The sequence below is a fragment of the Lytechinus variegatus genome, chromosome 11 (assembly GCF_018143015.1).
Source record: "Lytechinus variegatus isolate NC3 chromosome 11, Lvar_3.0, whole genome shotgun sequence".
Lineage (NCBI taxonomy): Eukaryota > Metazoa > Echinodermata > Echinoidea > Temnopleuroida > Toxopneustidae > Lytechinus > Lytechinus variegatus.
In genome coordinates, this window is record NC_054750.1 from 23115119 (window position 1) to 23244123 (window position 129005).

Here is a 129005-nt window from a genome sequence, read left to right on the forward strand (position 1 = left end):
TATAAGTAGAATTGTAAGAGCAATTCCATTTTTGTTTTGCTTAGTTATTTTCTCTTCAAGGATATTCCTAGCATAGAATGATGAAGAATATTTCAGAATGTCTCAGTAAGGCTCTATGGTAAGGCTTTGTTAGGCATGTCTATTTAATAGGCTGAGGAATTAAGATTGCTTTACAATAGGCTGTAGTGGCAGTGAAAAGAACAATAGAATTAGCTATTTTGTTTACATTGCTAACTTACTGAGGTCATTCAAGAATGGTATAAAATTACACTGTTCTAGAAATTGCTAGAATATTCTTTTTGAAGACAATACTAGGACCTTCCAGAATAGTGAATAATTTGTGAATCAGCTGGCAGCTTCTTCAAGGACATTACATCACATCAGATCAGAACTCAGAGATTCACACAAGATTTTATGTCAGAGCTTAGTTTATTTTCAACTGGAATACAGCGTTTATCTTCTGTGGAGTTATTTGCACACCATCAATGAACTGTTCGCAGCTACTTTGAGAGAGGAAATCTCAGTTCTCATCGAGATCATCAACCTGTTTTAATGAACGCTTTTCAATCCATGGATTGCTGAAATTGACTGTTAATCATCATCAACCTCGTCTTCACGGACATTTGAACTCGTTACGGTGACTCTTGTTATCCACCGTGCTTCAACATCAATTCATCATCGCCATCATCGTAAACTTTGATTTAAGGAATTTTCGCCAGCCAACTTGGATTATATCTTAATTTAACCTTGGATTATAATCAGAACTGATATTTTAAAAAATACATAAGATTTATATAGCGCACTTTCCATCTTGATTAGATGCTCAAGGCGCTTCAGAGCAAAACAAAAAAAAATATTTACATATACATGTAATACATGACTGAACAATAAGTCAATGTCTATAAAAAAACACTTTTATACAGGTATGTTTTCAGGTTGCCCTTGAAAGTGTTCACTGAAGTCTGGGTTTTCAAACTGGTCGGGAGAGAATTCCACAGGCTAGGCGCTGCATGAGCAAAGGCCCGCTCCCCGCATGATTTCTTAGCAACTGGAATTTGTAAGAGATTAGATGATGAGGATTGTAAATTTCTTGAGGGTTGGTAATGATGCATCAAAGACCTATTGTAACTGGGGGAAGTTCCATTGACTGTATGAAAAATCAAAAGAAGGATTTTAAAGACTATTTCAAGAGATGTAAGATAAAAGTATTTATTTGTTTTGTTTAGTGATCCATATATTTCCTGTAATAAAAGAAAAGGAAATCAAATTTAAATCTAAATTTTTATTGTTATTTGCTGCAGTATCGTAAAATGTCCAATATCAATTAACAAAGGTAATCCAATTACTTTAAGTAAAGCAAATAGAAAATTGTTAAGACATGCAATTACTGAAGTAAGAATTTCAGAATTAATAACGTTAGACAAGACTTACTTAACACGGATTGGTCTATCTTCAATGATTTGTTTGACGCTAATGTGTCGTTTAATTAGTTTAGTGACTTTTTTTTCTAAGTTATAAAATGAACATGTCCCTTTAATTGAATGTAGTGGTAAGGATTAATGCAGGAGACCATGGATCACTCCAGTTCTTCTAAAATCCATTGATGAAATTCATAAGCTTTATTTTGCATTTACAAAGAATAAAAATGAGATAAATCGGAAAAAGTAAATTGATAACAAACATTTATTGACAAATCTTGTTCGTCGAAAACGCAATTCCCAAATGACATGTATCACAACGAGTTATTGATAAATTCGGATTTACATAAAGCAGGGTATTTAAATAAATATTTCATTGATCTACCTTCTAAAATAAGCAAGGAAATTCCTCCTGTCCAAATATCATACAAAGATTTTATTTCGGTCCAAAATTACTCCTCATCCATGTATTTTTCGACCAACATCTGTTCGTGAAATTTCTAATTTGGTTTTGAATTTAAAACCAACGATGGCATGCGGGTCAGATGATATTTCTCCCAAGGTCATAAAAATAGTATTCAATGCATTTTTTATTCCTCATGCGATACTTTAAATAAGTCCTTGTTAGGGTATTGTCCCTGACAAACTGGAAAAGTAGTCCCAGTATTAAAAAAAAAGAATGATCGCAAATGTATTGATAATTACAGACCGATTGCGTTGTTACGTATATTCTCACAAAAATTTGAGAAAATAGCGTGCAAAGATTTGATTATTTCATTCAACATTATAATATCATGATACCAAAGTCGGCATTCGAAACAAATTACTCCACAAGTACATGTATGGGCGTTTTAATTTTAGTACAATTGATAGTGAAAAAGCTTTGCATTGGTGGGTTTCTAGATTTAGCAAAGGCATTTGATACTGTCGATCATGATTTATTATTTTACAAGCTTGTGATGTACCACAAGCATTTCTTGTTCCCTTATTGTTCTTGATTTATGTTAATGACATTAATTCATCACAATTGTTTACTGATTCACTATGTGCAAATGGGATTTGCTTACTTTCCCATCACAATGATATACATACTCTAATATATTCTCAACTAACAATGAAGTCAACAATATATTTAGATGGTTTTTCTGTAACAAGGTTTTATTAAATGCTAGTGAAACCCAATAGTGTAGAACAAGGGGTAAAGAGTCCCTTGAGATACGAATCCAGTATCAATAGGAAGCCATCAGATCAATTGAAGTCAAGATGTAAGGTTTCTTGGACTTGTAGTCGATGATCACTCATTATGGAAATCACCTCAGTTATATTTTTAATAAGGTATTTATTTATTTATTTATTCATTGATTAGGGCTTCTTTATACAGGGTAGCCCTTTCAATATCGAGTATTGTTCTGCCTAGGGGCCCTGTCTATACAAATAAACACATTTAAAATATACACCATAAGTTACAAAGTAAAACCTAACATAATACATGATAATAATAAGCAAAACAAAATAGCATTATACTTCGGATATTAATTACATTCACGCATAAACATCCACACACACGAGCACACAACCTCACACACACATACGCCTACACAAAAATAAATATATATTGTATTAAAAACAACAACAACAGTAGAAAACAACAATAAAAAATATCAATCTGGTTTGAGAATAAAAAGCCTACAATGCCTCTTAAATGCATGAGCTGAGGTTATTGCACGGATATCGGACGGTAAGTTGTTCCAAGTTAACGAACCATTATAATGCTGCGAGCGTTTAAAATAATCAGTTCTTGGTTTGGTTAAAAAGAGTGGGGAGTGAGCAGCATATTGTGTATAAAAAGAAAGTTTTTTCGGAATTATAATATTTTCCAAATATGATGGCATTGAATTACTTTGAATTTTGTACATAAATAAGGCGGTTTGATATTTCATTCTTTGTTTAAGTGTTTGCCAGGAGAGTTCAGATAACATGGATAAGTGAGGGGTGTAAAAATCTGCATTAAGTATTAACCTTGCATACCGGTTTTGTAATCGTTGGACTTTTGAAACAAAACATATTGCACTCTGCCCCCATATTACATTACAATAATCAATGTGTATTAATATAAGGTTATTATACATCATTAATAAAACTCGCTTGGGCAAGAGGTACCGAATCCGTCGTATAAAACCAATAGTTCTTGACAACTTATTGCACACATTATTGATATGACAACTCCAACGCAGGTAAGGGTCTATTATCAAACCAAGATATTTAAATTCATTAACCTGTTCATTTGCATCATTTTTCACATAAATATTCATCATTTTATTTTTTACTTTTGATCTAGTCCCAATTAACATACATTTGGTTTTATTTACATTTATGGTTAATATATTATTGTCAATCCATTGAAGAAATTTGTTTATTGCACATTGAAGGTCGCTTTGAAGTACTGGAACATCTCTATTTTGACAAAATAAAGCAGTGTCGTCAGCATATACACACAATTTAAAATTATTACCAAAATTGATATTGCAAGCATCATTTATAAATATTGAAAATTATAAAGGAGAAATCATACTACCCTGGGGCACACCTTTAGATAAGGCCTAAAATCTGACAAAATATTATCAAATTTAACACACTGTTCACGTCCATGCAAGTAATTAAAGAACCAAGTTGCCTCTGTTCCTTTAACGCCGTAGTTCGACAACTTAGATAATAAAAGTTTGTGTGAAACTGAGTCAAAGGCACTCTTTAAATCAATAAAATAACCCCAGTCACCATACCATCTTCAATTTTGCGTAACAAATACTCATTAACATCAACCAAAACTGTACTTGCCGGAGTACTTGTTGAATGAAGTGGACGTAATCCTGACTGTAAGGGGCTAAGTATAGAATTGTCTGTGAAATAATTATAACGTTGAGAGTGTATTGCCTTTACAAGGATTTTCATTATGTGAGGGAGAACGGAAATGGGTCTGTAGTTTAAAAACATTTGTTCACTGCCGCTTTTAAAAATAGGAGTTACACGTGCCCTTTTCCAATCTTTCGGAATACAACCTGTTCATAAAGACGTATTGAAATTGTGAGCGATTAAGTCACAAATAAAGTGAGCACTCTCTTTCAAAAGAAATGGGTGTAAAGAATCTAAACCTGGTGCTTTCTTTGTTAGTCAGGTCCAGATTTGAGAAAAGTAGACTGCCTTAGGCAAATCGTGTTAATGCTGAATTGAGAAGTGCTTTAACATAATTTGAGGGTGCTGAGTCCAAATTTGCTGTTTGCCAACCTTGATTTTGATGTTAAATCCTCAAATTGGCAAAAACAAGATGGCCGCCACCCATTTTTACTCTATTCTGACCCCCAAAACTTGTAACAAAAATGTTTGTCAACGGTTTTTGGTACTATTTGATCTAAAAAATAACATACTAAAAATCCACCAAAATCCGTATCCGGGAAAGTGGTCATTTTCAAGATGGCGTCTAAGATGGCCGCCATTAACTGAAAATTAAAATAACTGGCATTTTATCTACCCTAGACACATTTTTCGGTACATACATGCATTCAATTGTAGAGGGCGAAAAAGGAAAGAGTGAACATAAGCACTCCAGAGTACCTGAAAATCCATGATTGCGTAATAATGGCTGCCATGGCGTAAAAATTCATAATTCATCCTTTACGTAATTTAGTGTCTTTTATTTGGGTTTTATTCATTGGTGATTTCAAGGGTCAAGAAGTAAACCGGGACAAGTTACATGGACAGTCAACAGTCCACTATGTCCAAAAATCCAAGATGGCTTTCAAAAAAATTGGAGTCTAAAATAGCTGGTGTTATCTAAAACCCCCCAAACCCGACAAAGTTTGTTTAATACCTGCAATGGGCATATGATCTTGGTGTCTAACCCATGGTTTAATGGGTCAAGAAATACGTTGGGACATGTAAAAAAAGTCCTCCATGTCCAAAAATCCAGGATGGTTTGCAAAAATGGAGTATAAAATGTCTGTCGTTAATTACAAACCTACACAGTTTGTTTAATAACCGCCTGGAGAATATGAGTTTTTAGTATAACGCAGTTGGTTTAAAGGATCAAGTATTAGATTGGGACAAGTTACAAGGACAGTAAGTGGTTCCATTATGTCCAAAAATCCCTAATGGCTTCCAAAAATGGAGTCTATATAGGCCGTTCTCACCAAAAAACTGACATAGTTTGTTTAGTGTCAGCCCGGGGTATATGATTTTGATGTTTAACCCATGGTTTAAAGGGTCAAGTAATAAATAAGAACAAGTTACAAGGACAGTCAGAGGTCCAGCATGTCCAAGAATAAAAAAAGAAATAATTATAACGTTGAGAGTGTATTGCCTTTACAAGGATTTTCATTATGTGAGGGAGAACGGAAATGGGTCTGTAGTTTAAAAACATTTGTTCACTGCCGCTTTTAAAAATAGAAGTTACACGTGCCCTTTTCCAATCTTTCGGAATACAACCTGTTCATAAAGACGTATTGAAATTGTGAGCGATTAAGTCACAAATAAAGTGAGCACTCTCTTTCAAAAGAAATGGGTGTAAAGAATCTAAACCTGGTGCTTTCTTTGTTGCTAACTTATTTAGCTCCTTAAATACGTAGTCAACCGTGATGGGCTCAAACTTGAAAGACTCGAAGGTGAACTGATCAGAATCTACATGTATATCTATATTCTGGTTATTACAGCAATTTGGTGAGAAGACATTGTGTCAGTCTATTAGTGCACCTTCCTCCCTAAAAACATCACGACTGAAATTTCGGAAAGATCGAAATAGTTTAATCTTTGGAGTAATGGTTACCTTTGTCGCTTTGGTATCAACATAGATAAGAGAATGATGACTTAGTCCTATTGATACTACTTCTCATTGAAAATTGTTCTTCTCAATTGGAACTAAAATCAAATCAATGCAAGTACTGCTATTATTTGTTACTCTAGTGGGTTTATTCACAATTTGTTTTAATTGTAAATATGTACAAATGTTGTTTTTTGTTGTTGTTGACAATGAGTTCTTAGTGAGCATGATACAATTAAAGTTTCCAAGGATAACAACATTCGATTTGTGTTACAGAGCTTTTTCAAATTGAATTTCTGATTTATCAAATGAATCCATTTCAGACATTTGATACACAGTAAGGCATTTTGATTGTTATAACTTCTGAAGGTTTCCATGGCGAAGAACAATAGTGTAGTAGATTTTACGGTACACCATGTATCTTTCTTGGGCAAATGTTGGTCCTGTAAAGGACCACCCAATCTCGACGTTACGACAAGTGTGTTCTTGTCGTTCATTCTCCTGAGGACGACAAGAACACACTTGTCGAAACGTCGAGATTGGGTGGTCCTTTTCAGGACCAACATTTGCCCAAGAAAGATACATGGTGTACCGTGAAATCTAATACACTATTTTGATTGTTATTAACTGTCTTTAGGCATGTTATACATGGAAATCTCTTACCCATTATAACAATCAGCTAGGTCCTTTTTCTGACTAATGAAGTTTAGAGGGTTTCAATGTTACGTCTACTTTGATAACCACTTTCCGGTTATCCTTGGTAAGAGCTGTGTTCTTTCCATCCGAGGTCCATGTTTTTACACGTTTTCGTGTTTCCTTGCTTGGAAGAGGAGATTTGATCTCTTGGTGGTCAGATCTTCGTGGATGTATATCCTTGTGTTTCGAAGTTTTGATCGTGATTGATACACTTGGTCTCTGGCATTGTATCTGGGAAATCTTTGACCTTCTGTTGGATTCCGCGATGCTAGTCGATGAGAGCGGTCGATGTCACTGGGATTGAGCACAACATCCAGCTTCTCCTTAACGATGTTTAAGATGACAGCATCAGTATTCTCATTTGCTGATTCCTTGACTCCATGAAAACGAAGACAACTTCTTCGGCTGTATTGCTCCTGGTTATCAAGGGCTTCGTTGATGTCATCAATACTTCTCTCGTAACTTCTGGATCTGTCGGTCTAATTTTTGAAGTTTAGATGTTTTGGATTCGAGGTCTAGCTGGAAAGCGGAATGTAGATCATCTGCTAGCTTCTCATATACACTTTTATAGACAGCGTCCATTATCTCCTGGACAACGACCGGTGAACGCAAGCTGATTTTAATTCAGCGGAAGAATTTGATGAAGGCTTGTAATTGGCACATGCCGATCCGATTGGTTGAGCAGCAGCAAGATCTCTGTCCTCGTCGGAGCTTGATAGCCGGGAACTCCTGGGTAGTCTACTGGCATGAGTCTCGATCGGAAAGATTCTTACCTCCATGGTTTCTTTTGGATATTCTAGTTTTCTTCTTCTTCTGAGATGAGTTAGGCATGGTTTTCGAATTCTGGAACTGCGTAGATCAAGTCTAGATAACCAATCCAAATCCTCAGTATGGAAGTCAATATGATTCGTTGATGATGAATGAAAATCTGGTAGAAAATCTACTAGAGAAATATACTTTCATTGACCGATACACCGTTGGACATGTATACCAACAAGGAATGTTGGTGTAATTTACGAGTTATTTTTCTCTCTGCCTCAGCAGACCTTAGTAAATCTTTACAATGCTATTATTATGTCACACTTAAATGATTGTAATGTTGCATGCAGAAATACATATAGGAACCATTTAAACAAACTGTTAACTCTTTAGAAAAAAGTTATGAGGCTCATAACATATTCGAATTACAGATTTCCTCGTATTCCTTTATTTCTGCAATTGAAGATTTTGCCTCTAGATAATTTTTAGTCTCCTTGAGTTGTTTGATATTTATGTACAAGTCAAAATCCGCTCAGATCTGTCCATTTAAAAGAAAAGATGCATTTATTGTTTAATTCAAATGTCCATTTATACAATACACGGCAGAAAAATCTTATCCACTAACCACTTGCAACATATGAATTTGTGACCCCCTGATTTCTTTCACCTAATTTGAAGCTTTTTATCAGCCCGGGTCAGCTGCGCGCACACACAGAACCGACTAAGCGTACAATTGTTGCTCAGCTGTGCGGTTGAATCTGATTGGATCGGATTGGATCACGCTAGGTTCCCGACCGTTCTATTTAGAGCAAGGGTGACACGGAGGTGGGGATGGTGGGAGGGACACCTACGGCGATTTATTGAGACTGTTTGTTTTCAGCAGTCAATGTTTCTTGTCATTTTCTTTTCAAGGAACTTGAGATGCAATTCATTAGCTGTATCATCGTTCTCTGCGTACGTGATTATTTACTGAAGATTAGTACAAAAATGTCGCCTCTCTTCATCTTTTTCTCATTCAATCTCATCGATACCCGGTGTCGGGTTTCTCTTCCCCTCCCTCGTGGAGAAATGAAATGCGCAAATGTAGCGAAGTTCCCCAAATCAGACGGAGGCTCCGATTTGTTTAATCTTTTGACGTTTTTATTTTCGTCCAATGAGAATCATTTATATATCAAAGTGTTCAGAGTGAACTGAATGACTTGAATCTTTTTCCGGTGGTAAAAAATAGCCCACTCCCGGCAAGAAACCGCCAGATCTAGCCGGAAGCGTTCAGTCAAAAAGTTCAATAACAGAAATTTTGACCAAATTGATGGAAAATGGACAATAAATGACGGTGCGATGGCACAACAAAAAAATCGTGATTTTACATCACCATAACGAAGAAGAGTTAAATTTTCTAATGCTTTTTCCGGTAGTGAACTAGGCCAATCGGGTCAAAATATATGGGTTAAAAAAAGGGGGGAAATGACACATTTTTGCGGCATTTCACCGCGGCGCGCGGTGTGTTTGAAGAGGTTGACGCTTAAGTGTTTGGGTAAAATCGATATGGAACAAATACTGCTTTGAGTTCTTTTGTGATAGTTTGTATCAAATAATGGAATAAGTTACCACAAAGCATTTGATTTAGTCCAACTATGCCTATATTGAAAACATGTCGAAAATGTTTATTTGAAAGATTACAAAATATGTTAAATTTGATCTTGATAAACCATATGGTGTTTGTGTATTTTGGATTTATTTTCTCATTTTCTCTCTAGATTTTCATTGTATATATTTCTTCATCATATTCTTTTTGTAATGTTCTATATAAGGGGCCCCTTTCACAAGCTCTGCTTCTACAGGTATGGTGGTCCCAAACCTATCATGTATTCTCATTTTTTGGTTAAACTGTGCAATTTTTCTCTTGTTTGATTGCTAAACTTGAACTTGAACACCGTGCTTAAATAAACCTGTTTGGCGATTGCTCATACCACTATCATGACCATGTAAACCTTCAAACACCATCAATGTCATGTACGTGCCGTAGACATAAAAATCTATCATGGTTTTTTTCTTATCTTTATTTCATTTTTAGATTCTTATATTTGGCAGTAGGAGCTAGACTCCAGCGCACATTTCTCAATGGATCTGGAACGTGGGAGCATGTATTCCGACACCGTGATCTCAATGATTTAACTGGAATAAGCATTGATATTCGGCGTGAGTGTAACAAGACATAAGCGATGTTGTGTTTCGCCCACTTGTTGATAAAAAAGAAATATCCCGATTTGCGACGGAATGCATCAGAATTGTATCAAAAGTTTTGAAATAACTCTTTGCATTACATAAATGAATATTGTGTGGAAATGTATCTGGTGGCTGTAATTTTGAGTATGTTTTTTTTTTTTAGAGCACTTGAAACACAAAGTAGACATTAAACATCAGTCAAGCTTAGAAAAAATACACTGAGATTTTGAGTGTTTTGAATGTCATATCTTACAGAAGCGGACCTAGAGGGGGAAAAATAATCGCGGACCATTTTAAAAATCTCATCTTTTTATTCAAACTTGTAATTTTATTTTATTCTATTTTTATGTATTTATTTCATTTATTAGATGTAAGAAAACGCCATTTTTACACACAGATTTTCAAAAATTGTCCCTACTGTGGGAGGCATACCACCCCAACCGCCGCCCCCCCCCCCTTTATAAAAAGCTGGATCCGCCCCTGTCTTATATTTCTTTGTAACACAGTACATGCACAAACTATAATCAATTTCCATCAAAAAAAGATACAGCACAAAGTATGTTAAACATCAGTCAAGCTTAGAAAAAAATACACTGAGATTTTGAGTGTTTTGAATGTCATATCTTACAGAAGCGGACCTAGAGGGGGAAAAATAATCGCGGACCATTTTTAAAAAATCTCATCTTTTTATTCAAACTTGTAATTTTATTTTATTCTATTTTTATGTATTTATTTCATTTATTAGATGTAAGAAAACGCCATTTTTACACACAGATTTTCAAAAATTGTCCCTACTGTGGGAGGCATACCACCCCAACCGCCCCCCCCCTTTATAAAAAGCTGGATCCGCCCCTGTCTTATATTTCTCTGTAACACAGTACATGCACAAACTATAATCAATTTCCATTAAAAAAAAAAGATACAGCACAAAGTATGTTGTCTGATACAATATACTATCAGTGTAAATGTAGTGAAATATAAGTAAGAAAAGTAAATGAACTGTAGAAAATATGCACCAGTCAAGAAAAAGAAACATATTTAGAGTGGTTTGAAACTTTGAAAATATTTTGTCATGCATGAAAATTGATTCGTAATGTGTGACAAATATTTTATCATGCTTGAAAATCAATTTGTCATGTAGCACTGCACGGAAACCCACTGCAAGATGAATCGTTCATGTCGTTGACAACAAAGTTGTCATGGTATGCACAACTTTAAAATTGTCACACACATATTGACACTTACATCAGAGCTGTATTTACCTTACTGCTGCACATGTAAGTTAGAGCTCTATAGTGCGTATATAAAAAACGGGACTGTTTTGAAAAGTCTTTAAAAAATGTTTCAAATTATTATATCTATAATTTGATGTATATAGATGCTCTGATATCTTTGAAATGCAATTTAAAATAATGGGACATTTTTGTCGGGGGGGGGGTCAAACACAGGCTTGCACCAAAATGGCGGAAATGAGAAATTTGATGATTAGACTTTTGGCCAGTCAGCAGACTACCTAATAATCTTATCATTATCTTTGCCATAATTTGCAAATTATGCTGTCGAATTTTATTTACATTTCGTTTTTCATTTAAACTTTTTTAACCTTTGAATTTTCTTTCATTAGTAAGAAGACTTTTCGTCAACCCAAGTAAAAAGATTTGCATTATTAATTTGGAGAATTTGTAATTATTCAAATCCTTTTATTATGTGAAACAAATTATGTTATGGTACCTATAAAAGACATGAATCCTATTTTCAAGGGGTTATTGAATCCTTCACCAAGTTTAATTATGCACTTGGCAGGACAAACAGGAACGGATTCATGTATTTCAATGACAATAATGTAGCCTATTGGGTCGGTTTTGAAGGAACAAGATCTGGCAGATCGGGTAAAATGTATTAAAAAGTTGTGAAGCGAGCAAGTAAAACATTTCCACCTTTCTATTAAAATATTCAACTTTGTGATTTTGACCTAATATTCAGAAAATGATAACATATTTCACTTTCTATGTTTTCTGTTGTTTTCCTTTACAATTTTTTCTTGGTCACGATTTTTTATTTATTTTTTTTGTGGGGGAGGGGGGCCGATCCCCCACCCATCCGTATGCCATTGTTCAAAGGCACTATAACCTTTGTAGCACACAATGAAAGGATTTGAAAAAAAAAACTCTCCCATACTACGGTTAAAAAAAATGTTCTTGCCTAAAGAAGGAATATTCAAAGCTGAAAGAGAACATACTAAAAAGGAACAAAAACAGAATTATTCAATCAAATAATAGATTTGGAAACGAATTTTGACCGCATTATTAGAAAATTGTGGCAAAGATAATGAAAAAGGTTAAGAGGAAGTCTGATGATTAGCAAGAAGTCCGACCATCATATTTATCACTTTATGCCATTTTGGCGCAAGCCTCGTATTTAAACTAGACAAAAACATTTCGTGTTCTCTCAAGCATGAACAAAACTAAATTATTTTAATGGTATTCAAAGGATAAGATCTTAGAGCACCTATTGACACTTAAATATATAGATCATAGTTAGAAACAGATATTTTATAGACGTTTCAAAACTGTTCTTTTTATACGCATGGTAGATCTAGATTCTAGATGACTGAATGTGTGTGACCTGAAATGCAAGACTAGATTCTAACTTATTGAGATCTAGCTTAGAATTCTAGACTCAATCTAGACCCTAGATTCAGAGGTCTAGGCTTACACTCTACGCAAACTAAGACCTAGCCTAAGTGTTAGGTCTAGTTACGAATACGAGTGAGTAATGAAGTGGAACTTTAAGTACGTTAGATTCTAAGTTAGATCTACATCACTAAGTTAGAGTTATATAGATTATGTAGACTAGTCTTACCTTAGACCAAGATCTAGATCTAGAAATCTAATAGAAAAAAAGATGAAGCTAGACTAGGCCTAACGGCATCAGACCACGCTAGAACGGAGTCAGACTCAGAACATCAAACTTCTTTGCATAGATCTAACGTTAGATCTAGATCTAGAGATCTATTTACAATTCGAAAAAACCCTGTGTGTATTGCTGTGGCACAACACTTAACGTTAGAGGCTACCGGTAGGCCTATGCCGGACTATGTATACAGACCGTAAGAAGCCAGGCGGTAGAATTCTAACCACCTAGATCTAGTATAGACATGTGCAACAGTTAGGTCTTATACAGCTCTGTAACTGTCAATATTTGTGTGACAATTAAAAATCAAGTTGTGCACACCCCATGTTCTACGTCGATTTTCACTGCCGGTAGGCTTAAGGTTATAAATCTGAAGTGCCGGGAATGGAGAAAGTCAGGGAAGCGAGATTTTGCGATCGAATGGCGATTTAAAAAAAGTGCTCTAAAGGGCGCACGCGCACGATGTGAATTCTGACAGATCTTTTAAGAGAAGGAAATCCGTATTCAATTTGTCAAAAACTTTCATTCCAAAATTCATATTGTATGTCTAAATTCGTCCCTCAATTTGCCAAGTGTGGTAAGATTCGTCATCTGCAATCGGACTGACAATATTCATTTTTTTCAATCCGTGCTTGTTACATTCGTCAGTTAAAGTCGTTTGTCAAAATAGGATTTACATTCTTTTCGTAGAGACGTGAATTAGTATTTCCCGATTTTTAATATGTCAAACTACTAAAACGATTTGTCAATTTGACAAAAGTTATTGTCATAATGGCGTGACGAATTTTTTACTGCCAGTTTGACAGATCTTCGCCCCTGCCTGACTAATAAAAACTAAGAGTGTACTTTTTCCTTAAATCGTCATAAGACTTCCTATAACACCTTGTGAGGTGTCATTTTTTTTACTCACACAGTATAGCACCACACATCACACTGAGCCCCCCCCCCCATCCACAGGATATCTGAGTACAATACATTTCTCAACACTTTCCAAAGTTTTAGGCTCCCATTTAGCATACCAATTTATCATTCATGTAATTCTTTTTACCGACAGGGAGTCCACGGCGCCTATTTCTGTGTTCAAGCGACCCCAGTCGAACTTACTACAAGGATGTAAGGACACCTCTCAGAAAACATGAACGTTCAGCAGTCGAAGTGACACCCCACACGCCATTAAAAGACCTGTATAGACCCAATCATGTCGCTCAATTCAACAACAATCTTTACTGGGCCCACACATTTAATCCTTCGTACACAGGAAAAGGAGGAATAATGGCCGTCATGTCAGATTATGACAAAAGCAGTCGATCGTTTAGATTTAAAGCCCTAAACCGATATATGACACCTGTAAATATGATCATTGTAATAAATCCATGACAAGGTAGAGGAAGAGGAATTGTTTTCTCTTTATTTTATTAATTAAGTTTACGCCAGCCTATGTCGCATTGTCAGTATGACAGTCCGTTTTCCCTTTGATTTTATTTCTTGATCAGGGGCGGATCTAGCATTTTTCCAGGGGGAGGGTGTGGGAGTTGACCAGAAGAACCATCATTGACCTGCGAGCCGCGAAGTGGAGAGCCGATTTTTTTCCCTGCTATTTTGAAAGTTGGTGATGGAGATGAAAGCATCCTTTGGTGATTTTTTTTTCTGGCAATGGATATTTAGAGTTATCATAGTTTTTGGTTATTAACTTGAATAGTTACCAAAAAAATGTTCACATATAAATCATAATTAGGCTACATACTTTTAGGAAACTTTTAATTTCTGTGTGGGTATCTCGCGTAGGAACTCGGCAATGCAGCTTTCTGCTGCATCAACGCCAAGCTGGTGTGGTGTATATAACCAATTATGAATATATCAGTCATAGTGGCAGACCGTTATCATGGTTGAAGACGACATAAATTACTTTCGGGTCTCTTTTGGTTAAAGTGGAGATAATGGCAGGGTGAAATAATTGTGTAAATATAAACGCATTAATTGTTAATCTATATTGGCTGAAATGCTCCTGTTTGCAGTGATTCTTGAATAGAATACATATCTTACCAATCAAATAATGCGAGAAGAAAGAGCGAGCAGAAATTTTTGATTTCTCGACCTGAAACTGGATATTAAAATAATATTCTGTAACCATGAATAGGATATACATATATAATATATATATATATATATATAATATATATATATATAGGCCAGACCTATTGATGCGATCGCGAAGCGCGAGCGGGAATTTTGTTTATCTGATTTGAAACCTGGACTGTTTGCTATGACGATATACGTATCTCACTAAAAATTCATGCGTGCACGACAGTGAGTTGCAATAATTTATGTACAGACCTGAAAAGAGTTATATTAATGATTTTTTTTAAGTGACTCATAAACAGAATAAACATCTTACCAATCAAATAATGCAAACGCGAAGCACGAGCATTTTTTTTTTCATTCTGATTGAAACCTGGAAAGGTTATCCACTTATTTCAATCATAAATAGGATGGGTATCTATTCAAACAATATTAATGCGAGCGCGATACGCAAGCTGATTATTTTTTTATACTTAGATTCAATCCTAAGATGGGACATTTAGAGCGATGTAACCATGAAACATTAGACGCGACGAGCGAGCTGATTTTTTTTACTTTCAGACATGAAAATTGGACATTTTAGAATGTTCTGCAATTATTAGCAGGATGGGAATATTACTTGACGTTTCATGCGAACGCGAAGCGCGAGCTTAAAAAAAAATTAGACCTGATAATTTGACAATCTATGCACCCTTGCACATTATTATTTTCACTTGGCAGCCAAGGAGGGGGGAGGGGTAAACCATCTCTTCTCCCTTCCCCCTCCCTTCCCGTATAATCGAAAATGTGGATATCAAGCACTCCGTTCTTGATATTAAGGATAGCCCGTTACTACGACACGGAATACTAATAAATCAAATTCTTTATATAAATGACAAAAATGATTGTTGATAATATACAAACGCTGGCTAAAACGGCCATCGAGTGCATTTTTATTTCTAATAGACTTTAAACTGATAAACTTTCCCTTATGTTGGCTATTCTTCAAACCTCCATTGTGATTGGATACGCAAAGTATCTCTTTATTGAAACAGACAAGAGGTCATGACTGCCCCTGTCCACATGCACAGTTAAGGCATGGGCGTCAAGGTTCAGAGCTTAGGGGAGTTAAATGTCAAATGGCATCATTGTTTGTATTTATTGTATTTAATAACCTCGCGTGCGCCGCTATCGCTATGGTTACATGTATATACTTTTATCCCGGGTACTTTTTTATTCATTCGTTTATTCATTAATCCTGTTTTATTTATTCAGGTAGTCTCTTCAGTTTACATGGTTTAGAAGGCGTTACACGTCTAGAAAAGTATTGAATTCTCTTTCGAATACTGGTATGGTTTGAATGTATATGATATGTCATTTAGAGGGACATGCAGAATTTATAACTAGCTAACATTGTGGTAAAATCATTAAATATGAGATATTCATAAAGATTTCTTCCTTGTAATCACATATATTATAGGATTATTCAGAGTATTTGATTTGTGTCCCATTTAACAGTGATCAATGGGCTCATAACCACTCGCGTCGCGGGCGGGTTCGTAATCAACCGCGCGGCCGTGATCTGGCAAGACTATGTAAGTAATTTTTTGTGTTTTTCGGTTTTTGGAGTTTCTTATAGCTTTAAATGTGCTCTTTCATCTGGCAAAATTTCAAGTTGTAACTCTAGCTATTTTTTGAGATTCGAAAACCATTTTTTATAAAATTGTCTCAAAAATCAGAAGATTTAAAGGCAGAACTACGTAAGTCGACTTACAAAAGTAGTTTTTCAATTTTTGACGAAAATGAAAAGGCAAAAGTACGTTAGTCAGCTTACTTAGTTTTTTTAGAACAATATCTTCGAAACTAGGAGTTGATTAATCGGGCAAAGCTACGTATCTCCCACATTTCTGCATTGTAACGGTCGGGAGAACTGCATCACGAGCAGTTAGCTAATGTTGCTTAGCGCAAGAAGGAGCTGCCATTTAAACTTCCCACAGTCACTGTGGTACCATGGCTTCAAATTCATGAGGCTGGAGAGGGAAACGGATTTTGAATTTAACTATAGCGAAAATCAAATTTTCCCAATTGAAACAAGGTAAGCTAAACTATCTAGTATACTTTTGTAGGATGGTTATTTTGTCATTTTGCTATTTTGTTTATTTCCTTTATTCTTCAGCTGTTGTACATTTCTGTTCTGTCTAGACTTGAGTTCATTTGCATTTCTTTTCAGCACTGCCCTTGCAGTCTGAACTTAGGTTATTTGAGTTTAATGATATTCAGTTGTCATTCATTCATTCTTCTCTGAATGCCTTTCCTCCAATTCTCTTTTGTCATCTTCATTCCTTCTCTATTCTCTCTTCAGGTGTTCCACTCATTCCATCCCTCACCTGACTCCTTAGTTTCTACTTCCATTATTACATAATCACCAGACATCTTTGTCATCTCATCTCATTCCTTATTGGTTTATCTTATGAATTGGGTTCTTACATTTTAGTTCGATCCTTCCATTTTCTTTAGTTTGATTGGTTGTTATTTCTAATTTAAATATTTATGTAAATTATAGAATGATTTGATTTTAGCTGAGGCCAAGCAGCCCAGATATTAAACAGTGCACTACCAGACTTCTTCGGTTACAGTTCTATTTATTTGCGTCTTAGTTTCACTATTTCCCCTTCAGTTTGATAATTGAGTTTGCTGACTTAGAACTTTATTTTCTACCTCCATACCTATAATTTCTCAACCTTACAACTGGTGGCAGCGGTGGGATCGACACCTTCACACCATTTTTCAACTTTCCTCGGTTCCACAATTCAGTTTTGTCTGCATGCTCATCCTTTATCATCTGCTTTGGGAATCAACTTTTGCGTACCTCGTCTGTCTTTTTGGTCTACCCGGTGCTATCCAACAGCCAATCGTCTTTCTGCTCAACTTACCTGGTGAGTGACGACTCCTGTTTAGTCCTGAGTATATAAACCTACAGTACCTGGTCGAAGTGAAACCGCAATCATCTCTGAACTATATCCCGAATACCTATATTTGTCTGCTACTGCCTCTCTCTTACAGCCTGAAGACTCTCTCCACATCTTTAAGAGACTCTTCCCTATTTTCTGCTGAACATTTATTTTGCCAACGTAAACAACTTGCAGTGATTTCACCAACATGTCACGCAACCCTTCATTTGACATGTTTGACACTAATGCCTTGCTTTCACGTATCGATAGTTTGGAACGAGCCCTTCAACAACTTCAAGGCAATGTTACCCAACTTCAGGCATTGTTGTCCACATCTGCCCGATCATCTCCAAATAATGTTGCCGCAACGATGTGCAACAAGACGACACAGACGGAGCCTTCTCGTGTGTCTGCGCCAATGGACCTTGACACTCTCAACCACCTAGTAAGTGAATTTCAGAATGAGGACAGGAATATTTCAATGCTAAAATACTTCCTAGAACATGACATTAGACCTAAAACCAAGGAGATTGCTGATTTTGAGCCCCAAATGCGTCGACTTCTCTGGCAATACCAATGTTTCTTCCTGAATGACGGCAAACTCTTCCGCAAAAGAATGGCCTCTGATCGCACGACTGTACAACACCAACTCGTCGTTCCAGCAAACATGGTTCCTGATGTCCTGATCGCTTTCCATCCGCTTGATAATCACACAACGTTAGAATGCTCAATTTCCACCATCTCTGAGCACTTTTTCTGGCCTAGCATGAAGCAAGACGCCACTCAATTTGCCACAACATGCAGCGCTTGTCAACTCGCACAAAGCCACGAATCATCAGCCAAACTGGACCAGATGCCAGCATCAGCCATCCGCACCGCAGTTTGCGCCATAACCGAACTAACGAAAGATTTCATCAGACGCACAGATCCACCTAGAAGTTTGAGACGGAAACAACATCGAAAGAATCGGCACAACAACTTTCGCAAACCACCAGCAGATCTCCAGCCACCATGTTCACCTCCGAGAGTTCACCATCCGCCATCACCAGAGAACCCCTGGAAAGATTTCTCTCGCATGCGCTCTTATTTCGCTCATCAAGAGCACAGTACATCTTCATCACCAAGAGTCTATCATTCAAGTTCACCTCGAAGGTACCATCACCATCATTCACCACCAAGATACCAAGATTACTCTCCTTCAAGAGAACTGTATCCTGAGAACCATGCCATCAACTCGCCATATAGATTGAGAGAATATACCAACCCACCTGATAGATTCAGAGACTCATCTGCCAGGTATACTTACCAACATCCCTTTCATGAACATTCCCCAGTTTGAACAATTACTCTTGAAATGAGAAACTCTTTGAACTCGGTGCTCTTATCTTATGCCATTTGCAAACTTTTTTAAAGTCTTAATGATCTTTGGTATGATTTCGGAACTATAAATGTGCAATTTCAAAAGAAAACCTATTGCTTAAGAACCTTTTCAGAAGGTGCCAAGCATTTCATGTGCGTTTATGTGTGTTTTACTCTGAACGCAAATATACATGTATCTTGAGTGTATTTTTTTAATGTTCTCAAAATGCTTCAATAAAACCTTTTACAAGGGCATCATTTAAAAAAAAAAATAATTTAAACTTCAACAGAGAATTTCAATTTTCTGATACAGTACAGTCATTACAAAGTTTTGAATTTGTCCCCCCCCCCAAAAAAAAGGGACATAAAAAAAATTTGTTTTATTGTCAAAATTACTATCGTCTATTTTTACCTTCATTACAGCTCATTAAACAAGTTTATTGAAGCATTCACTTTTGAAAAGTTTAGAAAACATTTGTGCTTATACATGTATCTCAAAGTTACAAAATTCTCAATTGTCTTTTAAAAGTAAAATTGGTAAAGTAAACATAATTACATATTTGCCACACCCACTCTGTTATCTATATGAATTGTTATTCTGCAGTAATTTTAGTTTACTTGATCAACTTCAATATTTTAATATGTTAAAATTTCAGTAGTATTTATCTTGTACTTTTTAATATTCACTATTCATTTGAGCTGTCAGTTACTTCATTTGTCTTGTAGTGCTCTCCTATAATTTTCCCCCTTTTTTTTTCATAAGTCCAGGAGACATAATTTTTTTTCAAGTTGGCAAGACATGCATAATTTTATTTAACCAAAGAGGAAATTTTAGATTAAATTTGAAATATATATATTCATTGATTATAACAAATTTTATCTTTTCTGAAATAAAACAAAATGTTATTTTTTTTTCCTTAAAACAGTATTTCATTTTATGGAATGCAAGTAAAGATATACATTCAAATTATTTGCATATTCAGTTTTTTTTCTGAAGCATGTAGTATTTTTTTTAATGAAAAGGTCAAAATTTTACTAGATTATTTTTTTTCTTCAAATTCTTTCATTCTCTCCTGGTCTTTGCATTTATATATTGTAAATATTGAATTATATTATTGTGTGATTTTTGTTTCAATATTATGTAAATAATGTTAAATGTTAAAGTTGTTATTCTGGTCTTGCCGAAACTGATAATTATTTTACTTTTGATTTTTAAAAATTGAGGACAATTTTTTGTAAGGAGAAAGTTTATGTAGGATGGTTATTTTGTCATTTTGCTATTTTGTTTATTTCCTTTATTCTTCAGCTGTTGTACATTTCTGTTCCGTCTAGACTTGAGTTCATTTGCATTTCTTTTCAGCACTGCCCTTGCAGTCTGAACTTAGGTTATTTGAGTTTAATGATATTCAGTTGTCATTCATTCATTCTTCTCTGAATGCCTTTCCTCCAATTCTCTTTTGTCATCTTCATTCCTTCTCTATTCTCTCTTCAGGTGTTCCACTCATTCCATCCCTCACCTGACTCCTTAGTTTCTACTTCCATTATTACATAATCACCAGACATCTTTGTCATCTCATCTCATTCCTTATTGGTTTATCTTATGAATTGGGTTCTTACATTTTAGTTCGATCCTTCCATTTTCTTTAGTTTGATTGGTTGTTATTTCTAATTTAAATATTTATGTAAATTATAGAATGATTTGATTTTAGCTGAGGCCAAGCAGCCCAGATATTAAACAGTGCACTACCAGACTTCTTCGGTTACAGTTCTATTTATTTGCGTCTTAGTTTCACTATTTCCCCTTCAGTTTGATAATTGAGTTTGTTGACTTAGAACTTTATTTTCAACTCTAAACATATAATTTTTCTCAACCTTACACTTTATTGTTTAGATGATAAACATGAGATTTTATCAAAGACTATATCTACTTTAGATCATACGTTAGAGGTCTAACACCGTCAAATCATCATTTCTAAACTTTAAGGTAGGCCTAGAGTAAGTAATGGTTTATTAACTATTTTCGTATAGATTTATATGCATATGAATTTTGATCCAACTTTTGAATTTAATCTAGACCATAGATCTACACTGTTATTAGAATAAGTCGCCATTGTACCATATCTTCCAAAGGGAAAAATTAGTTTGCGTCAAGACTATGTAAGTCTGACTAGAAACACTGACCTTACACGGTAGGACTACGTTACGAATTAACTTTTAGAATAAGAAATATGAAACCTGACGAGTTAACTTAATTTTATACAAAAAATAAAAATATACATGATAGCGATCAATCTTAGCTACAATTTTACTGTTAGATCTAACGTTAGATCTTTAACAAAGTAGATCTACTGATAGACTGAATCACTGATTTTTTTCTATAAAGGTCATAAGTCGGTAATACGGTACAATTTTTACAAGTGACCAAAATATTTCATATCCGAAGGGGGTTGCGATTGTAAGCTGACATCGTAAAAAAAAAAGTCAAACGGATTCGGCAATTTTTGCAACTTTTTTTTTATTTGTGTATTTTTTGTTATAGTTTGATGAATTTTATTAGAATATTTTGTTTGATATTGAATTCATAATTATTTGCTAATACCAGGGACTCCCTGGTGTTACGATCCGTTCTACGTAGTTATTGCCCGATAAGACTTTGCAATTCGCAGGACATACGTAGTTTTGCCTGATAAAACTTTGCAATGCGCAAGGACGTACGTAATTTTGCCTGATAAAACTTTGCAATGCGCAAGGACGTACGAAGTTTTGCCTGATAAAACTTTGCATTGCTCAGGACATACGTAGTTTTACCTGATAAACTTTGCGATGCACAGGACATACGTAGTTTTGCCTGATCAAAAGCTAGGAGTGTACTCGTCGTTTTAATCAGGTTAAAGCACGTAAGTATTAAAAATTGAAGAAAATTTCTAGATTTAATGAAGAATTTTTTTTGTCCCAATTCCTTATATATTTTCCACAGGACAAGGAAAACAAAAAGTCCGATACATCATTCTCCATTTTTCCAAAGAAAGCTAAAGAAGCAATTTTGAATTTTTAAGCTCGAATACCTCGGAATCGCATAAGAGGAGATACGTAGTTCTTCCAGGTCATGGCCGCGCGTCTCGTTCGAAATCACTCGTGTTCTGGATTTTTGGCGACTTTTTTTCGGTGCGATTTTTTTTTCTAAAGGTGTCTTCAATGGGACAAACACGCTGGGAACATAAAATGAAATTGAAATTCGAGTTTCGTTTTAATCCGGCAAGTGCCTAAAATGAAATGTACTCGAATTTTGTTTTATCATGACAAACGAGCAATTTTTTACTACTGATTTAACATAATCACATTCCACATATTTGACCTGATGTTGATTTTGTGTACATCCCAGTAGTAATAGTAGGTACCTCCATTACCGCATGTGGATCGGTGGATCCAATACTAGGTAACGATTGCGCAATACAATGGCGACGTTATATGTTGAATAGGTACTGTAAATCAATATGCACAACAAAATCTGATTAAGTACCAGCATTGTTTACGACTCTTTATTTGAGACTTGCGTTTAAAGTTTACATTGTTAACACTTCCTGCGAATAAAAGAATGGTCAATGTTGTACAAATTTGTTTATTGTACAGTATTATAGCCTCAAGGAGTAAAAAGGATCTACCATACGAACAATTTGAGTATGATTTTATTTTGCATCCATCAATAATGTGGAAGAGCCGTGGTGTAGCTGTTCTGACTCTCGCCTCATAAACAGAGGGTCGTGTTTTCGAATCCCACCGCGGTCTAGCGTCCTTTGGCAAAACGTTAATCCACACTTTGCCACTCTCAACCCAGGTGCTAAATGGGTACCCCGGTAGGATGCGAAAGATATTGTGTGTTTGAATTTGCCAGCGCCATAATGAGGCTGCGAGGAATGCTCCCCAGCGAGTGAAATTGTGCACTTTCGTGCGGGATTGAAATGAATCCAATGACCGGGGTAATAATATGCTGTAAAGCGCTTTGGGTCATTCTGGGAAAAGCGCTACATAAAAAAATGGCTATTATTATTATTGATGGTTAGGTCAGTCATGTCAGTTATACACCAATTGGGATCCTTGTTTATGTTCTTGATCTTGTTCAATTTTGGATGGTGCTAGGCAACGACTAGATGTTTATGTTGTTGGTGTTCAATACTGTATCACCATGCAAAAGCCACCATGTCTGCAGGCAAAGACCCCTAATTTTTGAACAAGTTGGTGTTTAAATGAAGACTACCAGCACGTACACAAGTCAATAGCAGGGAGTTTAGGCTGTGAGTTTAGACCACTAGCATGAAAAGGGAAGGGCTTGCACCGCAAACTAGGTCTCCCTCATAACAACACAAGACAGCATTGGCAAATCAATAACCGAAGTAACAACGAAATTATCGCCTCACATCCAGCTCGAAAAAAGTTTTTATATATGAATGGATAAGGTGCAAATTCCTATCCTACCCAAATCTCTGCCGTTTCATATTGTTATATCGCAATCATCGAAATACATAGGAGATACCATGTTCTTTAATTACTCACGTTCGATGTGACCTACTCTTACAGTCCCACCCCTCCCATGCCTCATGAATTTACACCTCATTATCGTTTACAATCTTGAATCACTCCTGATTCTTTGTGGAAGCAAACCAACTAAAATTCCCTTTTCTATTCAGACGTAGTAGGCCATCAGAATGGTAACTTATATAGATTTGACTCGAAAGTAGATGACATGTTTTAAAGCAGAAAAAAACATTCGTTTTTTTCTATTTACTTCTTTTTTCTCTCTCTCAAATCAACATGAACAACAAAGTCTGCTGCATTACATATTTCGACGAGGGTTGTGAGAGCATTTGTGTTGATTACTTTTTATTGATATCGTATCAAATCGATGTTGGACATAGTCAATCTGATTTACATTTTGTCAAATTTTATCGGAAGTCGATGCTGACGACAATTCTCTTGTTGAGAGACATAACTATCATTACCTATACAATAAACTATTATAAATTAAGCATGTAAATTCAATATTTCTGTTTCTTATTGTACTTTTATCTTTATCTTTAATCCAATGTGTGTTTATTGTTGATCTACAATTAACCCAAATCCACCATAGCATTTTTGCAATATGGTATCATTTGCATTTAATACAAACACATTCGTATTTCTGTCAGAATCGTATTTTTTATCATACCACCGATTAATCAGAATGTAAAAGGTAATTTTCCGCTTCAATTAGCTCACATATATAGTCTTCTTTCTTTAATTATGTGTTTTATTGGTTTTGCAGTCACAAACATAATCACAATATTGTAACGAAATGAAATATTTATTTAATGTTCAACATGTTTTTGGGAACGGTGAAGGGCGTAAAATAATTTTCATCCATGTATATAGTTGCATAGGGAAAGTCAGTAATCGTTTGTAATCGATTATGTCGGTATTTTCTTTAAAATGTATCTAAGCACTATTTGCTGAGAAATAACAATGTTTACAACTGTATGATTATGCTAGATGTTTATCTTACATTGTTTTTCACTGTTCGGGTATAGTAGTCACGATTACCATAGCTGTTGTTGAAAAGATTTATGTAATGACTTTAACTGTTTTTAAAAAATGATTAAATTTTACGACCTGACAATCTCCCTCTTGAATCGTTGAGGTTGATGCCCGATTATGAACCTTGCAATATGTTTGGCAGAAAGAAGTGTCAGAACGAAACTCTGTTCAATTTTCATTAGAACCTGCTGCGACAGGATGAGCATGATTTCTCTTCAGTAAAGTTTATAAACTGAATTCTCTGCCTCCTACTTGCAGTTATTTTGCTGTATGGAGCTACAAGTATACTAGGTCGGAAAAGCAGAAGTACTGACTGGGAGAAGTGAGAATACGGAAAATACTGACTTTACTGAGATACGGAAAATACTGAATTTACCGAGTTACTGAAAATACGGAATTTACTGAGATCACTGAGAATACTGAAATGAGTGAGGATACTGAAAGCACTGAGATTCCAAAATACTGAAATTACGGAGATACTGATTACTGGAATGATTGAGATAATTGAGATACAGAATAATGGAGATGTTGAAATCCATGAGATATAATCTAAGTTACTGAGAAGGAGCAAAGAGTCAGAAGTGAAAAAGACGGACTATACACCAACTGGTTGTATATTGCAGCCGAAACGAACCAGCTCTTCAGGAGAGGAGAGAAAGTCGGTTCGGCTACAATATTTACATAAATCATTGGTACATATGAGGAAAAAAAGGTAATAACATCAGTAATGGCTAACATAGTCTGCGAGTACCATTTAACTCTTTCAGTGCCGTTGGAAGCTATACTTGCCCATAACCCTATAGTGCCATTGGCAGCTATAGTAGACAAAATAACTTGTTTTTATTTATCTAATTTTACAGCCAGAAAATCAACACCATTTCTTGTGTTCTTCATTTTGTTATACTGGCAAGGAATCAATAATTGATTTGATCATACAAAAATAGCGGTTTACATTGACATTTTTTGAGTAAAATTGTATTTTTGCATCAGTATTTTGAAGAGTTGCTTGCGGATATTGCCGCGATCTGAATCAAGATTTCCTCATAGAAACGTGTGATATAGCGGTTGTGTGTAGCAATACACGTACTTCTATGGGTAGAGCAAAGGCGAGTTTGCGAAGGCATTCAGCTCAGAATTGACCAATGACAGAGCGGTACGATGTCTCTCACCCAACGTTACTCTCCCCTTCGCTATTGTTACATGAATATTCATAAGCTATAGATCGGGTCTTTTGCAGGCCGGTATGATAGTTTTCTTGTGTAGAGGCTCTTTTCTGCCTGTAAATGTGCGCGGTCAAGGGGATATTCTTTTTTTTCTTTTGGGGGGGGGGGGGGATGGGGGAGAGGTGTTACACTTTGTTTCTTTTAGCATTCTCACAAAATTGTTCTCGTTATGAGTATATGAGTAAAGAAGGCTGTCACTTCCAACTCTCGTCGCACTGCATTCATCACAATAATTTTATTTTGTAATTCTGGAGAAATTAGAGGAGATTCCGCTCGCGCATGCGCAGTCATTGCGTTCGCAGCATTGATTTGGTAGTCATTTTCCGCCATTTGGGGTAAGATAAAAAAATATTGTTTTTTCCCCCTTATTCGTGTTGGTTGTTGGAATTTATACGCTAGAACTCTTTTCTATAACAACCTCCTTCTGACATCGACATTGGGTTCGAGTTGGAGTACTTCCTGATGAAAATACGATTATGAATCGTGATCTCTTGAATGTTGATACCAGCCCGCCGGCGACTCATTCGCAGCGGAGAGCGGTTTCTCCACCGTGCCGGACGCCGGCGAAGCCGGGCGCAGGGATCCGTTCCGCGAGCCAGCAACCAGCTTCGCATCAACAGTCTACGTATTCGCCTTCGTCAAATACAGTTATAGATAACTTCATGATAAAGGAGATATTATGGATCCGTTCAAAAGACACCTACTGTATAGCAGTATACTATGCCTTTATACACTTAACTTTTTTATGTACCTTCTCATTATAATAATTGATGTGAACATGTATGCTTGTGTGTGTTTTTAAGGGTGTGTGTGCATGTTTCCCCCCCAATTTACATATCAATTATATTTCATATTGCATTTCAATTTTAAATGTTTGATTCACAAATATTTCCATTGCACTCGCCTAGCAACGCTGATTTACAACAAGAATTCAAAACATATCAGAAAGATTAAACAATCTATTCTGATATCAGTATTGATGAGCTTAACTCTTAGTCTTTGTATGGAACTTTCAATTCTGATACGCATGATGTTCATGATTCTTTCCTTTCTGATATTAATTGTGATAGCAATTTTTTAGAACTTCTGTAACATGTAGATACTGGCTTGCTCATGAATTCAATAAATCCTTAGCAAACTCTAATAATGTATTCAGTATGATTCACTTCAATGCAAAAAATATAGATACCATAAACCTATTTTTACATCAATTAAAGATCAACTTTTCTGTGATTGGTATTACGGAAACTTGGATCCATGCTGGTACTGCTCTTTTATTTGACACTGATGAATATTCTTTTTATCATGTTCATAGAATGAAAAGTAGAGGTGGAGGAGTTGGTTTCTTTATAAAAAAATTGTATCAATGTCTGTATTCGATCAGATATAAGTATGCCTGTAAATCTTTGTGAATCACTTTTTATTGAGATTAAGCATACAAAGAAAAAGGACATTATTATCGGCATTATTTATAGAGATCCAAAACAAGCCATATATAAGTTTAATGAATCTTTTAACATGTATCTAGAGAAAGTTCAAAAAGAAAATAAAGAAGTTTATATTATGGGAGATATGAATATTAACTTTTTGCAACAATCGTTAAAATGTATAAATGATTTTGACAATATTGTATATAGTAATTCATTTCAGCCAGTGATTGACAAACCGACTAGAATATCAAAATTTTCTGTCACGTTAATTGATATTTTCACGAATACCAGGTTTGATACATTTAAATCAGGTATATTTTACAGTGATGTAAGTGATCACTTACCGGTATTTCTTTTATCTGTCAATGACAAAAAATACAGCAATATTAACCACTCCACTACTAAAAAATACTGATGCTTACTCAAGGAAAATAAATGATACTACCATAAATGAATTCAAGAATGATTTGTTGGTCACTGACTAGAGCGAACTCTTATCAAAGTCAACTACAGACGATGCTTATAATATTTTTTGTCTTAAATTCAAACAACTATATGATAAGAATTTTATTTGTAGAAGAATCAAAAGAAAGAATACTCCTTGTAAACCGTGGTTAACAAGATCATTATTGAAATGTATACATAAAAAAGATCATGTATATAAGAATTTTATTCATAATTCCTCCAATATTCACATAGAAGCGAGATATAAAAGGGATAGAAATATTCTAACTGCAATTTTAAGAAAAGGAAGGAAGGGGTACTATGCTCATTTACTCGAAATTATCAGGAAAAGTATTACAAGGGTATGGCAAATAATAAATGACCTACTAAATAAACAAAACAAAAATAAAAACAATTATCCTTCATATTTTATTATAAATGGAACCAAAATTAAAAATAATGAATTTATTGCAGAAGAATTTAATTCATACTTCACTTATCCCGTTCGCGACGGCAAAGTAGAATAGGTTCTAACACCCCAAACGAGATTGATCAGCCGACCATGTCAAGTTCGAACAGCTCCATTGTTCCGTGCGTGCGAGCTGGATCGTTGATTACAAAAGCGTGTGTGCGATCCACGATTTTTTTTTGTTTTGTAATAGTATTTATTAATCATTCAGTTCAATACAAATCATAGTGCAAATACTCATGGTATTAACATAATCATATACAATGGATAAATTCAGTAACAAAATTAACCACTTATAACCAATATAAATTCACAAAATCATACAATAGTAGAAAATTTATTTCTCAACATTGATTAAACTGAATGAAATTTACAATAACAAAAATGGAAAAGGGTTCGAGTGCACCACCCCCCCCCCCCCCCCCACAGACACACGCAGAAGAGACAGAAAACAATTAGACAGTACAACAACAAAACAAAAAAATACAAAAACAAATTAAGAAAAGCAGAAGGAAGGAAAATAAAGAGAGAAAAAAAAAGAAAAGAAAAAAAAGAAAAAGAAAAGAAAGAAAGGAAAGAAGTAAGTACAAGCAAAGTAATAAAAAGAGGACAGTCTACAGTGACAGACAGACCAGCCAACCCCGCACGTGTGGAAACCGGGCAAAACCATCCCTCTCTCATCCTTCTTAATTGTTTTTTAGGTGTTCCTACTTTTTATAATGCTGTGTTAATGTTTTTCGCTCTATAGCAATTTTCTTTTCTTCTTCTTTACTTTTAAAAAGCTTTACTTGAATCTCTTCAGCAGTTGGTAGTTTATGATTCCCCATCCGTGATATATTAAAAATTTGATAAGTAAAATGATATGATTAATAATTGTCTATTTTCTGTTGTCTCGTCTAATCCAACATGGATATCCTTCCACTGTAAGCTTTTAAGAATCGGAAATTTTAATATATTGCTACACAATCTCCATAATACTTTAACCATTTCACATTCATAAAAAATATGTCTATAAGTTTCTTCATCTTTACCACAAAAAGAACTTTTATTACTCGATGTAAATCGAAACCTATATAAATGGTGGTTAACAAAGTTTTATTGTATAATAATTTATATTGAAACTCTCTTAGCTTATTATCTAGTATGCAAAATCTTGGACGATGAAATACTTTCTCGATTTCTTTTTCAGACATGTTATATGATGATTCGAGATTGTAAAAACTGACAGGAGTGTCGGCAATTTTGCTTATACAGGATCTATACAGCTGTTTTGAACAAACTGACTCAAACTGGAAAACATTTTTAGAGAAAAAAATTCAATCTTCAAACCATCAACTAAGGTATTATTTTTTAATTCGTCTTTCCATTCCACAGGAACATGTGCAAATATTTCATTAATTGTTACTATTTCGTCGTCATTTAAACCCATAGATCTAAAGTAAGTATTTGATTTAAGATCACCATGTTCATTTACAATATGGTGTAATTTGTATGTGTTTTTCATTAAAAACATTTTCATGAAAATACGCTTTTCCTGCATTTTTAATATACCTGTTATTGAAAAAAAAATCATTTCTTTTATTACTTATGTCCTTTTTGATGAACACAGTTATATCAAACCAAATACTTTTTATTACGTTTCCCGGTAGTACTTTGGATTTTTTTAATTGATCATGTCAGGTGTAAAATCACAGTAAAATATTAAATTACCACCTAATGGTCTTAGCAGAAATTTGAAATATTTTTTCCATTTCACTTTCTGATCACCGTTTACCAGTCTTTTGACCCACATCACTCTCTGTACCATTACAAAGAGTTTAAAATTAAGCATTTTTATTCCCCCCTTTATATTCCAGATACAATGTGTTTCTTTTAATGTTATCTTTTCCTCGCCATAAAAAGTCGAAACAAATTTTTTCAATTTCTTTAAAAGCCCATTCCGGCATAGGCGTTAAAGAACTTACATAAATCAATTTAGAAAATGCATAAGTTTTAAGCAGATGAATCTTTTCAAACAAAGTTAGATTTCTTTGTTTCCACCAATTTAATAACTTTTTAATTTTGCTTAATATTTCTTTATAATTCATTTCTTCAGCAACGTCAGGATTTAATGAAAAGACAATACCTAGAATTTTAACCATATCAACTTGTCTCCCAAAAGGGAAAGGGTGAGTAAGGCTAACAGAGGGTCCTAGAGGCAAAATAAACGTTTTATTTTTGTTCATCCTAAGTCCAGATGTCTTCCTAAATTTTTCAAGAATTAATTCTAATCTATATACTGAATCTAAGTCTTCTACGAATATAGTCATATCATCAGCATAGAGTATTTGTTTAATTTCCGTTTCACCAAATCGAATACCCTTTACTTGATTATCATTACGAATACAGTGCGTTAAACATTCTATACAAAGTATAAAAAGGTAAGGGGAGAGGGGATCCCCTTGTCTTAGCCCCCTCTCGATTGCAAAATAACCGGTCGATTTCCCCCCATTAAAGACACAACTCAGCGAGTTTTTGTAAAGAACGTTAACCCATTTACTAAAAATCGGCCCAAAAAGCACCCTTTCGAGGAAGGAATGTGAAATTGAGTCGAACGCCTTTTCAAATCGATTGTAACTAAGTATCCTGGTTTATTAAAATTTGTGTGAAAAATCATATCGTTTATTATTCTTACAGCATCGCCAATATTCCTATTATTTAAGTAACCTACTTGGTCGCCAGACACAATATTATCCAAAATGGTCTTAATTCTTTTCGAAAGTATTTTGGTTAGGATTTTATAATCAACATTCAGCAAGGAAATTGGTCTATAATTGCTAATAAACATCGGATCTTTACCTTCCTTATGTATAATTGCAATTATTGCTTGTTTTTGTGACGGTGACAATTCTTTATGAGTGAATTGATCGATGAGTAAATTGATCGATCGATAGTTTTCGCGCATGCGTAGTTCATTTCCTGTTTTGGCTGCACGGAGTTCAGAGCTCACCTCGCTCAAGTGCTATAAATATGTCCGCACAGAGTGACTTCTTTGAGAATGTATTGTTTGTGATGTGGGTTTTGAAGTTCTTCTTGGACTTCTTCTTTTTCGATATTACTATTATCATAATATTATCATTCTCCCTTCCTTTCTTCTTCCTTTTCTTCTTTTTCGATCTTCTTATTATCATCAAAATTATTATTCTCATTTCTTTTCTTCTCATATTCTTCTTCTTTTTTCGATATTCTTCTTATCTTATCATCCTCATATCCTTTCATCTTCTGTTCGATCTCTGTCTCATCTTTTTGTTCTTGTACTTCCTATTTATAGACCCCCCCCCCCCTTCTCCCTTGATATAGTCTTGCTTTGTTTCCTCTTGCAAATGAAATCCTCTTTTTTTTCCTTTTTCTTTTTTACAATGCTCCCTTTTCCTTTTTTTCTCCTCCTTCTTCCTCTTCACTGATAATTGTGTAATCCTACACCTCCTCCATCTCCTAAGTTTTCTCTTTCTTTTTCCTTTCTATTTATTCTTTGCTTTTGCTTGTGCTTCTTCTTTTTCGTTTTCTTTTCTTCGTCGTCTTATCTTCTCTTACCTAGTCTCATTATTCTTTTACTCCCATCATCCTATTTTGCTTTATTTTGTTCTCTCTCTGTTTTTCTCTTCTTGCAAAATGAAAAAAAAAGAATATGATATTTCTTTTTAAAAGTATGTCCGCCAAAACATGAACAAAAGTAATACTTTCTGAACAAGAAATCATAATATTCTCGATAGGGAGCAGTTCTTACCAATCCAAAAATTTGCAAGGTGGTATACGATTATTATTATAAAGATTATTTATCATTTATCATCCAATTATTTAAGTTAGCCCACCCATCCCCCATGATCACCATTATCTTCTCCCTTCATCTTTTTTCTGTTTCGTCTGCTTTTTTTTTTATTTTATCTTTTTCTTTGTCTTATCATTATTAAATTCATAATCTTAATCATTGTTGTTATTATTATCAATATTATTATCATTATTATTTTATTATCCGATCGTTATATGTGACTCGTCACACCGAAATGAGATGAAAGATGAAAAAGGACTCTGAAAATAATAACCTGCATTGCCAAAGTAAAATTCGAAAATGTCGTAAGTGTATATAATTTCTCACCCGGTAAGTTCACCTTTGCAGAATTTCGATGTATCAAAATAATTTTTATGTTTTATTTCTCCCCTTCCTTTTTCCTTGTAGCCAATCCATGAGAGCTTCGATGAAAATACAAATATAACGAGTTAATTGGAAAACTGTAAGAGGAAGAGCGTGCTTAAAAAGAGTTACATAGAAAGGCCATTCTCGCCTGCCTAAATATCATATTCCAGCTCATATTGACTGATATATATTATCTCTAATTAATTAATTAGTTGTCTTTTATAATTAATTCATGTACTGATTGCTATATCTCATATTTATCTTTATTAAACTTGAGCGTCTGTTATATTCTATGGAGTACGGCCAAAAATGAAACAAATAACCGAATGGACGTTTATGGAATCACAATTTGCTTTATGCCGTTTTTCTCGCACCCTTCTAACAAGCAATTAAAAAAAAATTAAACGAGCCGCATGGTGATAATGATTAATAATTCATATAATATCCACTAAACATTGTGATCAAGGCGCTCTACTTATTTATTACCCGGCTTACATCATTTGTTCCGTGAAAAGCATTATAGGCCTGTTTGCAGACATAAACATAAATATTTTATTTTTGATATATTCTGCTTTTCATTCCCTCTATCTTCTCGAATGATATATCCATGGAATGCATATTTACTCCATGCTCTGGATTCCTATCGCATCACATTTTTTATATGCAGGTCAAACCAAACCACGATAACATGCTCAATCAGAATAAAATCAATTGGGGAAACCTTTGATTTTTCGAAAATTCATATGAGATTATAAGGATAATACATGCTTCATATACTTTGTACATCGTAAATAACACATAATTAGTCTTCATTAGCATGATTATGCCTATGTCACGGCCTTTATCACTCTTTGGTGTTAAACCAAACTGACAAAGGGTGAATTCATCCGTACATCCTTCCCTTTCAAGTCACTCTTTTACATTGTTAGTAAGTGGCAACTTTATTGATCTTCGCTGGATGCCCTTTTGTCATTTTCAAAGGAAAGGGGGCCATGCCTCCATCAATTACCCCATCCGTTTCGTTAGAACAAAGTAGAGTGTATGTACGATCCGAGATATTCTCAATAGCCAGCTGTATACACTTTTTGTTTAGGATTATATCAACTTAAAGTCGTGTACTCTCTTCTAGTTTGATCTAGCTTGATCAGTTCATGAAGTTGAATATTATGACAGCCATTTTCAAGAGGCAAAATAATGCACCTAAATGAAAGAAGAAAACAAAAATCGATGTGTTATAAACTGAAACCATGATTTTCTTCTTCCTATATTTTATCAACGGCGCCATTTTGAAACCTCACAAGCAATCTAATATAGTATCGATCGTTTTCGATCTATCGTTGATCATATCAGCGCACGCACGCAGCTCTGCGTGCGTTTTGGGTTGCATTTCGCTGCTCCCATTATTTTCCCTCACTTTTATTGATTACGGTATATACGTGGTTCTGCGAAACTGAAAATCATTGAAATCAAGCTTTCATCGCGGCAATGCCCACTGTACGCCAATATTGGACTCTCATCGAAGCATAACTCGTTTTATAATGCTTTATAAACTATAGAAACAAAAGGTAAAAACGTATGACTTTCTGGAATGTGTAGTTTAATTAATGGACATTGTAATTATAACACAGAAAAGGCAGAAACATAGTATGAAATTGTATTTTAAAGCCTGCAAATGGATGCGAGTAATAGCCTTTGGGGAACCGACTATATACGGCTCCCGTACATGAATGAGTTTTAGGGAACCGTATATAGCCGGCTCCCGTTGGCAACGGGTTAAATATCTATGAATCTTCAAGAGAATTTAGGTCTGATTCAGGCTCAAAAGATTTTTCCTTTTATTTATATGAACAGTGTAGCCAGTCTATTAATTTTCATCCAACCAATGAAAATGAATTAATAGATATTGTAAAAAAATATCTCCTTTTCCAGACCATACAAGATGAAGGTTATTAGTCTACTTTTTGATACTCAGTCTTGGCCATATATTCTTCTTAACAAGCGCAATACCTGGACTAGCCAAGCGTAGTATTTACTCAAAACCCGGTGGTTTAAAAGAGAAATATGTTATAAAACTTAGACCTCACCATCTTCTATAAACCATTGTCATGTAATCAAGCATATGGATATAGAGTTATTATTTTCTCCAGACCCAGTCATTTGAAAAAAAAAATCAAGAATCTTTGAAACTTCAATCCCGTCATCTTCAATAGTAAGTCCCTGTAGTTTAGCCCATGGGTATACAGCGTAATTATACAGTGGGTGTACAATGTATTTTTTTTAGTAAATGGGTATGGAGTAAAGGCTATGCTATAGGTACCCGTGAGAAGGCCATGCTACTTACAGAAACAAATATTTCAACCTCCCAAAAAATAATGGATCTCTTAAAGAGTACTAAAGTAGAAACCAAATCTGCACTGGTCCGTTTCGTTCTCAGAACGAAACGATTATACAAAGTCTGAATAAGGAGGAAGAAAGAGACTTTTCTCCTTCTTTCTTACCCTTGGCTGATTATCCGATATTTTTTCTTTTAATTTGGCGATTCGCCAGGGGGGGACAGAAAGGAGATAAGGATGAAGAGAGAATTTTCGTTGTTAATTTGTTGGTTTGTTTAGTTCTATTTTAATTTTTTTTGTTTTGTTTTGTTTGTTTTTTGCACTTTGCACTTTCATCCTATACTTTAGTTTCGGTTTCCCGAAACCTGGAGTTTTATCAGGCCACAAATCCAGTTTACTTTTGCTTTTTCTGTTGCAGCTTACTGTAGCAGAAGAAAGTCAAACGTGTTGCAAGAATCAGAACGCAATCAAAAGAAAAATAAATTATTTTTTTTAAAAAGGAAGGGAAACAAAAAAGAAATAAAAAGGAAAAAAAGAGAAAAGAAAAAGAATTTATAAAAAGAAAAAAAAAGGAAGAAATATAAGAAGAAAAGCAAAGAAAACAGAAGAAAGAAAAAGAAAGAAAAGAAAAAAAAGAAAGAGAAAAAAAAGAAAAGAGAAGACAAAAAGAAAAGAAAAAAAATAACATGAAAAAGAAAAGAAAAAGAGAAAAAAAGACAAAGAAAATAACAGAAAAGAAAAGGAGGAAAAAAGAATTAGAGAGAGAAGGAAAAAAGGAATGGAAAAAAAAATATATAAGCTACTGAAAATGAACAAAAGCTGTGGCAAAAATAGTCATTCCTGACTGGTTGCCAACCAAGGAAAGAAGAAGAAGAAGTCCTTTGTTATATGCTATTAGTTTGGAAGATGATTGGGTCTTAGTATTTAGGGTTTTTTTATCACCAGGTTTGGAGTAAAGACTACACTCTATATCCATTTTTCCCACAGAGAAGAGACGATGGGGTCGTCAAATTGAAGATCTCCTAATTTTTTATTTAATAACAGCGTCTGGGGTAAAGACTGTGCTCTTATATCTATGCTTTCTTACAGGTTCTTGTTTTTTGAAGATTATAACATATTTTTTAAACGGGTCCGGAGTAAAGACTGCGATATGTACCCTTGCTTTATAACAGAGTCTTAGTCTTGGGTCTTAATTCTGAATGTTTTTTAATCAAAGGTCTGGAGAAAAGACAACGCTTTATATCCATCTTTTTTCACAGGAATGAGACTGTGGGGTCTTGAAAATTTGTTTAAATAAACGGGTCTGGAGAATTGAGAATACGTTATATACACGTTCTTTATAACAGAGTCTTAGTAGTCATGGTAGTGGAAGATGGCAGGGCTTGTTACAACCGATAATGTCGCACCAACGCATAATGTCGCAGATTTTATATCTTATCTGTAGCTCGAGTCCTGAAGAAAATACCGCTGTGACATTATGCGTTGCGACATGTGACATTATGCGTTGACAATTTGCTGCGACATTATGCGATAGAAGAACTACGACATTATGCGTTCACTGCGACATTATGCGTCGGACGCTCTTGGCATGTCGCAATCTGCGAAATTATGCGTTGCTGCGACATTATCGGTTGTAACAGGGCTAAAATAATTTGTTTTAATCACCCGGTCTGGAGTAAAGACTACACTTTAAACTTTAAACCCAGTAAGCACCGATAGCTCAGTTGTTAGAGCGGAGGACCGTAGATGATTGACAACTGTTAACCTTATGTCGCTGGTTCGAATCCGGCTCGGTGGATGTGGATTTTTTTTTTGGCGCAAATATTCGCTTCTGAATGACACGCGTCGTATAAGCTAAAACAACAACAACTTATTCCATAAAAATTAGACTGTGAGGTATTAATTTTTCTTTTGTTATTGATATAAGAAGGTCCAGGGTAAAGACTACATTCTATATTCATTTCTACAAGGTCTTAATTTGGTAAACGGTGAGGTGTTGCATTTTTAAAATAATTTTTGAATGGCTATGCTCCTTATGTATGCTTTAGTACAGGGTCTTAGTTCAGAAGGATCTTCAAATTATTAAATGACCGGGTCTGGAGCATTAAAGACTACACTCTACATCCATGTTATTCCTAACGATAGTGGGTCTTCAATTTGAGGTTGGTGCCCCCCCCCCCCCCCCTCCCCCCCCCCCCCCCCCCCCCCCTCTCTGAAAAGCGTTTCATTGCCGATATCACTGTAGCTTTTCCCTTATGTAGACATGTTTCTCATTTTTAACAGTAATTTTATGAAACATTTCATGAGAAATAGCCTTTATATGGATAAATGCAGTGATTTGCACATATCCCGGAGGTTTGCATTTTTCCAGTGAAAATTGCTCATTTGCAAATATACCGTCGTCACGTTTGCACAGATGCCGTTAATAAATTTGGATAGATTTGCACATTTCCCGGCGTGGCGTTCGCACAAATTCCGTTGTTTGCACAAATCCCGGCGAAATTTTGAACATATCCCGGCGTTTGCACATATAACGGCTCCACAGGGGTGCTGTGACAATGCTCAACACCCCCAGTAACAATAGAATAATCCTACGTGGATATGTCCACAAAGGATTATTCTTGTCGTTGATCGGGTGACAGTGCGTATTAAACACAATCGAAATAAGTACTCAGGTAGCTTTCTTTCATAGAGATATCTAGCGTGTCAAATCCTTGATTATTGCTTACCACGTTTTCTGCTCTTTTGCAGACTGTTTACTGACTTGCAAAAACGTCAAATGTTCTCTAGCCTCAGTTCTCCATTCGAATTCAATACAAAGTTAGCGATTTGTTTTTTCATGAGTTAAAAATTATCAACAGGTAATAACCACGGATACAGTCGACAGCATAAATTGTGTACCTGATGATTTGGAGTGTGCATGGTTTCAGTAACTAATATTTGTAGGGTCTCCTTTCCTACACTTGAGAAATAAGGACAGCGGCAAGAAGGGAAAACACAGCCAAGACTCGACGCTCTATTCTATTTATTTTGGATGACAGCAGAAAAGGTGTAAAAAGGCCAAATGGTGAGTCGATTAAAAAAATACCAAGCATGGGCACGCAGTGCATTTTTTTATTGGAAGATATTTTTTTTTCAGCTAAGGTAGATATTTAGTATATAATCATTGACATACTTGTCTAACTCTAATCCTAATCTAGGCCGCGAAGAGCGCAACAGGGATCGAAATCTTCAACATGTCGATAGAAAATGACTGGGTTGCATATTCAAAGTTTCTACAATTTGTTTCATTTTTAAAAGGATTTATATGAATCACTTTCTGTTGAATCATGAATGAAATTTGAGATTGGTTCCCCAATATCAGATTCGAATAAAATGTACCGAAATATGATTTTATTTTCCACGAGAAAAAATATGTTCCATCATATTTAAATCAAATCCTTAAAAACAAATAGCAACATTGGGTCTGCAGGGTCCTGGCAATGTTTTTTTTATGACGGTGTACTGGTTTGGAAGAACTCGTATCTTGATTTGCATGGACCTTCAAACGCAATTATACAGTCAGATTCCAAAGAGAGACCAACCAGAAACACAAAGCCCTAAACTGCAATCGCCATGAAAAGATGATGAAATCCCAAAATTAAAGAAAAATTATGTCATCATAATTATATCATGGCCTAAAAGAGTATGTCCCCCAAATAATTTGACACCATATTAATGTGGTATATATTAACGCTTTTTTGCAGCTGAAATGACCAGGAAGTATTCTTTGCAGTGATGTGATGTTTGATTTGCGCCAAAAATAGCTGCAATGAATAAATCCAGATGCCAGTGATTCCATAATCCTACATGAGGTAGGAAACATATTTCCTAAATTAAATTACTGAAAAGATGTTTTGAAATGGATTTTAATGCAACCATTGTAGGATTATGACATCTGGATTGACGTCTGGATTCATTCATTGCAGTCATGCCTTACTTTGGCCCAAATCAAAATTTACATTTCTGCAAGGAATACCTCCTGGTCATCACAGCGATGAAGAGCCCACTTGCAAAAGGGTTAGGTCAATTTTTCATCAAATTCGATTTTTATGTCTCAATGTTTAGATTTTTAGTAGCTATATAAGATGATACCAAAGAAAAGTTGAAATTGCCATTAAAAAGTGAGCTGACATGGCAAAGAAAAAAATCATTTTTTTCAAAAGGTGTGAGGTCCCTTTTAGTTTGGTTCAAAAGGGGTTAGGTCTACACAGAATTATTTTGGAAAAGAATATCTAAAAAAATATGAAGACGAGTAGATTTCTTTCATACCCAATTTTATGTTCTCATGGTAAAGTATCTTTAAAATTCAGTTTCGCATAAGAATATAGCAATATGGAGAATAAAAAAATGATTTTCTTGGAGTAGACATAATCCCTTTTGCAACCAAACTAATCTGAAGAACTTGTTTGTCAAAAGGGGTTAGGTCAATTTTTGTTTTCTGTCTCTAAACCTCTAAATTTTTTGTCGCTCTGATGATACTCAAAGTTTGAAATTCAAAAATTTGAAATTGAAGTGGCAAAGGAAAATCACTTTTTAATAATACATAAAGTGATTAATTTCAGTTTGCTGGCAAAAGGGGTAGGTCAACAATGATATTTCTTGTTTTGATATATAGAAAAAATATGAAATCAGGTAGATTTCTTTTATACCCAATTTTATGTTCACATGATAGGGTAATACATCATGACAATTTAGTTTCTCATAAGAATATTGCAATAAGTGAGAATTTAAAAATATGGTTTTCTCGGAATGGTCCAAAGTGGACCTAACCCCTTTTGCAACTAAGCTCTTCATATATTTGGTATCAAATTATTTGGGAGAACATACTCTTTCAAGCCACATATACAAATTGTGCTGGGAATTGTGAAATGTCGGGGTTTTTTTTTGCTCACACGGTTTACACGATAATAATGATATGAAATTGGAGCCCGAAAATGCTACATTATAACAAGGTACAATCATTACCAACAATCGGTTCTGGAATATTAAGTAGACGTTGATCTAGTAATCACGATAAAGACGAGGTGCTTGCTGCAAAATATAGGCCCTACATGATAATATGGTATAAAATTGGAGCCCGAAAAATACTGTATGGGTTCTAGACTTCTCCAGACGAAAGTCAACACTTTGCGATACCAAGGCCATAGTCTTGTTTTTTTTATCCCGAGATTGAAGGATTGATTTATATGAATAATCATGTACACAAATCTATTATGATTAATTTTCTTTATGTTCAGATTTATCTTAAAAGATGGAATACTAAATCTTTCTATAATATACAAAACAAAATTCAATCGTTTGCTTTCAACAACAAAAATTCTGAGCAGTTAGTCGAAATTTTCGGCTTCTAACTGCTGCCTTCTTCAGCGATGAACGAAGTGACCTTGTGACGTACGACCTTTGAGAGAGGTGTTAAAGAAACAATATACATCCGGGCATTCAAACCTTCCGTCAATAGGAACGAAGGGCAATAAAAGCTTTCGAGTGTCTTCGATCGCTACGTCAGGTCAAATTGGGTCCCTTCAGTCATCGCTGAAGAAGGCAATTAGCATGCAGCTAGCAGTAAGCAGCGGAAAATTTCGAGGTAACTCTTCGGATATTTCAACCAACACAGATGAACTTTCATGATCATGTAAAACAATTGACAGGATCGACATGCATACAAATCAACATCAAAATGAAAATGACTTTAAACCTCTTCATACATTCTACAGTTATTGTCATTTACAACACATCACTACAGTGTAAACTATTGTTCGAATAGAAAAAATGACTTATCCTGTTGCCTATGTTTGTCTGAATTATTAGATCAATTGCAGATTCTCAATCAAACGAGGTAATCGAAAATGACATCAGCACAACATTTTTTTTCTGCTGGTTCTTGAAGTATTTCTAAAAAAAACATGATATGCTGTTTAAAAATATTATAAGTACTACAAACTTATCTCCTTAAAAAACAAAAAAATGTGACCTTTTGGGATAGTTTCATCAACATTTCTGACCGGCGAGTCAAATTTGACAACTTTCCTTGATTTTGATTGGCTGAGAATTACGGTTACTATGGTAACTATCAGATAAAACAGGACTTGTCGGATAAAACGTCCGATGATAATCTTTTCATAAAGCGCTCCCCTGATTTCTGATCCCAAAATCTCAAATATATACATCCAGTACTAGTTCTCAATTCATTTCACTGTTACAGCTATTTTGCCGGCTATTTTGGGGTCTGTAGATGGCGCCGGTGTGCGCTCTTCTAATCATTCACTATTATAATCATCATCATCATCACTATCATCATTATCATCATCATCGTCACTATTATAGTTGTTATTATGTCCTACATAAATTAAATCCTATGTGCTGATTGGTTTTAATATCATCATGTGACCAAACATATTCTCACTATTTTAAAACGTCCACTTAAGAAAATTTACTATTCCGTGACGTCAATGAAAGAATGGTCCACAATACCATCATTGACTTTTACGGAATACCACGTTATCTTCGATGGGCGTCTTCGACATCATCGCAAAGTAGTGAGAATAGATTTGGTCACATGATGCTATTTAAAGCAATTAGCACGTGATTTAATTGTTTGGAGCGATATAATTCCCGCTATACTTATTCAAGGCTTGGTATATTGGTATATCATTTTTATTATCACTATCAATTATATTATTATTATCATTATTATCTTTATCATCATCACCACCATCATCGTCATCATTATCATCATTATCATCAGGCTCAACCTCATTATCATTGTCATCATTATTGCATTCCACTACAGACATGACAGAGCTTAATTGACTTGTCCCTCCAAGGAATACATGTATAAATGAACTAGAAAAGTGGGAGCTAGAACCTTCCACTTCCCTGGATGAAGTAAGTTAGTTGATCAGTCTAATGGTTCGTCACTAATCGCGAGAAAGAGCACGGAATGGGTGAAAAATCCAGTACAATTACCATGGTTAATCATAATATTTGGTGTACACAGCACCGTCTCGATGACAACCTCATGTTGTTTTTTCACACTCCTTATGCATTGGAGTTTTAAAAAATGCCTAGATTTATAAGATGGAACAAAAATTCGCGTCCCCTGGTGTGTGTTTTTTTTGTGGTAAAGTTGTGAGTGTTGTGATAGATGTGAGTATTGTCTTGGTATGTGTGTGGGGTGTGATGGTGTGTGTACAAGTGTGTATTATTTTTATTATCATCAGTAGTTAGTATTATTATCTTTTTTTTTCTTGTTTATTCATTTATTTATTTAGATTTGTTATCATTTTTTGGGGGATGCGGTTAAATCGACTTAGTCTAGTAGTTGGTCAAACTCTCTGATCGTCTAATGCCATACGAGTTAAACCCATTTGCTCTGATAACAGTTTGATCTAACGTCATCTTGGTTTAATTATAGGACTTGGTCAAATGTAATTGGTCGTGGTTTTTCTTTTTTTGTCGAATAACCAAATGGTTTAATCGCCTTTTCGTCTAAATCCCAAATAAATATTTCCAATCTGTTACAGGAATTAAGTGGGGTTAGATCAATTAAATATTATAAAAAAAAATAGAAATTAGACCAAAAATTGAAATTAGACAAAATGGTGAATAGGCAAATTGACAAATAATAAAAAAGGTAAACTGGTTGCAGACAGAATTGGAATTAGACCATGTATACGATGAGGCTAAACCACGGAAATAAAAGGGCTAACCGACTATTTGTCAAATCGGTTTTGGACCAACTGGCAATTTATCTGTAGGGAGACTAATAAAGAAAACAGGAGCAAAGCCCGTGGAAAATTCGGTTGTTATACACATGGTCTAACAACATTATGACTAATTCTCCGTTTGTCTTATAACACATGGGCTTAACCAGTTTGGTCTACTAATAATTTTGTCTACTTTGCAATTTGTCTAATATACAGTGCGTATCAAAAAAAAAGTTTACACTAAGAAAAAATCCTGTAAACTTATACATGTGTAATGTCCTGAAGATTTGTCCACGTTTTAACATTGGTACAGATACTGTCGAAAATATATCCGCTTGAGTGAGCACCACCTACTTTTGAAAAGTTAGTGAAAATGAATTGCGCAGAACTTTGAAATAGTTATGGGAATAAAAGTCGACCTTAATCATGAAGAACACGTGGAATTTAGCTAGTATAACTGATTTGAAGATATCTTTTACTTTTAACTTGTTTCCTTGCCCAAAACCCTTCGAAGACTGCATTGCGCCTGATCCTACTCCCCACACACTGAGGCCATCGTGACGATATTTACTTTACCCTGCGCTGTGATTTACATGAAATGGCTTAGGCTTGCATTTCGTTTTGTTAATCATTGTCAAGCTTGGGAAAAGTATGGAGAAACAAGTATTAAATCTAAATGCAATGAAAACCCACTTTAAGTCATAAAACTTACTGACAAAAATGCTGGACTGACTGAGTTGTCTTATCTAAACTTTTGTCCAGATTCACTAACAAAAGGTAAAGGCTGTGCTTACTACGTGTTGCAATTTGAATTAAAAAAATATTTTTTTTAAATAAACTTTTTCAAAGTTTTCCTTTGATACGCACTGTATACTTGATATAATTCTCATGTGGCCTAATGACCAATTTGTCTAATGGCCAAATGGTCTAATGAACTTTACATGACCTATTCTCTTTTTTGTCTGTTAAGTGTTAGTGACATGGGGAGACAAGGCTACAATTTGTGGTGTCCACTCCTCCAAAAATTGTCTTAATGAGGCTACAATTTGTAAAGGGGTGACAATTTGTGGTGTCAAATTTTGCACAAGTTGTCGCGGGGCGACAATTTGTGCAGGTGCGAAAATGTGGTGCAACAGGAGGGGGGGGGGGGTGTGGGCAATGTTATCATTCCCAGTCACTGTCTATGGCAAAAACACAATAGTCAAATTGGTAACACTACTGTTTAAATGCGTAGGTACTGTACACGAACTTCCCCAATTTCCCCCCAACACGGCAGCGCACGTGATGACGACGGATGTTTTGACATCCCCCAAACTACTTCCCGGACGCTCACGGACCTCAAAGGACCTCAAATATGCTTCAGGTGTATAAACAGATTTCTCCCCACATCACCCCGGATCTAACAATGAGGGGTGGTCTTAGAAATACTCATTGAAAGTTCAATAGGGAAACGCAAAGTTTCATACGAAATGCTTCTTTACCATGTTTACGGTCCAATATTTTTATTTTACAAGGATTACTGCCCAATCATTAAACTGGGACCACAGGCAAGGAGGGGCGATCGTCTAACGGGCCCTTATAGTCAGATAGTGCTTAATTTCCGTAAATTCACATTGCAATCAATATTTGTTTATTGCACAAATTTTTAATCAAGGACTGCAAAAGGATGTAATCTAACGGAAGGGGTGGGTTATTCAGTAGTGTAATTACTCAAACACGGTGCCTTTTATCATGTTTATATAATTACTTTTTCCAATATAATAACTCGGTATTCTGTCAACGTCAACAGGTATTATTCGGATCGTAAATAATTTCAAATATCAGATTGTCGAAATCAATTAAGTAGGCATATAGCTCAAAACGAAGGTTCCTAAACATGCCAAAACAACTCCTGGGACAATATCCATTTTTAAATCCCTTAAATGCAACTCGAATGTGATCATTAGAAATCGTCCCAATTTTTTCCTCTTAATTGCTCGTTTTCCAGCATATTCGTCACGTTCGTCAATTACACGAGACTGCTCCCTATGGACGCATCGTATCTCTATCGACATACATCATGTTTGTGGTAGTATTGACAGGTGAGACAATTTCTCATTTGGTTTCAATGTGCTTCAATGTACGTTTAATCACTGCTCTTTTTTTCTACTATAGCCGGATGGAAAATAGAGATTTGTTTGTTTGGGTAAATAAGTTCGTTCGCCTTCTTCCATTGTTTACATTCCTTAAAGGTGTTGATTTCGTTTGCTAGTTTTTCTTGGCCAGGCTAGCGATTGGAATGTGGAAGTGAAAGAGGGCAAACTGACTGGGTTGCTAGGCGTTCAGGACTAATAGAAGTCCATTGGAACTTCAGTTATTTACTACTTTGCTTCTTATCATGTTCTTCGGCTCGCTTGCATTCTTCAGTGATTAAAGAGAGAGAGAGCGAGAGTGTGAACAGGTGTGGAAGCAAGGAGTGAATTCCTTGGTGGAAGTGAGCTGTGAGTGGGAGTGGCTGAAGTGACAAGAGTCGCAAAAGAGGATTAATTGACTGAGAGAGCAGTTGGGGGAGTGGTTAAGAGAGTTACGTAAGTTGGAAGAATAATGGAAAGCCGAAGAACTTGAATTTGGAATCGGGGTACACAATAATTAAGTTCCGTTTTATATACTTACATTATAGGCGGATTAATTTCGCGCATTACACCAAAGTGATAGGGTCGATTTGGGGAAAGGCTTTTCTCGCCACGCGGTGTTTGACCCAGAAAGGGATAAAAAGGAGTGATTAGTTGCCAAGGGGCAGTTTTTCGTTCCCGATTTGTTTTGCCGCCGTAGGCCATGTCGGTTTAATTTTTGTCTGTCGTCGGTCGTCCAGCCCAGAGATGCGACATATATTATTATCCAGCATGTAATTTGACTTTGATTTAGAATAAAACCTGATACACAACTCAACTTCATCGAACTTGTCATTCTTTGACTCCCGTCTTTTTTTGTACGTGGGCAGCGCAAGACGGTGGGCGGCCACCGGCCGTCTTGCAAAGCTGTGCCGCTACACTACAATTTTGCATTTAATTTTTGATTAATGAACACTCTAAAAACAACTCCGTCAAAAATGACTAGCTGATAGGATTAGCTGTGTGCAACTCTTAATTCTAATCATATTGAGCTAATTCCTTGTCGTATTTTACTGGAACAATGGCATTTCTGACTAGAATATATTTAGAAATGTGACATATCGGTTGCATCCAGCTGATTACTGGTCTAATCAATTTGACTGATTTGTTTTAAGAGTGAATAATTAATGTTCTTGTTATGAACAACACTACTGGCAATATGCGAGTGTTTTTAAATAATCAACATGAATATGCTGCCATCAAAATTTATACTTACCCTAAAAGAAAAGGTATGAAACGACATTTGGAATAGATTGGATTGGATTGGGTTATCTGAATGGATTGAGCGCGGGGGATTCGGATTTCGAAGACCAGGGTTCGATTCCCACTTGGTGCGCTAGTGACTTTTGGTAAAGGCATTAATCCTCATTACGAGGGCACTTGGAGATGATCTTAAGCCGTCACAACCAGAGAACCGACGCGTCGGTCCTCTGGTTGCTTACCGACAAGTACACTCTAAAAAATGAAGTGCTAATTTAGCTCTTAAAGAGCGTGTATAGTGACTGCACTTCGGAGTGCTGATTTGTCTAGTTCAAATTTGAACGAGAAAAATCAGCACTCCGAAGTGCAGTCACTATACACGCTCTTTAAGAGCTAAATTAGCACTTCATTTTTTAGAGTGTATTTATGAATTCTTAGCAATCAGGTAAAATTAAATCATTACAATTTTCGATTAGAAACTGTCTATTTCTTTAAGGGATGACTCGTACATGTATATCGAACAGGCTAAGTGGTCAATGACTGATGAGTTGTTTTTCTGAATACTATAGCATTTTAATTATATACTCTTGTCTCGAGATCTGATCCCTCTTTTTCTTCTATCAAATGTAAGATTTATTGCGTTTCAAATATGAAGAAAACGTAATGGTCATTTTCTTGCATCAATCACGTTACGCAGATCTTGTAATTGTTAGAGACTATCTGCATGGATATACCGAGTACGCGCTCTCACGGCTAGGGTACTTGTTGTAAGCACCTCTAAATATTCATTGTTATTAAAAAGAAAAATTCTCAAAATAAAAAGAAAAATGGAGATAATGAGAGATAACGGTAAAAAATGGCATTGCAGTATAACGCCACCAACACACGACTTGGCAACCTGTCGTTTGACCCTACCCTTAAATAAAAAAACAAGAACAAGGCTTGCATTTATCTTTTTTCTTATTCTACATAATAATTTATCCAACCGTTTTTTTTTTAATTGATAACGTCGAACTCGGATATAGTACCTAAATCACAGACAAAGTGGATCTTGCCACCAGAGCATTCATGCCAGAGTATAACCAGTCCCGATGGAACCGAGATACAACTACTGCCAAAACTCATTGCGGAGCCACCGGTCCCTTATCCGGGGATGAACGATAGAGACCGGCACTTAATCTGCCGTTTACCAGGTTAGATATTTGCATTGACACCCACAGGTGACAATGCCTTGTTGTTGTTCCTTAATCATATTCCGTGTTCTTCTTCTGTCTGCGTCTTCTTCCACAAGATCCATTTCGTTTAACACGTAGTTCTTGTTAGCTGTGCCCAGGCTCAGTTTTGGTAGACATGTTGTCCAGCATCTGTTGTTGTGCAACTACTACTAGTACTTCATTTTCCAAAATCACTCACGCATGACCATCCAGGCGCCAATTTGTAAATTTCAAGTTTAGTTGCATATCGTTCCTAATCTCCTATATCCTGCATGCTACAGACTTCTACGAAATTGCTGTAGATTTTTTTAAGAGTTGCTCTTTTATATAAAAAATGGCTGCCCCTCAAAATGCTATCTTCACCCCGCAAATTCAAATGCGTAATAGTCTATGATCAAAAGCTTCATATTTATTGAAATGCAAAGTAAGAAAACCGGAAAATGGCTATAACTTCCCTTGTTTTTTATTCATTTCCGTCTCATGTATTCATGATTTACTAATGGTATCAACCCTTACAATTCAAGAATATGTGTACGCATCAGTGACCATTGAATTTAGAAATAACGCCTTCTATTGCAAAGTCAAAATATAGTAAAATGACCATAACTTTGTTATCATTCATTTCGGTTTCATATTTTCAGGGTTTGCTTATGGTATTATTTTCCATAATTCAAGTGTTTTTTACGCATCAGTGACCATTATCTTTAGAAAAAGTGCCCTCTATTGCAAACCAAAGAAATATTAAGATGGTCATTTTTTTTTCATTCATTTTGGTCTCATATTTCCAGGGTATGCTTATTGTATCACCTCTCATAATCTATGTTTTTTACGCAGCAGTGACCATTGCATTTAAGAATTAGCGCCCTCTATTGTAAAGTCGGAAAATAGTAAAATGGCCATAACTTTCTTGTTTCCATTCATTTTTTTGGTCTCATAATTTCAAGGTTTGTTTATGGTATTATCTTTCATAATGCAGCATTTTTTCGCATCGGGGACAATTAAATTTATAAATAGCGCCCTCTATTACAAAGTTGAAATACAGTGCGTATAACAAAAAACGGGACAGTTTTGAAAAGTCTACAAAAAAATTATTTCAAATTTTATATCTATATTTTGATGTTAATAGATGCTCTAGGATCTTATCTTTGAAATGCCATTTGAAAAAAATAAATTTTGTTCATGCTTGAGCGAACACGAGAGGTTTTATGTCGGGGGTTCAGAAAGAGGTTTGCGCATAATTGGCAGAAATGAGAAATTTGATGATTAGACTGTTGGCTAATCAGCAGACTTCTTCTTAATCTTTTCATTATCTTTGCCATAATTTTCGAATTATGCTGTCAAATTTTATTTACAAATTTATTTATTTACCTGAATTATATTATTTTTCATTCAAACTTCTTTTACCTTTGATTTTTTCTTCATAAGAAAGAAAAGAAGAGACTTTTTGTCAACGCAAGTGAGAAGATTTGCATTATTAATTGGGAGAATTTGTAATTATTGAAATCATTTTATTATGTGAAACAAATTATGTTATGGTACTTTTAACAATTATTATGTGAAAAAAATTATGTTATTGTACCAATAAAAGACATGAATCCTATTTTCAAGGGTTTATTGGATCCTTCAAGTTTAATTATGTGCTTGACGGGACAAACAGGAACGGATGCATGTCTTTCAATGGAAATGGTGTATTGAGTTAATTTTGAAAGAGCAGGATATGGCAGATCGGGTAAAATGTATTAAAAAGTTGTGAAGCGAGCAAGCAAAAATAAAGTCTTTTTTTAATTAAAATATCAAATTTTGTGATTTTGACATAATATTCAGAAAATGATATCATATTTCACTTTCTATTTTTTCTGTAATTTTCCTTTCCAACCTTTTTCCTTGGTCATAATTTTTCATTGGGGGGGGGTAGCACCCCGAGCCCCTACCACCTTAGTATGCAACTGTTCAAAGGCACCATAACCTTTGCAGCACACAATGAAAGGATTTGAAAAAAAAAACACGCTCTCCCATACTTTGGTTAAAAAAACGTTCTTGCCTAAAGAAGGAATATTCAAATCAAGCTAAAAAGAGAACATATCAAAAAGGAACAACAACAGAACTATTCAAGCTAATAAGTAGATTTGGAAATGAATTTTGACCGCATAATTCGAAAATTATGGCAAAGATAATGAAAAGGTTAAGATGAAGTCTGCTGATTAGCAAGAAGTCCGACCATCATATCTATCATTTTATGCCATTTTGGCGCAAGCCCCCTTTTTCATCCCAGACAAAAAACATTCCGTGTTCGCTCAAGCATGAACGATACTAAATTGTTTTGATTGCAGTTGAAGGATAAGACCCCAGAGCATGTATTGACACTAAAATATAAAGATCATAATTTGAAACAAATATTTTATAGACTTTTCAAATCTGTCCCGTTTTTTTATACGCACTGTATAGGGAAATGGCCATAACCTTTTTGTTTTCGTTCATTTTATAAAATGAACGAAAACGAGGAAGTTATGGCCTCTTTACCATTTTCCCAGTTTGCAATAGAGACTATAGTCTCGTATTTTCAATGTTAGCTTATGGTATCATCCCTCATATGCCAAATGTTCTTGTACGCATCAGTGACCATTACCTCTAGAATTAGCCCCCTCTATTGCAAAGTAGGAAAATAGTAAAATGACCTTAACTTCCTTGTTTTCATTCATCTTGCAGTCGTATTTACAGGGTTTGCCAATTGTATCATTTCACAAAATCCAACTGTGTTTCATGCATTAGTGACCATTACTTTTAGAAATAGCTCCCTGTAATATTTTGAAAATGTATATCATCTAGAGTTTTTTTTTTTTGCTCTCTCCTGTTTGTTGCCCTCTATTAAATCATAGGCGTTAATGTATGCACGTCGTTCTGATACCATTGCAGCTCTAGTTACCTTTTCTTCTTTTTCTGTTATCTCAGATATTATCAATCAGGGATCACGGGTATATTACTGTTGAAAATAATTAGCAGTGTAATACCGATATACCTTGGTCACATTTGTTCTAAGGCGGCCGTACGGCGAGTTGAAAACAGCCGTTTCATTCATTTTTATTCAAACCACCTATATTTAGCTTGTACAAAAATGTTAAAACGGCTGATTTCGACTTGCCGTACGGCCGCCGTAGAACAAATGTGACCATGGTGTTAAGGTTTTATATTTCAGTGCGAGTTTATCTTTTGAAAGTTGCCATGAATTAGCCAAGATGGATGCTTTTTTCGAAAAAAATATGAAGAGAACGCTGAAACATCTAAATGCGTTTCCTCTCTATTGTTATTATTTATATTACCGTTTTCGATATGTCATGAAGCAATTCGGTGATTTTCAGACATAGAAATCCTTTTCAGGATTACAAATATTTTTCTAAAGCTGTATATTCCCTAGTTCGAATTCTCTCAAATCTAGTGAGATAACCTCTTAATAAGTGAAACGGTCACAAATGAAACAAAAAGGCCTGAAAGGTTAAAACTAGAGATTGGGAGGGGAGAGTGGGGAGAGACAGAAAAGGAGAACGAGTGGTAAGAGAAGGCGTGGAGAGGTAGGAGTGTTATAGTGGTTGGAAAGACAGCAGGGTGTTGTGCCCCCTCCAGCACAAATTCGGAGTGACGCTCATGGTGCACCAGGAGTATGCCCCCACCAACACTACTCTGGATATCGTCGGTGAAGAAAAGGGGCGGGAGGAAAAAAGGGAGAAAGAGGAAAGGAGAAAGGAACAAAGGCGACAAAGAAAAAATGAAATACTGAAAGAAAGAGAGAATCAAAGAAAGGAAGATGAAAACAAATGAAAATAAAACTGAAAAAAGGAAGGAGAAAAATCAGAGGAAAGAGAAAGGGCGGGGAAGATAAGGATTTATTTAGGTAAACTTGTGAGTCGGTGAATTTAAAGATGCGGAGTCCGAGATGTTGGGGAAATTATGAATTGTTGCGCAAGTGCAGTTCCGATGGATTGAAATCTGTCGGGAAAATTGTAAATGTCGGGTTACTGGCAGGGCTGTTTCAACTGTTTAATGTAGGCCCTACCTTGTTCTTGCTCGGTCTTTGAGTTCCATTATCTATGTCGATTAATGTCAGTTTCGCAATGCGAATGTGGGGAGCTCTCCGGTACCGACAATGGTTATAATGTCCAGGTTAAGGCCTAAATGTCAAAACAATTTCAGGTCTCGCTTCGCGCTCACATCATTATATTTCGTGAGATCAATACCCTCTCCACAAATTTCGTTTATGTTGCAAAGTGCTTAAAGGAATTCTCCAGGCTAAAAATAATATGATTTAAACAAAAAAATCAGACAAACAAAACAATGAAAATTATATAAAAATTGGACACGGAATAAAAAAGATATGCCATTTTAAAGATTTGCATTATTCTGGTAAAACAGTTCTAGGCATGTCTTTTTATAATATTGACTCGCCTTGAGGGGAATATCAGTTATATTGCCTACAAAAAACCTATTGACCCGAGTCCTTAGACGATCGAGGGCCATATGGTTCTTTTTAAGGGCTATATATTTGATGTTCCCCGAAAGATGACTCGAGCCTGTCAATATATATAGCTCAACATACAAGCTGATGTGTTATTCTAGGGTCATTTTCGTAGATTTTTCCTCGGCTTTCAATACGATAGACACACTTTCTTGTTGATAAACTGTAGATTTCAACCTACACCCTAATATTGTACTTTGGCTAGTAAACTTTTTGTCTAATAAAATCTGACGTGTTCGAGTTCAGAATAGTACGTCTGATGAGATTATAATAAATAAAGGTGTCTCCAAGTATGCTTCCTATCGGCACTCATGTATATCTTATAAACTAATGATTGTAATACAAATGATGAAAATGTAAAAATACTAAAATATGCTGATGACACAGTAATTATAGGCCTAATGAAAAGTGAAACTGGTGATGATAATAGAAGTATTGAGCGCTCCTCTAAGTGGTGCAAAAACAACCATCTCTTCATAAACCCATCTAAGTGTAAAGAACTTATTTTTTTAATTCAGAATTGCTCCCCCACAACCAGATTCAATTTCATTAGACGGTGTTACCATTGAAGTAGAAGATAGTTTTAAGTATCTAGGGACAACCATTGACGATAAACTTAATTGGATATCCCAAGCCAAGATCACACTTTCTAAAGCTCGAAGTAGAATGTTCTTCCTACGAAGGCTTACATGGTCTAGGACCGTGCACGTTCAAGAGAGGATACTGCAAGTCTTTTTAAAGCAATGGTGGAAAGTTCACTTCTCTTTAATTCGATTGTTTAGATACATGCAATTAGGAAAGAGGTCATACAGAAACTAGAAATAGATGAAAAGCAAACCTCTAAAATAACAAAAAAAAGATGCTTTGTAGACAAGAATGAAGGGATAGAGTCTTTGAAAAGTCAAAGAGATCCTGACCAATGAGAACCATGCCCTTCAAAAATATTAAGATTTGATGAGGTCAGGCAAACCTCTGAGATCCCTTCCTGGCAGAACCTCGCGTTTTGTAAATTTTTCGTTCCAGTTTCAATTCGTGAATTTAATAGCCATACATGAAATTATCTCCCCCCCCCCCCGCTTCCTACCTTTATCTTGATTTATCCTGTATTTGCTTGTTGATTTGTATAATGTATACAATATGTATCGTGTAATTTTTTTTTCTTCTGATATTTTGACAGGGTAGCCCATTCACCAATAAGTAGTGGTCTTCCATGGGGCACTGAATAACAACAAACATATTTACAAAATGCATAACGTATGTACAGAATGTTACGGCATTAAGATTCACATTAGGAATTGAATGTAAAACGAAACATTAACAAACTTAGCAGCAAACAAAACGCAGACGGGCACTCGTTTGACGTATAATCAAATATCAATAAATCAAATTAACTAAGAAGGACATCTTGAAAATACTGATAATGTACACCAAATCATCAAGGTCATGCTTACACGAAATACGCACAACAGTGGATGTTCCGCAAGTTATTTATAAATTACAAGTTCTTCTAAAAATTATCTTAAATGAAATGACAGAAGGAGCTGTTCTAATTGAACTATCAAGCTAAATTCCATTCAAATATTGAAGATACGATTGGACTACACTTATAACAATCAGTGCGAAACTTGGGCACGCGTATTTTAATATCCACTGTCTCTCTGTCTGGTATGATGTTCATGTACATAATTTGGATTGGTTAAGTTTACCTGAAGGTAAGAAGGTGTTGAATTATGAACACGTTTATATATCATCAAAATGAGCTCAAATCGTTTGTCTAGTGTCATCCATTTAAGACTTGTGAACAAATCAGCCGACGGTGTGTCGTATGTCTTGTTCAATATAATTCTTGCAGCCCTCTTCTGAAGTTTTTGCAGCTTAATTTTATGGGATTGAAATCTATTCGACCATAAAGCAGAACAGTAATAAAATCTTGGCAACACCAAACTGTTATAAAGCAACTTTAAGGACTGCACAGGCAGAGAAATGTTCGCTCTCTTTATTATGCCAATGATTTTCTGAGTAAGTTTAAATACAATTTCAATTTGTTTTGACCATTTCAGTTCTTCATCTATCAAAACTCCTAAGCATTTGGTGAATTGAACTCTATTTATCAAATCATCGTTTAACGAAATCGTGAAAATTCTATTTTCCTGAGATTAGCACGAAAACCTATTATCATGACACAAGTTTTTTCAGTGTTGAGGACGAGCTGATTATCTTTTATCCATGCCATGACCTTGTTAATGCAACAGTAAATTTTTCTTCCAAACCTGTCGCATCATTCGCACTGACGGTAAGTGTCGTCAGCGTACATATCTATGATACCTTCATGAATACATTCAGGTAAACTATCAACATATATTGAAAATGAAAGGGGACCCAGAATTGACCCTTGTGGCACGCTTAATTTGACGATTGAAGGATATGATTTTGCTCCTTTGAATTGTGTCACTTGTTGTCGATCAAATAAATATGATTTGAACCAAGTGATAGTCCTATTACTACAATCAATGCAAGCTAATTTCTTTAAAAGCAGCTCATGGTCCATAGTATCAAAGGCCTTCCAAAGATCTTTGAACGCAACTCCAGAAATTAAATTGTTATCAATGTTTAACGACCACCGATTTACAAGTTTTGCAAGGGCAGTAGTTGTTGAATGCATAGGCCGAAAAACCAGATTGATTTGGGTGTAATAAAACATTCACGTCCAGGAATTCACTTAGCTGTTGGTGAACAACCCTTTCTAAAACTTTACTCACGATTGGTAATATAGAAATGGGGCGGTAATTATTCAACGAAGACATATCACCATATTTAAATATTGGTACTACCCAAGCATTTTTCCATTCACGAGGAACAACTCCAGTAGAAAGAGATCTGTCAATAATATCACAAAGGGACTCTACGATAACAATTTTAGTCATCTTTAAAAGTTTGCATCTCTAGTAATCAACATTAGCTCAAATTGAGAGTGAATTGAACCAACATTTGAATCATCTTCTACTTGAACTCTCTGTCAAGACGTATCTCTTTGTAGGTCCTTAGTAATATAAGTAACATTTGAAATCATACTCATTAAATGCTTCAGCAATATTTGCATTGCCCGACACATCTGTTCCATCTACGTATATGGTGTTGGGAGAAATAGGTAATGACTTGGGCAAAAGTTCTCTCAAATATCTCCACATTTTCTTACAGCAGAACAGCTTGTCCTACCTTATTATATGTACTCCATCCTTACAAAGGGGCCTGTCACCGATGTTGTTGATGTCAATGAAACCCCATCCCCTTCCACGTGAAGCTCTCTTCAGTCGCTCGTTTACCACATCAACCCGGCGTCTCTGATGAGCTGATTCCCACCTGCGGTGAATTATATTGGACAAGCTAACTTCACAGCCATTCGCTGAGTTAGCGTCTGCTAAGGATATCATGTTTTCAGCGATCTGTGGACTTCCATTATCCTTCGATAAGTCATTCGGCCCAATATGAAAAATGACGTCACCCTTCCTCTTAACACCCTCAGTTACATTCGAGGAGATGTGTGAATCATGTGATATTCTAAATTATTTTGTGCGAACAAATTCAATTTCCGTTTATACTCGATTGCAATTGTACAATAGAAAATATTTGAATCTGAATCTGATATCATCCACACATGAAAATTATTTTTTTTATATCATGTAATAACATAAGGAAAAAAAGTGGGGATGTGACATCATCAGCCAACCAAATTAACATTTATGGCAATTTATATACAACTGTTTTCACAAAATATTGCTAAACTTTAAAATTCGAAAACTGTTATTTATTATCCGATTTTGATGACATTTTCAGCATAATCCTCGGTGAATTTACTCTATTCAGTTAGATATTAATATTTCCATATCGGAGCATCCCTTTAAAAAGTTCCTGTCGGGTGAATAAATCAAAATTTTGAGCTCGCACTTCGCGCCGCATTATTATTATTTTTTAGATACACAGCTTGTTCAATTACATAAACTGTATAAGGAATCTGAGTTTGCTCTTTATTTAAGTTTTTCAAGTTAAAATATCCGAAGTTGTCAGCTTCGGCGTGGGGTCTGTGGCAAAGGCCCGGTAGTTTATTTGCATAAAATTTAACAAGCATATAGCACAATATTGTCTGCTGTAAATCTTTCTTCCCGCTCTTTATTTTCAGTCCTTGGCAGCCCGGTCGTATTATTCAGGGTTCTTTTTATTCATTTCCATTTAATATGCTATTGCATTACATATAGGCATTTTTGGGAATGATTCGTTCTTTCTCAAAATAATGTTCTCTTTCGTTCATTTTCCAGCCTGCCTTCCTTTTCCATGTTAAAAAAAGGCTTTTTCTTAGTTTTCTTTTCACTTTTCCCTTTCCTTTTCCTCCTTTCCTTCTCCCTTTCTTTTATCACTCCCTTTTCTCTTTTTTCTGTTTTTTATTTATATATTCCCTTCAAGAACGAAAGTAATTGAATTGACAACAGATTTACTGCATTAGATACTATTTCCTGCAACTAATTCATTACAAGGGAGACATCATTCACTCTTGTATGAAAGAAACATTACAATTTTGATCCCTTGTAATAACATAAGAAAAAGGATAGTGAGGGTGTGACATCATCAAATACTAAATATGCATAACGACATGCATATCAGTTTTAACAAAAACATTGCTTAACTTCAAAATTGAAAAACCTAACTATTTGTAATATAATGCCGATAAAATAAAGTTTTTTTAGATGTAAATATTTTCAGCCCGGAGTACCCCTTAAAAAACAAGCTGCGTATCTGAATAAACATGCATGCGCGGGTTTAGATTTAGACCTAGAATCTGGGCATTCTAAATACATTAATTTCTATTATAAAACGGGTTCAAGGATGTAGCCAATGGTGAGTGCGTATTCAAGTCACGTGTTCATGCTTTAATTATGCGCAACCTTCCAGTCATGCATTTTTCGTGCAGCACTGTGCATTTTTTGTGCAGCACTATGCAATTTTTGTGCAGCATTAGTTTCAATAGCACCAACGAACGTAGAGGGCAGCAACACACAAGCGTGTTGCTCTAAGGAAGGTCAACTCGATACGCGCATGCAACTGAGCTGCGCGCATATTTTATTGTTCATGACAACGAAATCAAATGCCGATCAAATACAACAACAAATTAGTAGTGATCAAGAAACGAATATGAAAGAATATGACTACAACGATATCAAAGATAACATTAACAAATATGTTGAGGGATATACATAAATATGAAAACATACTTTGATATTTAAAACTTTACAAATGCAAGTTTCAGGAAACTAAAATAATTACCAAATCGGTGATTGTTGTTATCAGCGATTTCACCAGACGGCTGAATTAGGTGATTTGCGCCGAGACGATTTTGTGACCACTCGCAAAGCATTTCGGGATTGAATATGTCCCCCTTATTTTCTCTGGGCTCTTCGCTGAACCCATCATCATTCTATGCTTAAGGTACATTATGCTCTGTCGTCTGCTTAGATTTCAACCCCCTAGTCTAGCACTGGTACTTGTTCTGCTAGGCGTCGATCAGCATTTATCTGCAGTCCATATAGGCCGTGACTCATTTATTTATTAGAGCAGGCAGCAATGCCAATGGGTATTAAAAAAATAAGTCACGTATCTATCAGTAGTATGTTATCATTTCTTTTCACCATTTTCCCCAAAACTTATAAATTTAGAAATACATTCCAATCAGTAATAAGTGAAGTCTACATCTAACCTATATCTTGATCATGTTGATCGATAGACCAAAAGCTTCAGTCTCTGTATTTTGGTTGCTCTGCTGAACTGCGCTGGCTCACTCACCGATGGAGATTATAGTAAAATGTCAGAAATTGTTGAATAAATCCCCAGAAACGACGGTTATTCATGTCTAGTTGATCGATAGACCCAAGTCTAAAGATCTAGAAAACTTTGTCTAACTAGACTGTAGACAAATGCTTTGACCAGTCTCGATCTGTTTGTTGAAGATGTTGTTCCACACTGGATATCTAAGTAGATCTAGAATATATATAGATCTAGCACGACTTGTTGGTATGAGATAGTCTATGCAACAATAAAAAAATACTAAAATAATAATAAACTCAAAACAGATGAATTCCACATTGTCTTTTAGAGGGTTGGTCCATGCAAGCTAAGTTTGGTTCAATTAAGGCCAGCCTGCATGGGCTAGCCGCTAGGAGGTTATGATTTTTTTAGTCCGTTAAATGCCTACAGGGTAAAGTCTAGATCTAGAACTAGAAGATTTAATGGTTGACAAGTTACCGTTAGGCCCTACCGTTAGGCATGTAATCTTTAAAATTCAGTTAGAAAATGCATAAAAATAAAATGACGAGCTCAGTCACTTTGCTCTTTCACTTTCGAAATTTCTCCAAAAAAAAATAGGCCCTACGGCTACGCGTTCTGCCAGCCAAGCCCAGGCCATGCAGGCCCAGGAAAATTTACCAATTGCAATATGGCAAACAAATTATGTAAAAGTCTTTAAACATTGATTGCACAGAATCAATGGTCAAATTAAGATATGGATGCTGTCTATCAAGTCTACTTTCTGCCCAAAATCAGAAATTAAGATGGTCTAATCTATCTAGCCCCCATTTCTAGTCTAGGCCTAGATCTATATAACTAAGGTTAAGTCTAACGCAAAACGATGATGGCACTCTGCAAACGATGTAACATTGCAATCAATTTCCCTCAATTGGCTGATTTTCTTAGAAATTATTGAAGAAAACCAGGGAAAATGTGAATAGGTGGCCGTTTATTCAAGCTTTAATTTGGCTTTGGAAGTTTGGTTGCTCAATGATTATCGACCTTCGACGCGACGCAGCGCCTGCATGGCTGTGCAGCCCAGCTGCAGCGCAGCGCGCAGCCAATGCAATGCATCCGATGCACGGGGGTTTTTTTCGCCGTCCATAGTCTCGGACTCGAAGTTGAAATTTGACCAGGATTTCGGGGATTCAGCTTCTTGTATTAAGATTTATAGACTTAAAAGTCAAATGTAATTTAAAATTTGAAATCTGACCTTGAACAATCATCGTTGATAAACATCAGCCCTGAAGCAATTGCACTTCAAATCAGACCAGGCAAATTAGATGTCATTGTGTATGTTGCTAGAAGATCTATGACGAGTCGACTGAAGCCCCAGCGCATCATCAACGTCACTAGTTAGCTACGCGACCAGCCGGACTCGGCGCACCCAGGCCAGAAAAATGACCTCGATTATTACGGTGGTTGTCTATGCATTTATTAGTGGTGCAGCGAAATTCAGCAGAGGAAAATAAGAGATAAGAGGGATCCTCGTTATAGACTTAATATTCCAAATAGAGAAAAAATGTCAAAAAAATGATTATTTAACCTAAAATAATTTCTTTAAAAATAAAATTAATATTTTTAATATTTCTACTCAGAATAACCGATCTAATAATTGTTCATTAAAAAATATTTGAAATTAACAAATGAAAAAAATCAACTCGACAAATTTCCGAAAAGTCCCCCTTATTTTTTAGAGTGGTCACAAAATTCGAGCGGAGTTGACCTTCCTTAGAGCAACACGCTTGTGTGTTGCTGCCCTCTACGTTCGTTGAATAGCACGTAAAAACTGATACGCGTTCAGTAAAAGAGGCTGGCATGGTTAGGATTTTGATGCGCTTACTTAGGCGCGCGCGCATAGTAGATACGCTTGTGATGTCATAATTGATAGTCTTGTGATCTATTCGTCTGTGCGAACGTACACAAGTTGGAGGGATTTGAACAAGATTTCCATGAAAAATTCTTTTTGCCGACCCGTTTTATAAAACAATTAATGCACATTTTAAGATTCGTGATGTTAGTGACGATGCGAGCAACTCTCGGGCATTCACAATATTATGCAAAAGCACTCGGCGCAAGCGCCTCTTGCTTTCGCATAATTGTAAATACCCTCGAGTGTGCTGCATCGTCATAACACACTCATAAATGTGCATTAATTGTATAGTATTAAAATCAATAATGCAATTTCTTATTCTGCTCTATGATATGTACACAAAACATAAAAAAAATTGCGTAAATGCAGTCATATTTTGATGAACATGGTTTTACTTTTTTTTCTATTTCTATCAATGCACTAATTTCCCTCGAGTGAAACGCAAACACTGACTGACCATTGGCAGGGCAAAAAAGATTGCGAAATTTGATTTCTATTGTCTGACTTATAATTGTTTAATAAAAAAAAAACACTGGCGGTCGGGGCGCGGGCACACTTAATTCGACATAAAATCTGAAAGTCCAACCACGCCCATGTCCCTCCCTGCTATCGAGTAGTACGTGTCTATGGCTATCACGTATCGCGCGCGACCACGTCTGTATCCGAGTGTCGGAGCTTGATTGAGTCGCGTTTTTGTAGGAGGGATATATGTTATTAGAATATGTGAAAGACAGTATTAATTTGTGATTGTCGGATGTGATAATTATGTACATTTTAACATATTCTAAAAACAAATAGAGGGGGAAACCTGATTTCATCGGGGTGCTGCCTATGGAAAATAATACACGCAGCACCCCGCTTCCCAGGTCCATGCCACAATCCAGAGATGTGACTGGTTCTACTGTTAATGCTTTTTAGCTATGTTAGCATTTACTGAAATATCTCCAGTAAGATGAAAATTTCTAAATTTCTTGCTGCTTCTCCTCGGTTCTGTATTAGATGTTTTTGGAGCCTACGAAAACTGGGGCGTTTCATGACGGGACAGTTCAGATGTTTTATCCAATAAATTCCGTTTGTATGACAGTCATCATAGTTGGAGGCAAGGTAGTAAGACCTACAACTTGTCGGACGAAAATCTTGATAGCACGCTCCTTTGGAGTCGAAGACTAGCTTATTAGTTGGTAGAATACCACCCTTTGTCTATCCAAAGCTTTCCCAAACGCTACTTTACTTTTTTATGTCTTGTTTCAACAGATTGCTTTATGAATCCATGTGGGAATGAAATATGCGAAGAAACCATGAAATCATTTAAGTGTCTGTCTGCACCAGGCTACACCGGCAAACACTCCGAACTTGGTAAAACAAAAAAATGAATAAAAACAGTTTGCATTGATGCTTTATCTCTTGTATAATGTGAGCGTAAATTTGTTTTACTTCAGTAAAACTTACAGGCAAGGTTATTGTTTATTACCCACATTGTGCCGCACTCAACCCAGGTTAGGTGAATGGACCGCATGTAACAGCTGCTCTGCTAAAGCCATGGTATTTATGCTGCATTACTGTAGAGCGCTCAGAGACTTCTGATAAAGTAAGTGCTAAATGCTGTACTAGTAAGTATTATCATTTCATCATTATTATCATTGTCTTATTGTTATTTCCATTATTATTACCTCAGAGCTCTATGGTTATGTTTTCATTCATCAAACAGCCGATCTTAAAAATGTGCATAATATATGCCATAAAGTCTAACAAGTAGTATGATTAATTATTCCAAAATAATTTGATTTTTATATGAATTGATTATGCTAAATATTCAATAAAGCTCCTAGAATGCTATTTTTGCAGTAAATGTTCTTTTTAGGCAAATTCGTAACAATTGTGTCTAAAAACTATTTTTCAGACAAGCACTTTAATCATTTCAATAATCAACTTCCCGAGCTATTTTAAGTTTCATGACGTAACGTGAAAAAAAATTATCATTGTTATTCTGATTTGTATCACTACTGTTGTTCAATGGCGGCATCAAAATTTTTAAAACAGGGTGGGGTGGTATAAAAAAATAACATTTTGGGGTATGGGGCGTCGGACAAAATTGTTTTGTTTCAGAAAATCGAGCGTGAAGCGCGAGCTACAATATTTCTAATGTAGGCCCTATTGACCTGAAACGGACCTGTAAAGGATTGTTTGCAGTGGGTCATGAAGAATATATCTTACCAAATAAACAATGCGATCGCAAAGCTCGCATTATTGTTAATTTATTAAAATTATGAACACGCAGCATGCGTATCCCGCTAAAAAAAATGAATGTAATCTATAATCGGGACAAGCATATTGACTTGAACACTGGATTTTTAAAACCCATCTTACCTATTGAACATACCGATTTTTAAATTTGATATAATGATCAGAACGATTTATGTTAGTGAATAATGTTGTTCGGAACTAACAGTGAATGGACTCAGATAATGTTCCAATTTGAAGAGTTAAAGGTTGTTTTGGAGCACTTTACAGCCTTAGTAGGATGCTTATGACAGCATTTTCAATACTACTTTCAGTTGTCGAAAAGTCTTTGGGCAAGTGGGGGGGCAACGATCCTGACTGGGGGGAGCAAATGCCCCCACCGCACCCTCACCCCCCCCCCCCCCTTGGAGCCGTCACTGCTGTTGTTAATAAAGCGATATTGCCGAACATCTATTCTAAGAGCAATAATATGTTGTAGGTAGGCCTAACACTTTTTATGAGAAAATGTTATTGATTTCATTTGCCTCCCTCTTCGAAAGTTTGGCTATCCTCGTACCTTCTCTCCAATCCAAGCTTAAACCAGGGTCCCGTTTCACAAACACTTGTTATGGTAACAAATACTCAATTTCTATAACAGATTTACTTTTATTAAACGATGTCTACCACTAACGAAACAAAAACAAAATCCCGAACCTCAATCGTTTGTTACAGCATTCGGTGCAAAGATGTTTATGACACCATACACCGGTGTCAATGGTGAAAGTCCGGGCTTATTTGTTGCTGATCTACAAGAAGGGTTACGATTTTCTTCAATACCAGCCACACGAGAACCTTCTAACATTGCTTACGACTCACAGCAAAAGAAGATTTACTGGACCGACAACGACGTCCATAAAGTGTTTCGTGCTGACGCCAGTGGTGGTACACAGAGGGAAGAAGTCTCCTACGAAAATAATGGTAGGCTCCTAACAGCTCTCGTTCCAATTACCAATCCCTTTCCACCCCCCCCCCCCCCCCCCCCCCCCGTACACACAAGTTTGTTTCCTAAAGGCCTAGACCCACTGGCCGACGACGCAAAACCTATTCATAACGGATACAGCGGACAACAAAATTTCGTGGTGGCTCCATCCATTTTCATTCGCTCCAGACAATGGACATTATGGGTGAACAATGAAATCACAGTGGACGGATTCTCGGTGGATATAGAGCGTATGAAACACGTTTGCGAAGCGTACACATTCAAGGGATACATAACGTTTTTCAACGGATAGCAAGATTCTTTTTTTTTCGCTTTACATCTTCTCTGCATCTGTAAATGCACTTACGGATGCAGAGAAGATATGATACGGAATGTAAAACATATTTCATACGCTCTATATCCATCGACAGTCCGTCCACTCTTATTTAAGATTGTTCGCCTATTTTTTCCCAATTGTCTGGTATGTCTGGAGCGGATGAAGACGAATGGAGCCACAAATAATATTTGCTTTTCCGCTTTATCCGTTATGAATACGTTTGTGTCCGTCTACCAGTGGCTCCAGGCCTTAGCTTTAGGATACACCCTGCTGATATATAAAAAAAAATGTTTAATTGGATGTACTTTATGCTGCTTCCACAGCAGGCTACGATCGCCGCACCAAGCGACCGATCGAAAGTGCTTTCACGCCGCCGTCAAAACTTGGTCAGGCGACTGATCTGCACTATCTGATTGGCTATTCAGAAATGAAGTTATTCAGAAATGAAGTCACCCATGCGAAGCGGCGGCCATCTTGGGACCACAAAATACACGTCTGTTTTGCACTAGAAAGCCTGGGCTTCCAATCTATTTTCACTAATACTATGAAATTCGGAGGTTTTTTTTTTTTCAACTTAATTTTGCGCTCTAAACTTGCATTAGACTCTTGGTTTATTTGTATACTGTCTACTCATACGTTTTGTTGATAACGATACAAGGAAATCGGACTGAAAACCTGTAATTTTTTGAGGAGATATATTCCCAGCTACATTTCGCTTCAGCGCATGCCACTTTTTTGGGGGGACGCGGCATTAGGGTCCCGTAACACAAAATTTAACGATCAATCGTTCACTCTATTGATTGTACATTATATTCAATGGAATCAATCGTGGAAAACTGTTCTACAATCATTGCTAAGCTTTGTGTTACGGGCTCTAGATCTGCGTTTCGTGTTTAAAATTCTTTCATGTGACACCATGCATGCCATTCCCAAATTGTGAGAGCTTTCTTGTGCGTACGATTGCTCATCGAGCATGCCCCGGGACTCCGGCCGCCGCGGCTCCGCTAGGCTGGAGAACCATGGTGTATTATGACATGGAGAAGAGGGTAGTGTTCTAGACAAATTGAGTACATATCAAGTGAGGAAAAAACTTACTGAATTAAGGCTTTAAATAAGTATATCATTGCAGTCCATTGAATCGATATGGCATCTAGTGTGGATTATTGGTGGATCGCTGGCAATTGAATCTGTTGGTCACATTCACCTCTCTAGCGAAACCATTTCGCATGCGTTTTCTGCATGCACATCAAATCCGTCCAAAAATCATCCGGATATTTTTTTTCTTCTTTTGCTGGCTCCTCCTACACAAACGGCAAGCCATCTCGCACACAATGTGGAGAAAATCATGCCCGTTTGCATGATGGGCATTATGTACTAATTTCCCCCGAAATGGAGGGTTGGATATCAAATTCACGGGGGAATGCTTCCATTGACGAGTGGATACCACTTTACGTTTCGAAAAGCACCCAATTACGTTACGTACGTAACGTGTCCACTGTTGAAAAGGAAGTCCCTTTTTACGCGTGGTCGCGCCTCATTAGTAACCACTCGTCAATGATAGTGGCACCCCCGGGAGGCTTCCTCGAGCTCTGGGATGAACTAAATGTGGCTCTGAAGCTCGCCATAAATCAGATACGTCGCTGTTGCCATATTATTTTGCACACAAATCGCAGATTGAATGTTTCCGTTTTGGATGCGAAAAATAAACAAATTCTCATGTCACACAACTTGCATTGCAGGACAGTCTTTTACAACGGGCCCAAAATTCTCTTCCAAAATCAACTACCGTTGTAAGCATGAGTTCGCTTTCTCCAGCGAATAGTCGGGAATGCTCCAGAGAGGATACTCCACATGTCCCAGGCATGGCAAACCCTTAAAAAGTCACCAGGGGTGAATATTCAATTCAATAGGCTATTGAAATGAGTGATTCTTAGCTTTAAAATTTTTATTTAAGTCACTAAAATGTAAAGAGGTGAACGTTTACTACCTATGGATCAAAGTTAAGATGTCTATTGAAGAACATTGCCTCTCACAATTGTATTTAGGTGACAAAAAAGGGGATTACATGTCATTAAAATTTTAAGGGGTCTTTTAATTAGTTCAAAACTTGTTACATTAATCATATCCTGTTTTACAGAAATGAAGAAACGTAGAGGTGCATTCTAAAGCTTACCAATTAAAAAAGGAGGTTTAATATGAAACGGTGTTTAAAATAAGGACAATACTTCGGTTCAAATGGAGAACAAATTGTGTCTAATTAAAACGTAAAACAAAATAAGAGGAAATGTTTGTTTGAAGGAAAGGGAATTATGCGTTTATATCCCCATAATTAATAATAAAAAAAATCAACATCAAATATTTTTTTGAATATCAGAAAAAGCTGCAACAATAATATTTATGAAGATAGTAACATATTTGAAAATAACGGAAAATTAAAGTGTTAGGGTCTAATGGTAGAATGATTAAGATTATGTACTCAAAAGTACAATGTTGGTCATAAAGGTGGAATAAAATATTTTTGAATACAAGTCGACAGTTTTGTTGGTATTTGAAAGGCTACGCGTAGACAAAATGGTAATTGAGTGATTACATAATGTTTCCCCATTACACAGGTGACATAATAACATGATAAATTTGGATTACGTAATAAATTCTTTTGTTGTAGACTATAAAAGCCTATGCATGTGATATTCTATCCCTTTCCCTGATTGGCACTGTGTATAAGAAGGTTGCATTTTTTCGAGTTCCTTGTACCGTTTGAAATAAAAATCGGTAGAGACGTTTCCTGGACTATATATGCCTGGTCCAACGGCGACAGCAACACGCGAGAGAGTTGTAGCACTGCGACAGGAGGGCTACAAGCAGAGGGCAGATATCGCAGAAGTCCTAGGGATATCACAGAGTGCAGTCTCTAAGATCCTGAAACGTCAACGTGAGGAGGGGAATGTGCGGCCACGGAAATCTCCAGGACGTCCCAGATTGACCACAAGAAGAGATGATCGCCAACTGTTGAATTTCAGCCGCAGAAACCGGAAATTGGCCACGAGCCGTCTTCGTCGACTGTGGAGGAGGTATCATGGGATCAACGTTTCCCGGGTCAACCGTTAATCGCAGATTGCTCAAACATGGTTACCGAGCACGACGGTTGACCAAATGTCCACGCCTGTCTGTTCGCCACAGAGTAGCTCGTCTTCTTTGGGCTAGGGAGCACAGAAGGCTTCATCCAGGACATTGGCAACATGTGGTCTTCACGGACGAGAGCCGGTTCATCCTTAACCGAAAGGATGGGAGACAACGAGTTCGTCGATTAGCCGGGGAAAACCTTCGCGATGAATGTATCCACGAGACGACTCAAGGCGGAGGCGGCTCAGTGATGATATGGGCCGGCATCCAGTATGGAGGGAAAACGCCACTGGTGGTTCCGGACGGAAACGTCAACGCCGCCGCCTACAGGGATATCTTGGAGTTCCACTGTCTTCCATATGCAAGACGAGCGTATGGGCACAATTTCCGACTGCAGGATGACAACGCTACACCGCACAGGGCCGCTGCAGTAAGGGAATTCCTTGAGGCAGAGGGCGTCGTACAGTTGCCATGGCCAGCTAGTTCGCCGGATATGAACCCCATAGAGCATGGATGGGATGCCCTAGGCCGAGCCATCAATGACAGAGAGGTCATTCCTCAAAATCTGCAGGAGTTGGCAGATGCTCTGAGGGAAGAATGGGACGCTATGCCTGTTGACGTCATCAACGAGCTTGTGGACAGCATGCCACGACGTCTGCATGCGCTGGTTCGTGCCAGGGGTGGACATACCCGATACTAGCGACTGAGTAAGAACAATGACTCAAGTTTGATGCAAATTTGTCCAGGAAATCACAAAAAAGAAGTCATCTGGAAAACTGAGAGAGATTGAAAATAAATATTTATGATCCTTGAATTTACTGTATATTGTCGTCATTGTTTTATGCTCATGACATCCATCGCTTAGGACATAAACTTGTAAAATAATACTGTCAAACGTGTGTAAAAGGCAGAATAATAAAGTAAAGTGGTTATCATGCACCACAAATGCCATATTCAAATCATGTTGTAATAATTACGCTGTGAAAATTTGGTGAAAAAAAAAATATTCCACCTTTATGACCAACAGTGTATAATGACTATCAGTTAATATAACTGTAGAAAAAAAAATAATTGTGGTTTTTATCCGTCGTTCATTTTCAATTATAAAAACAAATGTATATGCCTTTGCTTTTAAGGAAAGAACAAACTTAATGAATCAAAATTTAAATAGAACATGATGAAATAGATATATATTTCAACCACTGCAGCTCATAACTGGATTTTTTTTAAGGTAAGAGCAAAGAGAAGGGGTTGAGAATTGAGAAAGAAAATCAACGTGAAGAGCATGGGGAAAAGGGAGCGAGTAAGAAATGACCGAGAGTAAAACATGGTTCGTGGTAAAGGCCTATACAACAAATCAAAACTATTTGAGCAATAAAAAGTATGAGAATGGAGAAGGGCTATTAGCCTCTTCAATATAGGATTTCATTTTCTGCAACGTTAATACACGGGAAAAGGCATTAATTCCGTCCACTATGTGTACAACAAACTTAACGGCTTTGTTCGCTGTGTCAAAAAGGATATGAATAGGGCATTTATATCAGTCGCAGTGCACGATGTGCTTTCACATCAAGCTTGCATCGGTCGCTGAAGTACCTCTCCGACCTTACTCAGCGACCGATCGTTTTTGACAAAGGATGAATAGGGCATTTCGATCGGTCGCTGATAACGATGTGCTTTCACATCATGATTTCATCGGTCGCTGGGTTCGATCTCTGCGACCGTACCCAACGATCACATACCTTCGTTTGAAAGCAGCATAAGTCACCGGGTAATAACTATGCCTTTGCGCGAATGTTTACCAGGCTCTTAAGGTACAATGTCAAGATTCTATTACAAAGTCATTGAAAAACCGTTGTTATAATACAATATGATAAAAAAATAACATAAACCGTAAATGGTTAATATGTGTGATCAAGTTTCCGATGTTGATAAATTTTGCGCACGGAGAAATCGTGAAATGATTGAATTTCATTTTATTTTAATCCATCACAGATAGGTCGCATCTCTCGATTGCCGAGTCACTGAGCCTTTTGTTCATCGCTTACTTGAAAGGAAAGAAAGTAACAACTACCGACATTAAACCAGGAAACACATTCCCACAGACGGAAAGGGATTTTAAAACTGGATTAGAGGGCGGGCTTTCGAGTATGGCTGTTGATGAAGGAGAGGGGTATGTATTTATGACGAGTAGGATTATCCGTTAAAGTAAATTATAAGGACTTTCCTTTCGTACAATGCCTAATCCACGCATGATCACAACCCACCCTATGTCCGTACATTTTATGGGAGTCCATGGCCGCCATGTTTTTTGGGGTTTTTCACAAAAAGGTGAGGAGAGAGTAGAATAGGGAGGAAGTGCGTCAGTGCACGTCACTAGCACGGCTGTAAGCGGTTGCGTGCATCCTACTTTATGTGCGTGCTAAGTGAGTTGTATGCAGGCCCCCGAAGCTACCGCCATTTTGTTTAATCCATTAGAAGCTAAAATAAGCCCTCATTAATATTAATTTCGTACGATGCTCCCTCGTAAACTCTGGTGTTGTACGTGTATTAGACAATACGCACATCAGCGCAATGACAAAGGTCAACTTAGCAAATTCATTAATGTATTCATTTTTGTTACGCGCTCGTGACGCGAAGGATTCAGCGAATCAGCAAGCGCAAAATCTGAGACGATACGTAGCGCTCTATAAAGTATCGATATCACAAGCGATATCACTTAAAATAAAGCATTTTTTGTATTGCGTCTTATAGGCCTATGCTAATTCTAACAGGGAAGATGAAAAGAGTAGATCAAGTCGTGATTAGGTAAAGAGGTCTCCAGTGCTTTTGCCATCCCCAAATTGTCACATGTTAAGATATGTAAAGAATAGCCCTCAGAGGCCGCGGAAAGATCAAAGGGGGCTGTTGACCCAAAAGTATTGTTTTCTTTTGGGGGGCGGCCGGGGGTGGGGCAAAACATGGTTTGATGGTAATTTTCACTGGTTGAGTATGGTTTCCAGAAAAAAATAACTGTCACCACTAAAAGAGTACATTTCTTGTGAAACAAATTTGGAGAAGCAAACAAAAAAATAATTCCTTCATGGATCCCCATGCCTGCTTTTTCATCTGGCGTCCGTTTCAAATGAACTACAACTATTTAAACATGGCTATTATTGTGATTGTCGTGGTTACCTTGATTTTGATTGGTTGGTTATACCATCGTAGTTACCATACTTGGAGCTCATGATGAAACGGGCCTCAGTTTATCATGTTTAATACGTTAGTCACTGCGATGATACCAAAGAAAATTTGAAATTCAAATGAAAACGTGAATGGAAGTGGCTAAGAAAAATCCCTTTTTTGCTTAAAAGAGATTGGATTCACTTCAGTTTACTTGCAAAAGGGGTTAGGTACACAATGTAATTTTTTAAGTATATGGAAAAAATTGAGACAGGTAGATTTCTTTTATACCAAATTGTATGTTCACTGTTCACATGATAGGGCAGTACATCATGACAATTTAGTTTCTAATAAGAATATTGCAATAAGTGAGAATAAAACCTTTATTTCTCAGAATGGTCCAAAGTGGCCCTTACCTCTTTTGCAACTAAACTTTCCATATATTTCCTTCTTCTTTTCCCACTTGTTATCTGTCTCCTGGTTTCCATAAATCTCGTCTTATTTCTCCTCCACCCCTTTTGTTCCTACTTCCCACATTCTACCACCCCTCCCTTTCAAATTACCTCTTCATAATGTGCCCCTCCATTTCTTTCTCATCTCTTTTCAACCCGCTTCTCATCACTCTTTCCCTCTCTCGATCTCCATCTCATTTTGAATTTTGCCAATTCCAAATCCCTTTCATTTTAGCTCTGTACAAATACTATATGAACGCAATGAATGAAAGACATGAAGGAAGTCTGTGGTTTGTGGTGAATTTTATTATTTAGCCAGAAAAAATATCACACTATCAGAGGATTAGGCTTTACCTTTTTCTTAAGCGTATGTTGATACTTTGAACCAAAGAAAATGTTTTTTTTTGTATGCTGGGGCAGTGGTCCTGGGGGTGGAGCACAGTTCCCCCTACTTCTTGAAGCACTGAAAAAGTACCTTTTATTGCAAGAAAATGCCTCTTCACGAACGTGTACTGTGTCCCTATCACCTGACGAGAACATGTTTTAGGTGTTACCAAGTGCTCTTCCTTGTATGCAATTTTTTTGTGTGAAAAAGTGCCCCTCGCCTTCTTGTAAGCGCCCTTTCTTGAATCACTGCCCCTTTTACCCAAGAAAAGTGCTCCTAAAGAACTTGTTTTGTGCCCCTTTCACCTGCAAAGGACCCGTTTTATGGTCACCATGACGAGTGCCCTTTCAAACAAGAAAACAATATTATAATTTCTATAATATACCCATGAAGGAAATCCTTTGTGCATTAAGTTTAATCATTCATGTAGGTGGGGTATATAAGCAGTTTCGTACAGATGGAGGGGGTGGTGCTTGAAGAACTCTTGCCCCCCCCAAAAAAAAAAAAAAAATCACGACCGAGAAAAATAAGAGAATAGGAAAGAAAATGGTGAAATATATCATTCTGAATATTTTGTCGAAATCTGTCACAAAATTGGATTTTCTTTTAAAAAATGCCAAATTTTTCCTCGCTCACAACTTCTTAAAAATTTCACACAAAACAGCATTTTCCCTATGCCCCCCCCCCTCCCCACTTTAAAGTTCACTCCGCCGCTCCTATTTGTATGTTTATAGCTTCTCCTTTTATCAACAAGAAATTTCATACGTCATGAATTGGGGTTGTGATATTTTTTTTTTTAATTGGACTAGGAAAAAAACCTTTTCCATCTTCATTAAGTAATTCCTAAATCAGACTCTTCAATTTGGAATAGTTGGATTTCTTGAATGAAAACATCTGCTACACCAGTCCTGCAGATTGAAAAAAATAGAGAAAGAAAATCAATGAATTTTGATTAAAATTGTCATGATTTGTAAAACATAAATGATTTAAGAAAAGTGAAACTATACATATATATGTTTCTTCAACACATAACATAGGAAATCTTATTTTTACCAATTGTAAACTTGTACTTCTATAAAGCATATCACTTAAACCTGTTCAATGTAGTTTACATACCACTCTCCATGTACTCTATGAATAAATGTCATCAGAATTTTCTCATAAATATTAATATATGAATTAAAATATGTAAATTATATAAATAGTCAGAAATCAAATTGATATGTTTTGTTGCACAGAATATTTTGATCTGTGATTAAAAATGACACTAACTACAATATAAAAACAAAATTGAAATGTTTTTTTTAAAGGCAGTGTATTTGTTGCCCCCAAAATGTGAAAAACCTCCATTATTAAAAATAATCGCTAAGTAACTCACTCATATAACTGTTGTAGGTTGTATTTCTCTTTGTGGTCCAGTCACTGTCCTAATAGGCCCACTTCACCAATTATTTATCATCATCAATCACCTCCAAGGAAATTGTAAAACTGCATCATCCTATCGGACAAAATGTAGAATAATAAGATTTAAAAAAAAATCCTAAATCTATATGAATATCACACTGAAGAATGAATAAAATGAATTTTATGAAATACAAAACATGAAAAATAATTTCTGCTTTGTTTATAAACAAATAGGAAATAAAAAGGCCATTTAATTTCTACTAGATCAAGCACATGACCTTATTTTATAAATTTGTCCAGGGTACATACCTTTTGGCATTGGTTCTATTTTAGACTCGAGAGCCTGTATATTTAAGAAGTGTATATTCACTACAGATCCTACCTCTTTGTGGCTCAGATTATTTTTATTTAATATAAACATGGTTAACATTCATTGCATGTAATGTATCTGTAATTTTGTATTGGTTAGTTTAACTTTTATACCTGGATGAAAATCTGCAAAATGATGCATGCTTTTATGATCATCATCTTTAGCCATATAAGTAGACCTTTTGTTCTTCAAACTCAAACTGTTTGTGAAAGAAAAGAGAGAACAATAATAAGTGATCTTTTTCATGGCCGTATGTATAGAGGGAGGGGTTTGGGTGGGAGCTGAAATGTGAAAACCTTCAAAAAAAAAAAAAGAATTGCGTGACATCCTTCAACTTAATAATAATAATAATAATGATAATATATTTTTTATAGCGCCTTTTCTCATACAAGATACAAAGCGCATTATATTGAGAGGAGAAATAAAACATAGAAACACATATAAATGCAAATGAAAATTTAAACAATAAAAGACCAGTGCTGGCAAGCGGGAGTTAGCGGAAAAGATGTGTTTTAGATTTTTCTTGAATACATTGAGTGAAACAGAATTCTTTACAAAGTTGGGGAGATCGTTCCATGTTCTTGGAGCAGAAGCTAGGAACGCCCGCTTGCCAGCATTGGTTCGACATCTTGGAATCTAAATAACTCTACTGGCATTATATCTTAGATTATAGTTAGATTGCTTTACATAAAGGAGATTACACAGGTATGAGGGTGAGAGACCATTGATGGCTTCATATAGTACAGTAGCGGTCTTAAACTGGAGTTTATGGTGTACAGGGAGCCAGTGCAGAGTGCTAAGTAGAGGTGAAGTGTGGGTGTTCTTGGGCTGACAAAAGATGAGACGTGCTGAATGGTTCTAGAGTAGCTGAAGACGATGGATTTTTTTTTAGTTGTAGTGCCGTAAAGAAGTCTGTTGCAATAGTCAAGGCGTGATAGGACCAGGGCAAGAACAGCAGCATGTGTGGTGTTTTCATCTAGATATTTCCTGATTCTGCTTAGATTACGGATTTGATATTTAACATTTCTGACAACATTCGAAACATGATCATCCAGTAGCATGAGATTGTCAAAGACGACTCCAAGTATACGAAGATGCGAACTTTACTTTAGAAAATGCACAAAACAACCATAGGTAATATTGGTCGCTTCTGGCCCTGGCTGTCTGAATTTCAGGTTTCTCTACATTCTTTCACATGTCTGCCCCCGACCCCCCCCCCCCCCCCTCGAAAAAAATCTGCATCTTTATATTTCCGAATCTTAATTCATTTGATTTCAACATAATTTCATAATCTCATGCACTAGGTCTAGATCTTTTTGTAAGAAAGTATAGATCTAGTCCAACGAGACTCAGTGCTGTACGACAGCATTCATGTATCTAAATTAGGTCTAGATCTAGACTAACGATGGACTCTCGATCTATCTAGACCTATGAAGTAAAGATTCGGTTCTAAACCGAGATCTATATCGATTTAGAAATTTTTGATGTCTGACTTTTATTCCTGGCTAAAACTTCATTGCCATTCAGTGACCTAGAGTAGATCTAGATCTAAGTTTGTTAGTCCTTTGTCCACTGACACCGACAGTCATACTTGTACATGTAAATTTAGGCCCAGACCTAGATCTAGGCCTAAATTACAGACCTATATCATATGCCCTGGGGGTAAGTGTCGAGGGTTGGGAAAGTATAAGTTAGTTTACTAGCTTTGAATTAGGTAGGCCTACATAGCATCGATGAATAAAAGTAAAGTGAGTATAAAGTAAGTATGGAAGCAAGACTAGAATTCTTGTTAACCAAGTTAGAAATTAGATCTAGGTCCTAGATCTATTGATAATAAGACAAACATGCAGAGCAGCATGTTATTTCTAAGACCGAGTCTAGCTATATTTATAAATAAGAGTTAAAATGGTGGGACTAAATGCAGAAGCCTGAACTTGAAGTTGTGTAAAATAAATTTTATCTGAAACTGAAAGTGAGGATTGACACAATGACAGGCGCATCTCCATCCACACTCCGCTTCACAGTTTATTCCGGACTGAGTCTCGATCTACTGAAGATAGATGCAGATCTCCCTCTAGATCTACCGTTTCAGTGTACAAAAAGAAGCTTCATTCTTCTTGTTTTAATCAATCGTGGGCTTGTTCTTGTTTGAGGTGAACCAAACCGGCTCGATTTTCTCTTGATACCCACTCGGCTAGGAGCCCGTACAAAATACATGTGGTTAACACAGCGGCATAACCACAACACTGCAAGCAACATACAGGCTGCATTTGGCGACGATGACAATCTTACTTCAATTTCACAGACCAAATTCTGCTTTCCTTTAATAGAAGAATGATAGCTAACTCTCTAATTTGTTAAAGAAATAACCTAAGATCACAAAATACAATGTGAAATGTGTAAATAGTCCACTGAATTCATGTGGTTATATCAATTTATACGTACTCACCAGTGTTCGTAGGTTCATTTTTTGTGTGGAAAGAAACGTTTCAGAATGAATAAATTAGATGACGTAGTGAGGTCAAATGATAAGTAATTCTGTGACACGATACCACTAGAATCGGGGACAAAAAATCGGGGAAATCGCGTATTAATGGCGCTCTTAGCCAATGAGAAGGCCGGATTATGAATATTTATGCTCATGAATGTCAATGAGGGCTTATTTTTGTCTTCAAATGATCGCGGTAGGCGGAGCCTAATCCCATTTGTTTTGTGTTGAATGCGCACGCATCTTCCGGTCTAGTATTATATTATAAGGTCTTTGGTTGTATGTGATTGCAGCGTACGACCTCCGTGCAATTGCCACTTTATCGTTCGGAGGTTCTACCTGCACGTGCTGCTCATGCATGGTGTCCTTGCTCACTCGCAAGTTGAAGGTGCGATGAACGTTGTCAGTAGAGGGCACGCGCACCACCCGTATGGGATGAATCCATAGCCTGCACGCAGACAACACGCAGTAAAAGTGCTACGTCATGTATGCTTGCTTACAAATCCGTACTTACCCCGTACAGATCCCCAAAGTTTGCCCACCTTTTTCCAAGTAGACAGCACGAATTACGGCCAGCTGGAACCAAGTCTCTAAGCAGAGGCACCCAAATCCACATAGAACGCAGTGGCTTTTTGACATGCCCCAATTAAACGTTACGTGTACGTGTCCTTATGATAATCGCAAATACGCAAGCTGTACGACCGTCGTACCTCCTGCATGCATCTGCTCCTTAAGCCCTTTCACCATTGACATATGACCAGTTTACGACCGCCAGCAACAGTTTTTTCTTGGTGTTGTACGATCAATCTCTTGGTGTTTTGCGAGCACTCGCAGTCGTTGTAGACGATCGCACGAACTAGAGGTGGTCGTGACTGGTCGCGTCTGAACTTTGAACATGTTCCAAATGCAATCAAATACTATAGATTCACTCGCATCATATAGTACCATCGGTCGGGCGATCATCGTGCGAGTGTTGTTCAACGTTGTACGACTTGATGCGAGAGGTAGCACAACTAACTAGTCCATTTATTATAGTGGAGGTCGCACAACACTAACACATGTGCTAGCGACCTATAAAGACCAGTCTTGCGATTGGGTGCGATAATAATAAGCCATAAGACTGTTGCAAGGCCGATCGCAACACGACTCACAACATTGCACTACCGTTGCATTCGCATGTATGCGACCGTTCCTGGATGTTACAAGATAGGAGTCATAGGAGTTCAAGGAGAATGAAACCTTTGAAACATGAAGGCTTGTGTCGAAATAGAAAAATCAAAGAATAAGAACAAAGAAACTTTGATCGGACAAATAATGAGAAAGTTATCAGCATTTGAATATTACAGTCACTAATACTATGGAGATCCTCCTATTGGCATGCGACAAGGATATGTGATGTCACATGTGAACAACTTTCCCTTTGATAGACTATGAAATACCCTCAAAATTTCTCTTTTTTGCTTTTTTTATGGTGCTACAAACTCTTTATCCATGATGTATTCTTTAGAAATCTGTATTACATGCCCTCCTATAGAAAGTACACATGATCTACTGATAGATACGATAGAAGAGGCAATCTGAGGGAAACATATACTAAAGTAATGGGGAGAGTTGTTCACAAGTGACATCAATGTTTTTACTTATTTTAAGACCAGCACGTTGTTCAAATTTATTCAAGTTTCGGGGGTTTTTAAGTCACCGATTGATGTTATTCTCTATCTAACAGACTTCCCATTTGTCGTTTTCAGTAATAATATGATTTTGCCATCAGTAGACCACGCTGCGACTACCTTTCAATCTTCTTGACTTCTTCCTTAGCTCTCCATATTAAACTCCTTTTCTTGGCTGTCAAGTCCTTTTTTTATTACATTTTCTCTACCTCTTAGAAGTTTTCGTTTTAGATGGACAGCTGGTCTGGTGCGGTAACACGTAAATTTCATTATGATCGGTCTTCTGGGTGAAGGGGGGATTTTTCGAGGTCCTTCTTGGTTTGCGAGGGTCCGATTCTATGAGATCGATCTATGTCGTCTTGCCTTATTTGTAGACCAAGTTGATCCTGGGCAAGATCGATCATCACTTCATCAGTATTTCCATTAATCGTTTCGAAAATTCCATACACGCACCTACACGTTCTTCGAGAATATTGCTCAGCTGAGTTCCTATCTCGTCGTTTTGTTCTATTTCCTCCAAACTACGTTGATATTTTCTTTGAATTGATTGTAGCGGGACGGCTTTGCAAGACGGCGGTGGCCGCCCACCTCGCGCAGTTGAACGATTCCTCTCACTTCAGTGTAAAGAGAACCATGGACCTATCACAAATAGGTAATACGGGATAGGTCCATTTCGTCTATTATCATTTGGTCTAATAGCCATTTGGTCTAATGGTATTTTTTTGCCAATTGGTCCAATGGCCACTTTGTCCACTATCATTACGTCTATTCCCATTTGGTCTAATAGCCAAATGGTCTAAAGGCAAATGGTCTAATAACCACTTGGTCTACTTTCATTTCGTCCATGTTCCATTTGGTCTAACTGCATTTGGTCTACTATCACTTGGTCTAAACTCATTTCGGCTAACAATCATTTGGTCTAATTGCCATTTGGTCTAATAACCAATATGTCCAATTGCCATTTCGGCTGATCACCATTTCGTCTAATATTCATATCGTCTTATACGCATACTGGTCTACTATGCTGCACTAGCGCCCTCTACGACCCGAGTCGACTCTATTCGCGATTGTGGGCCTAATTAATTACCAATTCTCTTCAACTTCTTGATTTAATTCATCTCTTCTTGAATTCCTTCAAACAATCCTTTATCTGTTACTTCTTTATGTCAATTAACCAACATTTTCGGCAATAATTGCAGTAATTGTTCATTTTAAGATAATTATGTATCCTGTATTACAGGGAGTGTTCAAAGTGTCCTGAAATATCAATTTTTTTTAACTCGCCGTGCACATGTTTGTATATTCATTTCTAAACTGGATATATAGTGACGTGGATTGTCAATGTCTAATTCCTTCCTTCAGCTTTTTCTCGTCTCATTCCCCGTTTTCTTTTCCCTCCTTCCCTTTTCTCTTTTTTTCTCCCCCACCCTTTTCTCTTTTTTGGGGGCCGTCAATAAGGAGGGGCGGACGCTTTGCCCTCCTCGAAACGCCTATGTATCCACTTTATGAATGCTTACAAACAGTCCTTAAAACGTCATTTTTCATGTCAGAATATCACAAATTTCGACCCGGCGCTCGCATTGTTTATTTAGATGTGTATTATGTACAAATTTACAAAAAGTGATTAAAGTGCCCCGTTTTGAGGTCTGAATATAGGAAAATTTTAGCTCGCACTGTGATGTTGCATTTACAAAAGTAAAATATGTATCTTCAAGAATTCCTAAACGCAGTCCTTAAAACGCCCCTGTTTCATGTCAGTATATGGAAAATTCTCAGCTCGCGCTGCGCGCTTGCAATCCTCGCATTAGTTATTAATCTAGAGAAATGTTCAGGATTTCAAACAGTGTCAAGACTTACGATTTTATGTGTAAAATAATAGTGGGCCTACATGAAATAAAATGTTTATAAAAAAAAAAGATCAGCTCGCGCAAGCAAAAAAAAAAAAACACGGAAAAACCCTCTTCGATCCGCAGACAAGGGAATATATAAATGAATGAACATTTTTCGAGCAACAGCCCCTCCCCCCTGCCCCCATTAGCAAAAGCTAGATCCGCAAAAGGGATGTGTTATAATTATACCCGGCAGGCCATATACTCGCGACCAAAAATCTACTCTAGTGATTTCAATACCCCCCCCCCCCTTCCTGTAAACTCCTGGATCCGCGCCTACGTAGTAGTAATTATTTAATTATGTATATTATTTCTATTATGATTATCCTTATTATTATAATTTTTGTTAATATTAGTATTATATGATCATCATAATTATTAGTAGTAGTAGTATCATTGTGAATTTTATTATTATTATTATCATTATTATTTATTAGTATCATTATGATGATTATCATTCTTATTATTATATCCATTAATTGCTACAGCATGAGTATATCACAAACATTATACTCATCGTTATTGTCAATACTACTAGGCCTACATTTATTTTAGGCGCAGGCGGGCTTCTAGCGACGGGAAACGAACAAAAAGGGAGAGGATAGTACAGGGAAAGAAGATAGGACAGATCGGGAAGAGCTCTTTTTTGGGGGGTGGGGGTATATTGATCAATAATATTTCTTTAAAAGGCTATATTGTCTTTCATCTGTTTATCGTATTTTGATATCGGAATACAATATTCTCCTTTCTTTTTTTTTAATAAAAATTGAGCGACAAATTAAAATAAAAGGACCCTTTTCCATTTTCCCCATCTTAGTTCCCCCTTTTATATGTGTGTGTGTGTGCGTGTGTGTGTGCGTTTTAGGGGGGGGGGTGCCTGAATTGCTGTACCCACTGAATCGACCCTTGCGATAGTAGTTATCATCATAGTTTTTAGGGTTTTTTAAAACTAATTTCAAGGTATTAAAGTAATTTCGCTCCCTCCCTTGGATAACGCAAATTGTTTGTATTGGACGAAAAGGCTATTAGACCGAATGGCTATTAGACTAAATGGCTATTGGACGATTTGGGAATAGGACGAAATGGTAAGTAGACGATTTGGTTGGTAGACGAACTGATTATTGGACCTAATGGTTGATGGACGAAATGACTATTAGACGAAATGGCAATTGGACGAGTTGATAAGTAGACGATGTGGATATTGGACCAACTGAAATTAGCCGACATGGCTATTGGACCAAATGAACGGTGGACGAACTGGTTAATGGACGATTTGGCATAGACCAAATGGATTTAGACGAAATGGTTGGTAGACGAAATGGTTGTAGACGAATTGGCTATAGACCAACTGGCTATTAGACTAAATGGCTATTAGACGAAATGGTGATTGGACGAAATGGGTGGTAGACGAAATTTTGATGGACGAAATGGCAGTAGACGAAATGAATGTAGACCATGTGGTGAGTGGACGGGATGGCAGTAGACGAATTGGCAATTTACCGTCGCAAGACAGGTCTCTGTACATGTAGGTCGCTAGCACATGTGCAAGTGTTGTGCGACCTTCAGTCGAGTAAATGCGACTACTTAGTCGTGCCACCTCTCGCACTAAGTGGTACAACGTTGAACAACACTCGCACGATGATCGCCCGATCGATGGTACGACCCCGGGTACAGCTTGATGCGAGTGAATCGATCGTATTTGATCGTGTTCGGATTTTGAACATGTTCAAAGTTCAGTTGTGACCAGTCACGACCACCTCGAGTTCGTGCGGCCACAACGACAGCGAGTTCTCGCAAGAGATCGATCGTGCAACAACAAGAAAAAATTGTTGCAGGCGGTCGTAAATTAGTCGGACGTCAATTGTGAAGGGGCTGAACGGTCGCATACATGCGAATTCAACGGTAGTGCAATGTTGTAAGCCGTTGCAATCGGTCTTGCAACAATCTTATGGCCCATATATATTATCGCACCCAGTCGCAAGACAGGTCTCTGTATGTAGGTCGCTAGCACATGTGCAAGTGTTGTGCGACCTCCAGTCGAGTAAATGCGACTACTTAGTCGTGCCACCTCTCGCACTAAGTGGTACAACGTTGAACAACACTCGCACGATGATCGCCCGACCGATGGTACGACCCCGGGTACAGCCTGATGCAAGTGAATCGATCGTATTTGATCGCGTTCGGATTTTGAACATGTTCAAAGTTCAGTTGTGACCAGTCACGACCACCTCGAGTTCGTGCGGCCGTCTACAACGACTGCGAGTTCTCGCAAGACACCAAGAGATCGATCGTGCAACAACAGGAAAAAACTGTTGCAGGCGGTCGTAAACTGGTCGGACGTCAATTGCGAAAGGGGCTGAACGGTCGCATACATGCGAATTCAAAGGTAGTGCAATGTTGTAAGCCGGAATTTCATCGGTCTTGCAACAGTCTTATATAATCACACCCAGTCGCAAGACTGGTCTCTAGCACATGTTCAAGTGTTGTACGACCCCCTGTCGACTAAATGCGACTATACTTAGTTGTGCCACCTCTCGCACCAAGTCGTACAACGTTGAACAACACTCACGCGATGATCGCCCGATCTGATGCGAGTGAATCAGTCGTATTTAATCGCGTTTGGATTTTGAACATGTTCAAAGTTCAGATGCGACCAGTCATGACCACCTCCGACCACCTCGAGTTCGTGCGATCGTCTACAACGACTGCGAGTGCGGGCAAGACACCAAGAGATCGATCGTGCAACGACAAGAAAAAACTGTTGCAGGCGGTCGTAAAAAGGTCGTACGTCAATTGTGAAAGGGGCTTTAAACGCAGCGGTTTCACAGGTCCCTCGACTTCTCTCCACAATGCAGCCATGCGTGAGTTTCAAGACGAACGGTTCTTTATCCTGGGCCCAACGACACTTGCAAGGTCCCAACGTCGACAACCTGAGCTATGTGGGCCTTTTTTCACGCGTACAGCTTAATTTCTCTCTCTCCAACGTTAAAATAAGCACATACATTCGTAATTCCGAAGCTTCGTAATTCCGAAGGTTCGGTTATTCCGAAGGTTCGTATTTCCGAAGGTTCGTATTTCCAAAGGTTCGTAATTCCGAAGGTTCGTCAATCCGAAAACGAAATAAGGTTCGTAATTCCGAACGTTCGTCAATCCGAAAACGAAATAAGGTTCGTAATTCCGAAGGTTCGTCAATCCGAAAACGAAATAAGGTTCGTAATTCCGAAGGTTCGTTAATCCGAAAACGAAATAAGGTTCGTAATTCCGAAGGTTCGTTAATCCGAAAACGAAATAAGGTTCGTAATTTCGAAGGTCGTTAATCCGAAAACAAAATATGGTTCGTAATTCCGAAGGTTCGTTAATCCGAAAATTGAATGAGGTTCTTATTTCCGAAAATGAAAATTATTCATTTTGGTAACAAACACGAATAAAAATAATAACAGCTGGGAGAACAGTTTTCAGAACTGAAGTGGCTTCCCTGGATAAATAATATAATTTTTATCATTTGAGGCCTACATGAAATTTCCAAAAGTTTGAGCACGTGATTCGCTGGCAACATCTCACAAGGATGCCCTTTTAACAGTAATTGACCAAATAGGCGAATTTTACATTTTCCCTAAAACCGCTTGCTCGCTACGCTCGCAGAAATGAAACGTAATATATAACCTACCAATCAGAGATCACTTAATTTTTTTTTTGCTCAACTTAATTACTACAAAACACACACCCTCTTTACACAGATGATAATCTTATGGCGAAAATATCCGTTTGCACCAAAATGCCCCTATTGGCCCCTTTTTTGGCTCCCCCCCCCCAAAAAAAAAAGGAAAATACGTTCCGCCGCCACTGGTTGAAACACGCATCGTCTTCATGGCTAACTGCAAAAAGTTCTTTAAATGTCCCCTTTAGATCAGATCAGAGCTTATATTTAAAATTTCTGTTCGCGCTTCTTGCTCGCAGTTATTATCTAGTTACATAGCCATCTCGTTTTGAAGATCACAAACATATTGCCAATCATATTTAAAAAAAATTATAGCTCGCGCTCGCATTATTCAAAAAGGTTTTATCATGTTATTACATATTTACTTTATTTTATAAGTATAAAGCTAATTATTGACTGTTAGGACTACCCTTTCCAAAAAGAGACAAAAATCAACTTTAAGCTGCCGATCGAGGAAAATATGGCCGAAAAAAAAATTGCTCCCCCCCCCCATTTGACAAAAGTTGGATCCGCCGGGAGGGAGGCAAGGGGCACTTGCACCCCAAAATTGAAATAAAAACAGGGAAATGCGTATTCTTCCAAAAATGGGAAAGATCTTTCTTCAAAAATAAATATGCTGTTTTTCATGTTTTCGAAATAAAATACTCTTTTTAAAGTAAAGTTTTCAGGCTGGAATATTGCAAATTTTCAGCTTGCGCTTCGCACTCTCAGTTATTCGATTGGTGAAATTTGTATCCTAAAGAGGTCACTAAATTCTTTCTTTAAGATTCCTTTTCTGGTCAGTATGCTTAAGCTCGCGTATTGCGCTCGTGTTAATGCTTTAGTTAGATGTACATATTTTTAGTGACAGCAGAAATCTGCTCGGATTTTTAAAAACTTATTTCCATTTTTATTGAAATACCCTTAAGTTTCAGCTTGTGATTCACGCTCGCAACACCTCGCAATGATGCCATTTAAAGAATAATTGACCCCCAAAACGAGTTTTACACCTTCACATTTGATTTTTTTTTTTACCAAGCCGCTCGCTCATTATACTGTCTCCCGAAAAATAAAGGCTAAATATACATTTTGCCATAATAAGAAGTCATTTCAAAAAAGTTTTTTTTGGATAATCTTAAGGTGAAAATATCACCAAAGTGCCCATTTTGACGTAGGAGTTTCATTTTTTTGCTTTACCCCCCAAACGAAAATTCGTTTGGCCGCCCTTGCCTTCCCATCCTCATAACAATTGAACGGCAAGTGTCCACCCCCCCCCCCTTGCCTCTGCTTTCCCGGTTTTCATTTTTCGGATTAACGAACCTTATTTTGTTTTCGGATTAACGAACCTTATTTCGTTTTCGGATTAACGAACCTTCGGAAAAACGAACCTTATTTCGTTTTCGGATTATCGAACCTTCGGAAAAACGAACCTTATTTCGTTTTCGGATTAACGAACCTTCGGAACAACGAACCTTATTTCGTTTTCGGATTATCAAACCTTCGGAATAACGAACCGTCGGAATAACGCCACAAATGTTCGGATTAACGAACCCTTTTTCGTTTTCGGATTAACGAACATCGAGGTATAGGCAATTTACGTGTTTCGGAATTACGAACCTTCGGAATAAAGAACCTTCGGAATAACGAAGCTTCGGAATTACGAAGTGTAACCAAAATAAGATACAGGAACAAAAAAATAGTTGGACATGAAATAAAGCTACACATGTAGACTTTATTTCGATGACCGATAAACATCGTGTTTATGCGCAAATCCAGGTCGACAGGCTGTATAAAACGTTCGATAAACATGCAGAAGATGGTCTCACCCCATCCGTACTACTAATTTGTTTCGGGACAACTGTGGCCGCCCACCGTCTTGGGCTGCCCACATACAGAAAGACGGAGTCCAACAACTGACAAGTTCGAACGAAGAGCTGAAGTGAAGTTGAACATAATGTGTTTATTTTGAATCAATGTCAAATCAACAAGGTGGTATAGTATAATAACATTGCATCTCTGGGCTAGACGACCGTCAATGGGGTATAACTATTACTGACATGACCTATGGCAACAAAACAAATCGTGAACGAAAAGAACTAACCCGTCCGACCTAGCACACGCCCTTTTTATACTTCTTGGCTAAAAAACCGCTTGGCGAGAAGACCCTGCCAGAAATTGGTCCTATCATTTTTGGTGCAATGCGCGATATTAATCCGCCCGTAATATTATTGTATAAAACGGAACTAAATAATGTGCGTATTCTGATTCCAAATCCAAGTTCCTCGGCTTTCCATTAATCTCTCTTCACCACTCTCCCAATTGCTCTCTCGATCAACTTTTTCCCCTCTGCGACTCTCACACTTTAACTACTCCCACTACAGCTCTCTCATCCACTCTCTCATTTCTCTCGTTCTACGACTCTCGTATCTTACAACTCAGTTATCTCTTCCACCTGTTCATTCTCTCTCTCTAGCCGCTGAAAGAATGCAGGCGAGCCGGAGAACAGGAAATCAGAAACAGAATAGAAAGCTATTCAAGTTAAGCTAGGCTGTCCATAAATTTTGTTCAGTATTAAACTCTACTCTTCCAATTCCATTGAGTCCCGAAAAATACCAATTCTAAATCACAGAAAGCCCAAACGCCTAGCAACCATTCAGTTTGAATTCCTTCAATACACATTCCAATTAACAGAGCCGGCCTGACCCAGAAAACCGGCAACTAAAACTAACACATTATGGAATGCGAACAGTGCATGGCAAACGAACTTTTTACCAAAACAAGCAAATCTCTATCTTCCGGCCCGCTATATGATTCTAATGTGCGGTCTTTTTTTATGAGACTGAAGTTAAGGTTCTAAATCCGTGACTATGCTCTCCACATTTTCAAGGCGTTCATACAATCTCTTCTTTAATAGCATCATTCAATATAGATTGAAAGAGATCCTTATATTCGTGGCTATTAAATTAGACTCTAGCTTCATGTTTTTATGTTATCAATGGTTTCTAGATAATCATTCGAGTGACTTCATTTATCTTTCTTTTCTTTCTTTCTTTTGATAAGTCCTTGTTTAGAGTATTGTCCCTGACAAACTGAAAAAGCTTATGTAGTCCCAGTATTTAAAAATATTGTTACCTATATTCTCAAAAATTCTTGAGAAAATAGTAATAGTGTACAAAGATTGGATTATTTCCTTCAACTTCATTATATTAACATGATACCACAACAATTTGACTTTCGAAAAAAATACTCCACAAGTATGGGCGCTTTGAATTTAGTAAATATTATTATAAGTACAACTGACAGTAGAAAATGTTGTATTGGTGGGTTTCTAGATTTATCAAATGCATTTGATACTATCGAACATGATATATTATTGTACAAGCTTGAGCATTATGGTGCTCGTGAGGTAGCCTTAAGTTGGTTTAAAAATTACTTAAGAATAGATGTCAATATGTAATGATTAATGGAGTTAAATCACAATCTCTGGAGGTTAAATGTGGTGTACCTCAAACCTCGGTTCTGGGTCCCTTATTGTTCTTGATTTATGTTAATGACATTAATTCATCACAATTGTTTACTTATTCACTATTTGTAAATGAGACTTGCTTACTGTCCCGTCACAAAGATATGCGTACTCTAATATTCTCAACTAACAATGAAGTCAGCAATATATTTAGATGGTTTGTTGTAACAAGCTTTTATTAAATGCATTTAGAACAAGGGGTAAAAGAGTCCCTTAAGATACTAATCCATTATTAATAGGCCATCAGATCAATCGAAGTCAATATGTAAGGTTTCTGGAAGTTGTAGTTGATGATCACTTATCATGGAAAAATCACCTCAGTTATCATGTTAATATTTGTAATAAGGTATAAAGGAGTGTTGGTGTCATTTATAAGTTACTTTTTTCTCTACCTCGACAGATCTTAGTAACCTTTTACAATGCTATTATTATGCCACACTTAAATTATTGTAATGTTGCATGGGGAAATACATATAGGAACCATTTAAACAAACTGCTAACTCTTCAGAAGAAAGTTATGAGGCTCATAACATATTCGAACTACAGATTTCGAAGTATTCCTTTATTTCTGCAATTGAAGATTTTGCCTCTTGATGATTTAGTCTCCTTAAATTGTTTGTTATTTATGTACAAATCACAAAATCCTCGAAGAACTGTTCATTTAAAAAAAAAGATGTATTTGTTGTTAACTCAAATGTCCATTTATACAATACACGGTAGAAAAATCTTACCCGGCTCGGTGTAAAAATGGCAGAGGTAAAAATGGCAGAGGTAAAAATGGCAGAGGTAAAAATGGCAGAGGTAAAAATGGCAGAGGTAATAATGGCAGAGGTAATAATGGCAGACGTAAAAATGGCAGAGGTAATAATGGCAGAGGTAAAAATGGCAGAGGTCATAATGGTATAGGTAAAAAGAGTCTTCAACCCCCATGAAAAAAAAATCAAAAAGCCCCCGCATGTAAGCCCTACATAGATTAACTAAGAAAGGTTTTAAGAAAATAAAAATAATGGAAAGGGTGACATTCTTAAAATTATAGATGGATCGTCTGCACCAAATTGATAATCTTTTGGCTAGAATATCCTATTTTTCTGGACTCTCATGGATGGCCTTCTCATGTCAAATCGCTGTATTAGTATTCAAATTTGAAGCACACTCTTTAATTCATCGCAGGGGAAGTTCAACCTCGGTTAAAAGTCATTGTAAAATAGGAGAAAAAATAAAATGATAATGGTGAGGGTTTTAGGAAATCAATCAAAGATTTAAAAAGCTATAATTTTATATTTCAATGGTGACGTCATTTGCGAGCAGCTTTCCCATACTTGGTGTATAGAAAATATTAATGAAATGTAATTTTCTAGAAAAATCAAAAAAAAAATTATCTTCAGTTTATATCAAGCGACAAATCATTTCACTGACGCTCCTGAGATATTTTTAAAGCAATTATGAACCATTTTTTAGTGCATAAAATGTCATGGGGCAGCTTCCCACATATGACGTCAAACCCTTTGGGAACCTGGCATCCACTTGGACTAGCTGCATTGAGGGATTGCTCTATAAGGACTGAACAATAATTGTATCATTTACATTTCACGTATCTCATTAATCAGGGGCAGATCCAGGATTTTCCAAGGGGGGGGGCACATTTTCCTGAAAAATGACATGCAAAACAGTTTTCCGCCTACTAACTCGTAAACAAAATAAATAGCAAGCAAAAAAGTGTCTCGCTTTAAAAAGGGGGCACACTTGAGTTAGCATATTTGCTAAGATTTTAATAATTACCTCTCAAGGGGGGGGGGGCACGGGCCAGCTGTGCCCCATGGATCCGCCAGTGACATCACTGGCGGATCTATTCATCATGATCCATCATGATATGGAAATTCAAAAAATACTTTTATTACAGAATGTTCAGTTATTTTTTTAAATCCAGTTTAAATTATTAAAGTAGTTCGACGTAGACCTGAACTTGTTCGTTTCAGAGGGTTAGTGGCTGCACACATTGGTGTTTACATTTTAAAAATCGTTGGGTTTGTATGTAAAGCGTTGTTCTGCTTACGAGCTTAAGATCCTTTCATCATGCAGTCACTAATTGAAATCATTTTGGCAAGAAAATTATTGAGTTTAGATCTTAAATGATGAAAAACAACATAATATTTCATCAGTTTTTATAGCCCATTTCGTCGACAAGAGTCCAGTCATGGATGATAATCATAATGTAGCCTATCTTTATCATCTTTACCTCTGCCATTTTTACCTCTGCCATTTTTACCTTTGCCATTTTTACCTCTGCCAATTTTACCTCTGTCATTTTTACCTCTGCCATTTTTACCTCTTCCATTTTTACCTTTGCCATTTTTACCTCTGCCATTTTTACCTCTGCCATTTTTACCTCTGCCATTTTTACCTTTGCCATTTTTACTTCTGCCATTATTACCTCTGCCATTATTACCTCTGCCATTTTTACCTTTGCCATTATTACCTCTGCCATTATTACCTCTGCCATTATTACCTCTGCCATTTTTACCTCTGCCATTTTTACCTCTGCCATTTTTACCTGGCACCTCTTACCCACCAACCACTTGCAAGAACAAATACTGCTTTGAATTATTTTTGGATATTTTGTATCAAACAATTGAATAAGTTACCACAAAGCATTCGATCGAATCCAACACTGCCCATATCTTTAAAAAAATACAAAAAAATACATGTCGAAAATGTTTATTTGAAATCATGTTAAATTGAAATCTCGATAAACCACGTGTGTGGGTGTGAGTGTGTGTGTGCGTGGGTGTGTGGGTGTGTATTTTGTATTCATTTTTTTTCTTATTTACTCTCTAGATTATCATTTTATATATTTTTCATCACATTCTTTTTGTAATGTTCCATATAAGGGGCCCCTTTCACAAGCTCTACTTCTATGGTGGTCCCAAACCTATCATATATTCTCAGTTTTATGTTAAACTGTGTAATATGTCTTTTGTTTGATTGATAAACTTATACCATGGTCACATTTGCTCTACGGCGGCCGTACGGCGAGTCGAAAACAGCAGTTTTATCCATTTTAATTCAAACCACCTATGTGTAATTGGACCAAAAAAATGTTAAAACGGCTGTAGTCGACTAGCCGTACGGCCGCCGTACAGCAAATGTGACCAAGGTATTAAACTTGAACACGATGCGTAAAGTTCAGGAGGGACGTGGCCTGAGGACGGACAGTCAACCTACACTGAGCGTCGGGTCTTCTCTCCTGCTATTTTGGACCTATCGCAATCCTCTCGAACGCTAGTATTAGGGATCCTAACACAAAAGTTAAAGCTTAATCATACACTCGATTTTGAAGATTGATTGTGCATTACAGTCAATAGAATCAAACGTAGAAAACTGCTCTACAATCAATGCTAAGCTTTGTGTTACAGGGGGGTTACAGGCCCTACAGATCTGCTTTTCGTGTGCAAAATCCTTTTCCGCGACACCCGCACCATACATGCATGTACATTACGACTGATGGCTTGAGATATTCGAAATGCAGGACCTAAAATAGATTATGACATGGATAAGAAAGTGGTTTTTCAAACAAATCGAGTACATATTGAGTGAGGAAAAACTTACTGAATGAAGGCTTAGATATAGATCGTTACAGTCCATCGAATGGACATTGCATCTAATGTGGATTATTGGTGGATCACTGGCAATTGATTTCATGGGTCAGATCAACCTCTCCAGCCGAACATTTCGCATGCGTTGATATGTACACATCATATGCGATATCGTTTCCTTTTGTTTCTTTTGTTTACTCCTTATACACAAACGATATGCCTCTCGCACACGATGTAATGGGCATTATGTTACATTCCCCAGAAATGGGGGGTTAGATTCTAATTCCGGGGGGACCACTTCCATTAATGAGTGGATACCAGGCATGACCATGGGGTTTCGAAAAGTACCCTAAATAAGGGAAGCAATTCTTTTCCAGATTATGAAAATGCATCTCTTAACAAGTATTGGGCTTGTGAGACCCTACAAGTATTGGATATATATCTCTTTTTTTTCAGCATTTTAAGCATCGCTTTGACACCCTTATAATGTTACATAGGCCTATATCCAACTTACCGGCCCACTCTGTCCCCTTTTACGGGTGGTCGCTCCTGGTATCCACTAATCAATAGAAGTGGACCCCCCCCCCCCCGGCGGCCTCTCGAGCTCTAGGAGGAGTCAAATGTGGCTTTAGAAAGTCGTCCTCAATCGGATATATCGCTGTTACCATAGTAGCAACCAAAATTTTGCACACGAAACGCATATTGAATGTTCCGTCGCAGATGCGAAACGAAAAAAAAATATTTTGTCACACAATTTGCATAGCAGGACAGAGTTTAACGACCATGATGACGGGCCCAAAAAGTCCCTTCCAAAATCAACTACCGTTGTAAATAAGCGTGCGCTTCTTCAAACGAAAGGTCGAGATTCTCCGACCCAAGCCAGCTATCTCTCATCTACTCAAGCCTTCCACCCTGCATACTACTCGGCTTTCCACTCCTTCATAGTAGACAGGACTACACTCATTCCGAAAAGAATACTCTACTTCCCACCTCCACTCTCTAGCCTTTTCTATACACAACAAAAAAAGTAAGTCCCCCCAAATCAAATTGCTGTAACTTTTGAACGGAATTATTTTGAGATATGATATTTCGTAGGTGGTTTTCTACACTCATTAATCAACTCCTGGGAAATATGAAATCGATCAGTTGAGTCATGCATGAGTAATCAAAGATTGAATTAAAAATGACCATTTTTGAAAGTCACAAGAGTGGTGTTTCAGATTGTGCAAATACAAAGTTGTTTTTTAGGTGAATTTTATGGTGTTATACTGTTTTACTATCCATCATTTTAGCCACTCCACACACAATTTTGATATCATAATATGTTCATGGTTGAGTGAGAACATTGTATTGCAGGGGCCGCGGAAGCGGGTGGGGGGTCAGAACCCCCCCCCCCACACACACACACACACTTTTTTCAAAAAGCATGCAGAAAAATGTAAAAATGACCATACGATTGTGATTTTTTGCATGGTCAGCCCCCACCCTCCCACTTTTGGCTCAGCTCCCCCCCCCCCACTTTACACAACCATTCCGCGGCCCCTGTATTGTGACGTATCATCATAGGGGTTTACGGTAGTATATCCTTTACAACTTGCTAGATCATGTTAAAATTTGAAAATGTTGGTGGCTCCCCCGATAGGCCCCTCCCCTATTTCAAAATTCTGGGTCCACCACTGATTTGCCCATAAATTGAACTGATCATGAGAAATTTTTACGAAAAGAATACATTTATGTCGTATAAAGAGTATTCATTCCTAAGTTTTCGAATGTGCTCGCTCAACCATGAAAATTTTTTAAGTTCAGAAAGTGTATGGTGATAGAAATGATGGATGATAAAACAAAAACATTTGACACCGTATTTGCCCTCAATATTCACTTTATTACCCTTTAAAATGAGTCTGTGACATTGAAAATACCAATTTTCCCACTTTGATACGTGCTCACTCATCCATGAATAAACATATCGATTTCATTTTTGCACAGAATTCTGCCCATAGGTTGATAAACATTACTGCCAAATGACATTGCTACACACAGCCATGAAAAAAAGTTCCACCGTATTGAATGAGGGGTTACTTATTCTTAAACATATGCACCCATAATGTACACAAGTCTATGAGAGAAGAGGTCATAATTTTCACAAATATGAATTGAGGGTTTGTTTCACTGGACGGTTTTTGCTACTTCTGCCAACAGTTATTTCATGAAACTTCGCACATGGCTTGAGAGTAACACTATCCAAAAGGCGCGCACACCAAAATAACAATTCAACACGGCACAGCGTGGGGCCAAGGCCTTGAACTTTCTTCTCATTTGCATAATTTTCGAATATTGTGTGCTCACTGATGCATAAAACATTGGGATTTTCATAAAAATCAAATCAAATGAACTATGCACGGAGGTTTGTAACAGATATCCATAGTTTCACATTGTATTTTTTCCAATAACGTAAAAAAGAGCTAATCACATTCCACATGTTCATTCAAGCGTGAATGTTTAATCAAACGCCTTTGAATCATTGAAGCATGTTAAATGGACGTGAACATAACAAAAAAGTCGAGAAAAGATCATTTTTCAGTTACCAAAATGAAACAATACTTGCCTATGATATTTGAAAATCGTATTTTTTGTTTTCAATAAATGTTCATTGAACCGTGAAACGATGAATATTGTTGAAGATACTCTCCCCAAAAATAACTGTCATCATATTCTTTCATTTTTACTGATAAAAATGTGTAAAAAATCAAATTAGAGCAAATATGAACCTGTGTTTATTCAACCGTGAAATTTAGCCAAAAAGATTTATCGTCTTTTAGGAAGTACCTTTTACAAGCCTTCTGACTATTTTTCATGATGAGAATGTGGAATTAGTTCTAATAAAATGAAATCAAATTTATGGTATTTTGCTTGTGACTTTTGAAAAGTGACATGTTTGCCTTCTGACGGTGCTCACTGAAGCATGACGCAAAATACGTCCACAACATTTACTCAGAGGGTAGCTTATAAAGTTACCTACACGCTCATATAAAAATATATTTAAAACTCGCATTGGTTCGGAAATTATTGATGTTTGTTTAATGGGGGACGTCCTTTTTTTGCTGTCTATATTTCACCTCCATCATTTCTATCCACTTTTTAAAATCTCAGTCCTACCTGGACATTACCGTAAACCACTTCGGCGATTGCTCATACCACCATCATGACCATGTAAACCTTCAAACACCATCATAGTCATGTGCGTGCTGTAGACAATTTATCAAGCTCTTTATCTTTATTTCATTTTTAGATTCTTATATTTGGCAGTAGGAACTAAAATCCAGCGCACATTTCTCAATGGATCTGGAAAGTTGGAAAATGTATTCCGATTCGCAGGTTTCAAATATATATCAGGATTAAGCATTGATATTCGGCGTAAGTATAACAAGACATAAGCGATGCTGTGTTTCGCCCACTTGTTGAAATAACCAGAAATATCCCGATTTGCGACGGAATGCACCAGAATAGTATCAAAAGTTTATAATAAATCTTTGCACTATATACATGTGTATTGTAAGGAAATGTGCCATTTGGCCATAATTTTGAGTATGTTTTGTACTAGGATGCTTGAAACGCATCTTAGACATTAAACATCAGTCAGGGAAAAAATGCACTGAGATTTTGAGTGATTTAAATGTCATATCTTATATTTCTTTGTAACATAGTGAGTCAGTACATGTACAGACTATAATCAATTTCCATAAAAAAAATCAGATACAGAACGAAGTATGTTGTCTGATACAGTATATTATCAGTGTAAATGTAGGGAACTATAAGTAAGAAAGGTAAAGAACTGTAAAAAAAAATAATCATCAGTCAAGAAAAAGAAACGTATTTAGAGTGCTTTGAAACTCGAATGTCGTACTTTACATAATACATTTATCGAGCACAGAATATTGTATTTAAAAAATCATACTAACACAAAGTTTTGTTGTTTTGTTGACTTGAGACCACTCTAGTTCATAAAACTCGGACATAAGAGTAATAGAGTATTACTAAACATCCTGCTCGCATATCAGGTCACATGACCAAGGTCAATGAACTTTGGCCATGTGGGGGTATCTGTTGAATTACCATCATAACTTTGATAGTTTTTAGATCTGATTCATGAAACTTAAATATAAGAGTAATCAAGTATCTTTGAAGATCTCGTCTGAGTTTCAGGTCACATTTTCAAGGTCAAAGGTCATTTAAGGTCAATGAACTTTGGCCATAATGGCGGTATTTGTTGAATTACCATCACAACTTTGAAAATTTATTGGACTCGTTCATAAAACTTGGACATAAGAGTAATCAAGTATCACTGTACATCCTGTGCGAATTTCAGGTCACATGCCCAAGGTCAAAGAACTTTGGCCATATGGGGGTTATACGTTGAATTACCATCATATCTCTGTAAGTGTATTTGTCTAGTTCATAAAACGTGAACATAAGAGTCATCAAGTATCACTAAACATCTCATGCGAGTTTCAGGTAACATGACTAAAGTCAAAGGTCATTTAAGGTAGTTGAACTTTGGCCATTTTAGAGGTAATTATCATATTGCTGTTATAACTTTAAAAATTTTGTAGATATAGTGTACAAAATGTGGATACAGGAGTAATCAAGTATTACTGACAAGTTTTAGGTCACATGCTCAAGGTCAATTACGTAGTATTGTATCTTTATATGAATGGTGTTTTTTGTGAATAATTATTTTATAGTAGTTTTCAGCACTTCTGCTATATATAATCGCGTGATGCAGGTGAGACCGCCAGAGGCATTCCACTTGTTTTGAAATGTGTTATAGTTGAAAGGGACATTAATATGTGCTTGTTCTGTTCGTATGGAAATAGGCAAAACTATGGGAGACACTTATCTGCTGTATACTGATGGCATGTTATTAAACGGTGTAGTGGAATGATTAGATCAAGAAGTAACATACGAATCATCTCATGTGAGTCCTAATCATTGAAACTGCAGTACATGTACCTTAAAGGTTGTTATTATATGATGAAGTATAGAAGTACAAGAAGAAGACAATGTGAATCAAAAAGAGTCTTAGATGAGCCTTGGCATGATCTTTGTGGCGATGCTTGTACAGCAGCTGCTGAATTACGGGTTGTCAACGGTTGTGATGAAAATGTGTCTTCGGGCATTGAATGTGCAGGAACTAAATTTTGGCTTGCACACACAGAGCATAGTGCATGATGAATTTTTTTTGTTCTTTATAGTAGTATATTTTATCAGCCATTCAGTGTCTACTCCATTCAATACATGTGATTCATAAAGTGTTTTTTTTTCACAAGATATTTTGGCGCGGCTAGGCAATTTGGCGGTCTGATATTTGGTACATTACATCTGATTACAATTTGAATCGTCTTTTGAGTTTAACCGGATGGGTGTTTCATAAAGCTGTTCGTAAAGTTACGCACGACTTTACGAACGACTAGAACATGTTCTTAGGTCATAAATCAATTCCTATGGATATCACATAGCACAAGAAAGGATCACTACTCTTGCGTAAATTCATTCGTATCTTACGAACAGCTACATGAAACACCCACCCGGAATGGTTCCTGAACCATCCAGACGTCTCAATAAAGAAGTTACATATTAAAGTGGAACTGTTGGCTGGTACGAAATAACAACTTTGCCTGTTAGCCTAAATTGGCCACCTCTTTGAGGTTCTCGTATCTACATACTTTTATCGAGGAAACAAGTCTTTCTTCTAATTCATTTTGATCATGCACGTTCCTAAGGAAATGGCAGTAATGTGGACAAAGGTGGAAGTTTATTTCGTTTAATATGGTATGCACATGTGCTACACATCCACTCCTTATTCATGTTATTGTTAAGGCTCATTCTCCCGGAAAGCACTGTTTGCAAAGCTTCTCGTCATTGATAGCAGGAGTCACTGACTCTTTGAACCAAAGTTGTGAACAGCAGGTACAAAGATAACTGCGTCCATTTTCAACAGCTTCTCTGAATGTCTGTATAGCCTTGTCAATATCTCCCAGTTTCTTCAAGTGCTCTTCTCTCATACTTTTTTCTGGATGTTCTGAGAGCCCCTCCTTATATTTGCAATGAGGATCGTTCCTGTTTTCTCCGCCTCTGATTCGATTTGTTCATATTCTGGATCCTTTCTTTCCCCTTTTTACTTTTTACTTTTAAATGTTTTTCCTGATCTTTGAAGCCAGGATGAGACCTTTTTTAGTTATGTTCTTGTTAAGTCTGACTGCCTTTATTGATGTTCGAATTCAGGACTACAGGATTAGTTTTACTCTTTCGCCTTCTCTGAGCTGCTGCTGTCAAATGAACGCTGCTTTTGTCACCTTGTCTGACATCAGTGCTGAAATGTTTTTGTTCTCGCGTATTTTGTGCTGTAGGGGTACAGACTTAAGACAAACGTTTTCCAGGAAACTGCAATACCTGTTTTTGTACCAGGTTATACCCAGGATTATAATTATATCAACATCTCACAAGTACAAGTGTGTTCTTGTCGTCCTCAGGAGCCTTTACATAATAATATATAGCATTCATGAGGCGCCGATCTATCTAGTTGCCTATTCAGTGGCGCACTATATATTACCCCGCTGTAGCTCCAGCTGCTAAAGGCGCTTGGTGCATTTAAGGAATTAATCCTGCCGGGTACCAATTTACCTCACCTGGGTCGAGTGCAGCTCAGTGTGGATAAATTTCTTGCTGAAGGAAAACACGCCATGGCTAGGACTCGAACCCACGACCCTCTGTTTGAAAGGCCAGAGTCAGAACCACTAGACCATGACATCATCATGACCTTCCTTTATTTAAAATGAACTGATTTACTTTTACACTTTAAATGTGGAGCGTTGTGGCCCAGTGGATTAGTCTCCAGACTTTAAAAACAGAGGATCATGGGTTCGAATCCCAGCCATGGCGTAATTTCCTTCTGCAAGAAATGTATCCACATTGTGCCACACTCGACCCAGGTGAAGTGACTGGGTACCTGGTAGGAGGAAATTCCTCGAATGCTCGAGCGCCCGATCAAGGTAGCAGTGCTAAAGCCGGGGTGATAATAATAGCAGGGCCCACTGGGAGAACAGTTTTTGGAACTTAAGATAGACTGTGTGTTATACAAGCCGGTCGTGTTGCAAAAATCCATGGGCATGACGATATCCTTGACATAGACTTACAGGACCTAGACGGTTATTGTGATGCTGATCGTGACCTCTCAGATGATAGGTTGTCTGTCGTTGATGACGATATTCTTACTACTGGATGCTACTCCTCCGCGTCGTCTTCAGACATTGATAGGCCTAGGACTCTTAGTCGTGCTGCTGACTTGTCAGAAATAGACAAGTCGCCTAGTCATTTGAGAGACACTCAAGGCTGCAGTGGTAACTCACCAGGGTCAGGTGAGCTCCACAGGATCAATTCTATGCCACTTTCTTCAAATGTAGACAGTTCCTCTGGGGTGCCCAATGGGGCCAACATGACTCCTCAGGTCGAGTTTTCTTCTGGAAATGAGAAAGTCCTGGTTTCCTTTATGAGTGGTGCCATGAGGAATCTTATACGCTACTCTACCGTCTGCAGACTTGGCGACAGAGTCATATCTGCCAAAGACAACACTAATGGTGCTTCATGAGGTATTGTTGGTGAAACTTCCGTGTCTTCACTATTGGTAGTAGCCAGTTTCTCTTCAATGGAACTGTTGTTGAGTCACTTGGTGTAGAGGTACAAGTAGGCATACCGTTTTTCGAGATGCATGATGTTACAATAAGACCTGCCAAGCGTCTGATTTGCCTCGGTAATGGACCTGCTCTTATGTCTGGTCCATCCATGACGAATCGTCTGCTACGATCTCATACCGACGATGAGATTGCGCCGGCACGAGAGCGAGACGTGTTTTCGATCGGCTACGTAACCATGGTAACCAATACAAGACTCCAACCATCTCAGCCTGTCTCATTCATTTGGCCCTGACACCTGGTCAGCCTACGACCTATGCAGACTTGGGGGTCGTCGTTATCTTGGAGGATCCGAACACATCATCACTTTCACCCCGCGGCTCTCCAACAATGTCATGTTGCCCCCCTCTTCCAAGTCTGCTGCTCTACCATCCATACCTGTACTGCCGCCAGATATTCGCAATAATGTGTCATCCTCCAGTGTGGGTGCCCAGCCCGCTGTATCGTCTTTGGCAGTTACCCCTATTACATGCCCCATGCATGATAGCCCGGACATTGACCGTCTTGACCCTACCGGATCTGACACGTTCACTACTCAGGACACAAGTTTGGGTATATCTAGCGAGGATCCTTGTTCCTACAATTGGCCTAGACCTTACAATCATTTAGTGCAATGCCCCACTGTTCTTGACACAAGGTCTTCGGTTCACCGGACCAAGGTTGCATCAGCCAACCCTGCCTACAGAACCTATCAGCGTCCTCACCACACTCTCGCTGACCCCATGTCGCCAACGGTTGTAGACAAGCTTGGAAGGACTTCGTCACTATCGCCTGTTGCAAATATTGATGATGACTACTACTGTTGCCCCAAGTCTGGGGAGTTAGACATACCTCCTAGCAGCCCTACATGCCCAGATTGCTCCAGGTGTTCGTGTGGGGCACACTCATCGCTATGGCAATAGACGAGCTACACCACCGCCTGGTCGTCCCCAGATGTCATGTCATGTTGTCTCTGCACACATACATCTGTCCTGGCAATGCTATTCTTTCGTCACAAGATTATGGCCTCGTAATGGTCGTCCGCCACGGTGCGTTTAGTATTGCTCAGTACTGTACCCGATGACCTCGATGGTGATGACGATTGGCATTCCTACGATGATATCATGATGAACTCTGTTTACCATGGCTTTTGCTTTCTGGACTTGATATTTTACGTCAATATGTTTCTTTCCTCTTTCTAATCATGTCGTGTTTTTTTTTTGCTCATTTGTTATAATAAAAGTATAAATTTTACAGATTTGTTATGCCTTTTTACTCAATTTTAAACTATATTGCTGCATGTTCTTTTTTAGCACCTATCTAGGATTCTCAGTCTTTACAATATCATGTGATGTTTGTCCTTGTTTTTTTTAATGAGCTATTTTTACTTTAGGGTGGTGCAGATTACTGTTGATTTTTGGACTGATTTTTATTTACTTTTTTTTATGCACTTTGTGAATAAACAAAAACCAAAGCCTAGCACACATTTGTTGGTTGTTGTGTTTATAATTGGGACAGTTACCTATTTTGTGAGTTATTGCTATGCAAAGAGCATTTGTTTACTGTTCTCTAAAGCCCCTTTTACACTTTCAAGGATGCAACACGGATCATCACGGATCTCAGTCCGTGATGATCCGGGGTGCCAAATTTGTATTTTCCTAGCATTCCCGGAGTGAGTACGGAGTTAAATGGTTATTAACACGGATATGTACGGAAAAGTACGGAGTCTACAAGGATAGGCAAGGTAGCAATAGGGATCCTATTTGATATGCTCCCGGAGCCAACACGGAATACCCGGATGATCACGGATGTTACTGGGTCTTTACAAGGACCTTACCACTTCTTGTCGCCGGCATCTTGCTAGAATGAAGTTTTGTCCATTTTTTGCAGCATCTGGAGCATGCTCGTGCTTGGTTATGAATACGGACTATCGTTCATGTACGCAAACAATACAAACATTTGACCCCGGATAAAGCCAGTATCAACAAGGATCACCCGGATCTTACAAGGAGCCTTCCGGGTGCATTCGGTAGCTACACGGATGACTATCAGTCCGTGTACTCCGGGTTGAAAAATTGAACATGTTCAATTTTTCTCCCGGACATGCCGGTACATCAAGGATGGCGCCGGATGAGTAGCCGGAGTGTACACGGTAGTCCCGGACTGTACACGGATGACCCCGGTTTGACAATCCGGGATGATCCGTATTGCTTCCGCGAAGGTGTAAAAAGCCCCTTTTACACGGACTGATAGTCATCCGTGTTCATCCTTGTAGCCTCCTTGTACATCCGTGTAGCTACCGAATGCACCCGGGAGGCTCCTTGTAAGAACCGGGTGATCCTTATTGATACTGGCTTTAGCCGGGGTCAAATGTTTGTATTGTTTGCGTACATGAACGATAGTCCCGTATTCATAACCAAGCACGAGCATGCTCCAGATGCTGCAAAAATGGACGAAACTTCATTCTAGCAAGATGCCGGCGACAAGAAGTGGTAAGGTCCTTGTAAAGACCCAATAACACCCTTGATCATCCGGGTATTCCATGTTGGCTCCGGGAGCATATGAAATAGGATCCTTATTGCTACCTTGCCTATCCTTGTAGACTCCGTACTTTTCCGTACATATCCGTGTTAATAACCAGTTAACTCCGTACTCACTCCGGGAATGCTGGGAAAATACAAATTTGTCACCCCGGATCATCACGGACTGAGATCCGTGATTATCCGTGTTGCATCCTTGAAGGTGTAAAAGGGGCTTTAAAGTGTGGTTTTAGTTATGTGTCGACAGTGTCGCTATGATGATAGCTGATATTCGCTTTTTTGATTGCTATGCTTATCCAGATGATTTATTGATAGCATTGATTTGAGTTATGTGTGATAAATGATAATGTGTCAACCCACAAATTTTTTTGTTATAAATTGGCAAGATTTTTATCATTATTCACGCGTCACCTTTTTCTTTGTTTATAGTTAATTGAAATACTATTATGTCGAAGATGTTTTCTCACGTTTTGCATATATTACCATGTGAAATTATTGTACTTGGTTTTCTTGACCTAATCGTTGTTTGCTGTTTGAATATGAGAAGGCTTATATTTTTATACACTTTCTTATACCTCATTACATTGGGTCATTTCCCCACTTTGGTTATTAGAATTTATTATATATGTTGGCTATGTTAGTCATTATTTACAGCCGGTGTAAAGTTACATGTACTGTGCTTACTTTAGTCCTTTTTTTTTCTTGGATGTACCACATCAGGTAAAGAAGTCAAAATCTTGTATAAAACATGTTCATAGCTTTTCCTTAGAACAATGATTGGGATAGAGGTCGTTATATGCATCACTTTTTTTAAGTTTTAATATGTGTTGTTATTATGTACCTTACTTGCGACTACTTTTTATTTATAGGAATTTGATATCTGGTTGTTTTTACTATGTATTCATTTTATTTCAGAGAAAAGGTTGAAGTAGTGTACTTACTAGAACAGTGTGGATATATAATTTTCTTAGTACAGAGTGCAGATGTTTAAATAGCATTGTCTGCTATTTTTGTTTATAGTTGTTTTTCGCATGTTTTAACTCATGTACCTTTGGCTGCTATTACCCAAGCATTTTTTGCTTATATAGTGTGCCACTGCATTTTTTTTTTCATTACTTTGTCTTATCCTTATTGTATCCATGTCTAAATTTTGTAATGACACTACTATTAATCTTTCACATTACAATGTACTTTCATGACAATGTACTATCATGACATTTTACGATTATGTTTTATGCCTTGTAAAATTTATTTTGACTTTACAATAAATGCAGAAACTCCTGAAAAAAAAGATGTAGATGCATTTTTTAATTTGAGGGACTTTTGTTTACAGCTGATGATTTAGGCTTCCCCTGCGTGTTTCATTGAATGTAAACATGTTCCAATTGTGACGAACCTTTGTAATGGATGATGGTTTAGGCATAATTGTGATGCTTTGCATTTTTTATTTTTGCTTGATTGGTAGACTTGTTTCAGACAGAGAGATAAAGAAGGAAAGAAAGTGTCACGCCATCATATGATGTGTTATAACGCCACCTTGTGACGCTAGCTGGCTAGTTGGTAACCACAATATTATTTCTCGCCCCTTTTCGGCGCCGTATTGTAAAGACAATGTTTCCTCAATAAATGGTAGGCCAGAATGTAATTATTGTGATCGTTGTGTCATCTTTACTGTCGGAGGTTCGCTTTCAACTGAAATGATTTTCCACATCTGTTGCATTAACATACCATGTTGCCATAAAATAAGTGGGCTCGCCTGTGAAAAGTGAAACCAAATAAACAACTATTTCCAAACAGCATAAAATATCCGGGCATTGTGTCATAAGAAAGACTTGAACGTAACTTTTAACGTTGACTTCAAAATGATATTTTACCCTATCATGTGACCTGCGACTGCACCATAATATGCAGGTCTCCTAAGTACCTCTCCAACCCAAGTTTGGTTTAAAATGACTTACGGTTGCAGAGTTGTGTCAGATGTCTTGCACGTAAACTCTAAAGTTGACCTCAAAACGAACTATGACATAACTATTGGACCTCCGACTGCACCATGACATACAGGTCTCCTAAGTGCATCTACAACCCAAGTTTGGTTTAAAGGTGACTTCCAATCTAGCCATAACGAAACGTCGCCTGTAATACAACGCGGAACTATAGAGTTCTCGCCATCACGTCGCGGCCGCTCTCTACAAGCACCAATGCCTATAAAAATGCAAGTCAAATCACAATGGCGAATTGAGAGCTTGAGAGGCTTGTGTCAAAAGCTTGTGGACCGGGACAGCAGATCGTCCGAAAATTTTGGACCAGACGAACAATTGCAAAATATGGCGTTGTCCAGAATCACGAGACGACGCTGCTGTCCCGGTCCACCAACTTTCGACACAAGCCTCTCATTGTGATTTGACTTGCATTTTCAAAGTAATTGGTACGTTGTAAAGACCGGCCGCGTAATGATTGCGAATATATTTCCTAACTCAAGTAAGATCATAACACCATTGACATCTCGATATATTCATTGCAGTTATGCCTTACTTTGGCGCAAATCAAAATTTAGGAGAATATACTCTTTCCAGCATAAAATATGGGTATGCGTTCATGACATACCTTTTCCTTAAATTGGGGATTTGTGAGGTGTCATTTTTTCATTTTTTTTTTATTTACTCACAGGGTATAGCACTACACATTACACTAAGCCACGCCCGATGATATCTGAGTACAATTTAAACTCTTAACCCTTTCCAAAGTTTTAGGCTGGCATTTAATATACCAATTTTTATTCATATATCTCTCTTTACCTTCAGGGAGCCCACGACGTCTATTTGTCTGTGATTTCTTCATCAGTCGAACTTTCTACAAGGATGTTATGACACCTCTCAGCGAACATGAAGCGTCAGCAGTCGAACTGAACTTTTTCACAACTCAGTCGAATATCAGACATGTCGCTCAATTCAACAACAGTCTTTACTGGACCAACATAAGATTAGCAGGAGAAATGGCCGTCATGTCAGATTATGACAAAAGCAGTCGATCGTTCAGCTATAAAACCATATACCCAACTATCACACCTCAAAATATGATCATTGTAATAAATCCATAACAAGGTAGAGAAATCGTTTAAGGGTGTTCCACAGTTAAAATGAAGTCCAGGTCATTTTTACCAAATTTTGCTGAGTTACTTTAGTATCTATGCTTTATGAAAATGCAAAAATGACATAGCTTCATGTGATTATTTTTCTTCTATGTGACTTCAAATTTGCCGCATTTGAATGATATGACATGTTGTGCAATTAAGAGAATTATGCCTCATTTAGACCTCACGAATTCACCAAATGAGTTTAAATCACCTTTACTCTCTCGATATCGCTTCACACCTCATCAAACTTTCAGGATATGTAACTAAATTGATACCAAGGTAGGAAAATTGGCAAAAACTATATCTGTTTGGAGTCAGCAGCGCCCTCATTTTACAAGAAATGTGCGTACACTTAAAAAAGCAAATCTTCAAAAGACGTGAATCTACTCGAAAAAAGGCGCGCATGCTAAGCCGTGGCAGGCTATGAGGCTGCACTTTATTAAAAATCCATGTCATTTTCATCAAATTAAGCAAAACTTTGGAGGAATGCATTGCAAAGGTGTAGGAAAGTTGAAAATATGGGGTCCATATGCTCTTTTTAAACTATCAGTGTTGAAAGTGTTGCGAGTTGTATTGAAACAGCCTAAAATCCGCCGAATACGTGCAAAAGTCTAATACCGTCTGTAAAATGTCTGAAATGCGAATGGTTCCGTAGTTTTGCTACCAAACATTTAAAATCCATGTCATTTTCCTCATACTCCTCAGATTCTAAAGACGTTAAAATATTAAAATATGGGCTCCATGTGCTCGTTTTTAAAATATAAGTGTCAAAAATTAATTTGGCATGTTTAGTCCTCACAAGATCACAACAATGAGTTTAAAGCTCTATTACTCAGTCAAATCCATGAAAATCTCATCAAATTTCGTAATATAATCAATAATGGTATCCTTAAGAATTAAGTAAAGATGGATAATCTATTTATATTGATATTAATTGTTTGCTGTTTAAGTCTAACAGCACTCTCAGTTCTTAGAAATTGCGCGAAAGATAGCAAGAGCACTGCACGACCTTTAAGATGTGAAATTTCAATAACGTGAGAAGTACAAGAAATGCGTCATACTTTGCAGCACTACGGGGCAAAGTATGATTTTAATTGTAGGGGAATTTAAGAAAAAATGATCCATGGAATTCCAGTTTATCAGCTTCATAAAACAGCACATCGGATCTACGGTAAGTGCAGTTATATAGAAAAATCAGCTCATACCTACAGCTGATTAATCACCTGTTCATCCATTGTGACGTCAGCGCGCCGAGTGTAAAATATGAGCAGATCATGGTGCGCATCAACATAACTGTGGAACGTCCTTTTCAAAAAAAAATTGAAAGGCTTAAGGGCGTTCCTCAGTTATGTTTGTATCCATCTTAAGGATATGATTATTACATTGCGAAATTCGACGAAGTTTTCATGGATTTTGACTAAGTGATAGAACATTGAACTCATTGTTGTGATCTCGTGAGGTCTAAAAATATGCCAAATTCTTTTGAATAGCAGAAAATCAAGCACACGGACCCATGTTTTTTTCATATTTGGAATATTCAGGTGCTAAAGTATCTATATGCAAAATATGATGAAAATGACATGGATTTCAATGTTTGGGAGCACTACTACGGAACCATTCGCATTTTAGACGGTATTATAAGAATTTTGCTTGTTTTCGGCGCATTTCGGGCTGTTTCAAGTCAACTCCCAATACTTTGGACACTGATAATTTGACCCCATATTTTTAATGTATCATAATATGTTTCCTCTACAAAATATATTCATCTAAAAATCTAGAGAGTATGATGAAAATGACATGGATTTCTTTTTATACTTCGGAGCAGAAGTAAGGAACCACTCGCATTTTAGACTTTTGGACGGTAATAGACCTTTGCCCGTTTTGGGCGCATTTATATAGTAATAATAATAATAATGTACTTACATGTATATAGCTTATAACCAGCATGTCTTGAGTACACACTGATAATCAGTTTGTTCCATAAAGTTTTGAAAAACTGGTCTGATTGTGAATAGTATCAGCTAGCGCTTTGAGCTTGAATTGTATACATATATTACTTCTAAATAATTCTAAATCCCTCTTTCATGACAGCTTATTAAAAGTTTCGGTTCGCAGTTTGCGCTCGCATTGTATTTGTTAAAAAAAATATATTAAACTATGCATCCTGTTCATATTTAAAAAGTGCTTAGAATGTCTAGTATTTAGGTCAGAGTGTCAAAAAATGTTCAGCTCGCGCTACACACTCGCATTATTTGATTGTTCAAGTATGTATCTTCTTCATGGGTAACTGCATTTTTTTCGATCAGGCTAGAGCGTATATAAAAAAATCTGCTCGCGCTTTGCGCTCGAAGTAATTATTTTTTACATACGCATCTTCTTCAGGATTACAAACATTGCTCAAAATAATAAATTTTAAGAACAAAATAGAAAGAAATAAGCTCGCGCTTAGCGCTCACATTTGATGTTTATCAGAAACATGTCCTGCGCAAGAATTTTTTTCCCGAAGGCCTATTCGTTTTTGTGAAAAAGCCTTGGTGTAGTGGTTCTGACTATTGCCTTGTCCATCGAGGGTCATGTGTTCGAATCCCACCGCGGTCTATATAGCGTCATTTGACACGGCGTAATCCATACTTTGCTCCTCTCGACCCAGGTGCTAAACGGGTACCCGACAGGATGCGAGAGTTATTGTTGGAATCTACCAGCGCCATTTTGAGGCTGCAATGAATGCAAGGAATGCTTTTTAAAGGACAATCCACCCCAACAAAAAGTTGATTTGAATAAAAAGAGAAAAATCAAACAAGCATAAAACTGAAAGTTTCATCAAAATCAGATGCAAAATAAGAAAGTTATGACATTTTAAATTTCGCTAAATTTCAAAAAAAAAGTTATATGCACATCCTGGCTGGTATGCAAATGAGGAGACTATGACGTCATCCACTCACTATTTCTTTTGTATCTTATTACATGAAATATGAAATATTCTAATTTTCTCCTCGTTGTCAAGTGATCCAACGATTAATTCCTCCTTGAACATGTGGAATTGGCATTGTTTAATACTATATGGTTCAGTCAAGTTGGTCCCTATTGTCAAATCTATACAAAAATAAAATATTGTATAATTCAAACAATAAAAAACAAAAGAAATAGTGAGTGATGAACATCATCGACTGACTCACCTAATGGTAAATATCACTGTTTTGTGAAAAATAAGCGAAACTTTAAAACGTCATAACTTTCTTATTTAAAATCTGATTTTAATGAAATTTTCAGCACTATGCTAATTTGATTTTTCTCTATTCAAGTCTGCATTGTCCTGGGGTGGACTTGACCTTTAAGGAGTGGAAATTGTGCACTTTTCATGCAGGATTGAAATGAATCCAATGACTTTGGTAATAATGCTGTAAATCTCATTCACGATCAATAAAATTGCTTAAAATATAAACTTGAATTTTAGTTTGAAATGTATGCCTGCATTATTTATTTTTTTAAAGATTTTTTGTCCCATTCGTAAAGTCAAGTGCTGCCTAAACGATCATATTTCAGTCGAGTACATTAAACAATCTAAGTAAACGTTGCTTGAAACGGTTTTTTGTCCAGTATAGTACAAATCTGCTCGCATAATTTCCAGCTTAACTAATACAAGACTAATTATTACCAAGTTATTGGAATCTCCGAAACATGGATGGTAGATAACAATTGTTTGTTTTCTTTAGATGTTTATTCTATGTATAGTTCTCTGCTAATCGTCAGTCTGGTCGTGGCGGTGGTGTTGCATTTTTTGTTCAAGATCACCTGAACGTTTCTATTATAAATGATGCAACATTTAATATGCAAGGAGTTGAGTCATTATTCATTAGTATACATATTCAAAACAAGAAGAATATTATAATTGGAGTCATTTATCGTAACCCATCTCATGTTTCTGATTTTATAAGAGAACTCGATAGTATTGTGGACATAATATGTAGACTGATAAACAGTCTAAATATTGTTATCTTATGGGAGATCTGAGCGTCAATTTACCATACTACGATACCCAGCTTTCTGTTCAATGCCTTGTTGATTCTTTTAATTCATATGGTCTATTTCCAATAATTGATGTTACTAGAGATGGTGCGACACTTATTGAACATATTTATTAATGTTAATTTAATGAAAATAGTTCCTCTGTGATACTTTTGTCAGATGTCAGTGACCATTTTCCCATTTCTTATATAGCAGAATTTAACATTCCTATAAAAATATATCAGTACCACAGTTTTGCGACGTGACATTACTATTTTGGCATTAAGTTCTTTTTTAAAATTACCTAAAAGATCATGACCGGAAAGAAGTCGTGGATTCTAATGATTTTGATATTGCAAACGATATTTTTTACATGATTTTTAATATTATTGTGATAAACATTTGCTTCTGAAAGAGCGATGTCCAGTTAACATGAGAATTTATAAAAAAAACGTGGATCACACAAGCTCTTTTTAATTCCATCCGGAGAAAAAATATTCTTTAGAAACGATTTCATTCAAAGCCAACACTTGTGAATGAAGACATTTTTTTAAGAAATATCGTAATGAATTAAATACATTTATACGTTCTGCAAAAAGAAAATATTTTTTATAACAAATTTGAAAAAAAAAATAAAAGGTAATCTGAATAAACATGGACGTTTTTTAATGAAATTCTAGGTACAAGCAAAGCGTCTACAATCAGTGAAATCATACATCATGATGTAAAGATAGAAAATCCGTTTGATGGGGCGAATGTATTCAATGACTTTTTTCTTACCATAGGGCAAAACCTCACTCGGTCTTTAACCAAATTTTAACTCAATATTCTTTGACTTTATGCCTTAAATATTTGATAAATCTTTTTTTTTAGACCCATTAGTGAACATGAAGTTGCTAATGTCATAAATAATATCAGCCCTTGAAAGAGCCCTGGATATGATTCTTTGTCAATTGATATACACCTGCTGTGTATTTATTACTTAACCATTGACTCATATACGTAATTTATCTATTCATGGACAATTTTGGTCAAATGACCTTTCATTTATTTCATTATGATAGGCAAATTTCAAAGCAAGATATTACGTAAACTTGCCTTACTTAGCTGTGTTATATATAAGAAGAATTGTAAGAGCAAGTACATTCATTTATTTATTTTCTCTTTAAGGATATCCATAGCCTAGAATGATAAAGAACCATCCAGACCGTGATTGTAAAAGCTTTTGTTATGCAGGCCTCTCGCCTATTTAAAGGCCAAAGAGTTTTATTAGTGAATAGGGCAAGGCAGACAATAGAGCTCCCAGTATTAGTGAAAAGAACAATAGGCTTCGCTATTTTGTTCATATTGTTAATTTCACTGAGGTCATTCAAGAATGTTTTAGAATTGGATTGCTCCAGAAAGGAAAATGTTCTTAATGTAGACAATACTAGAAGTTTCTAGAATAGTGAATAAATTTAGGGGTGGGCAAATAAAACCTTTTTTGGGAAATTCAATTTCAAACGAGTGGATTCTGTTGTCATTTTGGCTGCTGAACACAAATCTAATAAGTATTTTTGCTTTAGAATACGTCTGATATTGGTTCCAAGCGATTTTTCAAAATGGCCGCCGAATTCTTCCAAAATCAGTGTTTTCACTTGTAAATCCTTAAATATCTGTACAAATAGGGGATGCAACATATCTTACTATATGTTTTCATGGTCAGTGAGCACAAAAATAAATGAATCAGATAAGTTGGGTCATTCAAAGTGACGTTTTGGGGTGAAAATCAGCATTTTGGGGTCATTTTTGGTTAAAAATTGTCCTCAAATCACATTTTTTGTACATAAATCCTTAATTATTTATTCATCTGTAACTTGCTGCATGTCTAGCTCTATGTTTTCATGGTCAATAAGCACAAAAATGCATGAATCAGATAAGTTGGGTCAGTAAAAATGATGTCTTTAGGTGAAAAGCAGCATATTTGGGCAATGTTTGGTATGAATTGCCCTCAAATCGCAATTTTTGGACATAAAACAGTAACTCTTCATTTATCTGTAGCTTGTTACATATCTAAATATATGTTTCATGGCCACTAAAGCCAACAATCAATAAATTTAATCTGTTCCAACATTTGTTAAGTCTTTTTGGGGTGAAATCAGCTTTTTTTTAATTATGTAGTGATAAATGATCACAAATCACTATTTGCATTTATAAAAATCCAATATTCATGCATCTGTACCTATAGTATGAATAGATATGTGGTCATGCTATTCCTTTAAAAAATATGATTCATAAATGATGATATAATTTCATTGTCTTTCTAGAGAAAAGTCCCAGAAATTGTCAGACAAGGGGGGGGGGAGCATACATGTATGTGGCTGTGAAATATTTTTGGTGTACAATATACATAACGTAATAGAACAAGTAGTCGAACTATGCCTCCTATATTGCATGTTTTCATGATCAGCACTAGTTTGAAATTTAAAGCAGGTGGCTATATGAATTACTTGTTAGTTATCAATGTTTTCCTGTGAGGATTTATATATATCTGTTTTGAATTGGGGGTAATGCTTGGCTTGGTGAAATTTTTGTCAGATATCACCTTGACTTTAGTCAAAATTATAGATGTTAAAATGTACTTATTGCATTTGTTACCAATATGCAGTATTGGGTGCAGTGATTTACAAGACCATCTCAACACTAGTAAAACTGGAACATAATTTTTGACTAATACGATTGCCTACAAGTACTCTGTGTCAAAGTTTGGGAAAACAAAAATATTTTGACAAATGAAAATTGTTTACATGAAACTGTAGAGTCTGAGCACAGAGTGTACTAATGTGTGTATGTGTATAATGAATTAATATATGAACTTTTGCAATCAGCAGCAGAGCATCCATTTTCAGTCTTTTGGTACTCTTAGTGCATTTCCACAGAACATTTTTCCATCTTGTATGCCATCTGATTCTTTCACACACCTATTTGACGAATGTCTGGAGTTACTGTGAGACAAAGATAGCCAACTTAATTCTGAAGCCATTTTCACTGAGATTTGCTAACATATCTAAGTTGTTAAGAGTCAGTGGACCATTATGGTCTTTATATCTTTTTAAGATTGTTAGAGTTTTACAAGCTTTCTTCTTCTTTAACTCCTCATTCTTATGCAGTGCAAATTTCTGTGCAGATACAACAGTTGCATTAAAGTGTGCTTCGAGCTTCTATACTGTGTTCACCTCTTCAGAACAGCGAGCCCACTTCCACCTTTCCTTCCTTTCTTCTATACTCTTACTTTCAAATTCAGGGTGTACCAGAAGACCACCAGATGCCAGCAGATTTTTTTTTCCGGACAGATTCTGGACAGAAGAACTTCCATCAGTAACTTTCATTCAGTTTCACATTCTAAGTTGGTAAAAGGAGCATAAATCATGCCATCAACATCCGATAAAGTAATCGCTCCTGGACATCTGGCTCTTCACTGTACTTATAACTTCTTCAATCACATCAGCAACTAGCCTATCTCTTCCCGATCCTGTTTCTTTTCTCTTTGTCCACCATAATTTTGTCTTACCCATTTAGTTTTTCCTCAAGGAATCACCTGCCACGTTCTATCCCCAGCATTTTGCTCACCCATCTTGTTGATGCCCAGCAGTTCTTTCATCAGGAAGATGTTAAGATACCCTGTCATTGTGTAAATTTCTCAACAGCGTGTGAACCACTCTTTCTGAAGGAATGTAGTCACTGCAAGAAAGTTTGTAGTTGTTGGTGTCCACATCTGCAATGAAGAAAGCTTGTATGAATTCTCGTCATGACAGGTACTCCTTAGCAAGTTCTGCAATTCTACCGAATTTATTGGCTACAAATCCTTTGAATCCTTGGCACTGAATATTGCTATCTTCCATCCAAGAGTGAAACTTATTGCTGATTATGGCTAGGAGACAATAACTTGGAGATTGCGATTAACCCTAGTATGGAATGAAAATCTTGTAGATACAAAGATCCCCTCACCTGCTGATACCTCCAGTAACTGGTGGATGCAAATCTTCTGTTCTATGTTTCTGCATATCTATACGCAAAATTATATGAGCGCAGCATTTTAGGATTTTAGTAAGGTCTACTCCAAGGGCCTGAAGAAGGACTTCAGTCAGCAGCTCGATCTGTCATCCAGAAGTCTATTTCTGATTTCAATTCATCAGCTGTGGAGTTGGCAAGAATGGCTATTAAGCACTTGAGCCTGAACTCATAAGCTTCGATCAGTCAGGGATGTCCTTATACCTGAATGTCCAGTTATGGTGAAGTGGTCTGCTTTCATATTATTCATATCAACTGTAGGCCTATGTATTTTCAACATTGATTCATTAAAGCAGCCAGTCTGCAGATTATTAAATCTCTGATTTTGTTTTGTTCATAACTACATGTATGATAATGATTTTTACTAAACATATGAAATTCACTATTTGCATTTATTTTTGCTTACAATGTTGATCTTACCATTTATCACCATGCCTGTACCTCAATGTCTTAAGTATGCATATATTTCAACTCAGTAACCTAAAAATAAAGAGACATGTCGCACACCCCTTTTATGATGTTTAATGTACAAATATGGCCAAAAGGCCATTTTCCCGCCATTTTTCAAAAAATGGCGGGAAAACAACTTTATCTCACCCAGCCCATACATCTAATGTCCTATATATTGTGCAGATATTTGAACTCAGCACCCTCAAACACATAAGACATATTGCACAACCATTTTATGCTGCTCAATGTAAAAAACATGGAAAAATGCCATTTTCCCGCCATTTTTCAAGAAATGGAGGGAAAATGGCAATTTTTTTACCATGGCTATACATCCAATGATTTACATATTGAGATAATTGAACTCAGCACCCTCAAAAACAAAGAGAGAGACAAATACACACCCGTTATATGCCATTATATATAAAAAAGGGCAATTTTCCCGCTATTTTTCAAAAAATGGCTGGAACCAATGTCAAACCTCATTGGAGGTCAAAATGGTTTGCGGATTTGTTTTCAGTGGAATTTGAAATTTCATCCACATAATAATAGTATAACAATATCGTTTTCTGGAACATTTCGAGGTAATTGATTTTTTTTCTTAGAATTATGTAGAATCATGTATTTGCAAAATTTTCAATTTCTTGGAAAAATGACAAAAATGCAGTTTTCTACTTAAAATCTCAGCCAAATGACCTACTTATCCCCTATAAATGGTACCAAATTGTAGAAAATTTATTTGTCTTTCATATGACACTAATTTCGTGGCAATGGAATGTTAATGTCGAAATCTATGTACGAAAATACAAAGGTTCTGAAAATTTGGCGGCCATTTTGAAAAAAGCGTCCTCACGGGTTAATTTTCAGAATATAGCCTGGTTATCTCATATATTCATATTCAGCGTTAAAAAAATGGTCTAGAGGCACTATATGAAAATTTCTCCTTTTCCGTGTGGCACCTTGCTCAATTATAACCCGGACTATGTAAGCTGCAGTTTCTTCAAGATCATATCAGATCAGAGCTAAGAGTTTCACGCCAGACTTTATGTCAGAGCAGAGTTTATATCCACCTGGAATACTTATTTTCTGTGAAATTATTTGCACACCATCAATGAACGGTTTTCAGTTATTTTGAGAGAGGAATTCTCAGTTCTCATCTAGATCATCAACGTCTTTAATGAACACTCTTCAACCCATGGATTGCTGAAATTGACTCTAATCATCATCAACATCATTTTCACGGACATTTCAACTCATTACAGTGACTCTTGTTATTCATCGTGCTTCAACATCAGTTACATAATCGCCGTCATTGTGAACTTTAATTTGCGGAATCTTCGCCAACCAACTTGGATCTTGTCTGGATTATTACTCGGATATATTGCACATCTGTCACCTCAAGAGATGTACATGTAGGATTATCATTTATGATTTGTTTGTATATGGTTAATTATTTCCTGTAATAAAAAAGGGAATCAAATTTCAAATTATTTTATTGTTTTTCGTTGCAGTATCGTACGAGTACGATGAAGAAATTGAATAGATCAGGTGACTAGAATAACACACCAATGAACACTTAATGAAGGTATTTGTTGCATTCCTACTTTGAATGCATATCATAGCATATTGTACAATATACTTGGCAAACTGTGAAATACCAGTCGTTCGTGGACACATTGTTGTTTTTTGTGGGTGTAAATGAAAACCACAATTCAAAAGAATTTATGAATAATCAAGACATCAAAGTTGATGCTTATCTCATTAGATTTTAAACCACCATGTCACTTTAGTACAAATGACCTTCCTCTGATCATGCGTAGAAAGGAACTACGAACTGGCTTATGGTAGCCCCCATGCAGGGGCGTGTTGCACATAATCACCCGCCGGATCAGTCTCACGCCGCAGTGCTGCAGGTAGGGCAGGGGCTGAACAGGGGGGCCCAAGATAAACTCTGGCCCTACCACGCAGCTGATCGGAAACCGCTTACTCGATGCAACGGATGATGTAAGGGCCAACATTGGGTCCTTGGCAACGGTTACCCGAGATGTGCAACGGCAGATGTAATGTATGATGTTTAAAGAGAACAACAACAACGGAACAGCAATACTACCACATCCACAGTCATGAAAATGGTGGTGATAATGATGTTAATAATGATGATGATAAAAGCAACTCGCTATTATCTAAAAACCTGCGGTGTATATGACATGATGTTGAGACCAGAGCACTGTGTATACGAGAGTATATGGAAACCAGAGTGAAGGGGTGTGCCGAGAAGGTAACACGACATGTGCCTTTCAGAAGTTGGTATTTTCGTAAATATTAATTTTTACTTACTGAACATCTTCGTCATGTTTGTGTTGGAAGAAAATTTGCCGACAGGAAACATTTTGCGTGACTACAGTACAGAATTTCACCTGGAGCAAATATCTCCACTTCGGAGCATAATTCGCCAGAGCGATTTTGACGCTAAGAATGGGGTATATCTAAGTCTTTTTGTACTGTCATGATAATTACATGAAAACGCGAATTAAATTTTTTTTCATTTCAATCGCCAGGCATGTAATAATACTTACACAAATGCTCCCCATCCCATTAACATGATTAATAAGAATTGAGAATATCTATCCTCTTTTGTGCTTTTTTTCCATTTCGTTTTATATTATGTATGATGGGCCGCGGAAACGGGGGTTTCAGCCCCCCCCCCCACTTTCCTCCAAAACCGTGTACAAAACTGTAAAAAATTGCCATATGATTGTGATTTTTAGCATGGTCAGCCCCCCCCCCCCCCACTTTTGACTCAGCCCCCTCTTTGAAAACCGTTCCGCGGCCCCTGTGTTTGTCATGTATTATATCATGCAAGCATGGTTTAAGTTTACTTTGCAATATATTATAATACAAATTTGAGATTGACGCCTTGAGCCTGTGGTACAATTGTTATTCGCGTGAAAGTACAAATGATTTACTAAATAATTGTCGCATCATCGAAGCAATTTATGGCGGAGCCACTTTCGGCGGAGCAAATATCGGAGGAACAATTGTCGTATAATCGGCCGGAGGAGATGTGGGCGGAGAAATTTTGGCGGAGCAGATGTCGGCGGAGCAAACATCGGCGGAACAAATTTGGGAAGATCAAATGTCGACGGAGCAAATATCGGCGGAGCAAGTGTCAACGGAGCAACTGTCGGCGGAACAATTGTCTTATTTTGCGTAGCAATTGTAGGCGGAGCAGATGTCGGCGGAGCAATTGACGGGTCACCGTTTCTTTAACTTACTTCAGTATATTAACTTGTTTTTCTTAGTTTTTTAACATATTGATGAGCTCAGTTTGATATAACCTCACAAATTTATTTCGATGTATTCTTTAGAGGCCCGGTCACATATAGGCGACGCACGTGGGGCGCATGGCCCACGTGTTGAATTTTGGCTGTTTTGGTCAATGCGTTGTTACTCGCTAGGTCTGCGCTATTGTTCGTTAAGCGTTCGACGAGCGCGTTTTACCAACGTTATGTATTCGACGGTCTTCGCTTGTGCGTCGCGATTTTTTGAGCATGCTCAAAAATATGCGCAGAGCTCGACGCATGACTCTATACGCCATGAACTCGCTAAACATTCGCAAAGCGCGCTAGACCAACGCTAGACGTACGCTAAGCCTACGTTAAGTATTCGGCGGCTGATTTCGAACGAACGACTGGCGCACACAAAACGTGCTTTCCAACGAACACACAACGAATATGAACGAGCTGAACGAATACTGAACGAGTGCTGAACGTGTCTCTAACGCACACAACGTGTATCTTGCGTGTTCATAACCTATTCCCGGCGGCGCGTTTCCGTTTTACACCCTGGCGAAGGCATTTTCCGGAAAAGTAGCCAAAAAGCGACTAGTGAAGAGTCTACACACGTCGCTGGTTGCATGCAGCGTGCGACACAGGCGAGTCCACCACCGCATGCAATTTGCACAGTTACTGATCAGAGCACAGAGTTCCTCGGCACTTCATGTACAGAGAGAGCGGCAGTCAGGAGTGAAATCCGAACATGCTTTTGCAGTCGCGTTGTTTATGATTTTTTTTTTCTAAAAATAAATTATTAACTTAATGAATAGAATGACAGACAAAATCAAAATAAACAGATACTTATAATGGAAAGACAAATTGAAGTTTGATGGATTGATACACTTAGAAGCTGCCGAAAGATAGATATAGGATTGAAGACTGATAAATAGATAGAGACAAGATAGACGGATAGATAGATAGAAATAGAGAGAGAGAGAGAGAGAGAGAGGTGGATGGAGAGATAGAAAGAGAGAGAGAAAATAAAAGACAGATAGATGCTAGAGAGAGAGATAGAGAATTTGAGAGATAGATAGATAGATAGAAAGAAAGATAAAGAATGAGAGAGACAGAGAAGATAGACAAATTAACAGATAGATAGATACATAGATATATAGATAGAGAGAAATAGAGAAAGACAGACAGATGGATAGATAGATGAGAGATAGATAGATGTTAGATAGATAAAGAGGGAGAGAGACAAAGAATATTAACAAATTAACAGATAGATAAGTTAAAAAAAATAGATAGATAAATAGATAGAGAGAATAAGAGAAAGACAGACAGATGGATAGATAGATAGATAGAGAGATATTAAATAGATAATTAAAGAATGAGAGAGACAGAGAAGATTATTAACAAATTAACAGATAGATAGATACTCTAGTTAAAAAATAGATAAATAGATAGAGAGAAATAGAGAAAGACAGACAGATGGATAGATAGATGGATAGAGAGATAGATAGAGAATTTGAGAGATAGATAGATGTCAGATAGATCAAGAATGAGAGAGAAGAGCGACAAATTAACAGATAGATACTGTAGTTACATAGGTAGGTAGAGAGAAATAGAGAAAGACAGACAGATGGATGGATAGATAGAGAGATTTGAGATAGATAGATGTTATGAGAGAGACAGAGAAGATTATTAGATATAGATAGAGATAGAATTTGAGAGATAGATATATAGACAGATAGAGAGAAAGACAGACATCAGCAAGTCGGCAAGGCAAATGATCAAACCTGGAAAGTATAAGCTCATGCAGCTGCATTTGCAAGGTATGTTCTGCGGATAACTTCTGTGCGGACTTTGGATCGCGCGCCCAGCTGATAATGTAAACAAACGTAGATAGACTCTTCACTAGTCGCTTTTTAGCTACTTTTCCGGAAAATGCCTTCGCCAGGGTGTAAAACGGAAACGCGCTACCCGGCGTGTGTCTAGCGTGTGGTCATAGGGCATTTAAGTGGATCCGGCACCAACTCCTCATCACTTCTCCTCCAGCCCTCGAAAGAATCACCTCGGAAGATGGATGATCCTGACACTCAAATGAAATATAAAATTGCAGTTCTTCAACATCAGCATAACCTAATGGAACTGACTATTCACCAACTACAAGTCTCCAGAAGGAGAAAGGAAACAAATGTAACATTTGAAGACAAATCCGGGCATGGTGGATCAGCGGTAGAGCGTCCGCCTCATGAACGGGAGGTCGTGGTTCGATCCTCGGCCGAGTCATACCAAAGACTTATAAAAATTGGACCTTCTGCCTTCTTGCTAGGCGCTCAGCATTTAGATTGGAGAAGGGAAATAATAACATCTTATGTTATGCAGGGCCCGCTGGAAGAGCAGTTTCCTAACTGAAATGGCTACCCTGGGTAAATAAAAAGTTATTATTTATTATTATTTTATCATTAAATCCACACACCCCTTTCTCCTTCATGTGTCTATTAGCTTTTTTCATATTTCCCCTCTCTTCTTTGTAAAGTATTAAAAATATTATGTACAGTGATAATATTCAGATTTGCCGGCAACTTTTTTTTCAAAAAATTAACTTGTGTTTTCCCTGCCTGATAAATTGAAACTGCTTTAGAAATAAAATATTTTCAAACTATTTTTCTTTGGTAGTGTAAGTATAAGTAACAAAATATATTGTCTTAAATAGTCTAAATAGTATTTTTTCTACAAAATTAATGTATACAGTGGTTTATAGGGTTTTTCGTAATTGTTTTTTTTTACTGGATATCACGTCAGTCTTTTTTTTACCAAATGTGTTCTAATGTACTTCTGCTCCCATTTTCCTGATATCTCTTTCAATTCCTATTCTTTCTCTTTTTCTCATTATTCATGTCCTCTCTTTAATTATGTAATTATATTTTGTCTATTTCAAGAAGTAAATGTATTCGCGTTTTTATATTTCCATTTCATTGATTATTATGTCGACTTTTACAGTGTGTAAATCCAATTTGCATGCTGCAGAAGAGTAAGTTTAATAAACATAAGTTTTACAAGAAACAGGACTGTGCTGTATTTAATGCACTGATTGTTTTTATTAAAGACCTTGCAAAAGTTAATACCCCCATCATTTTTTTATTGAGGGGAAGGAAGGGGGGTACAAAACCGAAATTGAATAAACTAAAATCATTATAAGTGTTTTCTTTTTAGCATTTCTATAACATTAAAATCTTTGTCTTAATCTTTTGCATTCAATTTTTTTTATATCATGTACTTGGCAAGTCCCCTTACATTAGTTTTCATTATTAATATTCAGGTAATAGCAAATCAATAGATCAAACAATATAAACGAAGAAAAACTAAAAGAAAAAAAAGAGGTACAAGCACTGAAACTTGAACTGAGGGACTTGTTCAATTAGGATAGTTTCCATAATCTACTGCACATTAAACAAAACTTGTTGTAATGAGAATGACAAACTCGAAGGTGTAATAAACATTTTACTATGTTTAATAACTAACGCTTTCTCTTTTGATATTTTTGGAATATTAAAATCGAATACAAAGCACATTTTTTAATAGTTGAAATGAGACGTTGATAAAAAATAATTTACCAAGACTTTTATTACCACTTGTTTTCAATCTGCACTGTCCACATGAGAAATGGGCAAACACAAAGCGTATTATTTCAATTAAACATATTAACAATGAAATATGCATTAAAAAGCAAAACTGTCCTTGTGCATCATTCCATAGCGTCCCTCCCAATCTTGATCAAGACTGATTCTCACCGGCACCAGACAAGGTAGGAGTATTCATATCCCTGGGTGTCATCTGGCCCTATGTCGAAGATGCCATCTGACTTGAGGTTCTTTTTAGTTTTGCAGCCACAGTCACGTGACTGGAAGTTTTCGGTCGCGGGCTGCGCGTTGAATGCGCAGTGCATGCGCTAGCCCAGCGCTAGCCATTCGTTCAACACGCTCGCAATACGTGATGCATTCGTTGGGAGGTTTTGCATATGCGCTCTGTGTACGGTCAAAATGCGTCCAGTATACGCGCAGCGCGATAGCAATACGTTATGTATTCGTTGCAAGTTCGCTAGCCTTTCACAAATTCTGACAGGAGTTGAGCGCACAACAACGCACTGGCCCTATTTTCCAATTTTCAATGCGCGGGTCGTGCGTCGGGCTATATGTGACCGGGCCTTAGAGAGAATTTGTATTCTCAACATATATATATTCATAGATGATGCTACTACAGTGACCCATACAGATTGAAACAAAATATGAGCAACTCTTATCTAAACTTTCCGCTTGATCTCTTTTTTAATATAATATTTGACATAATGACATCGTGATTAGCGATAGATTTTATCATTATTGACAGAGAGCCCCCGCTAAAATGTCCTCTGATAGATAACGTATTAAAGTAATAGTTTATTAATTTTTTGTTCAAAAATATAATAATAAAAAATGTACAATGCCCATTAATTCTTTTAAGTTTGTTTTATTTTATTTGTATTTCTTTTTTGGGGGTGGGGTAATATTTGATATCTTTTAAAGTTTCATTGATATGTTTAAAAAAAAATCAGCACTTTCTCTCGAAATGACCTTTTAAGCTTTTTTAGAAGCGAAATGTAGGCGAAAATCTTTAGTTGAATTATTGATTTGCTCTAACAATGTCTAAAAAATGATCGAAATGCATACCCTCGATCCTTTCCATTTCTTAAGTGAAGAATCATTTCAAGATAATGCATTGTATCTTCTTCTGGATGATTAAGCTTTAGATCATCGGATGATGGCAGGTTTTAAAGTTCTTATGCTTTTTATCAAAAGATGGGTTGATGGTCAATACTGATGACACAAAACTAATTAAGTGGTTCAGGCATAAACGAAAATCTTACTTGCAGAATACATGTTTTGCATTTGGCATAGGCTATCGATTTTCCCCCTAGAATATTGAAGGGGTACACGTGAATCATGCAGGATATATCGATTGGATTGGAGACAGCAGAGGAAAATGATGATAATCCGTTTCTTCTCAAGTCAAATTGAATAAAAGATTTGAATGGAATAGCGAATAAAAAGGAATAACCCTACAAGTACTTTCCCCTTCCCGTTTATGAAGATGATACTGAATGCAAATAATGATGATGCAACTTAGATGCACTTTGGAGATAAAATAGGCATTATGAATCCATCAACGAAAGTGAGACATGGTGCTTCAATGGTTGAATGACCAAATCGAAGGATTGGGGGTTCGAACCTCCAACTAGGCGAAGGATATCGGAACCTTGTGCTGGCATGCTAGACTTGAAAGGAAACAAAATTGAGCAATATGTTACGAAGAGCCGGATGGGTGGTAAGTTCGAACATGAAGCCGCTACTCTTGTAAATTAGAGTTATTGATATGTTTGTTATTGTTGTTATAATATTACAATTATATCAATATTATCATTATCATTAGTAGTAGTAGTAGTAGTAGCAGCAGTAGCAGCAGTAGTAGTAGTAGTAGTAGTACAAGTAGTAGTAGTAGTAGTAGTAGTAGTATAATCATTATTATCATTTAATGTTATCATTATTATGTACTTATTAAACTTTTACAATGAATAATACGAACACTTTAATATTCGCTGACATAATAGATTGATATTCAAAGATGTTATTTATTAGTCGATCGTATGCGTTTAAGATATTTGAAAGGAGTGAACAATATTACCATCATCTATATTTATTCACATGTCATACTTATATCCATTCATGAACATACATATACATCACACGTTATACTAGTTATTTCACAAGACAAAATAGATATTCTAATAAAGATAAATTTACCAAAAGATGATTTTTAAATCGTCCTTTTACACTTTTTTTCCAGGGATATGCCAATTTATTTCCCATTTTCTTTTTTTTCCATGAGGCGACTCTTTTCTTGTAGTTGAATTCATTTTATGTTGCTTTTCTGATTTCCTTAATCTAAGGTTTTTTCCTAAAGTTGATAACAAGTATACATTGCGGATTTGGGCAGACAAAATAAGAATCAGTAAAAATTATTTGAATTGTGCGTTGTGATATCTTGTGATTTCCTAATTACTTCCATTATTAGCACGAGGCAAATGTCGATACACATATACATATGTGGAGCGTTGTGGCCCAGTGGATTAGTCTTCGGACTTTGAAACAGAGGGTCGTGGGTTCGAATCCCAGCCATGGCGTAATTTCCTTCAGCAAGAAACGGATCCACAATGTGCTGCACTCAACCCAGGTGAGGTAAATGGGTACCGGTAGGAAGTTATTCCTTAAAAAGCTGTGTGCGCCATGAACGCCTAGCTTAGCTGGGTAATATAGGAGCGCCTTGAGCACCTAAGAAGGTGGATATGAGCGCAATATAAATACCCTATATTATTATTATCATTATTATTCAATGTATACGATAGTGCCTGTACACTCTAAAAGCACCGAGTAAAATTGTACCCAATATTGGGTAGAAAGGGAAAATGCGTTTTTGCTGGGTATTTTTGTATACCCATATTGAGCAAAATGCATGTTTAAAGGATAAACTTTAACGCAATATTGCGTAAAATTTACAAAGTATTTGGTATCTTTTCACCAAACCAACATGCATGTTCCAATTTTACATGATATTGGGTAAACCTTGTTTACAGTGTCCATTACACCAAGATCAAGCATGCATGGTTGATACGAAATAAAACAAACAACTGTTAACGTGAAAATACATCTACACTACATCAAACTCATGTACGGTAAAAATAAATATGAATAGCATTTATTACATTATCGAAACAATTATTAAATTCAAAAGTCGCACAGTGGGCCAGAATGATTTGAAAGTGCACCAAAATATGTTATACTTTAACTTAGACATGGTAATAAGGTAATTTTGGGCGTAGAATCGACTGAACATAATTTCGATATGACGTCATCTAGATACCATATTTTGATTGGCTACTCAAAACCTATCTGTAAAATGACAAATTACGCTACTATATATAAAATTTGTGTTGTGTGTACTTTATATATACGATTGACCTGAGTGAATGTTGATTTATGATTCTCACATGCCTAAAAAGTGTGTATGAAATCCTTAAATAATTTTATGGCATCAAAATGATCATTAATCAAATTAAAAAAATAATAAAATCTGAAAATGTTAGCCGTGCTTTATCAAGATGTGTAGACTTGGGTAAAAGGCAGAGTATGTATAACATCACGAATGTATCACTATGAGGAGGGGTTTTGGCTGTTATCTCTGGAAGAGGGCTGGGTAGCCCTTAATGCGTTATCAACCTTCATATTATGCCCGGAATTCATGTCATTTTCATGGAATGGAACAGGAATCGCCCTCGCCGTGCAAAAATGAATGGCGATGTACACCCCAAACGGTGAGTTGCGATGACTGCGCGGTGTACAATGGCCATTTTGGGGGGGCGATGTGTCAAGTAAAATCGACTCTTACATAAAACGGTCATAAACGGGCAGCTAAATTTGGTACCAACGTAAAGCTTATATCGGGAAAATGATGCTGATAGAATTTAGACGGAAATCCACGGCAATTCAAACGTTTCTCAGGTAAATGCAAAAAAAAAATAGATTATCAGCCTACTTCGAGGAATGATTATCCTTTAAGCCTCCTAAGTGTCTTTTATTTACTTTGACCCTTTTACACGAAAAGGAGTATATTACAATAATGCGGGAACCTACATGAAAAACTTTCTGTGAAATGGTTTGTTTTTCAACTAGGTTGTCATATACGCGGCATTTCGCAAATTGTCACATTTTAAGATTTGAGATAGAAAAAATATTCCTGAATGAAATATTTTGCTGAATTATTCTTGAAAGAGGTGTCTTTAAGCTTGGCATGACAAAATGAAAATTCTGAAATTGCCCAAAATAACTTTTGGCGCACTTTTGTTTCGCCCCGGTCCATTGTGCGTCGCTTCACCATACCATTGCTTCATGACAAGCCACCGCACACCTTACGATTGCTCCGCGACCCGATTTTTTAATAAAACGTATTAGAATTTGATATAAATATTGAATCATGGGGAATATTTTTAATGTAAAGTGTTTTAAATCATCCATGTCATCCTACGAATAACTACGTTCATATCTGTGACTGTGTTATTATCCTTATTAGAATGAAAGTAAATTTAAAATCTATTCAAATGAAAACATACTTTTCATTCACATTATCAGAAAATGAACAAAATGCAATTTGTTCCAAAATCTGATCGTGGATCAGTGGTAAGGAGTGCCTTTACGGTTACACCGACGGATTGTCTTCTATCCGGATTAAACTATCAGATTTACTCCTTTTCGTTTGGTCTGACCGGTGCATCTGTAGCAGTATAGCCATGACAGTGTGATCAAAACATTTGTGTTGAATTCAAATGAGCGTTATCATAGCTATGGTGCATTATTCTGTGGTTATGTTTACACTGCAAAAACTCCGGTATTGATTTAACACCCGCCCGGAATCTAAATATGTCCACATCAAAAAGTGTTAAACAACACCGGTTTTGGTATTAGTCTAACACCTGATAGGTTTTTATGCAACACCAGTTAGTTTTAAAACAGCATCTGTTTGATTCCAAACTGGTGTTGTTTCAATACTTCTCTGGTGTGGACATATGTAGATTCCGAGCTCGTGTTAAATCAACACCGGAGTTTTTGCAGTGTAGGCATGACAGTGTGAACAAAACATTTGTTTATGAATCAAAATGAGTTACGGTTCATTATTCTGTGATTTATGATAACGTATTCAAACTGACAATGTGTTCATATACATGGTGCACAATATATGAATCGTCACATCTACACTGTCATAATAATAAAAAGAACACTAGACACTTTCACAAGATTTATGACAACAAACTATCCACTTCAATTTGTTAACTTCATCTAAAGTTTCCTTCATACAAAGTGTGAAGAACGCAAATGTATAATTACATGTAAGAGTGTTTTTAAAAGGCTCGTTATTTTCAATCATGTATTTGTCATGAGTGTACATAGGTATGGTCTTTCCTAGATACTTAAGTTAATTATTGATCTATCAAGTAAGTTTATCACATTTACACAACATCATAAATACCCGTTTTCAAACTATACTATTACCAATATTTTAGCACATGCTTTAAATATTTTGCTAAAAAACAATAACAAATTGACCCCAAACATTTTAATTACCTCTAGAGATCAAATGGTCTGCATACAAATATTCAATATTGTATCACTAAGAATGAATATCAGGAACAGTTGACCGCACGTGAAATAACTCAGGTGCACTACTATTCTGTTGACCTTGTTGGCAGCTTCTCTTTTAAAAGCGCACATTTAAAGATTAAAAGAAATTATGAGACAATGACTTAATTAGTCTTACTTGATGTTAGATTGGTTGAACGTGTGTCAGACTTAGCCTTAGCCTTAATTACAGGTTGTGAAATGCCAGATACATTACAGGTAAGCAAAAAACGGAATACCTCCTTGAAGTTGGGATGCTTGAGACCGTAAATGATTGGGTTAAGGGTACTGTTAAATGTCATGATTGCCCCCGAATAGAGGGTGAAGATACTGGCACCAGGGATGATGAAGTTCACTCCTTGTGGGAACATACAGAGTACAAAAACACATACGACAACGAACAGGTTTTTGGTGATTTCGATCTCTCGCTTGTTGAACCGGGCGTTGGTTGACATCCCATTTCCAGTCGTGTTTTCCTTAGTGCCTTTGGGAGCCTCATCATCTTTGAATTTGGTGCGGAATGATTTAGTACTGTTCATGACGAAGTGAAGAATGAGGATGTAAAAGACCGCGGTGACAAATAAGGCTAGGACCAAGATGATGGCTTGGATGAGGACGTAGAATGCTCGTAGTGGGTTGTCATCCGTAACAGAGCATAGCCTATAGAACTCTGAATAGCCAACAGATCCTATACCAAGAGATGGAGGGGTTACCATAGCAATAAAAGATGCGATCCAGGTGATGATGGCAACGGTGATCATACTCCGGTGAGTGTTGATACCGTGGTAGCCGTGGACGGAACGGGTGATCACGTACCATCGGACGATAGCAATGGCGGTTAGCGTCAACACGCTGCAACATATAGCGGCGTAGGACATATAGACGATACCCTTGCAGACTACCTCTGGCAGTGGCCAGTCGGACTGGCTAAGCAGCATCACCACTTGTAAAGGGATGGTGAGGCATGTCATTAAGTCGGCAACGGCAAGACTGACGACTAGCACATTTGTTGGCGTCTGCAATTTCTTAGAGACCATTACGGATAGGATCACGAGAAAATTCCCTGCCATGCCCAAGAGGCTCACAAAGAGAAGCAGGGCGCTCACGATGATGCGATGTTTATACGAAACCGTCGGCAAGAGTGAAATACTCCCATTGGAAACGACATTCGTTGTTTCAAAATAAAACAATGTTACTAATTCACTAACGAAGTCGGTTCGAGCTGTAGGTGTGGTGGTGTTAACGAACGACATTGTTTTTTTTTCCAAACAAGTTGTTTTGTTGATATTAGACTTTTTATTGAACAACCCGAGAGCAAGTTCTGTAATAATCGTTATGAGTGGGAATACAATATAAATGATTGAGTGAGAAAAACTGAAGAAAAGTTATTTCTCAAGTGAATTTGATAAAGGTTGCATCACTTATTTATAGTATAACAAACTTGAGACGTACTGACATGACTGATCACATATCGATCACGTGACTTTAACACACCAGTCCTATGGCATGCATGCGATGACAGAAGTTAGGGAGAGGGAGAGGGTGGTGGCGAAGGGGCAAGGATACAAATGACGACAGTGAGCAAGAGGTGGATGATGGTTGTCATGGTTAATGGTAAATATCGAAACGGAAAGAGAGAGTTTTTAGAGAGAGAGAGGGGGGGAGTAAGGAGGGGAGGAGGAAAGAAGAGATAGAGAAGGGGAGAAAATGGAAGTGAGACAAGATGGGGAAGACAGGAGAGAGACAGTGGGAGAATGGGGAGGGAGAGAGACAATGGAATGAAATAGGAGGGCGGGAGTGAGAGAGAGACAACTTCTTGAATTTTCATCAACATGACTGAACATGCTGAAAGACCCTTTTTAGTCTTCAGCCATGATTGAATTTAGCGTTAAGACAGGGTCTCATTCACTGATGAAAATTTGATGCGTTATATTGTTATTATCGTGACCTGCATTAATGGCTTGCCGTATTCTTGGAGGAGGAGGTCGAGAGGAGTACAAATTACCAGAGACGTAATTATATTCTTCCTTTAAAAGTCACTTTGTCCATTCGCCCATAAATTAACCTTAATCACGATGGACACAGGGCATGCAGGGAGTGCATTTCAAGGTAAGTGTCGTAGCTAGCAATTATACAGTGTTGTGAATTAAGACAAATAGTGAACAAACTTATCTTTACTTTGATATAAAACAGCATTGATATTGATAAAAAAAAAAAATTCTTAAAATTGAAAGGGATAAGAGCGGGAAACCAACACGAAGTTTTAGCTTCCTATTCCAAAGGACCAAAGTATAATAATTACATTTTTATACAGGAAAATATTTAAGCACTTACAACGCGTCGAATGAATTGTAATCAAATCTCACGTTTCCTGGCGAAATCTAGAACAGTATCTAAAAAGCTATCATTTGCTTCTTTTTTAAACTGAATTAGAGGTGAGACTGTGCCATCGCTATCATTCTTTCCCATCCCGTCTTTCTCCGTCTATCTCCGTATCACACACGCGCTGTTACCAATATTCTCTCCCTTACACCATATCTACACTCTCCTCCCCTCTCTTTCTCCTCCCCTCTTCTCTCACTGCCCCTCTCCACCTCTCTCTCTTGTAGAGAAACACATATTTGCCCACTTTTTTGGTTTGTCACTCGTCCAGATGCAATGAGAGGCAATAATGTACATTAAGAAAAAGAAAATATCAGTTTAATAAATAGCTTTCAGCCATGCCAGAGAGAGAGAAACAGTAAACCTTAGTACCCTGGCTTTAAAATGATTTTATTTTCTTATTGCATTGTTTGATAACCACGATAAAGATGATGATGATGATGATGATGATGATTATGATAGCGTTTTAAGCAAAGTAGCCACTTAAGCTGGCAAATTGCTCTGCCAGTGGGCCCTGCATACCATAATAATTATTACATTTCTCCAATCTAAATGCTGAGCATGCACCTAGCAAGAAGAAAAAGTCTTCTGTATGACTTAGCCGAGGATTGAACCCATGACCTCCCTTCATGAGGCGGTCACCCTACCACTGAGCCACCATGCGCAGAAAATTCATTCTCAGCTGAAATTCCAATCATCTTCGAATTTCATTCAAAAATGGCTTTTCGTGTGTCAATATTACCCTCGCGATGTTTGGGAGAAGCTATTATTTACGCTTATTGTGAATTTTACTGTCTGGATCCACGATGTTTCTAAATGAGTGATTTTTATCCCCGAAATTCGACAAGTTAAAGTAGATTTAGATTTATTTATTTCCGTTCAACAATTTTTGCAAAATACAATCAAAGTAACAATACATATTCAATATAATAGATAATAGAGTAATACAGATAATACAGTAATAATAAAGTAACCCCGCCCCCTAAAAAAATCACTAAAAGATTTGAGGGCGATCGTTCTCCTGCAGTCATTTGAATTATAATGGTGGAATAGATGCGCAAATATACGCTTCACAAACGCCGAATATTTATTTTCTAAGCTTTGGAACAAATTTATATTATAATTCGAAGACTGGGGTCGTCAATGAGGATTGAATTATAAAAATTGTGTCCTTTTTACCGAGTAAAACTTTCATTTTGAAAATGATTATATTACGATCTAAGACAGATTGCAGGGGAAAGAGAGAGAAATCATGCTATGACAGTAATTGCCAACCCATCTATAGCAATAATATCACGAATTATTCAAATCAACCTTGGTGTGGTCTGTCTTAATGAAACTCCCCTACCTAAATCGTCATTGTTATATCAAATAATGATGTCTGCCCAGCATGTGTAACTATCTAAATTCATTCAATAAAAAGTTTGGTTTCTGATAAATAAAAGAGAACAGCCGCCGAGTTTATCAAATGAATACCGCTTTGATCAATCGGCTCCAATGTCATTTGAAGATAAATACTCTGCATTTTGTTTTCATTCTTGTCAAATCAATTACTTTGCGCTTCTTTCGGAAAAAGGCCAACCGGCACGTATGCAATATACATTTCAATATCCTTAATTGAGATATAAAAAGACGGAAAATATTGTCTAACATTCCCTGTCAAGACCTTGCCCTTTACTTAAAAAAATTATTTGTTTGTCGAACCACGCAATACATTATTCATTTAGATGTGTATCTTTATTGTATTGCTTTGCGGAATTTGAAGGGGGTTTGTGTGTGTGGTTTTGTTTTGTTTTATTTTTTATTTGGGGGGGTCACTTTTCAATAATTAGCAATTATCAGTTTTGATGTACCTCTCTTTCAATAAATTGTTTTATAAGAGAAACTTAGCTGTTAAATAGTTAAGATTAATCCCGATTAGCAGCACTCTACTATCTACTGTAGATGTGAACGGAGGAATAGCAAAGTGGCGTTCTTGATTTCGCATTTGTTTTAGATAACTATTCTTGAAAGAAATTGAATCTTCCTGTAGAATCTGGCTTCTCTTTCTAGAAGGAACACAGTGTCACGCAGAGTGATCACAGTGTGTTCACGTTGTGGACTTTTTCAAATATTATTCACACTGTTAAATGGACAAATTCAACCGTGTGAAGGCATTTTCACAATGTGTACACCTCGACAGTGCGCCTGTTTACAGCGTGTTCACATGGTCGACTATATGTGAATCAAAAGTCGACCATGTGAAATTTAAAGTGTGAAGGTGATATCATATTGTGTTTCACACTGTGCACATACAGTGACCCCCACTTTGGGACATAGGTCTTTCAGTAGGATTATTTGAGTAAAGATATACATGTGAGATACTCTGCAAAACATCTTCATAGGTTTGAACCAGATGTGGTTCATTCTACATAACAAGGTTCATGTAAAAGAAAAGAGTCCGGCATACACAGATACTGCACACACACGAAGCACGGTCTTGTCAAGGCGGCACGCATACTTTAGGGCGTTAGAAATCCGGGGAGAGGGATTGAATCGCCCCCTCCCCCCCCCCCCCCTTGAGATATTGATGACTGATTGCGCCGTTCGCCGCGGAAATTGGCATAATGATAGTTGTGCGATGTAATATACAAATGAAGATTTATTTTTATTTTTGACCAATATGAATAATGTGTTTCAATGAATTGATAATGGTAATGTATAAAATCAAATGTACTTACATATTTTGGAACCGCGTACCCGGATGACACTAGTTATGGTCTAAAAAGATTGGAAAGACCTCTATTAAAGTACAAGATAGCAAGCGACGCGGTTGAAAATTTTCGCGCGGACAATGGCGGAGGTTGGTTGGGGAGATAATGCACACAGGTATTCGCCTCTCTCATTGCCCCCCCCCCCCCATCTCTCTCTCTCTTCCTACCATTTCCCGCCCTTGCCCTTCTATTTCCTCTCTCATTTTCACTTTTCTTTTCGCCTTCTCTTCTTCCTCTCCCGTTGTCCTTTTTTTTCGCTCTTTTCCCTCTTCCCCTTCTTTGCCCGCTCGATCCCTTCCCCTTTCTTTTCTCCTTTTTCTTTCACTCTACTTTCTCGTTTTGTTATTTTCCCTTCATCTCTCTAACTATCCTTTCCTCTTTTTTTCTCTCTCATCTCCCCCTTTTCCCGTCCCGTCTCTTTTTTGTGGAGGAAGGGACATGGATCCGGACCTGAATCCATCCTGCTTTTTAACGGTAAAACCCCCAAATTAACAGTAAGGGGCTCTTTTTCTATAAAATGGATTGAAAGTTTGCGCTTTGCGGGATAGGATTGTAATTTTATGACCAAAAAATCCCTACAAGGCGCTTTTAAGATATTATAAGCCTAGAGTCCAAATATAAGACCCTTATTTGACAAGAGGTTATTTTTAACAAAGTGGGCGTAGCTCCAGTTAAAACTACACTCAAATTCAAGAGTAATTTAGTTCAAGGTCATGAAGGTAGCCTATATTATACGGGGCGCAAGTCAAAACAAAGTTTTGTTTGTGCGCCACAGAA

General features: G+C 36.9%; 2 protein-coding genes across 4 annotated transcripts; one reads left to right on the forward strand and one right to left on the reverse strand.

The window, feature by feature from the left end:
- The first annotated feature begins 37470 nt into the window (after nt 1–37470).
- LOC121424331 lies at nt 37471–102838 on the forward strand. 3 transcript variants are annotated; one of them, XM_041619970.1, is made up of 8 exons: nt 37471–37898; nt 44567–44660; nt 46955–47122; nt 60610–60711; nt 62308–62553; nt 68010–68187; nt 91937–92061; nt 101716–102838. In XM_041619970.1, exons 1-8 carry the CDS (start codon nt 37896–37898, stop codon nt 102009–102011), a joined length of 1212 nt encoding a protein of 403 aa, XP_041475904.1. In that variant the 5' UTR covers nt 37471–37895; the 3' UTR covers nt 102012–102838. The 3 variants fall into 3 exon arrangements, with proteins under 3 accessions (XP_041475904.1, XP_041475905.1, XP_041475906.1); XM_041619971.1 differs by lacking the exon at nt 60610–60711; XM_041619972.1 differs by lacking the exon at nt 46955–47122.
- Nucleotides 102839–123218: 20380 nt separating this feature from the next.
- Nucleotides 123219–124130, reverse strand: LOC121424270 (mu-type opioid receptor-like). The gene has a single exon (XM_041619898.1). The coding sequence runs from the start codon at nt 124128–124130 to the stop codon at nt 123219–123221; it is 912 nt and encodes a 303-aa protein (XP_041475832.1).
- Between the last annotated feature and the right edge of the window lie 4875 nt (nt 124131–129005).

Coding starts and splice junctions, on each gene's coding strand:
- LOC121424331 (XM_041619970.1), top strand. Junction 60,712..62,307: donor CGGCAAACACTCCGAACTTG/GTAAAACAAAAA, acceptor CGTTTGTTACAG/CATTCGGTGCAAAGATGTTT. Junction 62,554..68,009: donor AGTCTCCTACGAAAATAATG/GTAGGCTCCTAA, acceptor AATCCATCACAG/ATAGGTCGCATCTCTCGATT.
- LOC121424270 (XM_041619898.1), bottom strand. CDS start 124,130: ATGGTCTCTAAGAAATTGCAGACGCCAACAAATGTGCTAGTCGTCAGT.